Here is a 139,768-nt window from a genome sequence, read left to right on the forward strand (position 1 = left end):
AGGACTGCGGGCTTAAGGCATTATTATTATTATTTAATATTTATTTATTCCCTTTTTTGTTGCACTTGTTGTTGTTTTATTGTTGTAGTTATTATTGTTGTTGTCGTTGGTTAAGGACAGAGAGAAATGGAGAGAGGAGGGGAAGACAGAGAGAGAGGGGGAGAGAAAGACAGACACCTGCAGACCTGCTTCACCGCCTGGGAAGTGACGCCCCTGCAGGTGGGGAGCCGGGGGCTTGAACCGGGATCCTTAGGCCGGTCCTTGTGTTTTGTGCCGTGTGCGCTTAACTCACTGCGCTACTGCTCGACTCATTATTATTATTATTATTATATTATTATTATTATTATTTTGCCTCCAGGGTTATTGCTGGGGCTTGGTGCCTGCACCACAAATCCACTGCTCCTGGAGGCTATTTTTTCTTTTTTGTTGCCCTTTTTTTTTTTATCGTTGCCGTGACTGTCATTGTTGTCATTGCTGTCATTGTTGTTGGCTAGGAGAGAGAAAGAAATTGAGGAAAGGGAAGACGAGAGGGAGAGAAAGAGACCCCTCACCTGCAGGCAGGGAGCCGGGGGCTCGAACCAGGATCTTTAAGCCGGTCCTTGCGCTTTGCGCCAGGTGCGCTTAACCCGCTGCACTACCGCCCAACCCCTGACTTGAGGAATTTTAATTAGGATTTATTCCACTCATTGCACATGTTTTTATCTGCCCATTCAGCTGTCAGTGCCTCCATCCATCCTTCCTCATTACTAAACTCAGAAGATAATCTCCTGGGCATCAGATTTTTTTTTTTTTGTGGTGTGGTAGGTGGTTCAGTGGTTAGGGCATTAGACTCTCAAACATCAGGCCCTAAGTTCAATTCCCCAGGCATTACATGTGCTAGAAGGAGGCTCTACTTCCATCTCCCCCTCTCTCTCCCTCTCTCTCCCCTTCTCTCCCCCTCTCTCCCCCTCTCTCCCCTCTCTCCCCTCTCTCCCCCTCTCTCCCCCTCTCTCCCCTCTCTCCCCTCTGTCCCCTCTCTCCCTCTCTCTCCCCCCTCTCTTTCTCTCTCTCTCTCTCTTTTTCTCTCATAGGATTTTTTTTTTCTGAACCCTCACCTCTCCAGAGTCCTGCCCCACTAGGGAAAGACAGAAACAGGCTGGGGGTGTGGATCCACCTGCCAACATCCATGCCCAGCGGAGAAGCAATTACAGAAGCCAGAACTCCTACTTTCTGCTCCCCACAAAGAATTTTGGTCCAGTGGTCCAGGAAGTGGCGCAGTGAATAAAGCAATAAAGCACTGGACTCTTAAGCATGAGGTCCTGAGTTCAATCCCTGGCAGCACATGGACCACAGTGATGTCGGTTCTTTCTCTCTCGCCTATCTTTCTAATAAATAAATAAAATCTTTCTTTTTTTCAAAGAATTTTTTTTGGTCCATCCTCCTAGAGAGAGAGAGAGAGAGAAACTTTAGGGGAAGATGACCAAAGGGTTCTGAACTCCAATTCTATCAGGACCCAGAGACAGAGGAGGGAAAAAAAGAAAGACATTGGTAAGTAGGAACAGGTGTAAGTGTGTCTTGGAAAGGAAGAGATGGGTCCACAGGGAAAAGGGGAGGGGGATATATACAAATATAGACAGCTAGTTGTAAAAAAAAAAAAGATCATTAACCCATATCAGCAACCTCAGAACTGCTGCAGCTTCCAATGGAGGGAATGGGGACACCAAACTCTGGTGGTGGGAACGGTGAGGCATTGTACCCTTGTTATCTTGTCATTTTGTAAATTAATATGAAATCACTGATGGAAAAAAACAAAACCAAACACATATAGTCTGTTTGCAGTAATGAATTCCCTGGTCTCTCCCCACCCACAAGTTCAATCTCTACAGAACATAATTACACAAGAGTTGTCAAGAGCAGACATGTCACCAAGCACAAGGACCTGGGTTCAAGCCCCCAGTCACCACCTACAAGAGGGAAAGTTTCACGAGTGGTGAAGCACGGCTGCAGGTGTCTCTCTGTCTCTGTCTCTCCCTTTCCTCTCAATTTCTCTCTGTGTCGGTGGTTAAGTGTTCACATTACAGAGAGTCAGGCTGTAGCGCAGTGGTTAAACACAGGTGGTGTAAAGCGCAAGGACCAGAGTAAGGATCCCGGTTCGAGCCCCCGGCTCCCCACCTTCAAGGGGAGTCGCTTCCCAGGCAGTGAAGCAGGTCTGCAGGTGTCTGTCTTTCTCTCCCCCTCTCTGTCTTCCCCTCCTCTCTCCAATTCTCTCTGTCCTATCCAACAATGACAACAACAATAATAATAACCACAACAATAGAACAACAAGGGCAACAAAAGGGAATAAATAAATAAATAAAATTTAAAAAAAAAAAAAAGTGTTCACATTACAGTGCTCAAGGACTGGGGTTCAAGCCCCTGGTCCCCACCTGCAGGCAGAAAACTTCACGAGTGGTGAAGCAGGGCTGCAGGGGTCTCTCTGTCTCGTTCCCTCTCTGTATCTTCCTCCCCTGTCTCTATCCAATAACAAATAAAAAGAAAAAATAGGGAATCAGGTGGTAGTGCAGCGGGTTAAGCACACGTGGTGCAAAGCGCAAGGACCAGCATAAGGATCCCAGTTCGAGCCCCCGGCTCCCCACCTGCAGTGGAGTCGCTTCACAGGCGGTGAAGCAGGTCTGCAGGTGTCTATCTTTCTCTTCCCTCTGTCTTCCCCTCCTCTCTCCATTTCTCTCTATCCTATCCAACAACGATGACGTCAAGAACAACAATAATAACTATAACAACAAGACAACAAGGGCAACAAAAGGGAAAATAAATATTTAAATAAATAAGAAACACACACCTGTCACATTTTTTGTTTGTTTTTCCCTTTTTGTGTGTGTGTGTGTATCACGTTTAATTACTCGACACTGCCCATGCTGTAGAGGTGAGTGAATGTTTTTCTTGAAGCCACCCCCCCCCACCCTTCCTCCCTGGGGACAATCCAGGCGCCAGGAACTGTGAGGGTCCCACTGCAGACAATTTCTCTCCTGCAGAAAGGGAGGCTCAAAGGACTTTCTGATGATGGCACCCAGGTCCCCGGGGTACCCAGCAAGCTCCAGGCAAAGCGACCCTCATCTCAGTCTCAGGAGAGAAGTGTCGACTCAAAACTATCCAGCCAACCCCTGCCGTGGTTGAATCCAGAGTCTGTCTGCAATGAAAAGCTGCCATGCTCACAGGGGCTTTGTTCCTATTCATTTAAATATATTTATTTAGTGAGAGAAAGGAGAGAGACGAGCTTCCCTCTGGCACATACCATGCTGGGGATTGAACTCAGGACCTCCTATCTGAAAGTCCAGCACTTTATCTGCTGTGTCACCTTCTGGGTTGCTGTTTATGAGATTCTGAGTAAACCCTGACACACACACACACACACACACACACACACACACACACACACACACACCCATTCCACACACGGTGAGTTGGCTGGAAGAACTCGGGGACCCCGACGTCGGAGCATTTTGGGAAGTGAATGTCGAATCCAGGCATGGTGAGACTAAGCATTGTATTGTCTGCCTCCACCAGAGCCCTGCTCAGCTCTGGCTGATGGATGGTGGTGCTGGAGACTGAACCTGGGACTTCAGAGCCTCAGGCAGGAGAGACTTTTTCTTAGGAACCTATTAATTATTTATTTAATGAGAGATATAAGTGATAGGTGGATGGATAGATAGAAAGGAAAGGGAAGGAGAGGGAGAGACCAGAGCCCTGCTTAGCTCTGGCTGATGGTGGTGCTGGGGATTGAACCTGGGACCTCAGAGCCTCAGGTAGGAGAGTCTGTTGCAGAACCATTACTATTATTGTTGTTGTTGTTGTTGTTATTATTATTATTTCCCCAGAGCTCTGCTCAGCACTGGCTGATGGTGGTGCTGGGGATTGAACCTGGAACCTCAGAGCCTCAGGCAGGAGAATCTGTTTGCAGAATCATTATGCTATCTCCCCACTCCTCCATCTCTTTCTCTTCTCTCTCTCCTTCCCTCTAGAGTTCTCCCTCTGTCAAAGAAATAAATGAAACATTGAAAAAAAAAGACATTGACTTATCAGTGTATGTGTTGTGTGGGCGTCAGAGAGAAAGAAGCAGCGCATCACTCGGGCACATGTGCTGTCAGGAATCGAACTTGGGACCTCACACTTGAGAGTCCAAAGCTTTATCCACTGTACCACCTCCCAGGCTGCTGTGCCCTGCGCTTTTAATAAGCTCTCTTCCCCAAGTTGTCTGTTAGAAAAGCACATCTAGTGGTCAGGCAGTGGCGCACCTGGTTGAGCGCACACGTCACAGTGCACAAGGACCCAGGTTCAAGCCCCCGGTCCCCACCTGCAGGGGGAAAAGCTTCCAGAGTGGTGAAGCAGGGCTGCAGGGGTCTCTCTGTCTCTCTCCCTCTCTCTCTTTCCCCCTCCCCTCTAAATTTCTCTCTGTCTCTACCCAATAATAAATAAATAAAGTAAAATAAAAGAGAATGAAAGAAAGGAGAGAAAGAAGGAAGGAATAGAGAAAAAGCAGTAAAGTGCTCATGTTACAGCGCATGGCCCAAGTTCAAGCCCCGGCTCCTCACCTTTAGGGGGGAAGCTTTACAAAAGGTGAAGCAGGTCTGCAGGTGTCTGTCTTTCTCTCCCCCTCTCTGTCTTCCCCTCCTCTCTCCATGTCTCTCTGTCCTATCCAACAACAACGGCAGCAATAACTACAACAACAATAAGAAACAAGGGCAACAAAAAAGTATTACCATTTTGGAGTAGGGGAGACAGCATAATGGTTCTGCAAACAAACTCTCTTGTCTCAGGTTGTAAGGTCCCAGGCTTGATCGCCAGTACCACCATCAGCAAGAGCTGAGCAGGGCTCTGGTAAATAAATTTTTAAGAATTATTTTCATTTTTGGTAAGGGGTGAAACAGAGAGAGAGAGAGGGCGAGAGAGAGAGAGGTCCGAGAGATGGTGCAGTGGATAAAGCAATGGATTCTCAAGCATGAGGTCCTGGGTTTGATTCCTGGAAGCATACGGACCAGAGTGATGTCTGGTTCTCTCTCTCCTCCTATCTTTTTCATGAATAAATAAAATCTTTAAAAGAGAGAGAGAGAGAGAGAGAGAGAGAGAGAGAGAGAGAACATGGCACAAAGCGCAAGGACCAGCGGAAGGATCACTGGTTCGAGCCCCCAGCTCCCCACCTGGAGAGGAGTCGCTTCCCAGGCGGTGAAGCAGGTCTGCAGGTGTCTGTCTTTCTCTCCCCATCTCTGTTCCCCCCTCTCTCCATTTCTCTCTGTCCTATCCAACAATGACAACATCAGTAGCAACAACAATAATAACTACAACAACAATAAAAAAACAAGGGCAACAAAAGGGAAAATAAATAAATAAGTATAATAAATAAATATAATATAATAAATATATATATTTTAAAAAGTGAGAGAGTAGAGGAGAGAGAGACATCAGCAGCCCTGCTCCATAGTTCGTGAAATTTCCCCCGTGCAGGTGGGGACAGAAGATTTGAACCTGGGTCCTTGCGTACAGTAACACAGGCCTCTACCGGCTGCCCCGCTGACCCGCCCCTTTTGTTCAAAGCCTGTGTTGTAAGATCCGTGCTCTGAGCCTTGTCTTTCTCAACTCAGATTTTAATAAGGGAAGTTTCTGCTTTTCTAGGCATGAAACCAAGGTCTGAGCCCAGTTCCTACTGCATGGAGGAACCTCTGGTGCTATGATATCTCTCTCTATCTCTTTCTCTCTGTGCGTATTTATTTATTTCTTTATTTAACCAGAGCCCTGTTCAGCTCTGGCTGATGGTGGTGCTGCAGATTGAACCTGGGACCTCAGAGCCTCAGGCGGGAGAGTCATTTTGCAGAACCACTGTGCTGTCTCTCTGGGCCTGTCTTTTTCTTGTTGGTTTGTAAGAGCTCTTTACATATGTGGTTTTTTTTGGTGTGTGTTTTTTTTTTTAACCAGAGCCCTGTTCAGCTCTGGCTGATGGTGGTGCTGGGGGTTGAACCTGGGTCCTGGAGTGTGAAATTAGATAAGTCATTTTGAATCATCATTATTCTGTCTCCTCAGCCCTTCTTTGACTTTTTCTAGTTTGAAAAAAAAATAAATAAAGTCAACCTGGAGTAGTAATCCTGATCAGGAGGGAATAATAATAATAACAGCAGTAACAACCAGCTCTGGTCCAGGGAGTGTGGAAGAGATAAAGCCCTGGATTCTCAAGCATGAGGTCCTGAGTTCAATCTCCAGAATCTTATGTGTCAAAGGGAAGCTCTGCTTCTTTGTTCATAAATAAATTTATCTTTTTAAAAACAAAGGAGATAGCAGGCTGGAGAGACAGCATAGCAGTTCTGCAAAAGACTCTCCTGCCTGAGATTCTGAGGTCCCAGGTTCAATCCCCAGCACCACCATCAGCCAGAGCTGAGCAGGATTCTGGTTTCAATGTCTCTCCTTCTCCTCTCTCTCCCTGTCATTACAATAAATAAAATATTTTTTAATATTTATTTATTTACTCCCTTTTGTTGCCCTTGTTTTTTATTGTTGTAGCTATTATTGTTGTTGATATTGATGTCGACATTGTTGGATAGGACAGAGAGAAATGGAAAGAGGAGGGGAAGACAGAGGGAAGAGAAAGACAGACACCTGCAGACCTGCTTCACCGCCTGTGAAGCGACTCCCCTGCAGGTGGGGAGCTGGGGGCTCGAACTGGGATCCTTACGCCGGTCCTTGCGCTTTGCGCCAGTATGCGCTTAACCCGCTGCGCTACCGCCCGACTCCCAAATAAAATATTTAAAAAAAATATATGTTAATGTGGGAGTCGGGCGGTAGCGCAGCAAGTTAAGCGCACGTGGCTCAAAGCACAAGGACCAGTGTAAGGATCCCAGTTCGAGCCCCCGGCTCCCCACCTGCAGGGGAGTCGCTTCACAGGTAGTGAAGCAGGTCTGCAGGTGCCTGTCTTTCTCTCCCCCCCTCTGTCTTCTCCTCCTCTCTCCATTTCTCTCTGTCCTATCCAAGAATGATTATATCAACAACAACAATAATAAAAAACAAGGGCAACAAAAGGGAAAATAAATATAAAAATATGTTAATGTGGGAGAGGGAGAAAATATATATATTAATGAAGGGAGTTGGGCGATAGCACAGCTGGTTAAGTGCAGGTGGTGCAAAGTGCAAGGACCGGCATAAGGATCCTGGTTCGAGCCCCCAGCCCGGCTCCCCACCTGCAGGGGAGTCGCTTCACCGCCGGTGAAGCAGGTCTGCAGGTGTCTGTCTTTCTCTCCCCCTCTCTGACTTCTCCTTTCTCCATTTCTCTCTGTCCTATCCAACGACGATGACAGCAACCACAATAACTACAACAACAAAACTACAAGGACAACAAAAAGGGAAAATAAATAATAATAATAATAATGTAAAATAAATAAAATCTAAAAAAAAAAGTCACGCATGGCTAGCTCAAGTTTGTTGGCCAGAGACTCGAACCACTGTCTGACATCACTAACACCAGGTGGGTTTCTTTGTTCTCCTAGTGATTGGAGCTGGGGGCCCCCTGGCCCTTCCCCAGACCACCGACCAGTGGGATGACCCCCGTCTGTCCTATTCCTGCTGGCGTGTCTTCCTAAGTGCCCTCTCCTCCGCCTGGGACATGCTGCCCGGGACATGGGCCCTGAGAATCAGTCTTCGACCTCCGACTTCACCCTGCTGGGTCTCTTCAGCCACACGGAGGCCCCTCAGTTCCTCTTCTCCTTGGTGGTGGCCACCTTTGTCCTGGGACTTCTGGGTAACGCTACCCTCCTCTTCCTCATCTACCAGGATCCCCGACTCCACACCCCAATGTACTTCCTGCTCAGCCAGCTCTCTCTGTTGGACGTGGGGTTCCCCTTGGTGACGGTCCCCAAGATGGCCTGGGATTTCCTGCGGGGGCAAGAGTCCATCCCCTTCTGGGGCTGCGGGGCCCAGATATTCTCCCTGACGCTCCTGGGAGTGGCCGAGGGCCTCCTGCTGGCCCTCATGTCCTACGACCGCTATGTGGCCATCTGTCTCCCTCTGCAGTACCCAGTGCTGATGAGACGTCAGGTGTGCCTGCGGATGGTGGGGTGCTCCTGGCTCGGGGGGCTCCTCAACGCCTGCATCCAGACTTCCGTCACCTTGCACTACCCCTACTGCGCCTCCCGCCTGGTGGACCACTTCTTCTGTGAGGTGCCCGCCCTGCTCAAGCTCTCCTGCCAGGACACGTCCCCTTACCAGCTGGCGCTGTCCACCAGCGGGGTGCTGATCTTGGTCCTGCCCTTGTCGCTGGTGGCCGCCTCCTACAGCCGGGTGCTGAGGGCGGTGGTGGCCATGCGCTCCCGGGAGGCCCGTCGGAAGGCCTTTGCCACCTGCTCCTCGCACCTGACCGTGGTGGGGTTCTTTTATGGGGCGGCCGTGTTCATCTACATGGTGCCCGGGGCATACCACAGCCCCCAGCAGGACAACGTGGTCTCTCTCTTCTACAGTCTGCTCACTCCCACGCTCAACCCCCTCATCTACAGTCTGAGGAATCGGGAGGTCAGGCTGGCCTTGGTCAAGGTGCTGGTGCGTGGAGCTGGGTTGGGGACCAAGTGACAAGGGCTCCCCAGTGACAGAGGCCCCCAGCACCCCAAAGCAGTTAAAATGGTGGTGCTGGGTGGGCTCCTGTGGATCTGTCACGGGGGAAGGGTGTGATGCATCAGGCTGAGCGCACATGTGAGTATGCCTGAGGACCGGGGTTCGAGTTTTCCCCTGCACCCCACCTGCAGTGTGCGTGTGGCTGGGGAAGCTCCCTGAGTGGTGGAGAAGGGCTGCAGGTGTCTATCTCTCCCCCCCTTTCAATTTTCATCTGTCCTACCAAAATAAACAAATAAACAGTTGTAATCCTGATGGCTTTTAGTGGTGTTTCCCCAACCCCCTCCTATTTTTTTTTCCCCAGAGTCCTGCTCCGATCTGGCAGATGGCGGTGCTGGGGATTGAACTTAAGGACACAGTGGTACATATCACGGTGGGAAAGACAGCACAGGGGTTCTGCAAAAGACTCTCCTGCCTGAGGCTCTGAGGCCCCAGGTTCAAATCCTAGCACCACCATCTGCCAGAGTGGAAAAATAAATACACGTTACACAGCACAAGGAACCAGGTTCAAGGCCCCGCTCCCCATCCGCAGGGGGACAGCTATGCAGGTATCTCTCTGTCTCTCTTCTTACCTCCTCCTCCCCTTTCAATTTCTGGCTGTCTCTATCCAATAAATAAAGATAATAAGAAATAGTAGTAATAAATAAAATATCTTTAATTCTTTTGAAATTTTATTTATTATTGCATAGAGACAGGGATAAATTGAGAGGGGAGGAGGAGGAGAGAGGGAGAGAGACACCGGCAGCCCTGTTTCACCACTCGTGAAACTACCCACTGCAGGTGGGTATTTTAATTTTTTAAAATATTTTATTTATTGTATTTATGAGAGAGATTCAGAGAGAGACATAGAGAGAGAGAAACACCAGAGCACTGCTCAACTCTGGTTTATGAATTTTTCAAGGTCCATCCAAGATCGGCTGAAAATGATGAAGTCACCATTTTTTACAGCTGAGTAGTATTCCATTGTGTATCTAGACCACAACTTGCTCAGCCACTCATCTGTTGTTGCTTCCAGGTTTTGGCTATTACAAATTGTGCTGCCAAGAACACATGTGTACACAGATCTTTTTGGATGGGTGTGTTGGGTTCCTTAGGATCTATCCCCAGGAGGGGAATTGCAGGGTCATAGGGTAGGTCCATTTCTAGCCTTCTGAGAGTTCTCCAGACTGTTGCTGTTACCTTTTCTGATGTCTGATATTCTCACAGGAGTGAAGTGATATCTCATTTTGTCTTGATTTACATTTCTCTGACAATCAGAGACTTGTAGTATTTTTTCATGTGTTTCTCGGCCTTTTGGATCTCTTCTGTGGTGAATATTCTGTCCATGTCCTCCCCCCATTTTTGGATGGGATTATTTGTTGTCTTGTTGTTGAGTTTGGCAAGCTCTTTAAATATGTTGGTTATTAAACTCTTGTCTGATGTATGGCATGTAAAGATTTTCTTCCATTCTGTGAGGGGTCTCTTGGTTTGGGTAGTGGTTTCTTTAGCTGTAAAGAAGCTTTTTAATTTGATGTAGTCCCATAGGTTTATACTTGCCTTAGTCTTCTTTGTAATTGGATTCGTTTCATTGAAAATGTCTTTAAAATGTATGCGGAAAAGAGTTCTGCCAATATTTTCCTTTAAGTATTTGATAGTTTGTGGTCTAACATCCAAGTCTTTGATCCACTTGGAATTTACTTTTGTATTTGGTGAAATACAGTGATTCAGTTTCATTCTTCTGCATGTTGAAACCCATTGTTTCCAACACCATTTGTTGAAGAGACTCTGCTTTCCCCATTTAATAGTCTGGGCCCCTTTGTCAAAGATTAGATGTCCATAGTTGTGGGGGATTAAACTTTCTTTTTTTAACCAGAGCATTGCTCAGCTCTAGTTTCTGGTGATGTGGGGGATTAAACCTGGGATCTAGAAGCCTCAGGCATGACAGTCTCTTTACAGAACCATTATGCTGTCCACCTCAGGAAATACCTATTTTAAAAAAAAAATTGCTCCCCCCCTTTTTTTTTTTTAAATTTTTTATTTAAGAAAGGATTAGTGAACAAAAGCATAAGGTAGGAGGGGTACAACTCCACACAATTCCCAACACCCAATCCCCATAACCCACCCCCTCCCCTGATAGCTTTCCCATTCTCTATCCCTCTGGGAGCATGGACCCAGGGTCGTTGAGGGATGCAGAAGGTAAAAGGTCTGGCTTCTGTAATTGCTTCCCCGCTGAATTTCATCTCAGGTAGTTCACTTTCTAACAAAGTCCCATAACCTAGATATACACCAGTTTCTGTGAGAGAGAGCTTATGTGCACACGTATCCATAAACTACTGCAAAATATATACCTGAAAGCAGGACTACACTAGAGTTTGCAGTGAGTACCTCCCTAACACTTCCTCTCCACTATTCCAAGCTTGGGCTCCCCCCTTTTTGTTGTCCTTGTTATTTTTATTATTATTGTTGTTGATGTCATCATTGTTAGAGAGGACAGAGAGAAATGGAGAGAGGAGGGGAAGACAGAGGGGGGGAGAGAAAGACAGACACCTGCAGACCTGCTTCACCGCCTGTGAAGCGACTTCCCTGCAGGTGGGGGAGCCAGGGGCTCAAACCGGGATCCTTTTGCTGGTCCTTGTGCTTTGCACCACCTGCGCTTAACCTGCTGCACTACCGCCCAAATCCCGCAAAATAATTTCATATTGAAGCTCTGAAGTCCCAAGTTCAATCCCCAGCACCACCATCAGCCAGAACTGAACAGGGCTCTGGGAGAAATAACAATAATAATAGGTGGCCTGGCAGTAGCATAGTGGGTTAAATGCAGGTGGCACAAAGCGCAAGGACCAGCAAAAGGATCCCGGTTCGAGCCCCTGGCTCCCCTCCTGCAGGGGAGTCGCTTCACACGCGGTGAAGCAGGCTTGCAGGTGTCTGTCTTTCTCTCTCTCTCTCTCTCTCTGTCTTCCCCACCCCTCTCAGTTTCTCTCTGTCCTATCCAACAACAACGACAACAATAATAGCAACAACAACACTGATAAACAACAAGGGAAAGAAATGGCCTCCAGGGGGTTGTATTGTTAAATGGGAAACTGGGGAATGTTATGCATGTACAAACTATGGTATTTACTGTTGAATGTAAAACATTAATTCCCCAATAAAGAAATAAATTAAAAGAGGAAGAGGAAGAAGAAGGAGAAGGAGAAGGAGAAGGAGAAGGAGAAGAAGAAGAAGAAGAAGAAGAAGAAGAAGAAGAAGAAGAAAGGAAAAATAAAGATAGTGGTTACTGGTTCACTTGAACTGTTCCCAATACAATAAATCTAAAAGGTATGGTGCTGTTAAAAAAAGAAAAAAGAAATGGCCTCCAGGAGCGGTGGATTTGTGGTGCAGGCACCAAGCCCCGGTGATAACCCTGGGGCCAATAATGTTAATATTAATATTAATATTAGAAAGACACCATAAAGACTGTACAAAAAGACTCTTCTGCCTGAGGCTTTGAGGTCCGAAGTTCAGTCCCCAGAACCACCATCAGCCAGAGTTGAGCAGGGCTCTGGTTCATTAATTATTTCATTAAATTTTTAGAACGAGCAAAAAAAAAATTGCAATGAGTTACCAATGGGTGAGCCTTCACCCCCCAGCCTCTTCCTTCAGAACTTAAAAATCTTCCTGAGCCAGGTGGTGACCCAGCTAGTTAAGTGCTCACAGTGCTAAGGACCGGGGTTCCAGCCCCCTGCAAGTCCCCACCTGCAGAGGGGAAAGTTTCACAAGGGATGAAGCAGGGCTGCAGGTGTCTCTGTCTCTCGCCCTCTCCATCTCTCCCCTATCACTTTCTCTCTGTCACCATCCAATAATAAGTAGAAATATTTTTATTGGGAGTCAAGCGGTAGCGCAGCGGGTTAGGCGCATGTGGCGCAAAGCACAAAGACCGGAGTAAGGATCCCGGTTCGAGCCCCTGGCTCCCCACCTGCAGGGGCGTCACTTCACAGGCGGTGAAGCAGGTCTGCAGGTGTCTGTCTTTCTCTCCCCCTCTCTGTCTCCCCCTCCTCTCTCCATTTCTCTCTGTCCTTTAAACAAAAAGAAATACTTTTATTATTTTTTATTATCTTTATTTATCGATAGAGACAGTCAGAAATCGAGAGGGTAGGGGCAGGTAGAGAGAGACAGAGACCCCTGCAGACCTGCTTCACCCGCTGGCAAAACTCCCCCCCTCCCCCGCCCCCGCCCGCAGGTGGGGCCGGGGGCCTTGAACCCGGGTCCTTGCTCACTGTAGCATGTGCACTCAACCAGCTGCGCCACCACCCGGCCCCCAGAAATATATTTTTTTATAATAAATAAATAACTTATTTAGGAAAAAGTCCAATCCGCTCCCGCCACCTCCAGCCTGCAGCACGACCACGCCCACCGCCCCGCCCACCTGGGGGCCACGCCCCCTGTGGCCCCGCCCCGTCGTGGCCCCGCCCCGAGCGGCCCCGCGCTCTCCCAGGGTGCAGTCTCGCCTCACCGACCACGCCCACCGCCCCCCCACCTGGCCACGCCCCCTGTGGCCCCGCCCCGTCGTGGCCCCGCCCCGAGCGGCCCCGCGCTCTCCCAGGGCGCAGTCTCGCCTCCCCGACCACGCCCACCCGCTGCGGCCGGAAGCGGAAGTGATGTCATCTCCCGGCGCCGGCACCTCTCGCCGCAGTTTGCTTGGGATCGTCGGGTTCTCGGCAACCTGGTTCCGTGGAGGAGAAGGAGGAGGAGGAGGAGGAGGGAAAGACGCTGAGCCCTCGGCGCGGCCGTGAGTCCCCGGAGGGCTGCCTGGAGGAGGTGGCGTGGGGGGCAGAGTAGGGGGGAAGCATCCCGAGGATCGGTTGTGCTGTGGGTGTGTTTGCGGAGCGTCTGAGTTTGTTTTCTTAACGTGTGTCGGAGGGTGGGGTCAGTCCTGACGGTGTTGATTGTGTTCCCGACCCTGCTCGGACCCGGGGCCGCGGAGCCTCGGGATGGAGTAGCAGTAGCCGAACCGTCGTGCTGCTTTCCTGCATCATAGCCATTGCTGTTATTATTGTTGTTATTATTATTATTATTGGCTTTGCAGGACCAAAGTGCGTCTTCTTCCATCATAGCCATTATTATTATTATTGGCTTTGCAGGACCAAAGTGCGTCTTCTTCCATCATAGCCATTATTATTATTATTATTATTATTATTATTGGCTTTGCAGGACCAAAGTGCGTCTTCTTCCATCATAGCCATTATTATTATCATTATTTTAGAATTTATTTATTCATGAGAAAGGAGGAGAGAAAGAACCAGCCATCACTCTGCTACATGTGCTGCCGGGGATCAAACTCACGACCTCACGGTTGAGAATCCAGTGCTTTATCCATTGCGCCACCTCCCAGACGACTTACCATTATTATTATTATTATTATTATTATTATTATTGGCTTTGCAGGACCAAAGTGCGCCTTCCTGCATCGTAGCCATTATTATTATTGTTATCATTGGCGTTTGCAGAACCGACATAATCTCCCTGCACATAGTATTATTATTACTATTAGCTTTTGCACAACCTATTATTCGTAGTATTGTTGTTGTTGTTGGCTTTTGCAGAACCAAAGTGCTGTCTTCCTGCATATTATTATTTTTATTTTTTTGAGAGAGATTCAGAAAGAGACAAGACACAGAGGAACAACAGAGCCCTGCTCAGCTCTGGCTTATGTTGGTGTGGGGGGTTGAACCTGGGACTTTGGAGCCTCAAGCATGAGTCTGTTTGCAGAACCATTATGCTGTCTCCCCCGCCCATCATTTTTCTTCTGTTGTTATTATTATTGGCTTTTGCAGGACCAAAGAACTCTTCCTGCATCATAACCATTATTATTATTATTGCTATTGTTATCATTGTTGTTTGCAGAACCGACACGGTCTCCCTGCATATATTATTATTATTATTATTAGCTTTTGCAGAACCAATGTGCTGTCTTCCAGCATCATGGCCATTACTATTATTAGTATTGTTATTATTTGCTTTTGCAGAACCGTTATGCTGTCTCCCTGCATCATAAGATTATTATGATTTATTAGTAGTATTATTATAGGCTTTTGCAGAATCACTGGGCTGTCTTCATATATCACAACCATTATTATCACTATCATTGGCTTTCAAAACCATCATGCTGTCTTCCAGTATTATAACCATTATTATTATTCTTACTATTACTAATAATATTAACTGTTGTCCCCAGAGCCCTGCTCAGTTCTGGGGGACAGTAGGGTTGAGGGTCGAACCCGGGACCTTGGGAGCCTCAGGCTAGAGAATATTTTGCAGAATCATCATGCTGCCTTCTTGCATCATAATCATTATTATTATTATTACTAGAGGATTTTGCAGGACCATTGAGCTGTCTCCCCAGCCCCCAAAATCAATTTAAAAAAAAATAATAAAAATTCTTTTTTTTCTTTTTTAAAGAATTTTGTTTTTCTTTTTTTTTAAAAAAATATATATATATTTACTTATGAGAAATATATATATTTGTCACTTGCGGCAGCGGCAGGACGCAGAAAAAGGAGGTTTGGAGCAGAAAGGGAACACAGTCCTTTATTTGCGCTGGCACCTCAGAGTTGGGTGAGAGCAGCAGTTTGGGCCACGTGGAGGTAGCAAAGATGGCCGCCTGGCCCAGCAACCCTCCCTCCATCTAATCCCCGAGGCCGGCAAGAGAGTGAAGGGCGTGGTGAGAATGGGAGGGAGGAGGAGTAACCAAAACACTCCAGCTGTGGCGGGGAATTGACAGTGCCCTGAGGGCACAGCATGGCGGAACAGGCTCTCGGAGAATGTCCCAACTCTCGTGGGAACTAGCAGTAGCCTCTCTAAGTAACCTGAGTCTGTTTATAGTCCAAAGTAAAAATAGTTAAAAAATCAAAATATATATATTTAAACTAAAATTGGTCTGAAGATCCTGCTGTAGAGACTGCAACAAGAGGTCACATTAGATGACCTTGAAACAAAATCATAAAGATATTTAAACCAATTATAATCATCGAGATATCAATTATAGTAAACCTCTAACTTGTTACAAGTTTTATTTTTTTTCACAAGTAAGTGATTACAACTATCAAGCCTTCATATAAAGAATCATCTGTTCTTATGGTAAGGTATCAAACTATAAAAAGTTCCTCCATATACAACTTACGTGAATTAACAACATCCACATATTCTTCTACACTTAACTGATGTATCTCGTCTTGCCACTGTAGGCCTGTCTTTGTCAGCCAACAATTTAAAGATATTTCCCTTTATAACATCACCCATGCCACGGACATCTCTTACTACCCCCAAAGACAAAGGGCTGTTGAGAAGGCCCGCCAAACGCCTAGGCTCAATTAAGTTAATAATAATAATAATAAATAAATAAATAAATAGGGAAGATACATCCCCCATTACTCAGTTGGCTAAGGCACCAAACCTCTTTTTCTATAAAAAATTCAAATCAGATCCCTTGCTAACCACGAGAAGCCTCCATGTTTGTGCCATTCTTTAAAAAAAAAAAAAAAAATGCCTGTGTGATATAGGTTTCTGTTCACCCCACACTCCTGATACTATGGTCAATTAGTTAAAACGAAAAGGGGGAGTTGTTGGAATGCTTCTGGTTCTGCTTCTGGGATCTCTTCCATTACATTGCTTGACGTTGTGGTGTTTTACACGGTCATTCTGTTACATTGGTTTGGTCTCACTCCCCCTGCCTTCGGGAGATTTGGTTTAGCCCTTGCTAGTTTCTCGCTTCTTCCTTCTCCTAGCCCCTTACCCTAGGTACTTCCTGAGTTCCTGCCGCTGCCTCCAGAGGAGAAAGATGCAGAACAGAACTTGTGGTGATTAGATTAGATTAGATTAGATTAGATTTTTGAACCCTTTGCTCGTGAATAAAGAAATTATTTTCTGCTTGTCTGTTCAGCCGTGTGTCCCTGGTCTCTGTCTCCTGCCTGCGAAGCTAGCCCGGCATACTGGCGCCCCGAACTCTGACAACATGTATTTACTTATGAGAAAGATAGGCAGAGAGAGAAAACACCAGACATCCTTTTTATCTATATCTATTGGATATTTATTTATTGGGCGGAGGCAACCCAAAAATCAAGAGGGGAGGGGGAGACACCTGCAGCCCAGCCTCGCTACTCACTAAGCTTTCCCCCAGCAGGTGCGGACCAGGGGCTCGAACCCAGATCCCTGTGCGTTGTAACATGTGCGCCACCACCCGGCCCACTTTCTGTTTTTATCCCGGCTCGAACCGGGATCCTTACGCTGGTCCTTGCACTTTGTGCCACCTGCGCTTAACCCGCTGTGCTACCACCCGACCCCCATCTGTTTATTTTTTGTTTCTTGCTCGGCTCACAGTGGACGTGACCTCGAGGGCTCTTATTTTCTTTCCCTGCAGGGTTGGACTCGCCAAGGGAGATACCAGCTTGGAAGCACCTGACTTGGGAACAGATCAGCTCCGCCAGCAGAGATGGTGGGTTCCTGGCTGTCTGGTTAGATGGCGTTAAGATTCCCCCGAGCTGCCCCTGGAGCTGTGTGCTGCCAGGTGGCTGAGTTTACCATCTTCCCTGCACGGGGAGGGGTTGCCTGTGGTTTATGAGGAACTTTAGGAAAAGTCAGACTTAGGCATGTGTCCTGGGGGGGGGGGGGGGGGAGATAGCATCATGGTTCTCCAAAGAGACCCTCCTGCCTGGAGCTCTGAGGTCCCAGGTTCAATCCCCAGCACCACCATCAGCCAGAGCTGAGCAGGGCTCTGGGGGGGGGGGGGAGAAATCCCACATATGTAAAGAGTGTTTACAAATCAATAAGAAAAATCAGATCCAGAATGATGGTTCTACAAAGAGACTCTCCTACCTGAAGCTCTGAGGTCCCAGGTTCAATCCCCAGCACTACCGTCAGCCAGAGCTGAGCAGGGCTCTGGTTGGACCCCCTCTTTCACCCCCTCCCCACCTTCTCTTCCTCTCTCCCTCCTCTATCTCTATCTCATTTAAATAATAAATATATTTGGAGAGTCTCTTTCCAGAACCGTTATACTGTCTCCACCCCACCATCAACACCACCACCACCACCCTGGGATTGAACTGGAGACTTCCTGTTTGAAATTCAGTGCTTTATCCACAGTGCCACCTCCTGGGTCACTATTTATTATCATTATTATTTTAATTAGACCAGAACACTTGCTCGGTTCTGCTTACTGTGGCATAGGCACGGAACCTGGGACATCAGAGCCTCGGGTTTAAAGGCTTTTGCAAAACCCTTCTGCTATTTCCCCATCCCCTTATGTTGTTGTTGTTGTTGTTGTTGTTGTTATTATATCTTCCTTCGTGGATGGGAACACCTGTGGTTCCAGGGCATGGTGGCCTTTGAGGACGTGGTTGTAAACTTCTCCCGAGAAGAATGGACCCTGCTGGACAGTGGTCAGAAGCGACTGTACAGAGACGTGATGGTGGAGACCTGCCGGAACCTGGCCTTCCTGGGTGAGCGGGGCCGGCCTGCCTCTCCGCTTACTCTTGGTTTCTCTCTTTATTATTACTTTTTAAAGTTTTTAAAAATTTTATTATTAGCTTTATTGGTTAGAGACAGCCAGAAATTGAGGGGGAGAGAGAGAGAGAGAGAGGACACACACTTACAGCCCTGCTTTACCACTCTGAAGCTTTTCCCCCTGCAGGTGGGGATTAGGGACTCGAACCTGGGTCCTTCTTGCACATTGTAACATGTGCGCTTAACCAGGTACGGCACCACCCAGTCCCTAGAATAAAATTTTTTAAAGGAGGGAAGGGGTGTCTCTGTCTCTTCCCGTCTCTCTCTCTCTTTTTTTTTTTTGACCAGCACACTGTTCAACTCTGCCTTACGGTGGTATAGGGGATTGAACCTGGGACTCCAGAGCCGCAGGCATTAGTTTCTTTTCTTTCTCTTCTTCTCCCTCACCTTCTCCTTCTCCTTGTTCCTCTTTCTCCTTTTTTTTTTTTTTTTTTACCACAGTACTGCTTACCTGTGGGAGACTGAACCAGGGACCTCAGAGCCTCAGGGTTGAGAATCTCTTTGCAGAACCATTAATTCTATCTCTCCCCACCGTATTTTTAAAATTTTTATTATTTATTTATTTTCCCTTTAGTTGCCCTGTTTTTTATTGTTGATGTTATTGATGTCGTCGTTCTTGGATAGGACAGAGAGAAATGGAGAGAGGAGGGGAAGACAGAGGGGGAGAGAAGACAGACACCTGCAGACTTGCTTCACCGCCTGTGAAGCGACTCCCCTGCAGGTGGGGAGCTGGGACTCGAACCGGGATCCTTAGGCCGGTCCTTGTGCTTCGGGCTACGTGCGTTTAACCTACTGTGCTACCGCTGACTCCCTAAAATGTTTTTTTTAGTGATCTTTATTTATTGGATAGAGACGACCAGAAATCAAGGATGGGGGAGAGATAGACACCTGCAGCCCTACTTCACCACCTGTGGACTTTCCCCTTGCAGGTGGGGACCGGGGGCTTGAACCTAGGTCCTTGTAGCGCTGTAATGTGTGTGCTCTTAACCAGGTGCGCCACCATAAACCTAGGCTGAGTTGTGAGATGATAAACACAATTCTGTCATTGATGTTGTTATTTCTGTTCTATTATCTTGCTAACAGGTAGTTACACTCACAATAAAACCAGTGGTTCCAGTCCTCCGTGGGATATTTTGAAGAATGCCGCCTCTAGTAAAAAAAACACACGAAAGGCCCCTGGAAAGGGTTCCTGTTCAGCTTCTGGGAAGCAATGTCCCTCTCAGACCAGTGGAGACGCACTGAGGTAAGCGCTATTTCTATGGAAGGAAGGGGGATGTTAGGAGTCCCAGACCCATCTATTTCCTCTGGTGGTGGAGCAGTGGATTGAACTTGGGACTTTGGAACCTCAGACATGAGGGTCTCTTTGCAGAACTAAATATTTATTAATCCATTTACTCCCTTTTGTTGCCTGTGTTGTTTTTATTGTTGTAGTTATTACTGTTGTCATTGATGTCGTTGTTGGACAGGACAGAGAGAAATGGAGAGAGGAGGGGAAGACAGAGGGGGAGAGAAAGACACCTGCAGACCTGCTTCACCGCCTGTGAAGCGACTCCCCTGCAGGTGGGGAGCCGGGGGCTCGAACCGGGATCCTTATGCTGGTCCTTGTGCTTTGCGCCACCTGCGCTTAACCCGCTGCGTTACCGCCCGCCTCCCAAAATAATCACTTCTAACTGCATTTGATTTTTTTTGTTATGAAAGTTTGTACTTAACCTCCATTATATTTTGGGGTTTGTTGTTGTTGTTGTTGTTGTTTTGGTTTTTTATTGCCACCAGGGTTGTCGCTGGTGCTCAGTGCCTCACTACAAATCCACCACTCTTGATAGCCTTTTTTTCCTTTTTTTCCCCCCTTACCACTTTTTATTAGGAGATAGCCAGTGGGAGAGATAGGCAGCTTGTGAAGTGCACCCCCTGCAGGTGGCGAGTGGGAGCTCACCCTGGGATCCCTGTGCTTGGTAATAGTTGAACTTAACCCCTGCACCGCCGCCACGCCCCCCCCCCCCCCCCCCCCGCCCCACAACAGAATGTTCACAAGACATTTTCGTCTTGAATGATTATTGATAATGAGTTTGAAAATTAAGTTGGCAAGTATCCAGAAATCTTTAACACGTGGGGAGCCGAGCAGTGGTACACCTGGTCGACCACACTCATGACAGTATGCAAGGACCTGGGTTCAATACCCAGGTCACCATCTGCAGAGGGAAGTTCACAACTGGTGAAGCAGGGCTACAGGTGTGTGTCTCTCTCCTCTGTCTCCCCCTTCTCAATGTCTGGCTATCTCTAGCCAAGAAGTAAATAAAGATAATTTTGAAAAGGGCAGGGATAGATAGCATAATGGTTATACAAACAGACTCTCATGCTGAGGCTCCAAAGTCCTAGGTTCATTCCCCTGCATCATCATAAGCCAAAGCTGATCTGTGTTCTGGTAAAAAAGAAAAATAATAGCGGTAGCACAGCGAGTTAAGCACACGTAGCGCAAAGCGCAAGGATTGGCCGGAGGATCCAGGTTTGAGCCCCCGGCTCCCCACCTACAGGGGAGTCGCTTCACAGGCATTGAAGCAGATCTGCAGGTGTCTGTCTTTCTTTCCCCCTCTCTGTCTTCCCTTCTCTCTCCATTTCTCTCTATCCTATCCAACAACAATAAAAAAAAAAAAAAAAACAACCAGGGCAACAAAAGGGAATAAATAAAATATTTAAAATATATATAAATAAAATTCACACAGAATGGAAGTATTGATTCACAGCCATCAAGAAATGACTGAAAGGGAAGTCCTTTAGAATTACTAATCCCGGGAGTCAGGCGGTAGCACAGCAGGTTAAGCGCATGTGGCGCAAAGCGCAAGGACCGGCATAAGGATCCCAGTTTGAGCCCCCAGCTCCCCACCTGCAGGGGAGTCGCTTCACAGGTGGTGAAGCAGGTCTGCAGGTGTCTGTCTTTCTCTCCCCCTCTCTGTCTTCCCCTCCTCTCTCCATTTCTCTCTGTCCTATCCAACAACAATGACCTCAATAACAACAACTACGACAGTAAAAAAAAAAAAATGAAAAAAATTACTAATCCCTAATAGCTCGCTGCTTATTTTTTTTTTTTTTATCAGCAGACAACCGGCGGCAACTCTCTTTGAACGGAATGAAGGAAGCAACCGTGGGGAAGCCCTGGCCCAGCACAGACGTCACACTGGCCGTAGGAGCGCCCCTGCTGGAGTGACCAGTAATGACCGCGTCAAGTGTGGGAAAATCTTCCTGCGTCCTCCTCTCCCGGAGAATCCGCCAAGCTCTCGAGGCGATCTCGCACCCGAGTGTGAGGGAACAGACACGGGAGAAGAAGGATCTGGGAAACCACAGGATGCCAAGCCATCATCTCTGAGAGGTACAGACAGTCACCAGGCCAAGAACCATGGTCCCTCGAGCAGCGTGGGCAGTGAGGACAGATGGAAAGTCTACCGGTGTGAAGTGTGCGACGAGACCTACCTGAGCAGCTCCTGCCTCTCCAAACACCGGAAAGCTCACGTCCTCGAAGGTCAGGCACACCAGAAATGCCAAGAGTGTCAGAGGATCTTCTTCTCGCCGTCCTTGTTCCAAGTCCACGTGCGAGTGCACCGCGGGGAGAAACCCTACCAGTGTGAGCGGTGTGGCCGAGCCTTCCGCTACCCGACGAAGCTTCGAGAACACTGGAAGACCCACACGGGGGAGAAGCCCCACAAGTGCGAGTGGTGCGGCAGGGCCTTCCGGCGAGGCTCGAAGCTCCGCGAGCACGTGAAGACCCACACCGGGGAGAGACCCTACCCGTGTGCCGAGTGTGGGAGAGCCTTCATCTCCGCCACGTACTACCGAGCCCACGTGAAGATCCACACCGGGGAGAGCCCCCACAAATGTCACCACTGCGGCAAACTCTTCGTGTCCCCCTCGGCCCTCCAAGAGCACGTGAGGATCCACACCGGGGAGAAGCCGTACGGCTGCCCGGAGTGTGGGAAAACCTTCCGGATCGTCTCCAGCCTGCGGCAACACGCCTTCACGCACAGCCAAGAGCAGCCGCACACCTGTCAGATCTGCGGGAAGACTTACAGGGACCGATCCAACTTCCGGGGCCACCTGAAGATGCACCAGGAAGACGGGCTCAGTGAGTGTAGAGAGTGTGGGAAGAGGTTCAATAACCTGCGGTATTTTCAGAGACACCTGAAAACCCACCAGCGGAAAGAAGCAGCGCCACTAAAGTGAAGAGGCGAGGCGGATGAGGCTGTGGTTCCCTCACTGGTCCGGGAAGACTGCTTGAGTGGGCACTCCGGTGGCAGCGGCCTGAGAAGCGTTGAACTCTCCATCAGGAAGTCCTGGGTTTGATCCCCAGCATTGCGCCAGCCAGAGTGTTACTCGGGTGCTAGCCTTACATTTTTTTATTTTTTATTCTTTTCCTATTTCTTTTCACCTCCAGGGCTATCGTTGGAGCTCGGTGCCTGCACTACAAATCCACTGCTCCTGGTGGCCTTTTTTTTTTCGTTTTGTTCCCGGTTTCTAGGATAGGACAGAGAAATGGAGAGAGAAAGGAGGGACACCTGCAGACCTGCTTCAAGACTTGTGTAGCGACCCCCTCGCTGCAGGTGTGGAGCCGGGGGGCTTGAACCCGGATCCTTGTGCAGCTCCTTTTGCTCTTTCTACTGTTTCAACTCTGTGTGCTTGACCTGGGGTGGGTGCTACCACCCTGTCCCCCCCTCCCTCCCTCCCTCACTTCTGTCATTAATCTGTCAAAACAACAGCAACAACACACGACAGTGAAGAAAGACTTAGTACGGGTGCACTAGGCGGTGGCGCACCTGATTAAGCGCTCAGATTATACTGTGCAAGGACCCGGGTTCAAGCCCCCGGACCCCACCTGCAGGGGGAAAGCTTCACGAGTGGTGAAGCAGGCCTGAAGGTGTCTGACTCTCTCTCTCTCTCTCTCTCTCTCCTGTTCCAAGTTTCTGTCTCTGTGTAGTAATAACTAAACCAAGAAAATAAACCAGAGCACTGCTCAGGCAAAAAAATGTTGGGAGTTGGGCGGTAGCGCGGCAGGTTAAGCGCATGTGGCGCAAAGCGCAAGGACCGGCATAAGGATCCTGGTTTGAGCCCCCGGCTTCCCCCTTGCAGGGGAGTCGCTTCCCAGGCGGTGAAGCAGGTCTGCAGGTGTCTGTCTTTCTCTCCCGCTCTCAGTCTTCCCCTCCTCTCTCCATTTCTCTCTGTCCTATCCAACAATGATGACATCAGTAACAACAACAATAAAACAACAAGGGCAACAAAAGGGAATAAATACTTTTAAAAAAAGTTTTCAATTGAATAGACACATTAAAGAAAATTCTCCCGAGTATCTATTTGTGTTCCTGATAGTAACAATTAAGAAATATCCCTCTGGAGAGTCGGGCGGTAGCGCAGCAGGTTAAGTGTACGTGGCACAAAGCGCAAGGACCAGCAGAAGGATCCTGGTTCGACCTCCCGGCTCCCCACCTGCAGGGGAGTCGCTTCACAGGCAGTGAAGCAGGTCTGCAGGTGTCTGTCTTTCTCTCCCCTCTCTGTCTTCCCCTCCTCTCTCCATTTCTCTCTGTCCTATCCAACAACGACATCAGTAATAACTACAACAATAAAACAGGAAAGGCAGCAAAAGAGAATAAAAAGAAATATCCCTCTGCCCAAGAGTTTCTAAGTTCAACAAATAAATATCCAAGTGGGGTGGCAGGGTGGTTGGAGGCAAATGGCATCATGGTTCTGCAAAGAGACTTATGACTGAGGCTCCAAAGTCCTAGGTTCAAACCCCACACACACACACACACACACCACCATCAGCCAGAGCTCAGCTCTGGTTAAAAGAATAAATGTCCAAGTACTTAAAAGTCTTGCTCAAACCTTTTTTTTTTTTTTATCTTTATTTATTTATTGGATAGAGACAGCCAGAAATTAAAAGGGAAGTGAGTGATAGGAAGAGAGAGAGACACCTGCAGCCCTGCTTTACCAACTGGGACAGCTTGCCCCTTGCAGGTGGGGACCAGGCTCAAAACTCTTTCATTCACACCAGTACCAAATTATATATATATATACTTTTAAAAAAATAATTTGTATTTATTATTGGGTAGAGACAAATTGAGAGTGGAGGGGGAGACAGACACCTGCAGCCCTGTGTCACCACTTGTGAAACTTTCCCTCTGCAGTTGGGGACCAGGGTCCTTGTGCACTGTAATGTGAGCGCTTCACCAGGTCGGGGGTTAGGGAGAAACTCCAGCCATGAGGCTTCCTTCATTGTGGTGGTGGTAGTGGGGGAGGGGGTGTACGAATATCCAGGAAGCACTATATTCAACTAACCCATTTTATCCATAGTCCATCTTTAGCACAACTACAGGGTCAGGAGATGGTGAGACTGGTAAGACCACGCAAGTCACCCTGAACAAGGACCAGGTTCAAGCCCCCGGTCCCCACCTGCAGGGGGGAAAAGCTTCAAAGTGGTGAAGCTGGGCTGCAGGGATCTCTGCTCTCCCATCTTTCTGTCTCTATTCAATAAGAACTTTAAAAAAATTACATATATATTTCTTTAATATTTTTTCCTTCTTGTTGCCCTTGTTTTTATTGTTGTAGTTATTATTGTTGTTGTTGGATAGGACGGAGAGAAATGGAGAGACGAGGGCAAGAATATATTTTTTAGGTTTGAACTATTTATTTTTTCTTCTAGAGCACTGCTCATTTAATTTCTAATGGTGTGGAGAACTGGCCCTGTGACTTTTGGAACCTTTTGCACCAAAGTCTCTTTGGATCATCATGATGCTATTTCCCTGGCTCATAAGTAATTGACTGAAACTCACATGGCTGGGGACATCGGATAGTGGCTATGCAAAGATAATAATAATAAATTGAAAGCCTAGGGCATCGAAGGTCCCAGCTACAATCCCCATCTCCACCAGATGCCAGAGCTGAGCGGGGCAGTGGGAAGCAAAAGGGGGCGGGTGGTCGAAGGGGAAAGTCTCCAGCATCGTGGTTCTGCAAGGAGACTCTCCTGTCGGAGGCTCCAAAGTCCCAGGTTCAATTCCCCAGCACCACCATCAGCCAGAGCTGAGCAGGGCTCTGGTAATAATAATAATAAATAAAAGGGTCCAAGTTCGTGGTGCCCACCTGCAGGAGGAAAGCTTCCCGAGTAGGGAAGCAGGGCTGCATGTGTCTCTCACCTTCCACAATAGTAAATAAAAGAGTTGGGCAGTAGCGCAGATGGCACAAAGCGCAAGGATCCCGGTTCCAGCCCCCAGCTCCCCACCTGCAGGGGAGTCGCTTCACAGGCAGTGAAGCAGGTCTGCAGGTGACTTTCTCTCCCCCCTCTGTCTTTCCCCTCCTCTCTCCATTTCTCTGTCTTATCTAACAATGACAAAACAAGGGAAAATAAAATTTTAAATCTCTTTTAATTTTTATTATCTTTATTAATTAGGTAGAGAAGTCAGAAATTAAGAGGGAGATACGGAGAGAAACAGACACCCGCAGCCCTGCTTCACCACTCGTGAAGCTTTCCCCCTGCAGGTGGGGACCAGGGGCTTGAACCCGGGTCCTTGCGCACTGTCATGTGTGCGCTTAACCAAGTGCGCCACCGCCTGGCTCAGAATTAAATATTTTAAAAATTAAAAAAGAAGGAAGAGACAGAATACTGGGTGGGCTTAGTCCCTGGAGGGAGAAAGAGCGACTTCCCAAGCACAGCTGGTCGCACTGGCCCCGCCCCCCGCCACTAGGCCCCGCCCACGGCCTCCCAGTCTCTAGGTCGCCCCGCCCACCGCCACTAGGCCCCGCCCACAGCTCAGGATGTCCGGACAGAGCGGAAGTGACGTCACCCCGCATTTCCCGCGGGATCGCCGAGCTCATGGCGGCTCCGAGCCGGGCGGAGGAGGAGACGCTGCGTCCTCGGCCCCGCCACCCCGCCCTCGGCGCGGCAGTGAGTCCCCGAGGGCTGCGTGGAGGAGGCGGCGTGGGTGGGGCGGGGAAGCATCCCGGGGATCGGTTGTGGTGTGGGCGTGTTTGGTTTCTCTCGGGGTGTCAGAGGGAGGGGTCATTCCTGATGGATTCCATAGCGTTCCCGACCCTGCTCGGACCCGGGGTCGCGGGGCCTGGGGCTGCAGAGGCTTTTGCGGAACCGTCGTGCTGTCTCCCTGCGTATTATTATTATTATTATTATCATTATTGTTGGCTTTTGGAGAACCAAAGTGCCATCTCCCTGCTTATTATTATTATTGTTACTGGTTTTTGGAGAACCAAAGTGCTGTCTCCCTGAATATTATTATTATTTTTTTAAGATTTTGTTTGTTTATGAGAAAGACAGGAGGAGAGAGAAAGAAGCAGACATCACTGGCACATGTGCTGCCGGGGATCGAACTCGGGACCTCAGGCTTGAGAGTCCAAAGCTTTATCACTGCGCCACCTCCCGGGCCACTGTTATTATTATTGGCTTTTAAGAACCAAAGTGCTGTCTTCCTGTATATTATTATTATTGTTATTGTTATTGCTATTAATAGAGGCTTTCACAGATCCAAAGTGCTGTCTTCCCACATTATAACCATTCTTCTTATTATTATTGTTGTTTTTGTTCTACCCAAAATCCTGCTCAGCTCTGGGTGTGGATAGGGCTGAGGGGGAAGGGTCGAACCCGGGACCTCGAGGAGAGACTCTCTGCAGAGCCATCTTGCTGTCCCCTCAGCCCCGTCCACGGTGATAATAATAATAATAGTGATAATAATAGTGAGTATTCTCCCCCAGGGGCCCTGCTCAGCTGCGTCGGAGGGTGGAGCTGGGGCTTGAACCTGGGCCGGAAATTGAGAGAGAAAAGGGGGAGACAGAGACACCTGCAGCCCTGCTCCACCACTCGGGGGGGCTCGAACCCAGGTCCTTGAGCACTGTGATGTGAGCAGGTGCGTCACTCCCTGCCTGCCCCCATCTTTACTTTTTTATTTTCCTTATTTTTTGTTAACCAGAACACTCCTCAGCTCTGGCTGATGGTGGTGCTGGGGATTGAACCCGGGACCTCAGAGCCTCAGGCAGGTGCTGTTTACTGAACTGTAATGCTCTCTCCCCTCTGCCCCCTTTTTGTTTTCTTTTTAATTTGTTTCCCCTTCTGTTGCCCTGATTGTTTTATGGTTGTGGTTATTATTGTTATTGTTGATGTTGTCGTTGTTGGACAGGACAGAGAGAAATGGAGAGAGGAGGGGAAGACAGAGAGGGGGAGAGAAAGACAGACACCTGCAGACCTGCTTCACCGCCTGGGAAGCGACCCCCCTGCAGGTGGGGAGCCGGGGGCTCGAACCGGGATCCTTATGCCGGTCCTTGCGCTTTGTGCCACCTGCGCTTAACCCGCTGGGCTCCATTTCTTTTTTTTCTCCAGGTCGTCTTCCCACTCAGCCCTTTCTGACTGGAGGAAAAGAGAAACGGAGAGGATGGGGACTGGTCGTCTGACAAAGGGTTCCCCGGTAAGAAATACACTTTTCTTACTTTTTTTTTTTTTTTTTTTTTTTGCCTTCAAGGTTATCGCTGGAGCTCGGTGCCTGGACTGTGAATCCACTGCTCCTAGAAACCAGATTTTCCCATTTTATTGGACAGAACAAGACAGAGAGAAACTGAGAGAGGAGAGAGACAGAGAGACACCTACAGACCTGCTACATTGCTTGCGAAGCTTTCCCCCTGCAGGTAGGGAGCCGGGGGTGCTCGAACCCGGGTCCTTGCGCATTGTACTGTGTGCGCTTAACCTGGTGCTCCACCCCTGGTCCCCTACACTTTTTCTTTCTCTCTTTTAAAATCATTTTATTTTATTTTTTTCCTTTTGTTGCCCATATTGTTTTATAGTTATAATTATTGTTTTTATTGCTGTCGTTGTTGTTGGGTAGGACAGAGAGAAGTTGAGAGAGGAGGGGAAGACAGAGAGGGGGAGAGAAAGACAGACACCTGCAGACCTGCTTCACCGCCTGTGAAGTGACTCCCCTGCAGGTGGGGAGCCGGGGGTTCGAACCGGGAACCTTCCGACGGTCCTTGCTTTTTTTGCCATGTGCACTTAACCCGCTGGGCTACCGCAGACTCCCTTTTTTTTTTTTTTTTTTTTTTAACATTTTACTTATTCATGAGAAAGCTAGGAGGAGGAGAAAGAACCAGACATCACTCTGGTACATGTGCTGCCAAGGATCAAACTCAGGATCTCATGCTTGAGAGTCCAGTGCTTTCTCCACTGCGCCACCTCCCAGTACACATGACCACTTTTTTTTTTAATTATCTTTATTTATTGGCTAGAGACAGCCAGAAATTGAGAGGGAAGGGGGTGATAGGGAGAGAGACAGAGAGACACCTGCAGCCCTGCTTCACCACTTGCAAAGGCTTTCCCCCCTGCAGGTGGGGACTGGGGGCTTGAACCTGGGTCCTTGCGCACAGTAACATGTGCGCTCAACCCGGTGCGCCACCACCGGGCCCATGATCACATTTCTGAGACCTTCCTGGACACCTGGGAGACACTTCCTGTCACCTTGACTCACGCCAGCCTGTATGTTTCATGGCTCAGGGCTTCGTGACCTTTCGGGACGTGGCCATGAGCTTCACCCAGGAGGAGTGGACATTGCTGGACCTCTCTCAGAAATCTCTCTACAGAGACGTGATGCTGGAGACCTACCAGAACCTGGCCACCGTGGGTAAGGCGGCCCCCACTCCCCTCAGCCTTTGTGGGAGACGCCTGACTTGATGACCTTAACTATTCTGTAAGACATCTCGTGGGAACAGTCTTTTATTTCATATTTCTTTTTTTAATTTTTTATTATTTTTATTTACTGGATAGAGACAGCCAGAAATCGAGAAGGAAGGGGGTGACAGAAAGGAAGAGAGACAGACAGACACCTGCAGCCCTGCTTCACCACTCGTGAAGTTTTCCCCCTGCAGGTGGGGACCGGGGGCTCAAACCCAGGTCCTTGAGAACTGTAACATGTGCACTCAACCAGGTGCACCACCACCCGGGCCCCTTTATTTATTTATTTATTCCCTTTTGTTGCCCTTGTTGTTTTATTGTTGTAGTTATTCTTGTTGTAATCACTGTTGGATAGGACAGAGAGAAATGGAGAGAGGAGGGGAAGACAGAGAGGGGGAGAGAAAGACAGACACCTGCAGACCTGCTTCACCGCCTGGGAAGCGACTTCCCTGCAGGTGGGGAGCCGGGGGCTCGAACCGACCGGGATCCTTACGCCGGTCCTTGTGCTTTGCGACTGCCCGACTCCCAAGGGGGTCCTTTTGCCATGAACCTGTCCTGTGAACAGCCTACCACATGCCCCAGCCCAGTGCCATCTCTTGGCTGGAGGAAGCCCCGTGGATAGCGGAGAAAGGCACCTTCCAGGGTGAGTATCGGCAGTGATGTGCCACGTCCATGAGACGTCGCTGTGGTCATTGTGTTGGAAACTGTAAATGGGCAAACTTGAAAATGACCCTGGTTGGGGGCCGGGTGGTGGCGTATCTGGTTGAGCGCACCTGTCACAATGCACAAGGGTCCGGGTTCGAGCCCCCGGCCCCCACCTGCAAGGGGATAGCTTTGTGGGTGGTGGAGCAGGCCTGCAGGGGTCTCTCTGTCTCTCTCCCTCGCTGTCTCCCCTTCCCTCTGGATTTCTGACTGTCTCTATCCCATAAATTAAAGATAGTTAAAAAAACAAAAACAGGGGTAGGGGTATAGCATAATGGTTATGCAAAGAGACTTTCATGCCTGAGGCTGTCAAGTCCCAGGTTCAATCCCCCACACCACCATAAGCCAGAGCTGAGCAGTGCTCTGGTAAAAAAAAGGAAAGGGAGGGGAAGGGGAAGGGGGAAGGGAAGGGGGAAGGGGAAGGGAAGATGAATCTTGTCTCAGGAGGCTGAGGCCAGGGACTCTGATACTCTGGGGGTACCTTCACCTTTTCCTAAATCCTATTTCCTACATTATTTATTATTTATTTTTGTCTTACCAGAGCCCTGCTCAGCTCTGGCTTATGGTGGGCAGGGATTGAACTTGGGAATTGGGAGCCTCACACAGAAGAGTATTTTTGCAGAACCATTTTGCTGTCTACCCCCAAATCTCCCCCCCCCCCCCCCCCGTCTCACCTGCAAGGTTATTACTGGGGCTCAGTGCCTGCTCTACAGATCCACTGCTCCTGATGGCTTTTTTCCCTTTTGTTGCCCTTGTTGTTTATCACTGTGGTTGTTAGTACTGTTGTTGTTGGATAGGACAGAGAGAAATGGAGAGAGGAGGGGAAGACAGAGAGGGGGAGAGGGGGAGAGACAGACACCTGCAGACCTGCTTCACTGCCTGGGAAGCGACTCCCCTGCAGGTGGGGAGCCGGGGGCTCAAACTGGGATCCTTACGCCGGTCCTTGTGCTTTGTGCCACCTGCACTTAACCCACTGCGCTACCGCCTGGCCCTTATTTATTTTTTATGAAAGCCCTGCTCAGCTCTGGCTGATGGTGGCGCTGGAAATTCAACATGGGACCTTGGAGCCTCAGACATGAGAGTCACTTTTCAGAACCATAATGCTACCCCCTTTTAAATATATATATATATTATTATTGGATGCAGACAGAGGGAAATTGAGAAGGGAGGGGGAGACAGAGAGGGAGAAATACAGAGAGACACCGGCAGCCCTGCCTCACCACTCCCGAAGCTTTCCCCCTGCAGGTGGGGACTTGGGGCTTGAACCTAGGTCTTTGTACACTATAACGTGAGCACTAAACCAGATGCACCACCATCTGGCCCCCAAACTCATACCTTTTCTTTTCTTTTTCTTTTTTTTCCTTTTAGAATGGGAACTGCCACTTAACGAGGAGTCCACTGCTCAGCAGAAGACTTTCGGGCTGGAAGCACCTCACAGAGTCGAAAAAGTAAGATCAGTAAATTTGAAAAGACCCTATCATCTGCTTTCCACATGAGGCTAGGTTGACATTTCCCTGGGGAAATGGGGGTGCTGGGGCTGGGGAGACAACATCGTGGTGATAGAGGCCAGGTGGTGGCTCACCTGGTTGAGTGCACGTTAAAGTATGCAAGGACCCAGGTTCAAGCCCCCGGTCCCCACCTGCAGGGGGAAAGCTTCACAAGTGGTGAGGCAGGGCTGCAGGTGTCTCTCTGTCTCTCTCCCTCTCTACCACTCCCTTCCCTCTTGATTTCTGGCTGTCTCTGTCCAACAAATTAAAAAAAAAAAAAAAAAACATCTTGTTGATGCAAACTTTTTTCTTGCTTGAGGCTCTGAGCTACCAGGTTCCATTCCCAGTACCACCATCAGCCAGAGCTGAGTAGGACTCAGGTTAGTCTCTCTCTCATTAAAATAAAATAAAAATATTTACGCTCTAGAGAAGTAACATAATAGAAAAGTCTCTCCTGCCTGAGGCTCTGAGGTTCCAGGTTCCATCCCCTGCACCGCCATCAGCCAGAGCTGAGCAGGGCTGTGGTTAAAAAAAAAAAAAAAAAAAATCACTGTCTGGGAGTCAGGCAGTAGCACAGCGGGTTAAGCGCACGTGGCGCAAAGCGCAAGGACCCACGCAAGGATCCCATTTCGAGCCCCCGGCTCCCCACCTGCAGGGGAGTCACTTCACAGGCGGTGAAGCAGGTCTGCAGGTGTCTGTCTTTCTCTCCCCCTCTCTGTCTTCCCCTCCTCTCTCCATTTCTCTCTGTGCTGTCCAACGACGACATGAATAACAACAATAATAATAACCACAACTGTAGAACAACAAGGGCAACAAAAGGGGGGAAAAAAATAGCCTCCTTAAGCAGTGGGTTTGTAGTGCAGGGACTGAGCCCCAGCAGTTAATCCTGGGGGCAAAAAGAAGCATTTATCTGTCAGCAGATAAGTGACATTCACCCAGGACACACAATGTTGTCTCTGGCAAAATATCCTGTGTATGATGAACATGGCAGGATAATAATCCCGGATTGAAACTGCTCATCATGCCAGTTTATGATGATGCCCGGGATTGAACCTGGGTCGTGGGAGTTTCAGGCATGAAAGTCAGTTTGCATAACTGTTATGCTATGGGGGAGGCTCCTCTACTCCCACAGAATACGTTGAATTATTTGTTTACTTTTGGATAGAGACAAGAGAAGTTGAGAGGGGAGGGGTAGATAGAGAGGGAGAGAGACAGAGAGACACCCGCAGCCCTGCTTCACCACTTATAAAAAAATTGCCCCCTGCAGATAGGGACTGGGGGGGGGGCCTTAAACCTGGGCCTGGGCCCTTTTGGGCTCCAGGGTTATCGCTGGGACTCGGTGCTGGCACTGCAAATCCACTGCTCCTGGAGGCTATTTTTCCCCCATTTTTGTTGCCCTTGTTGCTCTTGTTGTTGTTATTATTGTTGTTGTTGTTGTTGTTGTTGATTCCGTTGTTATTGGGTAGGACGGAGAGAAATGGAGAGAGGAAGGGGAGACAGAGAGGGGGAGAGAAAGACAGACACCTGCAGACCTGCTTCACTGCCTGGGAAGCGACTCCCCTGCAGGTGAGGAGCCAGGGACTCGAACTGGTATCCTTACGGTGGTCCTTGTGCTTTGTGCCACCTGCGCTTAACCTGCTACGCTACCACCCGCCTCCCTGTTGCACTATTTATAAAAATAATACCTTGGTCCATGGAAAAAGCTTGTGCTTTTAGAATACCATTTTGCAGGAGTCGGGCGGTAGCACAGTGGGTTAAGCGCAGGTGACGCAAAGCGCAAGGACCGGCATAAGGATCCTGGTTCGAGCCCCCGGCTCCCCACCTACAGGGGAGTCGTTTCACAGACAGTGAAGCAGGTCTGCAAGTGTCTATCTTTCTCTCCCCCTCTCTGTCTTCCCCTCCTCTCTCCATTTCTCTCTGTCCTATCCAACAACAAATGACACCAGTAACAACAACAATAGTAACTACAACAAGGACAGCAAAAGGGAAAATAAATAAATATAAAATAATTTTTTTTTCTTTTCTTTCCCCCCCCCATAAAATAAAATTTAAAAAGAAAGAAATAGAATACCATTTTGCATGCCTGAGCCCCCCCCACCCCCGAACACTACTGAATAGTGCTCTCTGGTCCTCTTTCATTGTAAATAAAGACATCTAATTTAGTTCATTGTAAAAGGCTAGGGAATATCTTGAAACACTAGAAAAATCTGATCAGAGATCATTGCAAACCAGTCTGTTAGGATAACAATCTCATTCAACTTGAAAGAAATCTACAGAGTGGGAATCAGAATGTATATAATGGAATTGATATAAAGTCTGAGAAGTGCGGGGCGTAATGGTTCTGCAAAGACAGCCTCCTGCCTGAGGCTCCGAAGTCCCAGGTTCAATCCCCCACACCACCATAAACCAGAGCTGAACAGTGCTCTGGTGTTTCTCTCTGTGTTTTTCTCCTCTGAATCTCTCTTAAAAATAAAATGCTTTTTTTAAAAAAACCTGAGAAATGTTTGAATCACCCTTTTTTGTTTTGTTGTTTTCCCTTTTGTTGCCCTTGATTTTTGGTTGTTGTTCTAGTTATTATTGTTGCTATTGTTGTCATCGTTGTTAGATAGGACAGGGAGAAATAAGAGAGAGGAGAGGAAGACAGAGATGGGGAGAGAAAGACAGACACCTACAGACCTGCTTCACCGCCTGTGAGCGAATCCCCTGCCGGTGGGGAGCTGGGGGCTCAAACTGAGATCCTTATGCTGGTTCTTGTGCTTCGCACCATGCGTGCTCAACCCGCTACTCTACCACCCAACCCCGTGAATCACCCTCTCTTAATTTTATTTATTTATTGCATCCAGAGTTATCACTGGGGCTCTGTGCCTGCACTACAAATCCACTGCTCCTGGTAGCCATTTCTTTATTTCATTGGACAGAGCAGAGGGAAATTGATAGAGGAGAGGGAGAGATTGCAGACTTGCTTCTCCACTTGTGAAGCTTCCTTCCCTCCTGCACATAGGGAGCGGGGGCTCAAACCCAGATACTTCATGGGGCCTTGTACTTCATACTGTGTGTGCTTAGCCAGAGCCCAGCCCCCTGAATCATCCTTTCTCTTGTTCTTCAACAGGGAGAAATCCAACATGACTTTGAGCAGTGTGGAAAAGAGGTCAGTGAACATTGGCCTGTCCAGACAAACAGAACGCCTGGAGACAGCAGTATCTCCGAGGATAATCAGTGTAGTAAAGATGCCCTCACTCTCCAGAAGAACTCCTCCCCTGGGAAAGCCTTCTACGAGTCTGTTAAACATACCAAAACATCCACTGAAAACACAGCCCAGTTTTCTAAAGAACGCTCCTCTTACCTTCACCTCCAGAACCCAATTCACACTGCAGTCAAACCATCCAGATGTAAGGAATCAGAAGGGAGCTTCAAGGATTCTATACATCTGAATGGGGACACACAAACCCACACCAGAGACAAGCCCTGCCAGTCTCAGGAATGTGGGAAGGCTGTCTGTCCATCCCCAGACCTTGCTGACCGTAAAACATGTCGCACCGGAGAGAAGACTTTTAACTGTGGGAAATGTCTGAAGGCCTTTGGCACGTCCTCAAAACTGATACGGCATTTCAGGACTCACAGTGGCGAGAAACCTTTCAAGTGTGACAGGTGTCAGAAGAGCTTTGGCAGTTACTCCAACCTCACCATCCACTACAGAACCCACACTGGAGAGAAGCCCTTTGAATGTGACGTCTGCGGCAAGACATTTACCACGTCTTCCTACTTCATCGTCCACAAGAGGATTCACACTGGCGAAAAGCCCTACAAGTGCAAGGACTGTGGGAAAGCCTTCGTCCGTCTGGCGCATCTGAAAAACCACATTCGAACCCACAGCGGAGAGAGACCCTATGCCTGCCAGAAATGCGGGAAGACGTTTACCACCTCTTCGTATTTCGTGGTCCATAAGCGGATTCACACCGGAGAGAGACCCTATCGATGTAAGAAGTGTGGGAAAGGCTTCATCCATTCTGCTCACTACAACGATCACTTGCGAACCCACAGCGGAGAGAAACACTTTGAGTGTAAAGAGTGTGGCCGAGCCTTTGCTCAGGCCTCGGGTCTCAGCTACCATGTGCTCAAGGTTCACACCGGAGAGAAGCCTTTTGAGTGTGAGGCATGCGGGAGAGCCTTTTCCACGTCTTCGCTCCTTACGAAGCACTTCCTCTCTCACACCGGAGAGAAACCCTTTGAGTGTGACGTCTGCGGGAAAGCGTTCACCACTTCTTCCTACTTTAACATCCACCAGCGTATTCACACTGGGGAGAAACCATACCAGTGTAGGGAATGCGGGAAAGGCTTCACTCAGTCCACGGGCCTCACCTACCACCTGAGAACTCATAGTGGAGAAAAACCTTTTCAGTGTGAGAAGTGTGGCAAAGCCTTCTTAACATCTTCAAATCTGAGTAGACATTTCAAATCTCACACTTGAAAATTCTTAGTTCGAGACGTGGGACAACTGTTGGCTTCTTTCTTTTCTTTTTTTTTTTCTTCTCCCCCAGCATTGTGAAAAACCCTGGGCATAAAAATAACATAATTGGGAGTCGGGCTATAATGCAGCAGGTTAAGCGCACGTGACGCAAAGTACAAGGACCGGCGTAAGGATCCCAGTTCAAGCCCCCCCCACCCCCGGCTCCCCACCTGCAGGGGAGTTGCTTCACAAGTGGTGAAGCAGGTCTGCAGGTGTCTGTCTTTCTCTCCCCTATTTTCCCCTACTCTCTCCATTATTCTGTCCTATCCAACAACGACATCAATAACTACAACAATAAAACAAGGGCAACAAAAGGAAATAAATATATATATGTATAATAATTGCACACAAGGCACGAAGTGCAAGGACCAGCGTAAGGATCCCAGATCAAGCCCCTGGCTCCCCACCTGCAGGGGAGTCCCTCACTTCACAGGCGGTGAAGCAGGTCTACAGGTGTCTGTGTTTCTCTCCACCTCTCTGTCTTCCCCTCCTCTCTCCATTTCTCTCTGTCCTATCCAACAACAAACGACATCAACAATGACAATAATAACCACAACAAGGCTACAACAACAAGGGCAACAAAAGGGGGGAATGGCCTCCAGGAGCAGTGGATTCATGGTGCAGGCACTGAGCACCAGAAATAACCCTGGAGACAAAAAACAAAGATGGTTAATGGACAGGAACCACAATGTAGGATCAGAACAGGTGAGATGAGGGATTTTAGGGTGTGGTCCTTGTACACTGTAACTTGTGCTGAAGCAGGTGTGCCACTACCCAAGTCCCCATTTTAAAAAAAAAAAAATTTATTAATGAAAAACATAGGTTTCTCGTAAATGTGCTGCCGGGGATTGAATTCAGGACCTCATGCTTGAAGAGTCCAATGCCCTATCAACTGCACAACCTCCTGGACCACCCCCATTTTTTTATACAGATTTTGTTTGTTTATGAGAAAGAGAAAGAACCAGACATCACTCTGGTCCATGTGCTGCTGGGGATTAAACTCAGGACCTCCTGCTTCAGAGTCCAGTGCTGTAGCCACTGCCCCACCTCCCGGAACTGAGCGTTTGCAGAAGTAGTGTTTTTGTTTTTTAACAAGATACAAAGAGTGCGACCTGGGACCTCAGAGCCTTCAGGCAGGAGACTGCACGGCCATGATACTGGCTCCCCAGAGGAAAGTGGGTTTTTTGTGTTTGTTTGCCTCCAGGGTTACTGCTGGGGCTCAGTGCCTGCACCACAAATCCACTGCTCCTGGAGGCCATTTTTTCCCTTTTGTTACCCTGGTTGATTTACCATTGTGGTTATTATTATCATCGTTATTGATGCCGTTGCTGGATAGGACAGAGAAATGGAAAGAAGAGGGGGAGAGAGACACCCGCAGACCTGCTTCACCGCCTGTGAAGCGACTCCCCTGCAGGTGGGGAGCCGGGGGCTCGAACCAGGATCCTTACACCGGTCCTTGCGCTTTGCGCCACATGCGCTTAACCCACTGCGCCACCGCCCGACTCCCCAGTAAAGTATTTTCTAAGCTGTGATCTCACTGCTACATGTCAGCTTTTTATGGTCCTATATGTGGAGGCACCCATGACCTCCACTGTTTCTTGGGTGGGGGAAAGAAATCTGAACTTTCTTAAATATTTACCCTGGAGCTTCCTGCCTGGATGCTGCGGCTGTCTGAATTCTCCGACTCCTTTCTATTTCAGTGACTCATAAGTTATATCTCATAAGTTGTTGTTTTTGATATTATCTTTATATATTGGAGAGAAACAACCAGAAATCAAGAGGGAAGGGGAAGATAAAGACACCCTCAGCTTGCCCACTGCATGTGGGGGCGGGGTCAGCACCCCTTCCCACAATCCCACGCGGCCCTGCCTTCCCAGATTTCCCTGCAGGAACCCCCCACACACACCAGAATCATCCTGGAGCACTCAGGAAACACTGGGCACAAGGACTGGTGGGGGGTTGGGGAGTTGTGTGCAGCAGGGGAAGTAAGGACACCCCAGCTCATGAGACCCCCACCATCCTTGCCCCCCCCATGACTCACCAGTACCGCCCTCACCTCTGTAAAATGGCGCCTTCTTTGACATCACAGTGATTTATAAAAAATAATAAAATTAAAAATAAAAAGACCCTGAGTCAAGTCCCTGGTCCCCACCTGCAGGGGGAAAGCTTCGTGAGTGCTGAGGCACTCTCTCTCCCACTCTCCTCTCGATTTCTCTGTGTCTATCCAATAATAAATAATTTACAAAAATTGAAAACTAATAAACCGCACAAGGAAGGGAGCCAAGGTATGTCTTTTTATTTCTCAAATTGCAAATAGTGATTTCTCAAGGTGGGGTTTAGATGATCCCACTCTCATGGAATGATAGGTACTATTTGAATTACACTATGGGGTCTTCTTCACTCTACGATATCCCCAGTCACTCAGGACCATTGGTCCTTCTAGCCACCTAGCATGAGGTAGGGGGGATGGGTACGACAAAATTTGGGGGGGGGTGCCAGGATCAGGGATGATGATCATCACTTGTGTTACATAAAGAGTACTCTGAGCAGAACAAAGTTCCAAGATTGTGTGTAACGAAGGCGGAGGGACTAGATGGCAGAAACACGGGATGAGACTGGCTGGTCCATGGTCAGTCTCTGCCGCAGAGAATTCGACTCCTGTGAGTTCTGTGGTGGCCAACGAGGCTGGCCTTCTGGGAGAAGGCTTTCCCACAGATGGCACATTCATAGGGTTTCTCTCCTGTGTGAGTTTTCTCGTGTACGACGAGGTTCCCCTTCCGGGAGAACGTTTTGCTACATTCTTTGCACTCGAAGGGCCTCTCCCCTGTGTGAATTCTCTGGTGAGCGTTGAGACTCGCCTTCTGGGAGAAGGTTCTCTTGCACTCCTGACACTCGTAGGGCTTCTCTCTGGTGTGAGTTCTTTGATGGACGATGAGGGTCCCCTTCCGAGAGAAGGTTCGGTGGCATTCTTTACATTCGAAGGGCTTCTCGCCCGTGTGCATTCTCTGGTGTGCGATCAGGTGGGACTTCTGGAAGAAAGTTTTCCCACAGACGTTACAGTCGTAGGGCTTCTCTCCCGTGTGGGCTTTCTGGTGTATCCGCAGGCTTCCCTTCAGGTAAAAAGTCTTCCTGCATTCTTTGCATTCGTAAGGTCTCTCTGACGTGTGAGATCTCTGGTGCTCAATGAGATGTGCCTTCTCGTAGAAGCTTTTGGGACACTGGCCGCATTCATAGGGCTTCTGGCCTGTGTGAATCCGCTGGTGGCTGGTGAGGCCAAACATCTGACAGAAGGTTTTCTTACACTCCTTGCACTCGTAAGGTTTCTCTCCTGTGTGAATTCTCTGATGAACGGTGAGGTGTGACTTCTGGGCGAAGGCCTTCCAGCATTCTTGACATTCAAACGGTTTCTCGCCAGTGTGAGTTCTCTGGTGTCTGCTGAGAATGGACTTCTGAGAGAATGTTTTCCTACATTCTTCACACTCGTAGGGTTTCTCTCCTGTGTGAGTTCTCTGGTGCCTGTTGAGAGCTGACCTGTATGGGAAAGATTTCCGACATTCTTTGCATTCATAGGAGTTTCTGCCTGTGGAAGATTTCCGATATTTACGAACGCTTGAACACCCACAGGTCTTTTGATGTTTGGTCAGACTAGTAAGCTTATGAAACGCTTGACCGCACGTGTTACAAGCCCAGCCTTTCTCTCCGACGGGTGATCTCTGCAGTTGAGGGAGGTGGAATTTCTTGCTGAAGCTGTTCCCATCTCGGTGAGATTTCTGGTCGTTGCCTTCAGAGTCAACGAGCAGATTCCATGGTGGCTCTTTGTCAAAAAACCCTTTTTCCCACTTGTTACATTGGTAGGAAATCTCACGGAGGTAAGTTCTCTCCTGGGCACGGAGGGCTGAGTTGTCACCGGCCTTCTGATCGTCACTGTATTTGCAGTCAGTCTTTCCCACTAGAGCACTGGTGTCTGTCGGGAAGCCTTTCTCTCGCTCACTAAGCTGAAGAGGCCGCAGCAATGGTGGCATCGCTTTGTGGAGACCAAGGGTTTTCATACTTACGTTATATCCGTTAGGCCCCCCTACTGCAGGCACCTCATTGGGCAGCATGTCTGAAGCATTCCTCTTATTTAAAATCAAGCTTGAGAAGTCGAATGAGTTTAACTTAAAAGGTTTCCCAGAGCCGACTGACCACTCCACTGGCATTTTAGTGTTGGTGAGTCCCACTTCCCATAGATGTCGCTTCTGATTTTTCTTGTTGCTCTCGAACGGGTCATCCAGAGTATCTAAAAGGAGATAAAATAACCCAATGGGAACTGTAGCGAGGCAGAGGCATAATAGACACATAGGCCAGCTCCTGTCCTGGTTGCAAAATCTGTACCCATTTTTTCAGTAGGTATTAATTTTATTTCTTTTTTTAAAAAATACTTTATTTGTTTATTCCCTTTGTTGCCCTTGTTGTTTTAATGTTGTAGTTGTTACTGATGTTGTTCTTGGATAGGACAGAGAGAAATGGAGAGAGGAGGGGAAGACAGAGGGGGAGAGAAAGATAGATAACTGCAGACCTGCTTCACCACTTCTGAAGCGACTCCCCCCACAGATGGGGAGCCAGGGCCTTGAACCGGGATCGCTCTACTACCGGACTCCCTTAATTTTTTTTTCTTAAATCTTTCATTTTCTTTTCTTTTGCCTCCAGGGTTATCGCTGGAGCTCGAAGCCTGTACTACAAATCCAGTGCTCCTGTGGCCATTTTTTTTTCTTTGAGAGAAATTGAGAGGAGTGTGGAAAATAGAGAAGTAGAAAGATAGACACCTGTAGACCTACTTCACTGCTTGTGAAACGACCCTCCTGCAGGTGGCGAGCTGGATGCTGGAACCAGGAAACTTGCACTTCGTACTATGTGCCCTTCACCCGGTGCACCACCACCCGGCCCCCTATTTTTAAAATCCTTTTATTTATGATTGGATAGAGACAGGGAGAAACTGAGAGGAAGGAGGAGACAGTGAGGGAGAGAGACAAAGAGAAAAGCACTTATGAAGCTTGTGCCCTGCAGGTGGGGACCAGGGGCTTGAACCCAGGTCATTTAACATCAAATCAAAGACCCTTTATGCATATTCTTAATATTTTTTCTTTTTTCCTTTGAGGAGATAATTGGTCAAATCTATGACAACTATAGATCACAGCAGTGGCTCTTTTCTGATCAAACAATTTGTCTCTTTCTCTATCCCCTCTGCCTCATGTGAAATTCCTTCTCTTTCATATTTAATAAATAAATCAAGTAAATATTAAAAAAAAAACACCTTCATGGTCAGGAGTAGATAGCATAATGGTTCTGAAAAAGACTTTCAGGCCCGAGGCTCCAAACTCTCAGGTTTAATTCCCTGCACCACCATAAGTCAGAGCTGAGCAGGGTTGCGGGAAAAAAAAAAAAAAAGGGCGGGGTTGTGCCAGGCAGTGGTGTACCTGGTTGAGCACACATGGTATACAGTGCGCAATGAGACAGTCAGTTTCCAGCCCCTGCAGGGGCGAAGCTTCACAGGTGGTGAAACAGGGCTACAGGTGTGTCTCTCTGTCTCTCTCCCACTCTATCTCCCCTGCCCATTAAATTTCACTGTCTCCATTCAATAATAAATAACAATAATAATAATAATAATTTTAAAAGGAAAAAACCTCAAACTTTCCATGTGTATTCTTTTTCTCTCATCCCTTTGTTTAAATATTCTTTGTGTTTTTTTTAATATTTATATTTATTTATTTACTATTGGATAGAGACAGAGAGAAACTGAGAGGGGGGAGGGGGAGACAGGAAGAAAGTCAGAGAGATACCTGAAGCTCAACTTCACCACTCGGGAAGCTTCTACCGCATGTGGGGATTTACACATTCTTCATGGCTTTTAAATATTACTTTATTTATCCAACAACGACATCAATAATAACTACAACAATAAAACAAGGGCAACAAAAATGGAATAAATATTTTTTTAAATATATTACTTTATTTCAGGGAGTCTGGCGGTAGCACAGTGGGTTAAGCTCAGGTGACGCAAAGCACAAGGATCGGCCTAAGGATCCCGGTTCGAACCCTTGGCTCCCCACCTGCAGGGAGAGTCACTTCACAGGCGGTGAAGCAGGTCTGCAGCTGTCTTTTTCGGCCCCCCCACCCCACCCCACCCCTGTCTTCCCCTCCTCTCTCCATTTCTCTCTGTCCTACCCAACAAGACGACAACAATAATAACTTACAACAATAAAAAAACAACAACAGGGGCAACAAAAGGGAATAAATAAATAATAAATATTTTAAAGATATATATTACGGGTGGTGGGTAGATAGCATAATGGTTCTGCAAACAGACTCTCATGCCTGAGGCTTCAGAGTCCCAGGTTCAATCCCCCGCACCACCATAAACCAGAGCTGAACAGTGCTCCCGTTTACCAAAAAAAAAAAATATATATATATATATATATATATATATATATTACTTTATTTCAGTGAGGCAGATCCAGAGAGAAAGATCAGAGCCCTGCTCAGCTCTGGCTGATGGGGTGGTGATGGGGAGCGAACCTGGGACACTGAAACCTCTCAGGTCTGACAGTCTCTTTGCAGAACCAGGATGCTGTCTCCCCAGCCTCCTCATGGTACATTTGGTCATGCCCTCCCTCCATCAGAATACAAACTGCATAGACAAGGAACTTATTTATTTATTTTATTATTTTTAAATTGTATTTATTTTCCCTTTTGTTGCCCTTGTTCTTTATGGTAGTTGTAGTTGTTATTGCTGCCACCGTTGTTGGATAGGACAGAGAGAAATGGAGAGAGGAGGGGAAGACAGAGAGGGAGACAGAAAGACACCTGCAGACCTGCTTCACCGCCTGTGAAGCGACTCCCCTGCAGGTGGGGAGCCGGGGGCTCAAACCGGGATCCTTACGCCGGTCCTTGCGCTTTGCGCCATGTGTGCTTAACCCACTGCGCGACCGCCTGACTCCCAGGAAGTTATTTATCAACCCCAGACAGTGAGGGAAAGAACCAGATTATCACTCACTACACCACCTCCTGAGCCCAAAACAGGACAGATTTTCATTTACTGCTCTTATCCCTGCAACTATAAAAATGACCTTACATAGATCATGGGGTAGACAGCATAATAGTTTTGCAAAGAGACTCTCATGCCTAAGGCTCATAAGACCCAGGTTCAATCCCCTGCACCACCATCAGCCAGAACTGATCAGTACTCTGGTTAAAAAGTACTAATGATGGGGCCGGGTGGTGGTGCACCTGACTGAGCACATGTATTACAATGCACAAGGACCCGAGTTCAAGCCCCCAGTCGCCGCCTGCAGGGGGAAAGCTTCACAAGTGGTGAAGCAGGGCTGCAGGTGTCTCTCTGTCTCTCTCCCTCCCTATAACCCAGTCTCCCTCTTGATTTCTCGCTATCTCTATCCAATAAAGATAATAATAACTAAAAATTTTTTTTAAAAAAAGTAGTAATGGTAACCTTACGTCAAAATCAACAAATGTACAAACAGATTATGAGGCTTTAAGGAGCCCGACTGAGGGAGGATCTCTTGGGGGCTGAGTGGTGGCCCATCAGGTAGAGCGCACATATTACCACTCGAAAGGACACAAGTTCAAGCCCCTGATCCCCAGGAAGCCTTTTTTTAAATTATTTTTATTATTTTAATATTTAGTTATTTATTCCCTTTTGTTGCCTTTGTTTTATTGTTGTACTTATTATTGTTGTTGATACTGAGGTCGACGTTTCTGGATAGAACAGAGAGAAATGGAGAGAGGAGGGGAAGACAGAGGGGGAGAGAAAGACAGACACCTGCAGACCTGCTTCACCGCAACTCCCCTGCAGGTGGGGAGCTGGGGGCTCAAACTGGGATCCTTACACCGCTGATCCTTGCACTTTGAGCCATGTGCGCTTAACCCACTGTGCTACCACCCAACTCCCCGGGGAGAAGCCTCTTAAGGGGTGAAGCAGTGTTACCAATGTCTCTCCCTATTTTCTCCTCCACTCTCAATTTCTCAGTCCAAAAAAATAAAAGGAAAAGAGCGCGTGCGCGCGCGCGAGAGAGAAATAGAGAGAGAGAGAGAGAGAAGGCTGCCAGTGGGAGCAATGAATCTCTCATACGCTCACTAATCCTCAGAGATAACCCTGGTTAGGTGTTGGGCGCTAGGGAAAGAAGAAAACCCCACGAAAAAGGATTAAACAAGACTTTCCTCCAAGGGGACGTAGGCAAGGACTGAACTGCTTAACATCCTAGAAAACAAGGCAGGCATTAGGAGACGGGGAGGGGCCAGGTGCTGGTGCACCTGGTTGAGAGCACAAGGACACAGGTTCAAGCCCCTGGTCCCCACCTGCGGAGGGAAGCTTCACGAGTGGTGAAGCTAGGCTGCAGGCGTCTCTCTGGCTCTTTCCCTGTCTCCCCCTCACCTCTCAATTTCTCTGTCTCTGTCTAATAATAAATTTAAAAACATTAAGAGAGAAAAAAAAAGATTCAGCAAAAAAGAAAAAAGAAAGACTGAGTTTGATGCAGGTAACCCAACTGTTGTAAGATCTGGGAAACCACGGGTGAAAATATTACAACCGTGTGGTCCGGGAGTTGGGGCAGCGGATGAAGCGTTGGACTCTCAAGCATGAGGTCCCGAGTTTGATCCCTGGCAGCACATGTACCAGAGTGATGTCTGGTTCTCTCTCTCTCTCCTCCTATCTTTCTCATAAATAAATTCTAAAAAAAACGAAAGAAAGAAACTACAATTAAAAAAAAGAAAAGAAAACATTACAACCAACAGGGGCTGGGACACATAAAGGAACGCATAAAGGAACCCGGGTTCGAGCCCCGGGTCCCCCCACCTGCAGGGAGGAAGCTTCGCCAAGAGGGAAGCAGGATTGCAGGTATCTCTCTCCCTATCACTCCCTTCCCTCTTGATTTCTGACTGTCTCTATCCACTAAATAAATAAAGATTTTAAAAATTAAAAAAAAAAGACAACCAACATCTGTTGGACCCCGTGCCAGGACTGACCTGAGAGGCTCCGGGGTGGAGGGTCTCCCACTGTCCACGGCTCAGCTCCTTGCTCCAGCTTGACGATCACCTCAGGTTTGGACCTGCAGTGCCCTGCGGGGAGAGAGAAAAAGGAGAATGTTTTCAAATGGGCTTCAGTTTCCGACGAGATCGGGTGTGTTCAGGGTGGGCTGGTCGTAGACCGGCTTCAGTTTCAAAGTCCTTGAACACTGGCAGGCAGGGAGGCACTGAGGGTCTATCTGAGTGTTCAGTGAGAAAGATGAACCCAAACCTTTTTATTTTAGCCCCTCTTGTTGTTTTATTGTTGTAGTTGTTGTTGTTGTAGTTGTTATTGATGTCATTGTTGGATAGGACAGAGAGAGATGGAGAGAGAGATGGAGAGAGGAGGAGAAGACAGAGAGAGGGAAAGAAAGACACCTGCAGACGTGCTTCACCGCCTGGAAAGTGACCGGGATCCTCACGCCGGTCCTTGTGCTTTGCGCCACCTGCATTTAACCTGCTGCGCTACCTCCAGACTCCCCCGAAAACTTTTATATATATATATATATATATATATATATTCCCTTTTGTTGCCCTTTTTTTTTAATTGTTTATCCATCTTTTTTTTTTTAATTTTTATTATCTTTATTTATTGGATAGAGACAGTCAGAAATTGTAAGGGAAGGGGTGATAGAGAAGGAGAGAGAAAGACAGATACCTGCAGCCCTGCTTCACCACTCGCAAAGCTTTCTCCCTGCAGGTGGGAACCAGGGACTCAAACCTGGGTTGTTGTGTACTGTAACAAGTGCGCTCAACCTGGTGCACCACCACCTGGCCCCTAGTGTGTGTTCTATTTATTCCCTTTTGTTGCCCTTGTTGTTTTTATTGATGATGTTGTTGTTGTATGGGACAGAGAGAAATGGGAGAGGAGGGGAAGACAGAGATGGGGAGAGAAAGACAGACACCTGTAGACCTGCTTCACGGCCTGTGAAGCGACTCCCCCGCAGGTGGGGAGCCGGGGGCTCGAACCAGGATCCTTGGGCTGGTCCTAAGGCTTTGCGCCACTGTGCGCTTAACCTGCTGTGCTACTGCCCGACTCCCCCCCGCAACCTTTTTTAACCAGAGCCCTGCTCAGCTCTGTTTTCTGGTGCTGCAGGGGATTGAACCTGGGACTTTGAAGCCTCAAGCAGGTGAGGTTCACTTTGCAGAACCATGATGCTATCTCCCCTCCGCTCCCCTCCCCTCCCTTCCCCTCCCCACACCAACTTTCTCTGTGGCTCGGAATTGTCGACTGAAAGAGGATTTCACCGGAGACAGCCGCTCTTCGCTAAGGGACAAAGATACTGTTTACAGATGTGAGTCTCGGGGGAGCCGGACTCACCCACCACCGCCAGGCTGCTGTAGGTCTCTAGCATCACCTCCCGGTACAGGCTCCTCTGGGCGCCATCCAGCTGCCGCCACTCCTCCAAGGTGAAGGTCACAGCCAGGTCCTCGAAGGACACCGTCCCCTGAAAGTACAAAAAGAAAAAGCTGACTCAAAGGCGTAGGCATCGGTCAGAAGAAGAGGCGGAAAGTCGGGGATTTCAATTTGTTTTTTTTTTAAAGATTTATTTTTTAGTATTTATTATTTATTCCCTTTTGTTGCCCTTGTTGCTTTATTCTTGTAGTTATTATTGATGTCATTGCTGTTGGATAGGACAGAGAGAAATGGAGAGAGGAGGGTAAGAGAGAGAGGGGGAGAAAGACAGACACCTGCAGACCTGCTTCACCGCCTGGGAAGCAACTCCCCTGCAGGTGGGGAGCTGGGGGCTCAAACCAGGATCCTTAATCTGGTCTTTGCACTTTGCACCATGTGCGCTACCTGCTGTGCTACCGCCCGACTCCATTTTTTTTCCCCCCTTAGACATACACCTGCAGGGAGTGTCACGGAGATCCTACAAATGCCCAAGTCTCAGGGGAGCCCAGCAGGATGGGGTGGGATGTGAACACATACGCGGAGATGCGTTCATTCCTCAGGTTGCGGAGTCCCAGGTTCAAACCCTGGTGCCACCATGCCCTTGAGATGATTAGGTTAAAGGAATCATCTTATTCCAGGGCCGCCACAACAAGAAGTTAAAGGGCCTATCAGTAAGCCCTATGTGGGGCCAGGTGATGGCGCACCTGATTAAGTGCTCACATTACAGAGTGCAAGAATCCGGGTTCGAGCTCGGGGCCCCGCATGCAGGGGGAAGGCTTCAAAAGTGGTGAAGCAGGGTTGCAGGTGTCCCTCTGTTTCTCTCCCTACCGCATCCTCCCCTCTCAATTTCTGTCTCTGTCTAATAATAAATAAAGATTAAAATTGAAGAGATATTAAAAAAATACTAAATAACCCTTATGTTCTAGTCTGGGAGGTGGCACAGTGGATAAAGCATTGGACTCTCAAGCATGAGGTCCCAAGTTCGATTCCCTACTGCACATGGACCAAAGTGATGTCTGGTTCTCTCTCTCCTCCGATCTTTCTCATTAATAAATAAAATCTGGGAGCCAGGCAGTGACACAGCAGGTTAAGTGCACATGGCGTGAAGCGCAAGGAACGGCGTAAGGATCCTGGCTCGAGCCCCCGGCTCCCCACCTGCAAGGTAGTCACTTCACTGGCGGTGAAGCAGGTGTCTGTCTTTCTCTCCCCCTCTCTGTCTTCCCCTCCTCTCTCCATTTCTCTCTGTCCTATCCAACAACAACGACATCAATAATAACTACAACAATAAAACAACAAGGGCAACTAAAGGGAATAAGTACTTAGAAAAAAATACAATAAGTTAAAAAGTCCAGCAGAATTTCATTCATATATGAATCCACACGATTAAAGCAAAAGCCGTCAGATTCAAGTCCTAATGATCCTGAAAATGATCACACTTTGTTAGAAGGGCAAGGAGAAGAGAGACATCTGTCCCATCTCTCTGGAAATCTTTCTTTCTTTCTTTCTTTCTAAATCTTATTATTTTTATATTTATTTATTTTCCCTTTTTTTTCCCTTGTTTTTTATCATTGTTGTGGTTATTATTATTGTTGTTGATGTCGTCATTGTTGGTTAGGACAGAGAGAAATGGAGAGAGGAGGGGAAGACAGAGAGGAGGAGAGACAGACAGACACCTGCAGACCTGCTTCACCGCCTGGGAAGCGACTCCCCTGCAGGTGGGGAGCCGGGGGCTCGAACCGGGATCCTTATGCTTTGTGCCACATGTGCTTAACCCACTGTACTACCGCCCTACTCCCTCCTTTCTTTTACCTCCAGGGTTATCGCTGGGGCTCGGTGCCTGCACTAGGAATCCACTGCTCCTGGAGGCCTTCCCCCCCCCATTGTTATTGTTGTTGAACAGGACAGAGACAAACTGACAGGACAGAGAGAAATGGAGAGAGGAGGGGAAGACAGAGAGGGGGAGAGAGAGACAGACACCTGCAGACCTGCTTCACCGCCTGTGAAGCGACTCCCCTTGCAGGTGGGGAGCCGGGGGCTCGAACCCAGATCCTTGAGCAGTCCTTGTGCTTAGTACTATATGCGTTCAACAAGTGTGCCACCACCTGGTCCAGCATCTTCTTCTCCCTCTCTCCCTTCTATTATTATTATTCTCTCTCTCTTTTTTTTTTTTTTTGCCAAAGCCCTGTTCAGTTCTGGTTTATGGTGGTGCTGGGGATTGAACCTGGGAGCCTCAGGCAGGAGAGTCTGTTTACGAAGCCATTATGCTATATCCCCCGGGGTTCAATCCATGGTGACACCATCAGCCAGCGCTCAATGGTGCTCTGGTGGTAATAATAACAACAACAACAAGAGAAAGAGAGATACGACTCAGAGTAACTCACCAGAGATGTATTACTCATTGTCTCTGTGTGCAGAAGTGGACTGGAGAGTCTCAACAGGGAGCTGGACAGGAGGCCAGTGGAGCAGACAGAGAGACCCAAGAGGAGCCAAGCTTCTAGGTCCTGGATTCTCCTGTCCTGAGCTCTGCACACAGGAGCTGGGGAAGACAAGGGGGGAGGGGCTAGGTGACAAGACTATTCCCTTACGATTTTTCCCTTTGAGAAGAACCGGGTGCTTCAGTAGGGTGCGCAGTAGGGAAGCGGGTGCGCAGTAGGGAAGGTACTGGGCTCATAATAATAATAATAGTAATAGTAATAATAATGGTCCAGGAGTCTAGAGTTCAATCCCAATCAGCACGTGTCAGAGAGACACACAGAGAGACACACACACACAGAGACAGACACACAGACACAGAGAGAAAAAGAGAAAGTAGAGTCCTGCTCAACTCTGGTTGATTATGCTGGTTCTTTCTTTCCTGCTAATGCTCTTCTTTCTTTCTTTTTAATATTTCTTTATCTAATCCCCTTTGTTGCCCATATTGTTTTCTCAGTGTTGTTGTTATTGATGTCGTCGTTGTTGGACAGGACAGAGAGACATGGAGAGAGGAGGGGAAGACAGAGAGGGGGAGAGAAAGACAGACACCTGCAGACCTGCTTCACCGCCTGGAAAGCGACTCCCCTGCAGGTGGGGAGCCGGGGGCTCCAACCGGGACCCTTATGCCACTTCACGCCACGTGCGCTTAACCCACTGCACTACTGCCCAACTCCCCTCTCTCCCTATCTCCCTACCCTCTCAATTTCTGGCTGTCTCTATCCAATAACTAAATAGATAATTAAAAAAAAAAAAAAAAACTCCAACAAGAACGCTGTGAGAGTCAGCGAGAGGGCTTACCCAGGCTGGCATGTGTTTTGCCAACTTTCTGAGTCACAAATGCGCTCCTGGTGTAGCACATGGAAGCTTGGATGGCAGAAGCTTTGGTTCGGCAGTCTCTCCTCCTTTCTGTCTGAAATGGGGAAACCTGGAGCAGTGCAGCCCTGGCGTGAGAGAAATAAACAAAGGAATAAAAAAAAAAAAATTAAAAAAAACAGTGGTGGGGGGGTGGCGCAGTGGTAAAGCTTTGGACTCTCAAGCCTGAGGTCCATGAGTTTGATCCCCGGCAGCACATGTACCCGAGTGATGTCTGGTTTCTCTCTCCTCCTGTCTTGTTGGGAAATTGTGCAGCTGTGGTTGAACATTGGCAGCGCCCACAAACCACTAGATTTCCATGCAAGTATTATTAACAGAGTCCCCACCACGTTATCCCCTCAGGGTGTTGCTGATTCAGTTAAAACCATTACAACAGTTGCTAAGGACGTTTCCACCTTCCCAGGATGCCTTTTGCCTCTCTCCACCCCCTTTCCTAGCCAATCCTGTCCTGACTTGCCACTTCTGGAATTCTCCTATAAAAGTCGTTCCTGTTTGCGCTCTCTCTCTCTCTCTTTCCCCCTCTCCTTCTCTTCTGCATCCCGACCCAGAGAAGGGCTGGCATGTTTAGAAGGAGGCGGCCATTTTGCTAGCTCCACGTGGCCTAAACCGCTGTGCTCACACCCAACTCTGGGGCGTCCGCTCCTCCACGAGTTCCTGTTCTCTTCTCTCTCCCACAACGCGCAACCCGACACTATCTTTCTCATAAATAAAATCTTTGAAAAAAAAATTCTAGAGCCTCAATAAGGGCTAGGACACAGCGGTGTATCAGCATCATGCCTCTGGAGGTTCTGAGTTCCCAGGTTCAAACCTAGATATCACCAGCTGCAGAGGCTACCAGGATGCCAACCTGACTTCCCTGGGCAGACGAACCCCTCCAATGTGTCCTGGAGCTCTGCTTCCCCAGAGCCCTGCCCCACTAGGGAAAGAAAGACACAGGCTGGGAGTGTGGATCCCCCTGTCAACACCCATGTTCAGCGGGGAAGCAATTACAGAAGCCAGACCTTCCACCTTCTGCATCCCACAGTGACCTTGGGTCCACACTCCCAGAGGGATAAAGAATAGGAAATCTATCAGGGGAGGGGATGGGATATGGAGTTCTGGTGGTGGGAACTGTGTGGAGTTGTCCCCCTGTGGTCTTACAGTCTTGTTAATAATTTAGTCGTGAATAAAAAAAAAAAAATTAAAGCCACAGCTGAGCAGGACTCTGGTAATCAAAAATCAATGAAAACAACCCACACCAATATAGACCTCATATATTTACTATAAACTCCAACTAAATTCATTTGGTCTAGGCAGTTTAGACATATTACTTTCTAAACTAGACTTATCAACAGCATGTGAAAAGTGGGAGTGGGGAGAGGGGTAGATAGCATCATGATTCTGCAAAGAGATTCTCAATCTTGATGCTCCAAAGTCCCAGGGTCAATCTCCCATACCTCCATAAGCCAGAGCTGAGGAGTGCTCTGGTGTATAAAAAAAAATAAAAAAAAATAAGTTGGGTGGGAGTATAGCATAATGGTTATGCAAACTGACTTTCATGCCTGAGGCTCTCAAGTGCCAGGTTCAGTCCCCCCACCGCCATAAGCCAGAGCTGAGCAGTGCTTTGGTTAAAAAAAAAAGAAAAAAGAAAAAAAGCATAATTGTTACGGAAAAGACTTAAGAGTGTGGTCTGAGAGGTGGCACAGTGGATTAACCACTGGATTCTCAACCATGAGGTCCCCAGTTCAATGACCAGAAGCACATGAACCAGAGTGATGTCTGGTTCTTTCTCACTCTCCCCCATATTTCTCATAAATAAACTCTTAAAAAGAAAGAACAGACTTAGATATGTGAGACTCCCAAGGTGTAAGGTTCAATAGCTTAAAAAAAAAAAAAAGTGAGAGAAATAACATAATCATTATACAAAAGATTAATTTCCTGGTACAAATCTTTGCAATTATTTTAACTTTTTAATATGTATTTGCTCCCTTTTGTTGTCCTTGCTTTATTGTTGTAGTTATTGATGTTGTCGTTGTTGGATAGGACAGAGAGAAATGGAGAGAGGAGGGGAAGACAAGGGGAGAGAAAGACAGACACCTGCAGACCTGCTTCACCGCCTGGGAAGCGACTCCCCTGCAGGTGGGGAGCTGGGGGCTCGAACCGGGATCCTTACGCCGGTCCTTGTGCTTTGCGCCATGTGCTCTTAACCCGCTGCGCTACCGAACAACTCCCTACAATTATTTTTATAAACTCCTTCCAGACAACCACAATGAACTTCTCAGTGGACTGGAGATTCTTTATTTTTTTTTTTTTTAATTTTCCTTTATATTTATGCGGGATACAGAGAGAAATTGAGAGGGAAGGGGGAGGCAGGAGACAGGAAAAGAGAAATAGAGAGCCTGCAGCCCTGCTTCACCACTCAGGAAGCTCCCACCTCCCCACCCCCCGCAGGTAGGGACCCAGGGATTAAAACCCAGGTCCTTGTGCACTTAATGTGAACGCTTAACCAGGTTCACCACCACCTGGCCCCATGATAAATTCTTTTTTTTTTTTTTTTGCCTCCAGGGTTATTGCTGGGCTCGGTGCCTGCACCATGAATCCACCGCTCTTGGAGGCCATTTTTCCCCCTTTTGTTACCCTTGTTGTAGCCTCGTTGTAGTTATTATTATTACCATTGTTGATGTTGTCATTGTTGGATAGCACAGAGAGAAATGGAGAGAGGAGGGGAAGACAGAGAGGGGGAGAGAAAGACAGACACCTGCAGACCTGCTTCACCGCCTGGGAAGCGACTCCCCTGCAGGTGGGGAGCCGGGGGCTCGAACCCGGATCTTCACGCCGGTCCTTGCGCTTTGTGCCACATGCTGTTAACCCGCTGCTGCCTGACTCCCAAACTCTCATCTGCTCTAAAAAGGCGCCATCATAAAGCATTTTCTACTGGGTGGCAACACTTGCTTTGACATTTTACTTTGGACGGGAGGCCTGCTCAGCTCTGGCTGACGGTGGTGCTGGGGATGGAACCTGGGACCTCAGAACCTCAGGCCGGAGGATCTTTTTTTTGCAGAACCAATCATGCTGCCTCCCCTATCCCAATCATCATCATCATCTAATAATAATAATAATGATCATTAATAATTTCCCCGAGCCCTGCTCAGCTCTGGCTGATGGTGGTGTTGGGGATTGAACCTGGGATCTAGGAGCTTCAGGCAGGAGAGTCTTTTCTGCAAAACCATCATGCTGTCTCCCCTGTCCCACTACTACTAATAATAATCTAATGATAATTATTGTTAATAATTTCCCGCAGAGCCCTGCTCAGCTCTGGCTGATGGTGGTGCTGGGGATTGAAGCTGGGACTTCGGAGCCTCAGGCAGGAGTTATATTGCCGAGCCATCATCATGCTGGCTCGCCTGCCCCAATAATAATAATAATAATAACAATAATAATAATAACAGGAATGCTCGTCGTTTCTCCGGCGCGGCAGCCGCGGGAGAGACGCTGCCGGGCGCGGAGCCGATCTCTGACCTCCGGGCCCCCTCCTTCGGCAGGGCCCCCCCACCCCAAGCTCCCGGCCCCACCGGAAGAGGGGTCCCCCCGCCCCTGAGGGCCCCGCAGCCCGGCCCTTCCGAGCTCCGCAGCCCCGGCCGGATTGGGGGGCTCCCCCTGCGCCCGCCTCGGTGCCAGCGCCTCCGGGGCTGCGAGGCCTCCACCTGGGCCAAGCGAACAAGCAGAAGGAGCTCAGCCCAGGTCCCCTCCCGACCTCCCCGCCCCCAGGGCCCGCCCTGCCCCCGGGGCGCTCCCGCAGCACCTTCCATACCTGCCTGACCGCCTCCCGGCGCATCAGAGCACACATACCAGGTGGCGCGGCGCCAGTGACGCACTTCCGCTTCCGCCCTGTTCCGCAGGAGGCGGGCCTCCGCGAAGCGGGCTGTCAATCAAGCTGGAGTTCCTCCCTGCGCGAGGGGCAGCGAACATATCAGGAGCGCCGTAGTGGATCGGGGACGTGGCCAGGCCGCCGTGTGGGCGTGGTTTCGGGTCGGGCCCGGACAGACTCTTAGGTGATGTAGGCGGGGCAGGACCAGGAGGGCAGGAGTGGGCGTGGTTATGGGTGGGGCCTAGAGGACCTCTACGTGATGTCACACCGAGAAGGCCCGTGATTGGCTGAAGGCCTCGGGGGCGGGGTTAGGAGCCCGCTGGGCGGGGCGGGGCGTGGGAACTGACTAGACAGATGTTCATTCAAAAAGGTCTGCGGGCTTTTCAGCTTCTAAAAAAGCCTTTGGTGCCAGGAAGTTAGGAGACTAATGGTTGGGTTCCAGGCTCCTCTTTCAGCCATAGCAAATGCACGGAAGCTTTCTTGGTTCGAGCACTGGCTGTCTTACAAAAATAATAACTTCTCTCCTTTAGATTCCAGATCATAGTCACAGGATTCTGGGTTAGTAATAATAGTGATGATGATGATGATAATAATAATCTGGAGCTGGTGAAATAGCTCACGTGTATATTTTGCCGCTTTGCTACATGTGTAACCAGGTCCAAGCAGGTTCCCACTGGCACTGAAGAAAGCTTCTGTGCTGTAAGCTCTTTCACTAAACCTCTTTATAGTAAAAAAAAAAAAAGGGGGGGTTAGCAGGTAGTTGCACACCTGGTTGAGCCACGCATTGCAGAGCGCAAGGACCCTGGGTTCAAGTCCCTGGTCCCCACCTGCAGGGGAAAAGCTTTGAAAGTGGTGAAGTAGTGTTGCAGGTGTCTGTCTGCCTCTCTCCTTCTCTATCACCTCGTTCTCTCTTGATTTCTGGCTGTTTCTTTTTTTTTTAAATTTCTTTTTTTTAATTTATTTATTCCCTTTTGTTGCCCTTGTTGTTTTATTGTTGTAGTTCTTGATGTCGTTGTTGTTGAATAGGACAGAGAGAAATGAAGAGAGGAGGGGAAGACAGAGAGAGGGAGAGAAAGACAGACACCTGCAGACCTGCTTCACCCCCTGTGAAGTGACTCTCCTGCAGGTGGGGAGCCGGGGGCTTGAACTGGGATCCTTATGCCGGTCCTTGCGCTTTGCGCCGGGTGCGCTTAACCTGCTGTGCTACCGCCAGACTCCCTGGCTGTTTCTATCAAACAAAATAAAGGTAATAACAAATTATTTGAAATTTTTGAAAGAAAAAAAAAAAGTGGGGGAGACAGCATTCCCAGCACGAGCTTGAGCTGAGCACTGCTCTAGTAAAATAAATACATAATAAATAAGTCTTTGATTTGAAACATCGCTGGGAAGTTACCATATAAGGTCTGGTCTAAAGGTAAATAGCGAGTACCTCAGGGAAAGGGGGGGAAGGGAGCAGTTAAGGAAAACCAGGATGTTTGCGGGTTTTAGTTCACTGTCACTTATGGCCTTTGTTCAAAGGCAGTGAGGAAGCATGTGTAAGAAAGTCCCGGCCTGGAAAATTCCATCACCAGCCATGGTGTCGAGTGGGGACCCGTCTACTGCACCTCCTAGAAGGAGGAGGCTCGGGGTCGACCTTCTCAGACTCTCGTGGAGATAATGGCCAAGTTTTCCAAGCAGTGGCCTCTCCTCACAGGCAACGAGCTGGGGGCTCAATCTGGTATTCTTATTCTTTATTATTATTTATATTTATTCCCTTTGTTGTCCTTGTTGTTTTATTGTTGTCATTATTATTGATATCGTTCTTGGATAGGACAGAGAGAAATGGAGAGAGGAGGGGAAGACAGAAAGGGGGAGAGAAAGACAGACACCTGCAGACCTGCTTCACCACCTGTGAAATGACTCCCCTGCAGGTGGGGGGCTGGGGGCTCGAACCCGGATCCTTTCGCCAGTTCCTTACACTTTGTACCACGTTCACTTAACTTGCTGCGCTACCACCCGACTCCCAGGATTTTTTTTAAAACAGCAATTATTTATTATGATCACGGAAACAGCATACTGTTTATGCAAAGACATCCTGCCTGAAGCTCTGAGGTCCCAGGTTAAATTCCTAGCACCATCAGCCAGAGCAGAGCTGGGATCGAGTAAAACAAAATAAGGTATCTATTTGTTTATGTTTTATTTCATTTCTTAATTTAGAATGCTTTATGACCATTATTTATTGTGACAGAGACAGCCAGAAATTGAGAGAAAGGTGGAAAGAGAGAGGGAGAGAGACAGAGAGACACCTGCAGCCCTGCTTCAACACTCCTGAAGCTTTCCCCCTGCAGCTGGGGATACCGGGCTTGAACCCCGTTCCTAGCACATTTTGTAACATGGACACTCCACCAAAAGCGCCACCACTCAGCCTCTACCTTTTTTATGGAGACAGAGTGGTAGAGGAAGAGATTAAAGATCCCACAGCAGGAAGCTCCCTCCAAGCCGGTGGAAGCCAGGCTCAAACCAGGGCCGTGCACACGGCAAAGCAACAAACTATCCAAGTGCCCTATTTCCCCAACTGGTTACCTACCAGTGGCAAAAACAAGATAGAAAAAGAACCAGGGGCCAGGCAGTGGCACATTTGGTTAAGCACACAAATTACAGTGCTCAAGGATCCGGGTTCAAGCCCCTGGTCCTTACTTGCAGGGGTAAAGCTTCAAAGTCCTGAAGCAGGTCTGCCAGTGTCTCTATTTCCTTTTTTTAATGATTTTTAAAAATATTTTATTTTCCCTTTCGTGGCCTTTCTTTTTATTGTTGTAGTTATTATTATTGTTGTTGCTGTTACTGATATCGTCGTTGTTAGAAAGGACAGAGAGAAATGGAGAGATGAGGGGAAGACAGAGGGGGAGAGAAAGACTCCCGCCCGACTCCCGGTGTCTCTGTTTCTTTCGCTCTCTGACTCTCTCTCCCCTCTAAATTTCTCTATGTCTCTACCCAGTGATAAAGATATTTTTAAAAAGAAAGCGGAAGAGTCGGGCGGTGGCGCAGCAGGCTCAGCGCAGGTGGCGCAAAGCGCAGGGACCGGCATAAGGATCCCGGTTTGAGCCCCCGGCTCCCCACCTGCAGGGGAGTCGCTTCACGGTCCTTGCGCTTTGCGCCACCTGCGCTTAACCTGCTGCGCTACTGCCCGACTCCCTACTCTCTGTTTTTTAACCAGAGCACTGGCTTATGGTGGTGTGGGTGACTGAACTTGGGACTCTGTGGAGTCTCTGGCATGAAACATAGCTACTCTCTTGTGTCAGTTCACAGAGGCAGAAAGAGTCGTGACCCCTGGTAAAGCTTTGTTATATTTTATTTAGGTTCCCCCCCCCAGATATATTTACAGAACAAGAGAGGAAAGGAGAAAAGGGGAGAAAAATAAAAACATCAGGGATCCTCCAGTTTTATCCCACCTCCTGTGTGAAGACAGGCGTTGTAGTCGGACCACACATACGGAAAGGCACAAGAATACAAACCCCACCCAGGGAGGGTTACCCACCCCACCTGTCTTTACATGCATAGTTTTCTAACCTATGTGAGCAAACAGATTTATACTGAAGCTTGGCTTTGTATATAACTTTGTCTATATCTTTTTTTTTTTAATTATTGTCATTTATTGATTAGAGAGAGAGAGAGTCAGAAATCAAGAGATAAAGAGGGTGCTAGAATGGGAGAGAGATACCTGTAGATCTGCTTTACCACTTGCAAAGCTTTTCCCCTGAAGGTGGGAACCGGAGCCTCGCATCGGGGTCCTTGAACACTAACATGTGCTCTCAATCATGTGCGCCACCACCTGACCGTATAACTTTTTTCTCCCATGATTCCAATTTGTAGTGTCTGTTTCCTCAATCTCGGGTGGCTGAACGCCACTTGTCTCTCTAACAAGTTGGGGACTAGTGTCTGTTTCCTATAGTGTGAGTCTCTGACAGTCGGTTAGATGTTATGACTTGTTGCAGAAAGGTTTTGAATGTTCTTTTTTTTTTTTTTCCTTCCCCTACCGGAGTACTGCGTAACTCTGGCTTATGGTGGCGCAGGGGACTGAACTTGGGACTTCTGAGACTCGGGCATGAGAGTCTCTTCGCAAAAGCATTATGCTATCTACCCCTTCCAGGGATTTTCTCTCCTGTGTGAATTTTCCGATGAACAATGAGGCTAGACTTCTGGGAGAAACACTTCCTACATTCTTGACACTCGAAGAGTTTCTCTCCAGTGTGAGTTCTCTGATGGACGATGAGGCTGGACTTCTGGGAGAATAGCTTCCCGCATTCTTGACACTCGAAGGGCTTCTCTCCCGTGTGCGTCCTGTGGTGCACGATGAGGCTGGCCTTGGTGCAGAAGGTTTTCTTACACTCCTGGCACTCGTAGGGCCTCTCTCCGGTGTGGGTCCTCAAGTGCACGTTGAGGTGGGACTTCTGATAGAAGGTCTTGGCGCACACTTTGCATTCGTAGTGCTTCTCGCCCCTGTGGGAGATCTGGTGGACCGTGAAGCCCGACTTGGTGAAGAAGGTTTTCCCACACTCTTCGCATCTGTAGGGCTTGTTGCCGCTGTGCGTCCGCTGGTGCACGATGAGGTTGGACTTCTGAGAGAAGGTTTTCCCGCACTCTCGACACTCGTAGGGCCTCTCGCCCGTGTGAGTTCTGTGGTGGACGATGAGGCTGGCCTTACGGGAGAAGCTCTTCCTGCAGTCCGTGCACTCGAAGGGCTTCTCTCCCGTGTGACCCCGGAAGTGCCTGTTGAGGTTCTCCTTGTGGTAGAAGGATTTCCTGCATTCCGTACACTCGTAGGGCCTCTCGCCAGTATGGGTTCTCTGGTGCTCGGTGAAGTAGGACTTCTTCGAGAACGTTTTCCGACACACTTTGCACACGTAGGGTTTCTCTCCTGTGTGTGTTCTCTGATGTCGACTGAGATCTGACCTATAGGGGAACGTTTTCCTACATTCTTTACACTCGTACGTTGTCAGGCCTGTGTGGGTTTGCTGGTGTCGGCCGAGGGGTGACTTCTTCCGGGCTGCCTTACACTTGGGAAGGTTTTCAGTTGGGTGTGTCTTCTGAGGGGTAGCAAGGCTGAGTGAATTGTGGAAAGTTTCGCTGTAGGCACTGCCATCAAACGTCTTGCCTCCGAGCGGAGGGAAGTGTAGTTTCTTGCTCACACTAGTCCCGTTCGGATTGTATTTTGGGAACTCATCTACAGATTCTCCGTAACGGTCCCACTGGGCTGTCTTCTCAAAGTCTTCCCCGCACTGGCTCCACCTCGAGCAAATCTCTCCCGTACGGGATCTCTCTTGGACTGTGAGAGCCGACTGGTCATAGGCTTCCTCGTAGCCATGATATCTGTAGGCGGGCTCTCCCATCCGAGCTCTCTTATGTGTGAAAAAATACACCTCGCTCTCAAGAGCTTTCCTCTGCCCACTGAATCCAAAAGGCTGCTGCCAAATGGGCAGGATTTGAAGACTCGGATACTCAGGGTAACGGAGGGATGGGACGGTTCTGTCAGGACCCTTGGCCTCCTCTGTAACAAACATTACATCAGGCGCCACGAGCGGGAACCAGTTCCTCCATAGACTACACCCTTCGGGTGTCATTCTCAGAGGGTTTCCATTTTGTGTCATTGGGTTGGGGATATAGACTGGGCTCAGATTCCATGTTTTCCCGAGACGAGCTCTCTCCTGACTTGGTGGTTTCTTGTTTGTAGCGATTAGAGCTTGCCACAGATTGGTATCAACCAGGTCATCCACAGTCAGGACATCTGAAATGAAGTAAAGAAAAAATTAGGTGGTGGGGGTGGGGGGGGTCGGGCGGTAGCGCAGCGGGTTAAGCACCTGTGGCGCAAAGCGCAAGCACCGGCCTATGGATCCCGGTTCGAGCCCCCGGCTCCCCACCTGCAGGGGAGTCGCTTCCCAGGTGGTGAAGCAGGTCTGCAGGTGTCTGTCTTTCTCTCCCCTTGTCTGTCTTCCCCTCCTCTCTCCATTTCTCTCTGTCCTATCCAACAACGACGACATCAATAACAACAATAGTAATATCCACAACAATGGTAAAACAACCAGGGTAAAAAAAGGGAAAAAATGGCCTCCAGGAATAGTGGATTTGTGGTGCAGGTGCCAAGCCCTGGCAGTAACCCTGGAGGGAAAAAAAGAAAAGAAAAGAAAAGAAAAGAAAATTAGGGAGAGTTGGTGGTAGCGCACCAGGTTAAGTGCACAAGAGTGCTAAGCGCAGGGACTGGCAAAAGGATCCAGGTTCAAGCCCTGAGCTCCCCACCTGCAGTGGGGTAGCTTCACAAGTGTTGAAGTATTTTTTCACAGGCAGTGAAGCAGGTCTTCGGTATCTATCTTTCTCTCGGAAGATGCTCTCAGAGGACACAGGAAGAGACTGAGCATTGGGGAAAACCCAACAATATATAAAGCTATTAAAATGAGGGTAGATGGGAGTCGGGCGGTGACACAGCGGGTTAAGCGCACGTGGCACAAAGCACAAGGACCCGGTGTACGGATCCTGGTTCGAGCCCCCGGCTCCCCACCTGCAGGGGAGTCGCTTCACAGGCGGTGAAGCAGGTCTGCAGGTGTCTGTCTTTCTCTCCCCCTCTCTGTCTTCTTCTGCTTTCTCCATTTCTCTCTGTCCTATCCAACAATGACGACATCAAAAACAACAACAATAATAACTACAACAATAAAACAAGGGCAACAAAAGGGAAAATAAATAAATAAATATTAAAAGAAAAAAAGAAAGAAAGAATTTGGTCCATACTCCCAGAAGGATAAAAGGATAACGAATAGGGAAGCTTCCAATGGAGGGGAGGGGATACAGAATGCTGGTGGTGGGAACTGTGTGGAGCTGAACCCCTCTTATCTTATAATCTTGTCAATCATTGTTACATCAATTAAAAGTTAATTAATTAATTAAAAGACAAGGGTAGATTTCAAAGTAAGAGTGAACTATGGAACAAACAAGGGCATCTGCTCGGCACAGCCCATGTCTGGTAAGGTCCAGACATGGGGAACTTTATGGGTGGAACAAAAAAAGAAAAAAAAAAAAGTCCAGGGTACCGGCAATGTACACCCCCAACTCTCCTCCCCAAGAGCTTCCGTGGACCTGAGAAGCGCTGGTTGGTGACGCCTTCCACTGTCCAAGGCTCCACTCCTTGCTCCAGCCTGATGATCACCTCTGGCTTTGACCAACAACACCCTGTCGGGAAGAGATAGCGAGAGGCTGTTTGCCAATCAACGTTCTGTGGTCTCTGACAATGACAAGAAGCATACCGTTAAGAGCTGAGCAGTGAGGGGGTCAGCTGGTAAAACGCACGTAGAACTGAGAGCAAGGATCCTGGTTCGAACCCCCCGCCTCCCCACCTGCAAGGGAGTCACTTCACAGACGGTGAGGCAGGTCTGCAGGTGTCTCTCTGTCTCTCAGCCTCTCTGGCTCCCTATCCTCTCTCGATTTCTCTCTGTTCTCTCCAATAAAATGGAAAAATTGGTCACCAGGAGCAATGGACTTCTTTTTTTTTTTTTTTTAATTGGGGAATTAATGTTTTACATTCAACAGTAAGTACAATAGTTTGTACATGCATAAAATTCCCCAGTTTCCCATATAACAATACAACCCCCACTAGGTCCTCTGAATCCTTGGAAGCAATGGACTTCTAATGCAGGCACCGAGCCCCAGTGATAACCCTGGAGGCAAAAAAAAAAAAAAAAGAGTTGGACAGTGGCCAGGGAGATAGCAAAGTGACTACACAAAAGACTCTTCTGCCTGAGGCTCTGAGGTCCCAGGTTCAATCCTCAGCACCACCATCAGCCAGAGCTGCGTAAGGCTCTGGGTAAAATACATCAATAGGGAGTCGGGCTGTAGCGCAGCGGGTTAAGCGCAGGTGGCGCAAAGCACAAGGGCCGGCATAAGGATCCCGGTTCGAACCCCGGCTCCCCACCTGCAGGGGAGTCGCTTCCCAGGCGGTGAAGCAGGTCTGCAGGTGTCTGTCTTTCTCTCCCCCTCTCTGTCTTCCCCTCCTCTCTCCGTTTCTCTCTGTCCTATCCAACAACGACGACAACAACAATAATAACTACAACAATAAAACAACTAGGGCAACAAAAGGGAATAAATAAATAAAATAAAATATTTAAAAAATTTTTTAAATAAATAAAATACATCAATAAAACTCAAGTCAAAAATAAATTCATGGGGGTGTGCTCAGGCGGTAGTACACCTGGTTAAGTGCACGCACGACAGTGTGCAAGGACCCGGGTTCAAGACCCTAGTCTCCACCTGCAGAGGAAGGCTTCATGAGTGGTGAAGCAGGGCTGCAGGTGTGTCTCTCTGTCTCTCTCTCTCTCTCTCTCTGTCTCCCCTTTCCCTCTCAATTTCTGTCTCTACCCAATAATAAATAAATGCATGGGCAAGAGGAGTGATGGAATTTGAAGCCTGAGCAGTCACGTTGGAGACCTGATACCGAGTCACAGAGGGTCCTTCAGGCTTTCTCTCTCTCTCTCTCATTAAGAAATAAATGGGGGGGGGGAGTCGGGCGGTAGCACAGTGGGTTAAGCTCACATGGTATAAAACACAAGGACCGGTGTAAGGATCCCAGTTCGAGCCCCTGGCGCCCCACCTGCAGGGGAGTCGCTTCACAAGTGGTGAAGCAGGTCTGCAGGTGTCTGTCTTTCTCTCCCCCTCTCTGTCTCCTCCACCTCTCTCCATTTCTCTCTGACCTATCCATCAACGACATCAATAACAACAACAATAATAACTACAACAATAAAAAACAATAAGGGTAAAACAAAAGGGAATGAATAAATAAGTATTTTAAAAAATTAAAAAAAAAAGAATAGGAAAGCTTCTAATGGAGAAGGGACAGGGGACTCTGGTGGTGGGAACTGTGTGGAATTGTACCCTCTTTTTTCAATTTTAATTTATTTATAATAAAGGAAACATTGACAAAACCATAGGATAAGAGAGGTATACCATTCCACACAATTCTCACCACCAGAACTCCGTATCCCATCCCCTCCCCCGATAGCTTTCCGGGGATTGTACCCCTCTTATGCTAAGGTTTTGTCAACCATTATTCAATCACTTAAAAAAGAAAAAGAATTAAAAATAAATGATCTCCTGCCTGAGGCGCCAAAGTCCCCAGGTTCAATCCTCCACACCACCATCAACCAGAAATGAGCCATGCTCTGGGGGAAAGAAAGAAAGAAAGAAAGAAAGAAAGAAAGAAAGAAAGAAAGAAAGGAAGGAAGGAAGGAAGGAAGGAAGGAAGGAAAGCAAATGGAGGAGGGGAGACAGCATGATGTTTCTGCAAAAGCCTTTCCTGCATGAAGTTCCAAGGTCCCAGGTTCAAGCCCCAGCACCACCAAAAGCCACAGATGACCAGGGTTCTAGTCTCTCTCTCTCTACCTCCCTTTACCTCTCCCTCTCTCTCCTTAATTCTATTTATTTATTATTAGATAAGAGACAGAGAAAGAGAGTCAGGCGGTAGCGCAGCGGGTTAAGCGTATGTGGCGCAAAGCGCAAGGACCAGTGTAAGGATGCCGGTTCGAGCCCCCGGCTCCCCACCTGCAGGGGAGTCGCTTCACAGGCGGTGAAGCAGGTCTACAGGTGTCTGTCTTTCTCTCCCCCTCTCTGTCTTCTTCTCCTCTCTCCATTTCTCTCTGTCCTATCCAACATAGACGACATCAATAATAACTACAATAAAAAAGACAACAAGGGCAACAAAAGGGTATTAATAATTAAAAAAAAGAGAGAGAAAGAGACAGAGAAAAAGAGGCGGGGGAGATAGAGAGGGAGAGAGACAGCCCATGTGAACCACTTGTGAAGCTGGGGACCAGGGGGGCTTGTCCTTGTGCACTGTAGCTGTGCCCATCACCAGGTACGCCACCGCCCGCTCCGCCTCTCCCTCTGTCTCCAAAATTCGAGCCCCCACTCCTGCAGGGGGAAACCTTCACGAGTGGTGAAGCAGGGCTACAGTTGTCTCTCTGCCTCCCTCTCTCCTTCCCTCCCTCCGTCAATCTTCCCTCTTTTCTCTCAATCCTAAAGAAATAAAATAAGGATGAAGAAAGAAAGCAGAATGAAGGCCCTCCCCACTCACCTACTGTCTTTAGGTTGCTGTAGGCCTCCAGCATCACCTCCCTGTACAGGGTCCTCTGGGCCTCATCCAGCTGCTGCCACTCCTCCCGCGAGAAGGTCACGGCCACGTCCTCGAAGGACACCATCCCCTGGAGGGACACGGGGCGTGTCACGTCAGGACAGTTAGTCTAGGTGCCTCATCTCCTGTTACCTCCCACAAAAGGTACCCCCTTGAAACTTGCAGTGTGGACCAAATAGACATCACAGTGATCCGTGTAGTACATCAACTCTTTCTATGCGGGAGGGCAGGGATCGGGCGGTAGGTAAGGCACTGTGTGAAGTACACGTTGTGTGACCACAAGGACCCACTCACTCAAGGATCCCGGTTCCAGCCCCCAGCTCCCCACTTGCTGGGAGAGACGCTTCCCAAGGGGTGAAGCCGGTCTGCAGGTGTCTCTCTGTTTCTTTCCCTATTTCTCCTCCTTCCCTCTCCATTTATCTGTGTTTTTATCCACATATATATTTTTTCTTTTTTTTTTTTAATTGTTGTAGCTACTATTGTTGTTATTGATGTCGGCGTTCTTGGATAGGACAGAGAGAAATGGAGAGAGGAGGGGAAGACAGAGAGGGGAGAGAGAAAGACAGACACCTGCAGACCTGCTTCACCACCTGGGAAGCGACTCCCCTGCAGGTGGGGAGCTGGCTGGGGGCTCGAACCGGGATCCTTACGCCGGTCCTTGTGCTTTGCGCCACCTGCGCTTAACCCGCTGCGCTACAGCCCGACCCCCTTAAAAGCATTCTTTTTTTTTTTAAATTTATTTCTTTATTGGGGAATTAATGTTTTACATTCAACAGTGAATACAATAGTTTGTACATGCATAACATTCCCCAGATTCCCATTTAACAATACAACCCCCACTATGTCATTTATCATCCTTCATGGACCTGTATTCTCCCCACCCACCCACCCACCCACCCCAGAGTCTTTTACTTGGGTGCAATATGTCAATTCCATTTCAGGTTCGATTTGTGTTTTCTTTTCTGATCTTGTTTTTCAACTTCTGCCTGAGAGTGAGATCATCCCATATTCATCCTTCTGTTTCTGACTTATTTCACTCAACATGATTTTTTTCTTTTTTAAATATTTATTTTATTTATTTATTCCCTTTTGTTGCCCTTGTTGTTTTATTGTTGTAGTTATTATTGTTATTGTCATTGTTGGATAGGACAAAGAGAAATGGAGAGAGGAGGGGAAGACAGAGAGGAGGAGAGAAAGATAGACACCTGCAGACCTGCTTCACCGCCTTTGAAGCGACTCCCCTGCAGGTGGGGAGCCGGGGTTCGAACCAGGATCCTTATGCCGGTCCTTGTGCTTTGCGCCACCTGCGCTTAACCCGCTGCGCTACAGCCCGACTCCCCAACATTATTTTTTCAAGGTCCATCCAAGATGGGCTGAAAACGGTGAAGTCACCATTTTTTACAGCTGAGTAGTATTCCATTGTGTATATATACAACTTGCTCAGCCATTCATCTGTTGTTGGACACCTGGGTTGCTTCCAGGTTTTGGCTACTACAAATTGCGCTGCCAAGAACATATGTGTACACAGATCTTTTTGGATGGATGTGTTGAGTTTCTTAGGATATATCCCCAGGAGAGGAATTGCAGGGTCATAGGGTAGGTCCATTTCTAGCCTTCTGAGAGTTCTCCAGACTGTTCTCCACAGAGGTTGGACCCATTAACATTCCCACCAGCAGTGCAGGAGGGTTCCTCCTTAAAAGCATTCTTTAGGTTAAGGGCAGGTTAAGAGCATATGGCGTGAAGTGCGAGGACCTGCGTAAGGATCCCAGTTCGAGCCCCCAGCTCCCCCACCTGCGGGGGAGTCGCTTCACAAGCGGTGAAGCAGGTCTGCAGGTGTCTGTCTTTCTCTCCCCCTCTCTGTCTTCCCCTCCTCTCTCCATTTCTCTGTCCTATCCAACCACAACAACATCAATGGCAACAATAACAGTAACAACAACAAGGACAACAACAAGGGCAACAAAATGGGAAAAATGGCCTCCAGGAGCGGTGGATTCGTTGTGCAGACACTGAGCCCCAGTGATAACCATGGAGGCAAAAAGAAAGAGAGAAAAAAAGAAAAAAGGGAGGGTGGGAGGAAGACATTCTTTAATTTAGGATAACCAATGTGTTCTCTCTCTTATTTTTTTATTTCCTCTAGGGTTACTGCTGGGCTCGGTCCTGCACCATGAATCCACTGCTCCGGGAGGCCATTTTTCCCTTTTGTTGCCCTTGTTGTTGTAGCCTCGTTGTGGTTATTATTATTGCCATTGTTGATGCTGTTCGTTGTTAGATAGGACAGAGAGAAATGGAGAGAGGAGAGGAAGACAGAGAGGGAGAGAGACAGACAGACACCTGCAGACCTGCTTCACCGCCTGGGAAGCGACTCCCCGGCAGGTGGGGAGCCGGGGGCTCGAACCTGGATCCTTATGCCGGTCCCTGCACTTTGCGCCACCTGCGCTTAACCCACTGCGCCACCACCCGACCCCCCCTCTCTCTTATTTTTCATAGTTTAATCACTTATCAGACAGAGGCAGAGAGAAATTGACAGGTGAGGAGGACATAGGGAGAGAGACAGACAGACACCTTCAGCCCTGTTTCACCATTTGAGAGGCATCCCCCCTGCAGATGGGGGCCAGGGGCTTGAACACGGGTCCTTGCACGTTGTGACGTGTGCGCTCAACCAGGTGCACCACCAACCGGCCACTCGTTTTTCTCTCTCTTTTTAAAAATATTTATTTGTTCCTTTTTGTTGCCCTTATTGTTTTATTGTTGTAGATATTATTGATGTCATTTATAGTTGGATCGGACAGAGAGAAATGGAGAGAGGAGGGGAAGACAGAGAGGGGGAGAGAAAGACAGACACCTGCAGACCTGCTTCACCGCCTGGGAAGCGACTCCCCTGCAGGTGGGGAGCCAGGGGGCTTGAACCGGGATCCTTACCTCATTTTTCTCTTGATACTGAAATGGCTGAGAGGTGGTGTATCTGGTTGAGGTCACATGGTACAGTGAGCAAGGACCTGGGTTCCAGCCTCTGGCCCTCTCCTGCAGGGGGAAAGGTTTGCTAATTAGTGGAGCAGGTCTTTCTCTCTCTCTACTTTCCCTCTCTGTTTCTCTCTGCCTCTTATCCAATGAAATAAAATTTGCAGGTGGGGGGGAGGGAGAAGCAATGGCTGACCTGGTTAAGCGCACACACTACAGTGCACAAGGACCCGGGTTCAAGCCCCTGGTTCCCACCTGCAGGGGAAAAATTTCCCGAGTGGTGAAGCAGGGCTGCTGGTGTCTCTCTCTCTCTCTCTCTCTCTCTCTCTCTCTCTCTCTCCCTCTCTATCTCCCCCTCTGTCTCAATTTCTCCCTATATCTATCCAATAATAAATAAATAAAATTTTTTTTTTAATTATTTTTAATTGAAAGAAATGGTGAAACAAAGACAGAAGCTACCAGGGACTGAACTCAGGCCCTCATGTGTGTGAGCCCGGCACTTGTTGGATAGGACAGAGAGAAATGGAGAGAGGAGGGGAAGACAGAGAGAGGGGGAGAGAAAGACAGACACCCGCAGACCTGCTTCACCGCCTGGGAAGCGACTCCCCTGCAGGTGGGGAGCTGGGGGCTCAAACCGGGATCCTTACGCCGGTCCTTGAGCTCTGTGCCACCTGTACTTAACCCGCTGTGCCATCGCCCGGCCCCCTGTATGGTGTTTTCTTTCTGCAGAGGATAAGGAAGAGGAAAGGGAACTGAGGGAAACAATGCCACTTACAACAGCAACAGAAAGAAAAAAAATAATAATAAGGTGCCATGGAGTGAATCTAGCAAAAGAAATGAAATGGCCTTTACAATGACAACCTTGATTGTGTCATGGGGACACAGCACAGTGGTTCTGCAAAAGACTCTCCTGCCTGAATCTCCAGCATCCCAGGTTCAATCCTCAGTGCCACCAATCAGCCAGACCTGTGTAATATAGTCTCTTTCTCTCTGTGTCTGTTTCTACTTAAAATATATAAGTAAGCCCCAGGTTCAATCCCCCCGACCCCACCTCACCCCCACACACATCAATCAGAACTTAGTGGTGCACTGGTTATAAATAAATTAATTAAAGGGGAAGGTTGGGCAGTAGCACAGCGGATTAAGCGCAGGTGGTGCAAAGTGCAAGGATCAGCGTGAGGATCCCGGTTCGAACCCCGGCTCCCCACCTGCAGGGGAGTCGCTTCCCAGGCGGTGCAGCAGGTCTGCAGGTGTCTGTCTTTCTCTCCCCCTCTCTCAATTTCTCTGTCCTATCCAACAACGAACGACATCAACAACAATAATAACCACAACAAGGCTACAACAACAAGGGCAACAGAAGGGGGAAAAAATGGCCTCCAGGAGCAGTGGATTCATGATGCAGGCACTGAGCCCCAGCAATAACCCTGGAGGCAAAAATAAATAAATAAATAAATAAAAGGGGCTGGGTGATGGCGCTTCTGACTGCGCACATGTTACAGCGTACAAAGACCCAGGTTTGAGCCCCCCGTCAACCACCTGAAGGGGGGGAAAGCATTGGGAGCAGTGAAGCAGGGCTGTCTCTCTGTCTCTCTCCCTCTCTATCTCCCCCTCCCCTCTCCATCTGGCTGTCTCTATCTCTGGCTGTCTCTATCCAATAAATAAATACAGATCATTAAAAAATGTCAGTAAATAATAATAGTGATAAAATAATAAATAAAAAATAAATCATTAGAGATGGCGGCACCAACAGTCGAGGCCAGGGGGCACAGTAGATAAGACAGTGGACTCTCCTGCCTGAGGCTCCAAAGTCCCAGGTTCAATCCCCTGCACCACCATCAGCCAGAGCTGAGCAGGGTGGAGAGCTCCCAATCAAGAGGTCCCTAGTTCCATTCCCAGCACTGCATGTACCAGAAAGAGGTTCTACCTCTCTCTTTCTCTCTCATTGGTCTCATAAATAAATCTAGATTATGCAAGCATGTCACACACACATATATATATATATTTTTTTTCCATTCCAGGGCTATAGCTGGGGCTCCGTGTGGCTAACACCTGTCCCCTGAAGCGGAACTCTGCCCTGTGCTGTCTCACCTTTCAGGGATGAGTCCCAGGGAATCCTCTTATGTGCAGGAAAAAAACAAGCTTAGGTGTGGTCCGGGAGGTGGCTCAGTGGATAAAGCACTGGACTCTCAAGCATGAGGTCCTGAGGTCAATCCCCGGCAGCACATGGACCAAAGTGATGTCTGGTTCTCTCTCTCTCTCTCCTTGTCTATCTCATGAATAAATATGTAAAATCTTAAAAAAAAAAAAAAAGGTGGGAGTCGGGTGGTAGCACAGCAGGTTAAGAGCAGGTGGCACAAAGTGCAAGGACCTACATACGGATCCCAGTTCGAGCCCCTGGCTCCCCACCTGCAGGGGAGTCGCTTCACAGGCGGTGAGTGAAGAAGGTCTATAGGTGTCTGTCTTTCTCTCCCCCTCTCTGTCTTCCCCTCCTCTCTCCATTTCTCTCTGTCCTGTCCAACAACAATGACATCAATAACAACAACAATAAAACAGCATGGGCAACAAAAGGGGATAAACAAATATTTAAAAAAAAAAAAAAAGGCTGGGAGTTGGGCGGTAGCGCAGCGGGTTAAGCGCACTTGGCGCAAAGTGCAAGGACTGGTGTAAGGATCCTGGTTCAAACCCCCGGCTCCCCACTGCAGGGGGGGGGTCCCTTCACAGGCGGTGAAGCAGGTCTGCAGGTGTCTCTCTTTCTCTCCCCCTCTGTCTTCCCCTCCTCTCTCCATTTCTCTCTGTCCTCTCCAACAGCAACAATAGCAATAACAATAACTACAATAATAAAACAAGGCAACAAAAGGGAATAAACAGATAAATATTAGGGTGGGGGTACCGCATAATGGTTACGCAAAGAGACTTTCATGCCTGAGGCTCTCAAGTCCCAGGTTCAATCCCCCACAGCACCATAATCCAGAGTTGAGCAGTGCTCTGGTAAATAAATAAATAAATAAATACATAAAATTAAATATTAAACAAAACAAAACAAACTGAAAAAAAAAAAAAAGGCTGAGGGGGAAAATAATAAGTAACTAACTCACCAGGGATTTCCGCATGGTCTCTGCTCTTGGAGACGCAGAGAGGATTCTGAGATCAGAGCGGAAAGGCTGGGCGAATGGAGCCGAGTGACGCTAGGTGGGTGGTGGACTCCTGGGTCCTTCTTCCACCTCTCTAGAGCTTTCCACATGGACGCTGGGAAAGACAGAAGGGCACTGGGACAGGGGCTGGGGAGACAGCTCACCTAGACAGTGTGGGGCTCTGCTGTGTGGAGCCCCCAGGTTGGAACCCGGCTCCCCATCTCATTGGTGGAAGCTTTTGACATGTTGGTCACTTTCACACACACTCTATCTCTGTGCCTCTGAAAAACCTTGGCCTAAAGTGGTAGACACACACACACATACACGCACTGCGAAGGACTGGGGAGACAGCACAGTGGTTCTGCAAAAGACTCTCCTGCCTGAGGCTCTGAGGTCCCAGGTTCAATCCCCAGCACCACCATCAGCCAGAGCTGAGCAGGGCACTGGTATAGATTTTTTCTTAAAAAAATCCCACATATGTAAAGAGTTCTTAGAAATCAACAAGAAAAAAAAAAGGCAGGGTCAGGGAGACAGCATCATGGTTTGGTAGAAGACTCTCCTGCCGGAGGCTCTGAGGTCCCGGGTTCAATCCTTAGCACCACCATCCGCCAGAGCTGGGCAGGACTCTGGTAGAAAAAGACAAAAATCTATTAGTCAAGAGCTGAGCAGTACTCTGGCAATCACAACATGAACGACAAATAAATAAATAAAGTGGTCCCAGATGGTGGGGCGCTAAAGCTAAATTAAAACTCAGGCCATGAGAAAAAAGAACAGAACCGGAGGCATCACACTCCCAGATCTCAAACTGTATTATAGGGCCATTGTCATCAAAACTGCTTGGTACTGGAACATGAACAGACACACTGACCAGTGGAATAGAATTGAGAGCCCAGAAATGAGCCCCCACACCTATGGACATCTAATCTTTGACAAAGGGGCCCAGACTATGACATGGGGAAAGCAGAGTCTCTTCAACAAATGCTGTTGGAAACAATGGGTTGAAACATGCAGAAGAATGAAAGTGAATCACTGTATTTCACCAAATACAAAAGTAAATTCCAAGTGGATCAAGGACTTGGATGTTAGACCACAAACTATCAGATACTTAGAGGAAAATATTGGCAGAACTTTTTTCCACATAAATTTTAAAGACATTTTCAATGAAACAAATCCAATTACAAGGAAGACTAAGGCAAGTATAAACCTATGGGACTACATCAAATTAAAAAGCTTCTTCACAGCAAAAGGAACCACTACCCAAACCAAGAGACTCCTCACAGAATGGGAGAAGATCTTTACATGCCATACATCAGACAACAGTTTAATAACCAACATATATAAAGAGCTTGCCAGACTCAACAACAAGACAACAAATAACTCCATCCAAAAATGGGGGGAGGACTTGGACAGAATATTCACCACAGAAGAGATCCAAAAGGCTGAGAAACACATGAAAAAATGCTCCAAGTCTCTGATTGTCAGAGAAATGCAAATCAAGACAACAATGAGATACCACTTCACTCCTGTGAGAATGTCACACATCAGAAAAGGTAACAGCAGCAAATGCTGGAGAGGGTGTGGGGTCAAAGGAACCCTCCGGCACTGCTGGTGGGAATGTCAATGGGTCCAACCTCTGTGGAGAACAGTCTGGAGAACTCTCAGAAGGCTAGAAATGGACCTACCCTATGATCCTGCAATTTCTCCCCTGGGGATAGATCCTAAGGAACCCAACACATCCATGCAAAAAGATCTGTGTACACATATGTTCTTGGCAGCACAATTTGTAATAGCCAAAACCTGGAAGCCACCCAGGTGTCCAACAACAGATGAGTGGCTGAGCAAGTTGTGGTCTAGATACACAATGGAATACTACTCAGCTGTAAAAAATGGTGACTTCACCATTTTCAGCCGATCTTGGATGGACCTTGAAAAACTCATGTTGAGTGAAATAAGTCAGAAACAGAAGGATGAATATGGGATGATCTCACTCTCAGGCAGAAGTTGAAAAACAAGATTAGAAAAGAAAACACAAGTCGAACCTGAAATGGAATTGGAGTATTACACCAAAGTAAAAGACTCTGGGGTGGGTGGGGAGAATACAGGTCCATGAAAGATGATGAATGACATAGTGGGGGTTGTATTGTTAAATGGGAAACTGGGGAATGTTATGCATGTACAAACTATTGTATTTACTGTTGAATGTAAAACATTAATTCCCCAATAAATAAATAAATTATAAAAAAAAATAAAAAATAAATAAAACTCAGGCCATGAGGTTCTGAGTTCAATCCCTGGCACTGGATATGTCAGAGTGATGCTCTGTTTCTCTCTCTCCTTCTTTCTAAATTAAGTAGAATCTTTAAAGAATAAAGTGACTGAGGAAGACTTGATAGTCTTCACAGGCAGGAGCAGGGCCCAGATGGGCAGTCGTGGGTTCTGCTCTCAGCCTGGGGTGGGGAGTGTCCTGAAACTACCCCTCCTGGGCAGACTAGGCCTTCCCAACCCTGACGTCCAAAGCAGGGTGTCAGGCAGGACACCACCTAGAAGCTTCTGTGACTGAGCTGGGCCTCATCCCACCACCACCACCCCCCAATCGCCTCACCCTCTCTGCTGACCCTCCTGGCCCATCTTCCTGGGATCAACCTCCACCCCTCTTCCCCCAGTTCTAGAAGCTTCTGGCTTTTGCTCTGTTGTTCTTGAAATGAATAAAGTGAAAAGTTATTCACTGGGTTCAATCCCCAGCACCATCATCAACCAGAGCTGAGCAGGGCACTGGTATAAAATTAAAAAAAAAAAAAAAACTTTTTTAAAATATTTATTTTATTTATTTTTTCCCTTTTGTTGCCCTTGTTGTTTTTATTGTTGTAGTTATTATTGTTGTTGGATAGGACAGAGAGAAATGGAGAGAGGAGGGGAGAGAAAGACAGACACCTGCAGACCTGCTTCACCGCCTGTGAAGCAACTCCCCTGCAGGTGGGGAGCCGGGGGCTCGAACCGGGATCTTTACGCCGATCCTTGTGCTTCTTCGCGCCATGTGCGCTTAACCCCCTGCACTACCACCCAACTCCCTCTTAATTTTTAATATTTAATATTTTTAATATTTAATATTTAATAATTAATATTTTTAATATTTAATTATTCCCTATTGCTGCCCTTTTTTTGTTATTATTATTGTCATAGATGTCATCATTGTTGGATAGGACAGAGAGAAATGGAGAGAGGAGGGGAAGACAGAGAGGGTAGAGAAAGACAGACACCTGCAGACCTGCTTTACTGCCTGTGAAGCGACTCCCCTGCAGGTGAGGAGCCGGGGTTCGAACCAGCATCCTTAGGTTGGCCCTTGCACTTTGTGACACTTGCGCTTAACCCGCTGTGCTACTGCCCGACTCCCCTCCCTCTTATTCCTTGCCCTTTTAGTTTCTGTCACAATAAACAGTTAAGTGCACCCTGTTTCTATGCACAAGGACCTGGGTTCAAGCCCCAGGTCCCCATCTGCATGGGGAAAGCTTCGCGAGTGGTGGAGCAGGGCTGCAGGTGCCTCTCTCTCTCCCCTCTCAATTTCTGTCTCTCTCCAAAAATAAAATATTAAACAATAATAGCGGGCAGGGAGGGACCGGGCAGTGGCATACACGTTACCATGGATAAGGACCCAGGGTCAAGGTCCCTCTGCATGGGCGAAGCTTCACCTGGAGAGAAGCAGGGCTGTAGGGTGTGTGTCTGAGTGTCTGTCTCTTTCCCTCTCTCTCCCCCTCACCTCTCAATTCTTTTTTTTTTTTTGGCCTCCAGGCTTATTTCTGGGACTCAGTGCCTGTACCACAAATCTGCTGTTCCTGGAAGTTTTTTTTTTTAATATTTTATTTATTTATTCCCTTTTGTTGCCCTTGTTGTTTTATTGTTGTAGTTATTATTGTCATCGTTGTTGGATAGGACAGAGAGAAACGGAGAGAGGAGGGGAAGACAGAGAGGAGGAGAGAAAGAGAGACACCTGCAGACCTGCTTCACCGCCTGTGAAGCGACTCCCCTGCAGGTGGGGAGCCGGGGGCTCGAACCGGGATCCTTAGGCCGGTCCTTGTGCTTTGTGCCACCTGCGCTTAACCCGCTGCGCTACAGCCCGACTCCCCGGAAGCTTTTTTTTTATTTCCCTTATGTTGCCCTTGTTTTTTTATCATTGTTGTGGTTATTGCTATTGTTGTTATTGATGTCATCGTTGTTGGAAAGGACAGAGAGAAATGGAGAGAGGTTCGAGACCCCAGCTCCCCATTTGCTGGGAGAGACGCTTCCCAAGGGGTGAAGCCGGTCTGCAGGTGTCTCTCTGTTTCTTTCCCTATTTCTCCTCCTCCCTCTCCATTTCTCTGTGTTTTTATCCACAAATATATATTTTCTTTTTTTTATTGTTGTTGTTATTGATGCCGTCGTTGTTGGATAGGACAGAGAGAAATGGAGAGAGGAGGGGAAGACAGAGAGAGGGGAGAGAAAGACAGACACCTGCAGACCTGCTTCACCGCCTGGGAAGCGACTCCCCTGCAGGTGGGGAGCCGGAGGCTCGAACCGGGATCCTTATGCCGGTCCTTGCGCTTCGTGCCACCTGCGCTTAACCAGCTGCGCTACCGCCCGACTCTTTTTTATTTTTTGGTAACCAGAGCCCTGTTGTGCTCTGTTTTATGGGGGACTGAACCTGGGACTTTGGAGCCTCAGGCAGGAGAGTCTCTTTTCAGAACCATGATGCTGTCTCCTCCCACCTCAAATTTTTTTTTCTACACTACAAAAAATGGGAATAGATGGAAAATTCCTGAAGATAGTGGAGTCTATAGATAGCAAACCTACAGCCAACATCATACTCAATGGTGAAAAACTGGAAGCATTTCCACTCAGATCAGGTACTAGACAGGGCTGCCCACCATCACCATTACTATTCAACATAGTGTTGGAAGTTCTTGCCATAGCAATCAGGCAGGAGCAAGGAATTAAAAGGATACAGATTGGAAGAGAAGAAGTCAAACTCTCCTTATTTGCAGATGACATGAGAGTATACATGGAAAAACCTACGGAATCCAGCAAGAAGCTTTTGGAAATCATCAGGCAATACAGTAAGGTGTCAGGCTATAAAATTAACATTCAAAAGTCAGTGGTATTCCTCTATGCAAACACTAAGTTAGAAGAAATTGAAATCCAGAAATCAATTCCTTTTACTATAGCAACAAAAACAATAAAATATCTAGGAGTAAATCTAACCAAGGAAGTGAAAGACTTGAATACTGAAAATTATGAGTCACTACTCAAAGAAATTGAAAAAGACACAAAGAAGTGGAAAGATATTCCATGTTCATGGGTTGGAAGAATTAACATCATCAAAATGAATATATTACCCAGAGCCATCTACAAATTTAATGCTATCCCCATCAAGATCTCAAGCACATTTTTTAGGAGAATAGAAAAAATGCTACAAATGTTTATCTGGAACCAGAAAAGACCTAGAATTGCCAAAACTATCTTGAGAAAAAAGAACAGAACCGGAGGCATCACACTCCCAGATCTCAAACTGTATTATAGGGCCATTGTCATCAAAACTGCTTGGTACTGGAACATGAACAGACACACTGACCAGTGGAATAGAATTGAGAGCTCAGAAATGAGGCCCCACACCTATGGACATCTAATCTTTGACAAAGGGGCCCAGACTATGACATGGGGAAAGCAGAGTCTCTTCAACAAATGCTGTTGGAAACAATGGGTTAAAACATGCAGAAGAATGAAAGTGAATCACTGTATTTCACCAAATACAAAAGTAAATTCCAAGTGGATCAAGGACTTGGATGTTAGACCACAAACTATCAAATACTTAGAGGAAAATATTGGCAGAACTCTTTTCCACATAAATTTTAAAGACATTTTCAATGAAACGAATCCAATAACAAAGAAGACTAAGGCAAGTATAAACCTATGGGACTACATCAAATTAAAAAGTTTCTTCACAGCAAAAGAAACCACTACCCAAACCAAAAGACCCCTCACAGAATGGGAGAAGATCTTTACATGCCATACATCAGACAACAGTTTAATAACCAACATATATAAAGAGCTTGCCAGACTCAACAAGACAACAAATAACTCCATCCAAAAATGGGGGGAGGACTTGGACAGAATATTCACCACAGAAGAGATCCAAAAGGCCGAGAAACACATGAAAAAATGCTGCAAGTCTCTGATTGTCAGAGAAATGCAAATCAAGACAACAATGAGATACCACTTCACTCCTGTGAGAATGTCACACATCAGAAAAGGTAACAGCAGCAAATTCTGGAGAGGGTGTGAGGTCAAAGGAACCCTCCTGCACTGCTGGTGGGAATGTCAATTGGTCCAACCTCTGTGGAGAACAGTCTGGAGAACTCTCAGAAGGCTAGAAATGGACCTACCCTATGATCCTGCAATTCCCCTCCTGGGGATAGATCCTAAGGAACCCAACACATCCATCCAAAAAGATCTGTGTACACATATGTTCTTGGCAGCACAATTTGTAATAGCCAAAACCTGGAAGCAACCCAGGTGTCCAACAACAGATGAGTGGCTGAGCAAGTTGTGGTCTATCTACACAATGGAATACTACTCAGCTGTAAAAAAAAAGGTGACTTCACCATTTTCAGCCAATCTTGGATGGACCTTGAAAAAATCATGTTGAGTGAAATAAGTCAGAAACAGAAGGATGAATATGGAATGATCTCACTCTCAGGCAGAAGTTGAAAAACAAGACCAGAAAAGAAAACACAAGTAAAACCTGAAATGGAATTGGAGTATCGCACCAAAGTAAAAGACTCTGGGGTGGGTGCGTGGGGAGAATACAGGTCCATGAAGGATGATAAATGACATAGTTGTATTGTTAAACAGAAAACTGGGGAATGTTATCCATGTACAAACTATTGTATTTACTGTTGAATGTAAAACATTAATTCCCCAATAAAGAAATAAATTAAAAAAAAATTTTTTTTCTTTATCCAATAAATAAATACCTAGAAAGGGGCTGGGCAATGCTACACCACCCGGCTGAGTATATGTCACCATGCACAAGGACCTGGGTTCGAGCCCTTGGTCCCCACCTGCAGAGGGAAAGTGCAGGTGTCTCTCTTCCCTCCTGCTGTCAATTTCTCTGAGTTGATCCCCAAAATAAATCAAGAATAAATAAGCCAACAATAACTGGAAGGAGGTGGACGGAGCCAAGGGCAGCTCGAACCCTGGACCCCGGGAGGGGTCACCAGCAGGAGATAAAGTATCCGGGTGGTGCCGCCGCCCTGGGAAGCTCTCACCCCAGCCTCAGGGCTCCTCCCCACCCAGCCCCTGCACCCCGGGGACCCCCTGCATCCGCCCCTGCCCGTGGGGACATCCCAGCCCACCCTCTGTGGCCGGGGACCCCCCACCCTATCCCCGGCATCCCATACCTCGCACCCCTGAACCCTGGGGATCCCCCACTTCATCCTCTGCATCTAAGGAATTCCCCACCCCATCTCCTGCACCCGGGAGACCTCCACCTCATCCCTGAACCCCGAGGACCCCCACCCCATCCCCTGCACCCCGAGGACCACAACCCCACCCCTTCACACCCAACAGCCCCATCTCAAGCCTTGCACCCAGGGGCCTCCATCCCATTACCTGCAACCCAGGGACCCTCATCTCATGCCCTGTACCTCGATGACCCCCCACCCCATCCTTGAAACTCAGGACCCCCCCATCTCATCCCCTACACCCCAGGAACCCCCCCACCTCATCCCCTGCACCCCGGGGACCCCCCACCCCATCCCCTGCACCCCGGGAAACCCCCCACCTCATCCCCTGCACCCCGGGGACCCCCCACCTTATCTCCTGCACCCCGGGAAACCCCCCCACCTCATCCCCTGCACCCCGGGGACCCCCCACGTCATCCCCTGCACCCCGGGGACCCCCCACCTCATCCCCTGCACCCCGGGGACCCCCGTCATACCCTGCACCCCGGGGACCCCCCACGTCATCCCCTGCACCCCGGGGACCCCCCACCTCATCCCCTGCACCCCGGGGACCCCCCACCTCATCCCCTGCACCCCGGGAAAACCCCCCTGTCCCATCCTCTGCACCCAGAGGCCCCATCCTATCCCCTGCACCCCGGAGACCCCCCCCCGTCCCATCTCCTACACCCCGGGGACCCCCCCACCTCATCCCCTGCACCCCGGAGACCGCCCCATCCTTCGCACCCAGGGGCCTCCATCCCATTACATGCACCCTGGGGACCCCCCACCTCATCCCCGGCACCTTGGGGACCCCTCGACACCCCACTCCATCCCCCGCATCTTGGGGACCCCCCACCCCATCCCCTGCAACCCTGAATCCCGGGGACCCCCCCACCTCATCCCCTGCACCCCGGGGACCCACACCCCATCCCCTGCACCCCGGGGACCAACACCCCATCCCCTGCACCCCGGGGACCCCCGATCCCATCCCCTGCACCCCGGGGACCCCCCACCTCATCCCCTGCACCCCGGGGACCCCCCACCTCATGCCCTGCACCCCGGGGACCCCCCACCTCATCCCCTGCACCCCGGGGACCAACACCCCATCCCCTGCACCCCGGGGACCAACACCCCATCCCCTGCACCCCGGGGACCCCCGATCCCATCCCCTGCACCCCGGGGACCCCCCACCCCATCCCCTGCACCCCGGGGACCCCCCACCTCATCCCCTGCACCCCGGGGACCCCCCACCTCATCCCCTGCACCCCGGGGACCAACACCCCATCCCCTGCACCCCGGGGACCCCCCACCTCATCCCCTGCACCCCGGGGACCCCCCACCCCATCCCCTGCACCCCGGGGACCAACACCCCATCCCCTGCACCCCGGGGACCCCCGATCCCATCCCCTGCACCCCGGGGACCCCGATCCCATCGCCTGCACCCCGGGGACCCCCCCACCCCCGGGCATCCCCCAGGCATCCCCCCCAGGCACGCCCTGCCCGCCCGCCCACCCCGGAGCTCACCCGGGACCCGCTGCCACCGCCGCGTTCCCAACCCGCTGGGCGCCGCCCCGCCCCTCGGCCAAGATGGCGCCGCTTCCGCTTCCGGCCTGAGTCCGCAGGGGGCGGGGCCGCACGCCGGGCTGTCAATCAAGTGGGACCCGGTGAGCGGAGCATCTGCAGACCTGAGGGGGGAAGGGAGGGGAGGGGAGGGGAGGGGAGGGGAGGGGAGGGGAGGGTTGGGGCGGGAGCTGGGGCGGAGGGAGAGGGGCGGCCAGGGGCGGGGTGCACACACCCTGGGGGACAGGAGGCCCTGCCATCGCCGCCACCGCCCCGAAAAGGAAAGAAAAGACAAAGAAAAGAAAAGGCATTTGACCAAGGATGAGTGTGGGAGGAAGCAAGGGAGGGCGCAGAAAAGCAAAACACACACACGGACACACAATGGTTCTGCCAGAAAGAGCCGCCGAGAGCTGGGGAGACAGCAGGAGGGTTCTGCAGACAGACAGACTCTCCTGCCTGAGGCTCTGAGGTCCCAGGTTCAATCCCCAGCACCTCCATCAGCCAGAGCTGAGCAGGACTCTGGTCTCTCTATCTCCTCCGTATCTGTCTGTTTATGTATCTATCTATCATCTGTTCTCTCTTGTTAAGTAAATAATAAATTCCTAAGAAAAACACTTTTCTGCCTGTCTGTGACTCTTGAGGTCCCAGGTTCAATCCCCAGCACCACCATCAGTCAGAGCTGAGCAGGGCTTTGGTTTGTCTCTCTCTGCTCCCTGTCTATCTATCTACCTACAGATCCATCATCTCTCTCATTAAATAAATAATATAGTAAGAAAAAGATTCTCCTGATTGAGCCTCTGAAGTCCCAGGTTCAATCCCCAGCACCACCATCAGCCAGAGCTGAGCAGGGCTCTGGTCTTGGGTCTCAATCTCTCTCTCCCATCTATCTATCTATCTATCTATCTATCCATCCATCTATCTCTCTTATTACGTAAATACTATGTTACTAAGAAAAAGACTCTCCTGCCTGAGTTTCTGAAGTCCCAGGTTCAATCCTCAGCACTACCATCAGAAGCCAGAGTTCAGCAGGGCAGCAAAAGAGGAGAAGGAAAAGGTTGATGCAGGGACTGACCCTACCTCATCAAAAGGTTTTTTTGTTTATTTTTAAAAAGTTATTTTCAGGTGGGGACTGGGGACGCACCTGGTTGAGCACACGTTACAAAGTACAAGGACCCAATTTCGAGCCCCTGGTCCCTACCTACAGGGGGAAAGTTTTATGAGTGGTGAAGCAGGGCTGCAGGTGTCTGTCTCTCCCTCCCTCTTTCCTCTCAATTTCTGGCTGTCTCTATCCAATAAATAAAAATAACTTAATTTTTTAAAAATATTTATTTTATTTATTTATTCCCATGTGTTGCCATTGTTGTTTTATTGTTGTAGTTATTATTGTTGTTGTCATTGTTGGATAGGACAGAGAGAAATGGAGAGAGGAGGGGAAGACAGAGAGGAGGAAAGATAGACACCTGCAGACCTGCTTCACCGCCTGTGAAACGACTCCCCTGCAGGTGGGGAGCCGGGGTTCGACTTAATTTTTTTTTTTAACTTATGGGAAATGGGTGGTATCGAAGCGGATTAAGTGCACATGGCACAAAGCACACCAGCACTCAGCCTCCCCACCTCTATTATTTAAAATAAAATTTTAAAAAAGGGAGTTGGTAGTGTAGCAGGTTAAGCACACATGGTGCAGAGCACAAGCACCGGTGTAAGGATCCCGGTTCGAGCCCCCCACCTCCCCACCTGCAGGAGAGTCGCTTCACAGGCGGTAAAGCAGGTCTGCAGGTGTCTGTCTTTCTCTCCCCCTCTCTGTCTTCTCCTCTTCTCTCCATTTCTCTCTGTCCTATGCAACAAAAACGATGACATCAGTAACAATAACAACAAGGGCAATAAAAGGGAATAAATATATTTTTTAAAAAACTTACTTAGGGGGAGTCAGGCTGTAGCGCAGCGGGTTAAGCGCAGGTGGCGCAAGCACAAGCACAGACGGTGAAGCAGGTCTGCAGGTGTCAAAAAAAAAAAAAAAAAACTTACTTAGGGTCAGGAAGGTAACACAGCAGATAAATTGATCTTTCCAGCTTGAGATCCAAGTTTTTATTTATTTATTCCCTATTGTTGTCCTTGTTGTTTTATTGTTGTAGTTATTATTGATGTTGTTGTTCTTGGATAGGACAGAGAGAAGTGGAGAGAGGAGGTGAAGACAGAGAGGGGGAGAGAAAGACAGACACCTGCAGACCTGCTTCACCGCCTGGGAAGCGACACCCCTGCATGTGGGGAGCCGGGGGCTCCAACCGGGATCCTTACGCGGCCTAGCGCTATTCACCACCTGCGCTTAACCCGCTGTGCTACTGCCGGACTCCCAAGGTTCCAATTTTGATCCTGGCGTCTTATGTGTCAGAGGGAGGCTATGCTTCTCTCTCACGAACAAATAACTTACTTTGGAGCTTCAAGCAGGAGAGTCTGTTTGCAGTGGATTCGGTAGTCCAGCACCAAGCCTCAGTAATAACCCCGGTGGCAATGAAAAAATAAATCTTTAGAAGAGATTGGTCCCAGAGGTGGCATTGTGGATAAAGTATCCAGTTCTCACGCATAAGGTCCCGAGTTCAATCCCGGGCATCGCCTGTGCTCAAGGGAGCCTCTGTCTCTCTCTCCTCCTCTTATTAGTAAATCTTATTTATGACTGGATAGAGACAGAGAGTAATTGAGGGGAAGGAGAACTAGAGATGGAGAGAGACCCCTGCAGGCCTGTGTCACCACTCGTGAAGCTTCCCCCCTGCAGGTGGGGGCCAGGGGCTCAACCCGAATCCTTGCCCACTCTAGTGTGTGTGCTTAATCAGGGGTGGCACTGCCTGGCCCCTTAGTAAATATATATTTTTTTATTTTTAAAGAATTTATTTATTTATTCATTGAAAAAGATGATAGGAGGAGAGAAAGAACCAGCCATCACTCTGGTACATATGCCGCCAGGGATCGAACTCAGGACCACATGCTTGAGAGTTCAGTGCCTTAGCAACTGCACCACCTCCCCGACCACAGTAAATCTTTAAAATAAATAAATGCCCAAGGGGCCAGGCGGTGGCGCACCTGGTTAAGCTAACACATTACAGAGTGCAAGGACCCAGGTTCAAGCCCTTGGTCCCCACCTGCAGGGGGGAAGCTTCAGGAGTGGTGACGCAGGCCTGCAGGGGTCTCTCTTTTGTTACCCTCTCTCTCCCTTCCCTATCAATTTCTGTCAAAAGAAAATAATAAATTATTATTTTTTGTGTGTTACAGTGTTTTTTTTTATCTTTATTTATTGGATAGAGACAGCCAGAAATCAAGAGGGAAGGGGGTGATAGAGAAAGAGGGAGACAGAGAGACACCTGCAGTCCCGCTTCACCACTCACAAAGCTTTTCCCCTGCAGGTGGGGACCGAGGCCTCGAACTCAGGTCCTTGCGCACTGGAATAATACATGCGCTCAACCAGGTGCGCCACCACGCGACCCCGAAAATAATGAAATATTTAAAATTGCTCTAGAAATATGCGGTCAGACAAGCAGTGCTACAAAAAGTCTTTGCGGGAGATAAGGTCCCATAATGCTTCTGCAAAAAGATTTTGATGCCTGAGGCTTAATTCCTAGCACCACCATAAGCCAGAGCTCAGTGATGCTCTGGTCTCTCTCTCTATTGATTTTTTTAAATTATATTTATTTGATAGAAACAGCCAGATATGGAGAGGGAACGGGGCGATACAAAGGGAGACAGACCCCCGTCGTCCCCAACTGCACGGAGAAAACTTCACAAACGGTAGAGCAGGGCTGCAGGGAGGGGAGGTGTCTTTCCCTTTTTTTTTTTTTTTAAGATTTTATTTATTTATTTATGATAAATGAGATAAATGATAGGAGAGAAAGAATCAGACATCACTCTGGTACATGTGCTGCCAGGGATTGAACTCGGGACCTCACGCTTGAGAGTCCAAAGCCTTACCCACTGTGCCACCTCCCGGACCTCTCCCTCTTTTTTAATTATCTTTTTTATTTATTTATTGGATAAAGATAGAAATCAAGAGGAAGGGGAGATAGAGAGGAAGAGAAACACCTGCAGCCCTCCTTCGCCATTAGCAAAATGTTCCCTTTGTAGGTGGAGACTGGGGACTTGAACCTGGGTCCTTGTGTAATGGGTTAAGCACACATGGCGTAAAATGCAAGGACCGCTTTAAGGATCCCAGTTGGAGCCCCCGCTTCAAAGGCGGTGAAGCAGGTCTGCAGGTGTCCTCCTCTTGATTTCTCTGTCCTATCCAATGACAAGAATAACAACACATAAACAAAGGGGAAAAATAGACTCCAGCAGCAGTGATTTCAAAGTGCAGGCAGCAAGTCCCAGCAATAACCCTGAAGGCAGTGAGAGAGAAAGAGAGAGAGAGAATAATGTATGAAGGGTTTTGGTGGCCAGGCTGAGAACTGGTTGAAAGCACATCAAGGATCAGGGTTCGAATTCCCACTCCCCACCTGCAGCAGGGAAGCTTAACAAGAAGTGAAGCCGGTCTACAGGTATCTATCTTTCTCTCTCGTCTCTCAATTTCTCTCTGTCCTATTCCATCCAATAAAATGCAAAGAATGGCTTTCAGGAGCTGTGCTGACACCGAGCCTGTGATAGCCCTGGAGGCAAATAAAAAAAAGAAAAATGACTTTTAATGATCCTTTCATCTCTACTGCCCACAATCACACCCCCATTGTCTCTACTGTATTTTTTTAATTGTTGTTGTAGTTATTATTGTTGTTATTGATGTGGTCAATGTTGGATAGGACAGAGAGAAATGGAGGGAGGAGGGGAAGACAGAGAGGGGGAGAGAAAGACACCTGCAGACCTGCTTCACCGCCTATGAAGTGACTCCCCTGCAGGTGGGGAGCTGGGGGCTCGAACTGGGATCCTTATGCCGGTCCTGCGCTTAACCCGCTGTGCTACCACCCGACTCCCCCTGTATATTTCTTTGTATTCACAGGGTCGCTCTTCTCTCTGATGTTCAATGAGATGAGATTTCATGTAGAAAGTTTTCAGGGTGGGGGGAGACAGCATACTGGTTCTGCAGAAGACTGTCCTGCCTGAGGTTCTGAGGTCCCAGGTTCAATCCCCAGCACCACCACCAGCCAGAGCTGAGCTGGTCGCTCTCTTGTGTGTATCTTTCTCTCTGTGTCAGTAAAAATAAATTTAAAAAAAAGAAGAAAGTATTCATATTCATTAGATCTGTTTTCCCGTTCTGCTTTGTGTTGTGCTCAGCTCTGGCTGCTGGTGGTGCTGGGGAATTGAACCTGGGAGCTCAGAGCCTCAGGCAGGAGAGTCTGTTTGCACCACCACTGTGCTGTGTCCCCAGCTCTAAAGTTTATTTCATTTTATTCTTTTTTATTCATTTTATTTTGATGAAAAGAGAGATACAGAGAGAGCCCTGCTCAGCTCTGACTGCTGGTGGTGCTGGGGAATTGAATCTGGGACCTCAGAGCCTCAGGCAGGAGAGTCTGTTTGCACCACCACTGTGCTGTGTCCCCAGCTCTAAACTTAGTTTATTTCATTTTAGTCTTTTTTTTTTTTTAAGATTTTTTCCTTTTTTAAAAAAATATTTATTTATTCCCTTTCGTTGCCCTTGTTGCTTTGTGTTGTAGTTATTGTTGTTGTTGGATAGGACAGAGAGAAATGGAGAGAGGAGGAGAAGACAGAGAGGGGGAGAGAAAGACAGACACCTGCAGACCTGCTTTACCGCCTGTGAAGCGACTCCCCTGCAGGTGGGGAGCCGGGGGCTCCAACCGGGATCCTTAATGCCGGTCCCTGCACTTAACCCACTGCTTAACCCATTTTATTTTAATGAAAAGAGAGATAACAAAGAGAGCCTTGGTCAGCTCTGGCTGATGGTGGTGCCGGGGGAATGAGCCTGGGACCTCAGGTATGAAAACTCTTTTTGGAGAAGCACCGTAATGCTTCCCCTGTCCCCTCGGGTTTGTGGCTGGTGGACAGAGAGGGATGTGCCTCGTGGGTGAACTTTTGCCTCCGCTTTCTGCAGTCATGGTGTTGCTCTCGTGTGAATTCTCTGATGCCTCAGGAGGTTTGATTTCTGGTAGAAGGTTTTTGTACACTCATGGCACGTGTAGGGCTTCTCCCCCGTGTGCGTTCTCTGATGCACGGTGAGGTTGGACTTCTTGCAGAACGTCTTGGCGCACTCCCTGCAGGCGTGGGGCTTCTCACCTGTGTGGGTCCTGTGGTGTTCGACGAGGACCGACTTCTGAGAGAACGTCTTCCTGCATTCTCTGCACTCGTAGCGCCTCTCCCCCGAGTGGCTGCTCTGGTGGGCGCAGAGCTCTGCCTTCTGGCAGAAGGTCTTCCGACAATCTTTGCACTTGTAGGGCTTCTCCCCTGTGTGGCTTTTCTGGTGCACAGCAAGGTATGTCTTCTGGGAGAACATTTTCCGACACTCCTGGCAGGCGTAGGGTTTCAGCCCTGTGTGGGCACTCTCGTGTCGGGTGAGGGTGATCTTCTGCGAGAAGCTTTTCCCACACTCCTTACAGGTGTAGGGCTTCTCCCCCGTGTGGCTTCTGCGGTGTAGGATGAGGCCTCCCTTCCAGGAGAAGCCTTTCCCACATTCTCGGCATTCGTACGGTTTCTCCCCTGTGTGAGCCCTCTGGTGTAGCCGGAGGCCTGCCTTGTGGCAGAAGGCTTTCTTGCACTCTTTGCACTGGTAGAGGTCCTTGCCCGTGTGGATCCTCTGGTGTGCGGTGAGGTCGGACTTCTTATAGAAGGCTTTGGTACAGTCTTCACACTCGTAGGGCTTCTCTCCCGTGTGGATTCGCTGGTGTGTGATGAGGACGGACTTCTGGGAGAACGTTCTCCTGCATTCTTGGCACTCATAGGGCCTCTCCCCAGTGTGAGTCCTCTGATGGACGATGAGGTTTCCCTTCCGGGAGAAAGTTTTCCTACAATCTGTGCACTCGTAGGGCTTCTCGCCTGTGTGGCTTTTCTGATGCCTGTAGAGGTTCGTTTTCTGGGAGAAGCTTTTCCCACATTCTTGACATTCGAACAGTTTTTCTCCTGGGAGGGATTTCTGACGTGCTGGGAGGGCTGAGATCTCACGGAGTTTCTGACAGCTGTAAGGATACTCGGCAGTGTGGATCTGCTGGGGTTGGCTGAGCTGGGATAAGTTTTGAAGCCTTTGACCATACGTGTCACAGTCGAACGGTTTCGAGTTTAGATCGGTCTTGCTGAGCTGAAGGAGGCGTAGTTCGTTGCTGAAAACGCACCCCCTTTGCTTGTGTTTTTGGAGTCTGTTTTCAAAGTCTCTGTACAGATTCCACTGGACTGGTTTCTCAAAGACGGTTCCCCCCCATCTGTCACACCTGGAGGGGATCTGCCCTGTGTGAGACCTCTGCTGGGCTGTGAGAGGTGATGTGTCACAGGCTTGCTCGTATTTTCCATGTGTAGAGGCAGACTCTCCCGAGGGAGCCCTCCCTGATGGAGAGCAGGTTGACTCCTTGTTCAAGGCTCCTCCTTGTCCATTCCACTCAAGAGGCTGCCAGGCCGAGGTCATCCGGGATACACAAGAATGATCAGGAGAGCTGAGAGACTTGGCAGTGCCCCCACAGTCCTCAGATTCCTCTCTGTGGAGCATCTCTGAGGGTTCACAGGGTGGGAAGGAGCTATGACAGGCTTTATGCACCTCAGGAATCTTTATGAAAGCATTATCACCTTTCATAACCCGAGTGGGACCCAGATGAAGCATCTTCCCCAAGTCAGTTCTCTTCATAGTTGGCAACTTGCTGCTGTTGATTACAGCTTGCCAGCAATGTCTGTTGGGAATTTTCTGGTTGTTCTCCATCGGGTCGTCAACAGCTGGGACATCTACAATGAAAGAAATAAATCCTGTCTATGAACCAGATGGAAGCCTTTCTTTCTTGTGGTATTTGTTTTGTCATCTACATAGCTTTAACAAAGTCACGTTCTTTACACAGTGTCAACCAGAAACCTTGCGTGATCTATTCAGTTAGAAGTACTATGGGGGGCTGGGTGGCGCGCACCTGGTTAAGTGTACAAGGACCCAGGTTCAAGCCCCCGGTCCCCACCTGCAGGGGGAGAGCTTCACGAGTAGTTAAGTAGGGCTGCAGGTGTCTGTCTCTCTCCCTATCTCACTTTCCCCTCTGAATTTCTCTTTTACTGTTTTATCTTTTTTTTATATATATATATATATTTTTAGCAGATAGAGACAGAGGAAAAATTGAGAAGGGAGGGAGGGAGAGGTAAGAGAAGGAAAGATACAGAGACACCTGCAGCCCTACTTCACCACTCATGAAGCTTCCTCCCTGTAGGTGGGGACTGGGGAATTGAACCTGGGACCTTGTGCACTTGAATGTGCACACTGAACCAGGTGCACCACCGCCAGGCCCCTCAATTTCTCTGACTTTATCCGCTAATGAAGGACTATATTTTTTAAAAAGAGAGAGAAAGGAACCGGATGGCTTCATGCGCATGTTGCAATGTGCAAGGACCCAGGTTTGAACACCTGTCCCCACCTGTGGGGAAGGGGAATTTTGTAAGCGGTGAAGCAAGGATGTAGGTGTCTGTCTCTTTTCTTCTCTATTGCTCCCTTCCCACTAGATCTCTAGCTGTCTCTAGCCAATAAATAAAGATGGGGCTGGGTGGTAATGCACCAAGTTAAGCGCACGCGGTGCAAAACACAAGGGCCGGCTTAAGGATCCCAGTTCGAGCTCCCGGCTCTCCACCTGCAGGGGGGTGACTTCACAGGCAATGAAGCAGGTCTGCAGGTGTCTATCTTTCTCTCCCCCTCTCTGTCTTCCTCATCTCTCTTGAGTTCTCTCTGTCCTATCCAACAATGACAACAGCAGTAACAATAACAAGGGCAATAAAAATGGGAAAAATGGCCTCCAGGAGCAGGGGATTCATAGTGCTGGCACCGAGCCCCAGGTATAACCATGGAGGCAAAAAGGAAAAGAAGCGGGAAGTCGGGCAGTAGCACAGTGGGGTAAGTGCACGTGGTGCAAAGCACAGGGACTGGTGGAAGGATCCCGATTTGAGCCCCTGGCTCTCCACCTGCAGGGGAGTCATTTCACAAGCAGTGAAACGGGTCTGGAGGTGTCTACCTTTCTCTTCTCCTGTCTTTCCCTCCTCTCTCCATTTCTCTCTCTCCTATCCAACAACACTGACATCAATAACAATAAAATAACAAGGACAACAAAAGGGAATAAATAAATATTAAAAATAAAGAAAAAAACTTTATGATAAAAAAAATTTTTAGGGTGGGGGTAGATAGCATAATGGTTATTCAAAGAGATACTCATGCCTGAGGCTCCAAAGTCCCAGGTTCAATCCCCCACACCACCATAAGCCAGAGCTGAGCAGTGCTCTGGTAAAAAATAATAAGATATTAAAATTTAAAAAAAAATTTATTTTTTTTAGCGTGGTCCAGGAGGTGGTGCAGTGGATGAAACGCTGGACTCTCAGGCTGGAGGCCCTGGGTTCAATCCCTGGCAGCACATGTAGCAGAGTGATGTTTGATTCTTTCTCGTTCCTCCTGTCTTTCTCATTGATAAATTAAAAAAAAAGAAAAAAAAAGAAAAAAAAAAAAAAAAAGCTCTTTTTGGCCCAGACTGCAACTATGTACGTCTTCCTCTTCCCTTGCTCTCTTGTTCTGTTGCTGAGATTACTATGGGAGCAGCATTTAAGTCGGCATGTAAGTTATCTCTTTCTTTTTTCTGTTCTCTCTCTCTCTTTCCCTAACATGTTTTGTTTTCAATAAAAATTTACTGGAAAAAAAAATTTTTTAAATACCCAGCAACAATGTACTATTTAAAAGGGGGGGGGGGGTGAGGGTAGATAGCATAATGGTTATGCAAACAGATTTTCATGCCTGATGTTCTGAAGTCTCAGGTTCAATGCCCCTGCACCAACATAATCCAGAGCTGAGCAGTGCCCTGGCCAAAAAAAAAAAAAAAAAAATATATATATATATATATACAAAAGACGAGACTTTAGCTCCCCACTATGGGGGGGGTCACTTCACAGGTGGTGAAGCAGGTCTGCAGGGGTCTGTCTTTCTCTCCCTTTCTCTGTCTCCCCCTTCTTCCTCAATTTCTCTCTGTCCTAGCCAACAACGACAGCCATCACAACAACAAAGGCAACAAAAATGGACAAGACGGCCTCCAGGAACAGTGGATTCATAGTGCAGGCCCCGAGAGCCAGAGATAACCCTGGAGGCAAAAAATAAATAAGAGAGATAGCACAGCACTGAAGTTTCCTCCAAGACCAGTGTCCAGGTAAGCTATTTCCCTGGCCCATCTGTGGGCTTTTTTTCTTTTTTCCTTTTGCCTCCTGGTTTATAGCTGTGGTTCAGTGTCTACACTGTGAATCCATTGCTCCTACCAGGCACTTTTCTTTCTTTTTCTTGGATAAGACAGAAAGAAATTTAGAGGGGAGAGGAGACAGAGAGGGAGAGAGAGAAAGACAGACACCTGCAGACCTGCTGCACCACTTATAAAGTGAACCCTCTATAGCTGGGAAGCCGGGGGCTTCAACCAGGATCCTTGTGCGGGTCCTTGCGCTTCGTGCCATGTGCCCTTAACCCTGTGCGCCACTACCCGACTCCCACCTGTGGGCTTTCACTCAGGCTGTGCCCAGTGTTTATTACAACCCTTTCAGACATCCTCCTCAGATTAATAACACCGGCACCCTCCCTCCCTTTTTCCTTTCTTTACCCAGACCCCTGTTCAGCTCTGGCTGATGGTGGTGAGGGGGACTGAACCTGGGACCTGGGAGCCTCAGGCAGGAGAGTTGATTTGCATAACCATTATGCTATCTGCCCCCACCCATACTGGTATGTTACATTTTAAAAAAATATTTATTTATTTATTCATTCCCTTTTGTTACCCTTGTTTTTTATTGTTGTAGTTATTACTGATGTCATTGTTGTTGGGTAGGACAGAGAGAAATGGAGAGAGGAGGGGAAGACGGAGAAAGGAGAGAGAAAGATAGAGACCTGTAGACCTGCTTCACCACCTGTGAAGCGACTCCCCTGCAGGTGGGGAGCCGGAGGCTCGAACTGGGATCCTTATGCCGGTCCTTGCACTTTGCACCACCTGCACTTAACCAGCTGCGCTATCGCCTAACTCCCTTCATTAATATATATTTTTTTCTCCCTTATTTATTTTCCCTCTTGTTGCCCTTGTTTTTTATTATTGTTGTTGTTGATGTTGTCGTTGTTGGATAGGACAGAGAGAAATGGAGAGAGGAGGGGAAGACAGAGAGGGGGAGAGAAAGACAGACACCTGCAGACCTGCTTCACCGCCTGTGAGAAATGGAGAGAGGAGGGGAAGACAGAGAGGGAGAGAGAAAGACAGACACCTGCAGACCTGCTTCACCGCCTGTGAAGCGAGTCCCCTGCAGGTGGGGAGCCGGGGGCTCGAACTGGGATCCTTAAGCCAGTCCCTGCACTTTGCACCACATGCGCTTATCCCGCTGCGCTACTGCCCGACTCCTGCTGGTATGTTTCTTCAGCTGTATGATGAACGTCTCAATTTAATAAGCTTCTGCTTCTGAAGACTTTTATACTGCAGAGCATTTAAAATATATATTAATTTAAATTTTAAAAAATTAATTTATTGGATAGAGACAGAGAGAAATTGAGAGGGAAGGGGAGATAGAGAGGGTGAGAGACAGACAGACCCCAGCAGCCCTGTTTCACTGCTTGCAGAGCTTCTGCCTTGCAGGTAGGGACCAGACGCTTGAACCTGGGTCCTTGGGCACCGTAATGTGTGCGCTCAACCAGGTGCACCTCCACTCAGCCCCTATTATAGAGAAAAAAATTCTTTGTTTTTGGATAGAGACAGAAAGGAATTGAGAAGCAAGGGGGAGGTAGAGAAGGAGAAAGTGACACCTGCAGTCCTGTTTCACCACTTGTGAAGCTTTCCCTCTGAAGATTGGGGATGGGGGCTTGAACTTGGGTTCTTCTGTGTGGTAATATGTGCGCCTGACCAGGTGCGTCACTCCCCAACTCCCCTGAGATTATCTGTTTATTATTGTTTGTTTTGTTTTGTTTTGTTTCTCCCTCTCCCTCTTTCTTCTCCCCCTCTCAAGTTCTCACTGTACTATCCAAATAAAATAGGGGAGAAAAAAAAATGGCCGCTGGAAGTGGTGGGTTAGTAGTTCCGGTGATGTCTACTGGCCCCTATTCTACCCAGCCTCCCTGTGCCAGAAGCGCTGACTGACCCGAGAGCGTCCGGGGGGCAGGTTCTTCCCCCATCCATGGCTCTGCTCCTTGCTCCAGCTTGACGATCACTTCAGGCTTGGATCTGCAATGCCCTGTGGATGAGATAGCAGAGGTCTCTTGTCAGAACACCTTAGTTCAACAGTCTCTGAAGAATGACACAGCACAGCCAGATGCAGCAGAGAAACAATCGGATAAAAGCCCACCCAGAGCGCAAGGACCAGTGTAAGGATCCTGGTTCGAGCCCCTGACTCCCCACTTGCAGGGGAGTCGCTTCACAGGCGGTGAAGCAGGTCTGCAGGTGTCTATCTTTCTCTCCCCCTCCGTCTTCCCCTCCTCTCTCCATTTCTCTCTATCCTATCCAACAACAATGACATCAATAACTACAACAATAAAACAACAAGGGCAACAAAAGGAAATAAATAAATTTTTTTTAAAAAAAAGAGCCCACCGAGGAGGCGCTGTGGTAGATAAAAAGTTGGGACCCTGAGGTATGAGCTCCTGAGTTCGATCCCCAGCATCGCATGTATTTCTCTCCTCTCCCAACACTCCCCCCCCAAAAAAAAAAAAGAGAGGGAGGGGATGAATGAATGAGTAACGGTCCTTTTGGGCCACTTGGAGTGATAGACTTGAATAACATTATTATTTTTTTTAATTAAAAAAAATTTTTTTTAATATTTATTTTCCCTTTCTGTTGTCCTTGTAGTGTTTTTTTCATTGTTGTTGTAGTTGTTATTGTTACTGTTATTGATGTCATCGTTGTTAGATAGAACAGAAAGAAATCAAGATAGATGGGGAAGACAGAGAGGAGAGAAAGACAGACACCTGCAGACCTGCCTCACCACACGTGAAGCGACTCCCCTGCAGGTGGGGAGTCGGGGGTTTGAACCAGGATCCATACGCCGGTCCTTGCACTTTGTGCCATGTGCACTTAACTCACTGTGCTACCCCCCGACTCCCTGTTTTTAAATTTTTATTTAGTTATTTATAATTGGATAGAGACAGAGAATTTGAGAGGGGAGGAAGAGACAGGGAGAGACAGGTAGAGAGATAACCTGCAGCCCTGCTCCACCACCCGTCAAGTACCCTCCCACCCCCACCCAAAGGTGGAGACCAGGGGCTTGAACCTGGGTTCTCGTTCACTGTAATGTGACTGCTTAAGCAGGTGCGCCACTGCCTAGGCCCCTGAATTTTTTTTTTTTAATTCTATTTCTGGGAGTCAGGTGGTAGCGCAGCGGGTTAAGCGCAGGTGGCGCAAAGCACAAGGACCAGCGTAAGGATTCCAGTTTGAGCCCCCGACTCCCCACCTGCAGGGGAGTCGCTTCCCAGGCGGTGAAGCAGGTCTGCAGGTGTCTGTCTTTCTCTCCCCCTCTCTGTCTTCCCCTCCTCTCTCCATTTCTCTCTGTCCCGTCCAACAACGATGATGTCAATAAAAACAACAACTACAACAATAAAAAAAAAAAGGGCAACAAAAGGAATAAATATTTAAAAAATTCGCTTTCTCTCCTTTTAAAATTTTATTATTTATTTATTAGATAGAGACAGAAACTGAGAAGGGAGGGCAGAGACAGAGAGGGAGAGAGACAGAGACACACCTGAAGCCCTGCTTCACCACTGATGACGCTTTCCCCCTACAGGTGGGAACCTGGGTCCTTGCGCACTGGAATGTGAGTGCTCACTGCCAGGCTCCTTGCATTTTTATTTTCAAAAACACTTGGACATTTAAGTAAAGGAAGCATTGTGCGTGCTCAGTCCAGGAGGGGGCACCGAGGGAGCATGCTGGGCTTCCTTGCTTGAGGTCTCAAATTCAGTTCCAGGCACTGCATGAGTCAGAGTGATGTTCTGCTTCTCTGTCTCTTTTGCGAAGTAAAATAAATATAATAAAATCATAGATAAGAAAGAGAGAAAGAAAGAAATGGAAGAAAAGAGGAGAGGAGGAGGAGAACGAGAGGGGCTTGGGGAAACGAAAGAAAACAAATAAATAAAAGAGTGTGTGTGTGGGGGGATAGCATAGTGGTTTTGCAAAAGCCTCTCCTGCCAAAGGCTCTGAGGTCCCAGGTTCAATCCCCAGCACCACATCAGCCAGAGCTGAGCAGGGCTCTTGTCTCTCTCTCTCTCTCTTTCTTTAAATTAATGTAACTAATCTATTTAAAATTATAATAAAGAAAACAGTGCATGTGTTTATTGTGACCTGGGCACACTACCCACCCGCTGCCACAAGGCTGCTGTAGGCCTCCAGCATCACATCCTTGTACAGGGTCCTCTGAGCCTCATCCAGCTGCTGCCACTCCTCCTGGGAGAAGGTCACGGCCACGTCCTCAAAAGCCACCATTCCCTGGAGGTGAGGCAAGCAAGGGTTAAATTCTCAAGGGAGAACCCAAGAGTTGACTTCCTAAGGGAGAAGCCAAGAGCTGACTTCTCAAGGGAGAAACCCAGCACTGACTTCCCAAGGGAGAGGCCAAGGGATGACTTCCCAAGGGAGAGGCCAAGGGATGACTTCTCAAGGGAGAAGCCAAGAGTTGACTTCACAAGGAAGAAGTCAAGAGTTGATTTCCCAGGGAGAAGATGTTGGATAGTCTGCCAGCTCCCCCTGGCTTCTGCTTAACCATATGCCTATACAGGGATAGATTTAATCCCATTCAAAGCTTTGGTCTATTTACATAAATCACTTTTACATAAAGCACTCCCTCCAGGGCATTGGTGGTTCAGTGATAGGATTCTCGCCTGCTCCGCCCCCTCCTTGTCACACTCTGATTTTCACCAGTCACTTTTCTCTCCACCCTCTCTATGTCACATCCTGTTTCCACCCTACTTGGCAAGTATATATAAAGACAGCATTGTGAGTTTTAGGGTACTTGAGTTTAGCTTAGCTCGTCTTAGATTGTGCTGTGTCCTGCATGAATAGAGATACTGCCTACAGCTCAACCATGAGTCCCTGGTCGTCTGTTACCCGCCCGTGAAGCCAGCCCGGCAAAAACAAGAAGCCAAGGGCTGACTTCCCAAGGGAGAAGCCAGGAGTTGACTTCCCAAGGAAGAAGCCAAGGGCTGACTTCCCAAGAAGCCAAGAGTTGATTCTCAAGGAAGAAGCCAAGGGCTGACTTCCCCCAAGAGAAGTAGATGACTGATTTTTTTTTTCTTTTCTTTTACCAGAGGACTTTCAGCTCTGGCTTATGGCTGTGTGGGGGTAGGATTGAACCCTGGGACTTTGAAGCCTCAGGCGTGAGTATTTGCATACTATTAGGCTATCTTCCCTCTGCCCATCTATTTTTTCCTAATTTTTATTATCTTTATTTATATATTCGATAGACAGCCAGAAATTGAGAGGAAGGGGGAGACAAGGAGAAAGACAGGGAGACCCCTACAGCCCTGCTTCACCGCTCATAAAGCTTTCTCCCTGCACGTGGGGACTGGAGGCTTGAACCCAGGTCCTTGTGCACTGTAACATGTGCACTCAACCAGGTGCGCCACCACCCAGCTCCCATGGGTGACTTGATTTCTCAAGAGAGATGCTAAGGGTTAGTTTCTCAAAGGAGAAGCCAAAGTTAACTTCCTAAGAGAGAAGCCATGGGGGGCGGGGGTGGGCTGGAAGGTGGTAGCACACCTGGCTGAGCACACAACAGCCTAGGTTCAAGCCCCCGGTCCCCACATGCAGGGGAAAAGCCTCAAGAGTGGTGAAGCAGGGCTGTAGGTGTCTCTCTCCCTCTGTCTCCCCCTTCCCTCTTGATTTCTGGCTGTCTCTATCCAAATAAATAAAGTTAACAAGACTGTAAGATCACACGGTACAATTCCACACAGTTCCCACCACCAGAGTTCTGTGTCCCATCCCCTCCATTGGAAGGTTCCCTAGTCTTTTTCATTTTTTTTAATCTTTAAAAGGAGGGACAGTGGGAGTCGGGCGGTAGCACAGCAAAGACCTGTGTAAGGATCCCGGTTCGAGCCCCCTGGCTCCCCACCTGCAGGGGAGGTGCTTCACAGGCGGTGAAGCAGGTCTGCAGGTGTCTGTGTCTCCCCCTCTCTGTCTTCCCCTCCTCTCTCCATTTCTCTCTGTCCTGTCCAACAATAACAACAACAATAATAACTACAACAATAAAACAAGGGCAACAAAAGGGAATAAATAAATATTAAAAAAAGATTTAAAAATATATATATATTCATGGGTGGGGGAGACAGCATAATGGTTATACAAACAGACTCTCATGCCTGAGGCTCCTAAGTCCCGGGTTCAATCCCCCGCACCACCAGAAGCCAGAGATGAGCAGGGCTCTGGTGTTTCTCTCTGTGTCTCTCTCTGTCTGCATCTCTCTCAAAACTAAAAATAAAAACCCAAAAAAATATATTTATTTATTTATTTATTTATTGCGAAGAGACAGACAGAAATCAATAAGGCAAGAGGAGACAGAGAGGGAAATAGGGCCAGGCAGTGGTGCAGTTGGTTAAGCAACGGGGACCCCCGTGATCTCCAAGGACCCCCAGCCAACCCCCTGCACCCCGGAGACCCCCGTGATCTCCAAGGACCCCCAGCCAACCCCCTGCATCCCGGAGACCCCCGTGATCTCCAGGGACCCCCAGCCAACGCCCTGCACCCCGGAGACCCCCGTGATCTCCAGGGACCCCCAGCCAATACCCTGCACCCCGGAGACCCCCGTGATCTCCAGGGACCCCCAGCCAACCCCCTGCACCCCGGAGACCCCCGTGATCTCCAGGGACCCCCAGCCAACCCCCTGCACCCCGGAGACCCCCGTGATCTCCAGGGACCCCCAGCCAACCCCCTGCACCCCGGAGACCCCCGTGATCTCCAGAGACCCCCAGCCAACCCCCTGCACCCCGGAGACCCCCCGTGATCTCCAGAGACCCCCAGCCAACCCCCTGCACCCCGGAGACCCCCGTGATCTCCAGAGACCCCCAGCCAACCCCCTGCACCCCGGAGACCCCCGTGATCTCCAGGGACCCCCAGCCAACCCCCTGCACCCCGGAGACCCCCGTGATCTCCAGAGACCCCCAGCCAACCCCCTGCACCCCGGAGACCCCCGTGATCTCCAGAGACCCCCAGCCAACCCCCTGCACCCCGGAGACCCCCGTGATCTCCAGGGGCCCCCAGCCAACCCCCTGCACCCCGGAGACCCCCGTGATCTCCAGAGACCCCCAGCCAACCCCCTGCACCCCGGAGACCCCCGTGATCTCCAGGGACCCCCAGCCAACCCCCTGCACCCCGGAGACCCCCGTGATCTCCAGAGACCCCCAGCCAACCCCCTGCACCCCGGAGACCCCCGTGATCTCCAGAGACCCCCAGCCAACCCCCTGCACCCCGGAGACCCCCGTGATCTCCAGGGACCCCCAGCCAACCCCCTGCACCCCGGAGACCCCCGTGATCTCCAGGGACCCCCAGCCAACCCCCTGCACCCCGGAGAACCCCGTGATCTCCAGAGACCCCCAGCCAACCCCCTGCACCCCGGAGACCCCCGTGATCTCCAGAGACCCCCAGCCAACCCCCTGCACCCCGGAGACCCCCGTGATCTCCAGGGGCCCCCAGCCAACCCCCTGCACCCCGGAGACCCCCGTGATCTCCAGAGACCCCCAGCCAACCCCCTGCACCCCGGAGACCCCCGTGATCTCCATGGACCCCCAGCCAACCCCCTGCACCCCGGAGACCCCCGTGATCTCCAGGGACCCCCAGCCAATACCCTGCACCCCGGAGACCCCCGTGATCTCCAGGGACCCCCAGCCAACCCCCTGCACCCCGGAGACCCCCGTGATCTCCAGAGACCCCCAGCCAACCCCCTGCACCCCGGAGACCCCCGTGATCTCCAGAGACCCCCAGCCAACCCCCTGCACCCCGGAGACCCCCGTGATCTCCAGGGACCCCCAGCCAACCCCCTGCACCCCGGAGACCCCCGTGATCTCCAGGGACCCCCAGCCAACCCCCTGCACCCCGGAGACCCCCGTGATCTCCAGGGACCCCCAGCCAACCCCCTGCACCCCGGAGAACCCCGTGATCTCCAGAGACCCCCAGCCAACCCCCTGCACCCCGGAGACCCCCGTGATCTCCAGGGACCCCCAGCCAACCCCCTGCACCCCGGAGACCCCCGTGATCTCCAGGGGCCCCCAGCCAACCCCCTGCACCCCGGAGACCCCCGTGATCTCCAGAGACCCCCAGCCAACCCCCTGCACCCCGGAGACCCCCGTGATCTCCATGGACCCCCAGCCAACCCCCTGCACCCCGGAGACCCCCGTGATCTCCAGGGACCCCCAGCCAATACCCTGCACCCCGGAGACCCCCGTGATCTCCAGGGACCCCCAGCCAACCCCCTGCACCCCGGAGACCCCCGTGATCTCCAGAGACCCCCAGCCAACCCCCTGCACCCCGGAGACCCCCGTGATCTCCAGAGACCCCCAGCCAACCCCCTGCACCCCGGAGACCCCCGTGATCTCCAGGGACCCCCAGCCAACCCCCTGCACCCCGGAGACCCCCGTGATCTCCAGGGGCCCCCAGCCAACCCCCTGCACCCCGGAGACCCCCGTGATCTCCAGGGACCCCCAGCCAACCCCCTGCACCCCGGAGACCCCCGTGATCTCCAGAGACCCCCAGCCAACCCCCTGCACCCCGGAGACCCCCCGTGATCTCCAGAGACCCCCAGCCAACCCCCTGCACCCCGGAGACCCCCGTGATCTCCAGGGACCCCCAGCCAACCCCCTGCACCCCGGAGACCCCCGTGATCTCCAGGGACCCCCAGCCAACCCCCTGCACCCCGGAGACCCCCGTGATCTCCAGAGACCCCCAGCCAACCCCCTGCACCCCGGAGACCCCCGTGATCTCCAGAGACCCCCAGCCAACCCCCTGCACCCCGGAGACCCCCGTGATCTCCATGGACCCCCAGCCAACCCCCTGCACCCCGGAGACCCCCGTGATCTCCAGGGACCCCCAGCCAATACCCTGCACCCCGGAGACCCCCGTGATCTCCAGGGACCCCCAGCCAACCCCCTGCACCCCGGAGACCCCCGTGATCTCCAGAGACCCCCAGCCAACCCCCTGCACCCCGGAGACCCCCGTGATCTCCAGAGACCCCCAGCCAACCCCCTGCACCCCGGAGACCCCCGTGATCTCCAGGGACCCCCAGCCAACCCCCTGCACCCCGGAGACCCCCGTGATCTCCAGGGGCCCCCAGCCAACCCCCTGCACCCCGGAGACCCCCGTGATCTCCAGGGACCCCCAGCCAACCCCCTGCACCCCGGAGACCCCCGTGATCTCCAGAGACCCCCAGCCAACCCCCTGCACCCCGGAGACCCCCCGTGATCTCCAGAGACCCCCAGCCAACCCCCTGCACCCCGGAGACCCCCGTGATCTCCAGGGACCCCCAGCCAACCCCCTGCACCCCGGAGACCCCCGTGATCTCCAGAGACCCCCAGCCAACCCCCTGCACCCCGGAGACCCCCGTGATCTCCAGGGACCCCCAGCCAACCCCCTGCACCCCGGAGACCCCCGTGATCTCCAGGGGCCCCCAGCCAACCCCCTGCACCCCGGAGACCCCCGTGATCTCCAGGGACCCCCAGCCAACCCCCTGCACCCCGGAGACCCCCGTGATCTCCAGAGACCCCCAGCCAACCCCCTGCACCCCGGAGACCCCCCGTGATCTCCAGAGACCCCCAGCCAACCCCCTGCACCCCGGAGACCCCCGTGATCTCCAGGGACCCCCAGCCAACCCCCTGCACCCCGGAGACCCCCGTGATCTCCAGGGACCCCCAGCCAACCCCCTGCACCCCGGAGACCCCCGTGATCTCCAGAGACCCCCAGCCAACCCCCTGCACCCCGGAGACCCCCGTGATCTCCAGAGACCCCCAGCCAACCCCCTGCACCCCGGAAACCCCGTGATCTCCAGGGGTCCCCCTCACACCCTGCACCCCGGAGACCCCCGTGATCTCCAGGGGTCCCCCTCACACCCTGCACCCCACCGCACCCCCGGGGCTCCCCCTGCTCCCGCCCACCGCGGTGCCAGCACTCCCGGGCTGCTGGGCCTCCGCCGGTGCCGAGGGAGCGAGCAGAGGGGCCCGCCCAGCCCCCGGGGCTCACCCCGCAGCAGCGCGGCCACTTTCTCACTGAGCCGACGCGCTCTGAGAAAACAAACCAGGGCTTGGGGATGGCGCGGGTGTGGTGACACCACTTCCGCTTCCGGCGAGGCGCAGACAAGTGAAGCTGGAGTGCCCGCCTGCGGGTGCTTGAGTCGCTAAGGAAAGGGGCGTGGACCTTGGGAGGGGCGTGGTCACGCAGGGATTGGCTGGTGGTTCTGATGGGCGTGGCCTCGAGGGAAACGTGAGTGGGCGTGTGGGCGGGGCCAGAGTAGGCCTGGGGTTCGGTGGGCGGGGCCAGGGGCGGGGCTTTGGAGCGAGGAGGGACCTGGGCACTGCGTCTACCTGCAGCTCAGAGATCTTTCTTTCTTTCTTTCTTTTCTTTCTTTTCTTTCTTTCTTTCTTTCTTTCTTTCTTTCTTTCTTTTCTTTCTTTTCTTTCTTTCTTTCTTTCTTTCTTTCTTTCTTTCTTTCTTTCTTTCCTTTCTCTCTCTCTTTCTATCTTCCTTTCTCTCTCTCTTTCTCTTCCTTCCTTCCTTTCTCTCTCTTTCTCTCTCTCTCTCTTTCTTTCTTTTCCCTTTTGTTGCCCTTGTTTTATTGTTGTAGTTATTACTGTCGTTCGTTGTTGGACAGGACAGAGAGAAATGGAGAGAGGAGGGGGAGACAGAGGGGGAGAGAAAGATAAGACACCTGCAGACCTGCTTCACTGCTTGTGAAGGGACTCCTCCCCTGCAGGAGAAATCTGCAGATTTTGAGGTGCCAAGGACCTTAACGGGGGGGGGCCAGGTGGTGCTGCACCCGGCTAAGTGCATGTGTTACAACACTCAAGGATCTGGGTTCGAGCCCCCAATCCCCACCTGCAGGGGGAAAGCTTTAGGAGTGGTGAAGCAAGGCCTGCAGGTGTTTCTCTCTCTCTCTCTCTCTCTCTCTCTCGATTTCCCTTTCCTCCCTCACTTTCTGGCTGTCTTTATCAAATAAAGATAATACCAGAGGAGTCAGGCGGTAGCGCAGCGGGTTAAGCGCACGTGGCGCAAAGTGCAAGTACCATCCTAAAGATCCCGGTTCGAGTCCCCGGCTCCCCACCTGCAGGGGAGTCGCTTCACAGGCGGTGAAGCAGGTCTGCAGGTGTCTGTCTTTCTGTCTCCTTTCTCCGTCTTCCCCTCCTCTCTCCATTTCTCTCTGTCATACCCAACAACAACGACATCAGCAATAACTACAACAATAAAACAAGGGCAACAAAAGGGAAAATTAATAAATAAAAAATTAAAGAAACTGAACAACAGTTATTCCTCCCTACTACAGATTTTGCCAAGTTATGGACTCACCTTGTTCCTTTTTATTATTATTTTAGCTTTTTTTTTGTCAGGAGGCTAATTTCCTTTTTTATATAAGTGATTTATTTATTTTTAATTTTTTATTATTTATTTATTGGATAGACACAGCCACCTACAAGGGGTTTGCTTCACAGGCGGTAAAGCAGGTCTGCCAGTGTCTCTTTCTCTCCCCCTCTCTGTCTTTCCCCCCTCTCCTGATTTCTCTCTGTTCTAACCAACAACAGCAGCAGCAAGAGTAATAACAATGGCAACAAAATGGGGAAGAAAAAAAAAAAGGCCACATGAGCAGTGGATTCCTAGTTCAGGCACTTTACCGAGCCCCAGCAATAACCCTGGGGGCAAAAGTAAATAATTAAAGGGGCCAGGCGGTGACGCACCTGGTTAAGCGCACACATTCCAGTGCACAAGGACACAGGTTCAATCCTCTGGTCCCACCTACAGGGGGAAAGCTTCCCGAGTGGTGGAGCAGGGCTGCAGGTGTCTCTCTGTCTCTCTCCCTATCTCCCCCTCCTCTCTCAATTTCTCTGTCCCTATCCAATAAATAAATAAATAAAAATAAACTTCGGACTTTATGCTTGAGAGTCCAGTGCTTTCGCCAGTCCACCTGGCTGTAATTTTTGGCCCCTCGCAGCCTTAGTTGGGAGACCCTTCAGCCAAATTCTGGAAGAGATAGTGACTTCACCCAGACTGCCCATGAGTGAGGTCATAAGCACCCTTATTTCCCAGCCTTCAGGGTGGGCCAGGCCTAGCAGGAAGGTGTGCATGTGTGTGTGTGGGGGGGGAGGATTCCATGCGCCCCTTTGCCTGGCAAAGTATTCCCAATTCCTGGGGAGATAGTAAGCCTCTCATCAGTGGGAGTATTTAAGTAAAATACTCCTTCAGGGTCTACAGGGCCGGATAAAGACATAAGCTCTCCAGGGTTGGGCAGTAGCTCAGTGGGTTAAGCGCACATGGCGCAAAGCTGCAAGAATCCCAGTTCAAGTCCCCAGCTCCCCACCAGCAGGGGGGGGGTCACTTCACAAGTGGTGAAGCTGGTCTGCTGGTGTCCATCTTTCTCTCCCCCTCTCTGTCTTCCCCTCCTCTCTCCATTTCTGTCTGTCCTAGACAAGAACAAGGGCAATAGAATGGGGAAAAAATAGCCTTGAGGAGCAGTAGATTCCTAGTACAGGCACTGAGCCCGTGAGATAACCCTGGAGCAAAAAAAAAAAAAAAAAAAAAGACATACGCTCTCAGACAATGAAGCTGGCTCCAATTCAAGTTTTATTAGACTGTGTCCTCCCCTTCAGCCTGGGGTCCTACCCATGCCCTCCAGAGTCCCAGGGCTCTCTCCAGGGGAGGAAGATGCGTGAGTAGAAGGAAGGGGAGGGCAGGGGACAGATCATCAGCCCTGGCCCCTCACCCCAGGGTGGGGCCTTCCCTGTCCCCCTCCCACACACAGAATTGGCCCCTGGCCAGTGCTTAGCTGGCCACGTGGCCACCATGTGCCTGCCCATTGGCTAGCTGCCCGGCCACCCGGCTCCGCAGGCCATTGGGGGACACAATCCCTGGTCCACAGGTCACCCCATTCTTGAGAGATCGCATCTCCTCGGCTTCCGCTTCGCTGGATTCTGACTCCTCCACGTCGCTACGAACATCTTTCTCCATCTGGGTGGGCATGGTTTGTGGGCGTGGCTTAGCGCCGGATGCGCACGGCTAGTGCTGGGTGGGTGGGGCTATCAGCGCTAGGGCAGGACTCAGCTCGGTAGGTAGGGGTGGATAGGGGCGTGGTTTAAGGCTGGGGGCGTGGCCTTGCATTAGGGGAGGGCTCAGATTGGTGGGTGGTATTGGTGAGGGGCGTGGTTTGAGGCTGGGGGCGTGACCAGACTCTGCTTAGTGGGTGGGGACCCTAAGGGGCGTGGCTTGGCTCTAGGCTAGGACTCAGATGAGTGGGTGAGGGGGGGCAAGGGGCGTGGCCTGGCGCTGAGAGGCGTGTCCTGACAGGAGGGCAGGACTGATTGGTGAATGGGCTTGAGAAGGGGCGTGGCCGAGTGCTGGGTGGGCGTGGCAAGGCGCTTGGGACCGACAAGGGGCGGGGCTCTGTTGGGGGCGGAGCTTATCATTAGGGGCGTGGCTCCCGGTCCTGCCTACTCACCTTGCCCTTCTGGGTGAAGCTGTAGAGCATGCGCAGAATGAGGAAGGACCAGAACACGTGCAGCAGCTGCAGTAGCATCAGAAGCCCGTTAAAGAAGTAATAGCCGAAGAAGGGGCCGTGATCAATGATGGACTCGTAGTACGTAGTGTAGAGGATCCTGCGGGGGGAGCGGGGACGCGGGAGGGAAGGGCAGGGTTTTACCAGCCTCTGGCACTGCCCCCACCCACCCCAGCCCACCACCATACTCCAAGACTTCCCAAGAAATGGCCAACTTCCCTGAACTGCTGCACTCTACAACCTGCTATGGCTCCCCAGTGCCCACCTCCCACACGGTTGGAGTCAAGTAGCAAGAACTTCTCACCCCTCCTGCTGGGACCTCCTCTCTCCACTTCCACCAGGAGGGGCTCTGGGGCCCCCAAACCCAGATCAATCCCCTGCCTCTTTTTATTTTAATCTTTATTTATTGGATAGAGGCAGCCAGAAATCGAGAGGAAGGGGGGAGACAGAGGGAGAGAGACAGAGCGACACCTGCACACATGCTTCACCACTTGCAAAGCTTTCCTCCTGCCAGTGAGGACCGGGGACTCAAACTCGGGTCCTTGTGCACTGTAACATGTGCATTCAACTAGGTGCCCCACCACCTAGCCCCGCCGCACTCTTTTTTTTTTTTTTTAATTTTTATTTATTTTCCCTTTTGTTGCCTTTGTTGTTTTATTGCTGTAGTTATTACTGTTGTTAATGCTGTTGTCGTTGTTGGATAGGACAGAGAGAAATGGAGAGAGATGGGGAAGACAGAGAGAGGGGGAGAGAAAGACAGATACCTGCAGACCTGCTTCACCGCTTGTGAAGCGACTCCCCTGCAGGTGGGGAGCCGGGGGCTCAAACCGCGATCCTTACGCTGGTCCTTGGGCTTTGGGCCACATGCGCTTAACCCGCTGCGCTACTGCCCGACTCCACCCGCCACACTCTTTAAATAATAATAATAATATTACTTTAAGCAGAGCACTGTTCAATCCTGGCTTATAGTGATTGAAGCTGGAAGTTGGTTCCCATCTCAGAAACCTCTTCCCTGAGACACACCCGCAGTGTTCTTACCCCTTCTCTCACTTGCTTCACCGCCAAACCCAGAAGCCACCACACGGTGCCCATGAACCCTCTGCTCAAAACCCTTCATGGTTCCCAGCTTCCCAGGCCCCCGCAGACTCTGCCTGTTCTAAATTCACCCCTCTTCCCTGTCACCATGACATGCATATGCCAGAGCGAAATATTCTGCTTCTCTCTCCCAGAAAGAAATTTGAACTCTTTCTTCTTTGCCTCTTCCAGGAAGCCACCCAGGCTTTGTTCCCTGGGTGAGGGAGGCGGTGATGACTCACTGGGTGGGGAAGAGCACTAGGCGTGTGTAGAGGAAGACCAAGGCGAAGACGATGAAGAACCCGTCACACACCCGCTGAAGCTTCGAGTAGTGACACATCTTACAGAACTGGGGAGGGACAGAGAGAGAGAGAGAGAGAGAGAGAGAAAGGGACTCAGGGGATGGGGCGGGGGAGCCAGGAGAGAATGGGCGGGGCCTCAATGGGAGGGCAGATCTTCTAGGAATGCTGAGTGGGCGGGGCCTCATCTCCCCGGCAGCTGAGAAGGGGCGTGGCATCACCTAGGGATATGGAGGGGGCGTGGCTTCATCGCAAGTCGACAGAGGGGCGGGGCCTCAACTTCTAGAGAATGGTACAGGGGGTGGGGCCTCGTCTCCCAGGGCAGCTCAGGGGGGCGGGGCCCACCTCCATCAGGAAGTCAGACGTGTCATGCAGCAAAAGCACCAGCGAGCCAATGCGGAGCAGGTTCGAGCTGTAGGAGAAGGTGATGAGGGTGATGGTCGTGAAGTGGTGCACCACCTGCTCCTTCAGATCCTGCGGGAGACGGCGGGTCACGGCCCAGACAGGACAGAAGGGGAGCTGGTCCTCTCGGAAGGGAGGCTGGCGTGTGGACTGGGGTATGGGGGGGGGCGATCTGGGGGTGTGTGTGTGTGTGACAGATCCGGCCATACCTTGCGTTTGATATCAAAGGGCAGCGTCATCACCAGCGAGATGTAGAAACTCAATTCCAGGAGGTACCAATAATACAGGCTCAGCTTCAAGGGCTGTGGCAGGGAGGGGACAGGGTCAGCTAGGGGCTGGGGCTGAGGCTGGGGGTGGGGACGAGGCTCAGGAAGGGGTAATCCATTCATTAAGAAATGTATCACTAAGGAAGAGAGGAGAGGGGCCAAGCGGTGACGCACCGGTTAAGAGCTCACGTGACAGTGTGCAAGGACCCAGGTTCAAGCCCCTGGGCCTCATCTACAGGAGGTGGGGTGGGGGAGGCTTCATGAGTGGTGAAGCAGGGCTGCGGGTGTCTCTCTCTTCTATCGCCCATTCCCCTCCTAATTTTTGTCTCTATCCAAGAATAAATTTTTTTTTTTAAAAAAACATATTTTTTGAAAAAGAAAGGAGAGAGAGAGAGAAAAAAAGAAAAAAACCCTCTGGTATTTGCGTTGCAGGGGAGCAAACTCAGGACCTCAGGCTAGAGGGTCCCAGCACTTTAACCACAGAGCCACCTGCTGGGCTTCAAGGGCTTTGTGGCAGCACTATGACGGGTCTCTTCTTCACCTCTACCCCTTTTAAATATTTATTTATTTATCTATTTATTTATTTATTTTGAATAGAGACAAAGAAACTGAGTGGGTTGGGGAAGTTTAGAAGGGAGAGATAAAGAGGAGGCCGGGCTGTGGCGAAGCGGGTTAAGCGCAGGTGGCACAAAGCCCAAGGACCGGCGTAAAGATCCCGGTTCGAGCCTCCGGATCCCCACCTGCAGGGGAGTCACTTCACTGGCGGTGAAGAAGCAGGTCTGTAGGTGTCTGTCTTTCTCTCCCCCTCTCTGTCTCCCCCTCCACTCTCCATTTATCTCTGTCCTATTTAACAACAACAATAAACAACAAGGACAACAAAAGGAGGAAAAATTAAAAAGCAAAAAAAAAAAGAGGGAGAAAGAGAGACACTTGCAGCCCTGCTTCACAACTCGTGAAGATTTCCCCCTGCAGGTGGGTACCGGGAGCTTGAACCCGGGTCTTTGCACATTGTAATGTGAGCATTCGACCAGGTGCGTCACCACCCGGACCCGGTGCTCTCTCCATTCCTTGCAGTGATGCAGAAAAAGATGAGAATTAGGGGTGGTGCTTGAGGTGTGCCAGAATTCTGGGCACCCTGGCCCTCCCACAAGCCTCAGACAACCCCCCCCCCCACCTCGCTACTCACCTGGTATGGGTAACTATCCCAACACATGACGGGTCTCCACAGCCAGGACTCCTGGGGGAGTGGGAGATAACAAAGGGGTTTGAGTGCAAGGACCGGTGTGAGGATCCCGGTTCGAACCCCCAGCTCCCCACCTGCAAGGGAGTCGCTTCACAGACTAAGTTTTAATTTAATTATTTTATTATTTTGACTCTAGGGTTATTTTTGTTTTGTTTTGTTTGGTTGGTTTTGTTTTGTTTACCAGAGTCCTGCTCAGTTCTGGCTACTGGTGATGCTGGGGATAGAACCTGGGACCTTAGAGCCTCAGACAGGAAAGTCTTTTTGCAAAACCACTGTGCTGTCTCCCTGACCCTCTGCTCTCATTCTAGATCTGGGGCTGCTTCATTGCAGGAGTCCCAGTTCCCAAAATTTGGGGCTGAGAGTTGTGGGAGGAGGCTCACCCCCAGGGAACCAGAGAGGGGAGGGGCCTCAGCGCCCAGGCTCAGGGGGCGTGGCCTCAGCGCTAGAGGTGACAGAGGGGCGTGGCCTCACTCTCCCCAGAGGCTCAGGGGCGTGGCCTCAGCTCCCAAGTGCAGAGGGGCGTGGCCTCACTCCAGGGAGGCTCAGGAGGTGGGGCCTCAGCACCCAAGGAGACTGAGAGGGGCGTGACCTCATACATAGGTGGGGCTTCAGCTCCCAGGGTGATAGAGGGGGCGGGGCCTCAGCTCCCCAGGGAAGCAGAGGGGGCGGGGCCTCGGATCCCGGGGTGACAAAGGGGGCGGGGCCTCAGCTCCTCAGGGAAGCAGAGGGGGCGGGGCCTCGGATCCCAGGGTGACAAAGGGGGCGGGGACTCAGCTCCCCAGAGAAGCAGAGAGGGGCGGGGTCTCAGATCCCAAGGTGACAAAGAAGGGCGGGGCCTCAGCTCCCCAGGGAGGCAGAGGGGGCGGGGCCTCAGCTCCCCAGGGAAGCACAGAGGGGCGGGGCCTCGGATCCCAGGGTGACAAAGTGGGGCGGGGCCTCAGCTCCCAGGGAGGCTCAGGGGGCGGGGCCCAGTCAGCCAGTTAAGTTGGGAGGGCCAGAGTCACACCCCCCCCCCCCCCAGAGCAGACAGAAGGTGGCAGGGGACAGGGCAGGGGCATCAGGCACACTCACGTGGTAGAGGACCGAGAGGCCACCAAAGAAGGAGCAAAAGTAGAAGAGAAACCTCCAACTGTAGAGGAGAGGGGATGCCTGAGACTCTGGCGTTGGCAGGGTGGGGGGGTCACCAACCCCTCCCCCCAGTTGCCCCCCTCCCCATTTACCTGGCCTCACAGAACTTCTTGGTCATGCACGGCCTGTCCTGGTTGCGGCGTCTCCGGAACCAGCACTGGGTCTGTCTCAGTGACAGGCCACATTCCTCAGCCAGGCGGGTCATCTGAGGCTGGGGAAGGGGGCACAGGGTCACGGGGGGTGAGAGGGGGGGCTTCAGGTCTGAGCACCAGGACAGGTGAGACCCAGCTCTGCCTCTCCACCCCTCCGCTGTCCCAGAACTAGGCTCTGGAGGTGGGTCATGTCCTATTATGGAAACATGTGAGTGGGAGGGGTAGATAGCATAACGGTTCTGCAAAGAGACTCTCATGTCTGAAGCTCCAAAAACCCAGGTTCAATCCCCGACGACACCAGAGCTCAGCAATGCTCTGATGATGACAGTAATAATAATAATAATGATGATAATAATAATAATGTAGGAGAGAGGTCATTTTTCTTTTTTTTTTTTTTTTTTTTGCCTCCAGGGTTGCTGGGGCTCAGTGCCTGCACTATGAATCCACTGCTCCTGGAGGCCATTTTTCCCCCTTTTGTTGCCCTTGTTGTGGTTATTGTTGTTGTTGATGTCATAGTTGTTGGATAGGACAGAGAGAAATGGAGAGAGGAGGGGAAGACAGAGAGGGGGAGAGAAAGACAGACACCTGCAGACCTGCTTCACCGCCTGTAAAGCGACTCCCCTGCAGGTGGGAAGCTGGGGGGCTCGAACTGGGGTCCTTACGCGGGTCCTTGAGCTTTGCGCCACGTCTGCTTAACCCACTTCCGCCACCGCCCGCCCGACTCCCCTTGCTTTTTTTTTTTCTTTTTTTGCCTTCAGGATTATCGCTGAGGCTCAGTGCCGGCACTAGCAATCCACTGCTCCTGCTGGCAGTGAGGGGGAGGGGGAGAGAGACAGAGAGACACCTGCAGACTTTCTTTGTCGTTTGTGAGGCTTCCCCCCTGCATGTGGGGGGGGAGGGGCTTGGGGACTTGAACCCAGGTCCTTGCACAAGCTAACATGTGCACTTTTATTTTCCTTCCTTTTTTATTTCATTTTGTTTTGCCAGAAAGAAAGTGAGAGAGAGAGAGAGAGAGAAGCAAAAAAGGGTTAGGCGGTGGCGCACCTGGTTGAGTGCACATGTTACAGTGCGCAAGGACCCTGGTTCAAGACCCTGGTCTCCACGTGCAGGGGGAAAGCTTCCCGAGTGGTGAAGCAGGGCTGCAGGGGTCTCTCTGTCTCTCTCCCTCTCCCCCTTCCCTCACGATTTCTGTCTGTCTCCCACCAATAATAGAGATAATAATAAAAAATAAAATAACAAGGGAGTCGGGCGATAGCACAGCGGGTTAAGCGCAGGTGGCACTTAAGGACCGGATTGGTTCGAGCCCCGGGCTCCCCACCTGCAGGGGAGTCGCTTCACAGGCGGTGAAGCAGGTCTGCAGGTGTCTATCTTTCTCTCCTCCTGTCTTCCCCTCCTCTCTCCATTTCTCTCTGTCCTATCCAACAACGACAACAACAATAATAACTACAACAATAAAAAAAAAAACAAGGGCAACAAAAGGGAATAAATAAATATAATATAAAAAAAATTAAATTAAAAATAAAATAAAATAAAATAGGGAGTCGGGCTGTAGCGCAGCGGGTTAAGCGCAGGTGACGCAAAGCACAAGGACCGGCATAAAGATCCTAGTTCGAACCCCAGCTCCCCACCTGCAGGGGAGTTGCTTCACAGGCGGTGAAGTAGGTCTGCAGGTGTCTATCTTTCTCTCCTCCTCTCTGTCTTCCCCTCCTCTCTCCATTTCTCTCTGTCCTATCCAGCAACGACAACAACAATAATAACTACAACAATAAAACAACAAGGGCAACAAAAGGGAATAAATAAATAAATTAAATAAATATTAAAAAGTAATAATAAAATAAAATAATAATTGAAAAAAAGGCCACAGCACTGCTTCGTCACTCATGAAACTTCTTCCCACATAGTGGCCCCGGGGGTGGGGGTTTCAAACCTGGGTCCTTGAACAGGCTAATGTGTGTGCACTTTATCTGGTGAGCCATCCCTATTACCACCTTCTCCTCCTCCTCCTCGTCCTCTCTTCTTTTTTTACCAGAACACATTAAGCTCTGGTTGATGGTGGTGTGGGGAATTGAACCTGGGACTTTGGAGCCTCAGGCATGAGAGTCACTTGGCAGAACCATAATGCTGTCTGCCCTCTGCCCCCTAGTACCTTCTCCTTCCTGCTAGCCTAGAGTAATGACAAATCCTGTTCTCCTACCCCTACCTGTCCGCCTCTCCCTTCTGAATTCAGCCCATTGGATAGAGGCCAAACAGGGGGCTCCCCCACGCCCCGGAACAGTCAAACCTTCTTCTTTGTCTTCCCAGAAGAGAGAGGAGGAGCCTTCCCCCTGACAACTGCCCCCACCCCAAAAATCTGAGCAAGAGATGGCAGGCAGTCCAGCCCTGGGTGGTCCCCAAGGACCAGGATGGGAGGACCCGTCCACAGAGCAGCCATGTTGGTGGTGGGCCGCACCGTCTTGGGTCTCCGGCCCTTCTTGAGAAAATGTCTCTCCAAGGTGGGGTTGGGTTGCACAGGCCTCCGGGTCTGGTCCCGAACACCCATCCGGCGACTTAGAGGCACGCTGATGACTCTAGGAGGGAGAGAGAGAGAGAGAGATCAGAGAGGTGACAGATGGCGATATGTAGGCACGCAGGGGCCAGGCCCACCTCTTAGGAGCCTGGTGGCTAAGAGACAACCAGAACATCCCCTGCCCCCAAGAAGTTGAGAGGAAGGGTGGGGGCTGTGGAGACGGCTTTGGACTCTCAAGCATAAGGTCCCCATGTTCAAGCCCCAGTAATGCCAGAGGGATACTCTGATTCACTCAATTTCTTACTTTCTCTCTTCTTCTTTTTTTAAATATTTATTTATTTATTCATTCCCTTTTTTGGTTGCACTTGTTTTTTTAATTGTAGTTATTGATGTTGTCGTTATTGCTGGATAGGACAGAGAGAAATGGAGAGAGGAGGGGAAGACAGAGAGGGGGAGAGAAAGACAGACACCTGCAGACCTGCTTCGCCGCCTGGGAAGCGACTCCCCTGCAGGTGGGGAGCCGGGGGCTCGAACCGGGATCCTTATATGCCGGTCCTTATATATATATGTTTATTTGTTTTATTTTAATGAATGAGAGATACATAGAGAAAGAGACAGGGAGAAAAAAAAAAAAAGAGATCAGAGCCCTGCTCAGTTCTGGCTGATGGTGGTGCTGGGGATTGAACCTGGGACCTCAGAGCCTCAGGCAGGAGAGTCTTTTTGCAAAACCATGATGCTGTCTCCCTGGCCCTTGTCTCTTTTATAAATACATGCCTAAGGGCTGGACGGTGGTGCACCTGGTTCAGCGCACATGTTACACTGCATGAGGACCCAGGTTCGAGCCCTCCGTCCCCACTTGCAGGGGGAAGCTTCCCCAATGGTGAAGCAGGGCTGCAGGTGTCTCTCTGTCTCTCTCCCTCTTTTCTCTTGATTTCTGGCTGTCTCTATCCAATAGATAAACAAAATTTAAAAAAAATTTAAAAACACATGAATGAATGATTTAATTTTTTATGCTATCTAGCCCCACCCCACTGAACAAAGTTTTTAAAAAGAATTTATTCATAAGAAAGATAGGCACAGAGAAAAAGAACTAGACATCACTGTGGTATATGTGCTGTCGGGGATTGAACTGAGGAACTCATGGTAGAGAATCCAGTGCTTTATCCTCTGCACCGCCTCCCGGCCCACATGAATGAATTTAATCATGGGCGGGGAGACAGCATAATGGTTATGCAAACAGTCTCATGCCAGAGGCTCCAAAGTCCCAGTTTCAATCCCCCACACCACCATAAGCCAGAGCTGAGCAGTGCTCTGCTGTTTCTCTCTCTCTCTCTGCATCTCTCAAAAATAAAATATTAAAATTTTTTTCTTGGGGTGCAGTGAATAAAACATTGGACTCTCACGGGTCGGGCGGTGGCGCAGCGGGTTAAGCGCAGGTGGCGCCAAGCGCAAGGAGCGGCGTAAGGATCCCGGTTCGAGCCCCCGGCTCCCCACCTGCAGGGGAGTCGCTTCCCAGGCGGTGAAGCAGGTCTGCAGGTGTCTGTCTTTCTCTCCCCCTCTCTGTCTTCCCCTCCTCTCTCCATTTCTCTCTGTCCTATCCAACAACGATGATATCAACAACTACAACAATAAAACAACAAGTGCAACAAAAGGAAATAAATAAATATAAAAAATATTTTAAAAAATAAAATTAAAATAATATAATTTTTAAAGAGGGGGATTGCTAGTCATTCGCCATCCAGACCACTAGGGGGCGCGCAAGACCAGCAGCGTGTTCTGAAGGCCTTGGGATCCATTTATTCTGTTATGGAGGCGAACAGCCCAGCAAAGGAGCGGATTCCTGGACCGGTGGGTTAAGCGCGGGTGGCGTAAAGTACCAAGAACCAGCGTAAGGATCCCGGTTCGAGCCCCCGGCTCCCCACCTGCAGGGGAGTCACTTCCCAGGCGGTGAAGCAGGTCTGCAGGTGTCTGTCTTCCTCTCCCTCTCTCTGTCTTCCCCTCCTCTCTCCATTTCTCTCTGTCCTATCCAGCAATAACGACAGCAATAACAACAATAACAATAATAAACAAGGGCAACAAAAGAAAAAAAAAAAAGCTTTCCGGAGCAGTGGGTTCATAGTGCAGGCACCGAGCTCCAGCAATAACCCTGGAGGCAAAAAAGAAAACAAAGAAGTTAAAAAAATACTAATAAAGACCTGCAGCCCTGTTTCACAGATCATGAAGCTTCCACCCAGCAGGTGGAGACCAGGGGCTCGAACCCAGGTCCTAGCCCAGGCAAGACATGTACTCAGGTGCAGCAGGTACCCGCCCCCTTACCTCCACCCATCATTTGGGTCAGACTCCTGGCCCGCCCGCCCAGTCCCAGGCTGAGGGTCAGCGTTCCAGGACGGAGCCTTGAGAAGCGCGTGGGTACTCAGCCAGGTTCCCCCCGCCCCAGGACAGGACCCCCGGGACACGCACCTATTGTAGATGAAGCGGAGGGCCAGCAGGGCCAGCGCCAGGGGCAGGGCCACCAGCAGGTCTCCAGGGTGGGCAAAGACCAGCCCGTCTCTGTCCTCCAGGTCGGCCCACGTGATGTTGGGTGGTAGCCATAATCTCTCCTGCCAAATCCACTCGGACAGCTGGGACCACATCCTACCGGGACAACAGGACAGTGTGACTATGTCACTATGTAGGCAGGGCCCCTATGTTCACCTATGTTCACAGCAGCACGTTTCGTCACAGCTCAAACCTGGAAGCAACCCAGGTATCCAACAGCAGACGAGTGGCTGGGAAAATGTTGGTCTAGATGCCCGATGGAATACTACTCAGCTACGAAGAAGGATGAATCTGCCTTCTTCACCTCCTCTTGGATGGATGGAGCCGGAGGAAGGAATCATGGGAAGTGAGATCAGCCAGTAAGAGAAGGAGGATTATGGGATGATTTCACTCATGGACAGAAGTTGAGAAATAAGAACAGAGATTCTGGGTTGGAGGATAGGTGTGAGGGCGGGTGGGGGGGGGAGCTTTCAGGCCCTGGTGTCTGATGGTGGAGGAGGGGTCAAACCTCCGGTTCCCACCTGCAGGAGACAAGCTTTGCGCGTGGTGAAGCAGGGCTGCAGGTGTCTGTCTGTCTCTCTCCCTATCACCCCCTTCCCTCTCAATTTCTGGCTGTCTCTAGCCAATAAAGAAAGATACATTTTTTTAAGTAAAATAAAATTCAGTAAACATTTTTAAATTATATATATTTAGTGGCTAGAGACAGCCAAAAATCAACAGGGGAGAGGGAGAGAGACAGAGAGATACCTGCAACACTGCTTCACCACTTGGAAAACTTTTTCCCCTTGGAGGCAGGGGCTGGGGGCTCGATCCTGGGTCCTTGCACGTTGTAACATGTAGGCTCAACCAGGTGCGCCACTGCCTGGCCCCAGTAAAATAAAATCTATTTATTTATTCACTTGTTTTCTAATTTCTTTTTTTTTTAAATATTTGTTTTTATTTATTCCCTTTTGTTGCCCTTGTTGTTTTATTGTTGTAGTTATTATTGTTGTTGTTGTTGTTGGATAGGACAGAGAGAAATGGAAAGAGGAGGGGAAGACAGAGGGGGAGAGAAAGACAGACACCTGCAGACCTGCTTCACCGCCTGGGAAGCGACTCCCCTGCAGGTGGGGAGCCGGGGTTCGAACCGGGATCCTTATGCCGGTCCTTGTGCTTTGCGCCACCTGCACTTAACCTGCTGCACTACAGCCCAACTCCCCTGTTTTGTAATTTCTTTATTGGGGGACTAATGTTTTACAGTTGACAATAAACACAATAGTTTGTACATGCAGAACATGTCTCAGTTTTCCACACAACAATACAATCCCCCACTAGGTCCTCTGTCATCCTTTAATAAAATAATTTAAAAAAATTTTTACTTTATTTATTTATTCCTTTTGTTGCCCTTGTTGATTGATTTATGGTTGTAGTTATTATTGATGTCGTTGTTGTTGGATAGGACAGAGAGAAATGCAAAGAGGAGGGGAAGACAGAGAGGGGGAAAGACAGACACCTGCAGACCTGCTTCACCGCCTGTGAAGCAACTCCCCTGCAGGTGGGGAGCTAGGGGCTCGAACCGGGATCCTTAGGCTGGTCCTTGTGCTTAGTGCCACTTAACCTGCTGCGCTACCGCCTGACTCCCAATAAAATCAAATTTATAAAACAATTTTACACATATCCCAACAACTGTATTTACTGTTGATTCTACGTCATTAACCCTGCCGACAAAAAATTAATAATAATAATAATAATAATAATAATAATAATAATGAAAGAAACGGAGGCAGGACAGGGCTGTGTCTCCAGGAAAGTGGTCCTCCCTCTTGGAACTTCAAAAGCTGAGCCCTGAACAGCATGAGAATAGGTTGCTATTTGACTGTTGACTGGCCACCAAGGCTTTGCTCCTTTCAAAAGAGGTTCCACCACAACCAGTGACTAATTCACCCTCTCTCACTCCCATCCCCAGATCTAAGGTGAGAGAGAGAGAAAGAGAGAGACAGAGAGAGAGAGAGAGAGAGACAGACTGACCAGAGAGGCAGATAAAGCACTGGATGTTCAAGCATAAGGTTCAGAGTTGAATCCTTGGTATTACCTGAGCCAGACTGATGTTCTGGTTTCTCTCTCTCTCTCTCACTCACTCAAATTTACTCACCCATCTATCCAACTGTCTATCTAGCCATCTGCCTACTTGCCCATCCACATGTAGATCCATCCATCCATCATCCATCCATCCATCCATCCATCCATTAATCCATCCATCCATTAATGCATCCATCCGTTAATCCATCCATCCATTCACCCATCCATCCATTAGTCCATCCATCAATCTATCTATCCATCCACCCATCCATCCGTTAATCCATCCATCCATTAATCCATCCATCCATTAATGCATCCATCCGTTAATACATCCATCCATTCACCCATCCATCCATTAGTCCATCCATCAATCTACCTATCCATCCACCCATCCATCCGTTAATCCATCCATCCATCCATCCATCCATCCATCCATCCATCCATCAATCTATCCATCCATCCATCAATCTATCCATCCATCCATCCATCCATCCATCCATCCATCCATCCATCCATCCATCCTCTATCCTAGGTGTAAATATGACTTAGAAAGGAGAGAGGGGGAGTCTGCTCGGAAGAGAAGGGGAGTCGGGCTGCATCAGCCAGAGCTGAGCAGGGAAAGGGAAAGAGAGAGAGAGAGAGCAGCAGAGCATCAACCTGACACCTGCATCGCCAGGGATTGAACTCAGGACCTCATGTCTGCAAATGAAGTATGCTGGCCTAGTGTGAAGTCCCGGGTCGATCACCAGTATCACAGGTGCCAGAACAACGCTCTGCTTCTCTCTCTCTCTTCTCCAATCTCTTATAAAGAAGTGTGGCAGGGGGAGCGGCACACTGAGTTAAGCGCACATAATGCGAAGTTCAAGGAATACACAAGGACCCCGGTTCAAGCCCCCGGCTCCCCACCTGCAGGGGAGTCGCTTCCCAGGCGGTGAAGCAGGTCTGCAGGGGTCTGTCTTTCTCTCCCCCTCTCTGTCTTCCCCTCCTCTCTCCATTTCTCTCTGTCCTAACCAATAACGACAACAATAGTAATTACAACAATAAAAAGAAACAACAAGGGCAACAACAAAAGGGAATAAATAAATAAGAGAGGGGGGAATGGCCTCCAGGAGCAGTGGATTTGTAGTGCCGGCCCCAAGCCCCAGTGATAACCCTGGGGCTTCATAAGTAGGCCTGTAGGTGTCTCTCTTTCTATTATTTTATTTATTCAAGAAGATAGACACAGAAAGAGAGAGAATCAGACGAGAGAGAGAGAGAGAGAGAGAGAGAGAAACAGACATCACTCTGGTCCATGTGCTGCCGGGGCTGGAACTCAGGACCTAGAGTCCAATGTTTTCTTGTTTGTTTGTTTGGTTTTTGCCTCCAGGGTTATTGCTGGGCTCAGTGGCTGCACCATGAATCCACCGCTCCTGGAGGCCATTTTTCCCCTTTCGTCGTCTTTGTTGTTGTAGCCTTGTTGTAGTTATTATTATTGTTGTTGATGTCGTCGTTGTTGGATAGGACAGAGAGAAATGGAGAGAGGAGGGGAAGACAGAGAGGGGGAGAGAAAGACAGACACCTGCAGACCTGCTTCACCGCCTGGGAAGCGACTCCCCTGCAGGTGGGGAGCCGGGGGCTCGAACCGGGATCCCCTCTTGATTTCTCTGTCTCTATCCAAAATAAATAAGTTCTTTAAAATGCAATGAAAGCAAAAATAAGAGAGAGAAAGAAAGAAAAGAATGGAAAAGAAAAGGGAGGGAGGGAGGGAGAAGAAGCACTAACTTATGGCAGGATATTGGGGGGAAGGATCTTTGGGGATGGCTGGTCGTTCTCCCTGCAGCTCGGCTCCCTGTCATGCACACCCCTGGGCCCCACCTCATCCTCACCCCCTTTTCCCACATAGCTGATTCTTCCAGAGGGTTCCTTGGCCCCTCTCCCCGCCTGCCTGGCCACCTGGGAGCCAGACTGATAATCCTTCTTAGTTTAGGCTAAAAATAGCCCCAGGGATGGGAGAAAAAAAGAGAGAGAGAGAGAGAGAGATTAGGGCTTTGTGCTGACCTAGAGGATCCCAACATCCACTCAGGGCTTTGTGTGACTTGCTTCAGTCTCTTTGCCCGCCCCCCCCACCCCCCAGGAACCCCCAGAGGGCCCCCGCACCCCCACCTGGCCAGCATGTACCGGTTAGGTGAGATCTAACTGGAAATGGAAGAGAACAAAAGGAACTACATTCAGATTCCAGATGGCTGACTTGCCCCTGGGCATCCCCAAACCCCTAGCCTGGCCCCTACAGGGAAGTGTGTGTGTGTGTGTCTCTTCTGCTGACATGTGAGTTGAAGGTGAGAGTGTGTGTGTGGGGGGGCATCTGGAGCTGGCTATACCCTTGGTCTTCTCAGCACCTCCAAACTGGGCCTCTGAGCAGGGGTTCTCCCCCTGCACCCCCCCATCCAGGCAGCAAATGAGACACCTTCACAGCGCCCTTCACCCCCATCCCCACTCCGCCCCTGTGCCCTGAGAATGGATGTAGTGGACAAAAAAAAAAAAAAATCACTGAACTTGGGGGTCGGGTGGTAGTTAGCACAGCGGGTTAAGCACATGTGGTACAAAGCGCAAGGACCGGCGTAAGGATCCCGGTTTGAGCCCCCGGCTCCCTACCTGCAGGGGAGTAACTTCACAGGCGGTGAATCAGGTCTGCAGGTGTCTGTCTTTCTCTCCCCCCTCTCTGTCTTCCCCTCCTCTCTCCATTTCTCTCTGTCCTATCCAACAACGAATAACATCAACAATAACAATAATAATCATAATAATCATAACAAGGCTACAACAACAAGGGCATCAAAAGGGGGAACAAATGGCCTCCAGGAGCGGTGGATTCACGGTGCAGACACTGAGCCCCAGCAATAGCCCTGGAGGAAAATAAAAGAGAGAGAGAGAAAGAGAGAGAGAGAGAGTGCTGGGAGACAGCTAATGGTTCTACAAAAAAACCTTTCAGTGGTCCGGGAGGTGGCGCAGTGGATAAAGCACTGGACTCTCAAGCGTGAGGTCCTGAGTTCAATCCCTGGTAGCACATGGACCAGAGTGATGTCTGGTTCTTTCTCTCTCCTCCAGTCTTTCTCATAAAGAAAATCTTAAAAAAAAAAAAAAAAAAAAAAACAACCTTTCAAGCCTGAGGCTCTTAAATCCCAGATTCAATCCGTAAGTCATCATCAGCCACAAGTAGTTATTCCCCCCCCCTCTCTCTCTCCCCCTCTCCCTCTCCACCCCCCCCCCTCTCCCCCTCTCCTAAAAATAAAATAAGTATGGCTGGGGAAACAGCATCATGGTTCTGCAAAAAAGCCTTTTCCTGCCTGAGGCTATGAGGCCCTAGGTTCAGTCCTTAGGGTTCAATCCTAGCTGCACAGGATTCTCGTTAAAAATTATTAAGGGGGGGAGAGGTCGTACGGTAGTGCAGCGGCTTAAGCGCAGGTGGCGCAAAGCGCAAGGACCGGCGCAAGGATCCCGGTTCGAGCCCCCGGTTCCCCACCTGCAGGGGAGTCGCTTCCCAGGCGGTGAAGCAGGTCTGCAGGTGTCTGTCTGTCTCTCCCCCTCTCTGTCTTCCCCTCCTCTCTCCATTTCTCTCTGTCCTATCCAACAACGACGACAGCAGCAATAACAACAACAACAACAACAACAAAAAACAAGGGCAACAACAGGGAAAATAAATTTAAAAATTAAAAAGAGAGAGAGTGAGATACGGAGAGGCAGAGAAAGAAAGAAAGAGTACCAATCCCCCACTAGGGAAACTCCCCCCAGCCCAGCAGATGCTTTGACGCGTTTTCTTTCTTCTTTTTTTTTTTTTGCCAGGGTTATTGCTGGGGCTGGTGCCTGCACTATGAATCCACTGCTCCTGGAGGCCACTTCCTTCCCATTTTGATGCCCTCGTTGTTACTGTTGCCTAAGATGGAAAGAAATGGAGAGAGGAGGGGAAGACAGAGAGGGGGAGAGAAAGACAGACACCTGCAGACCTGCTTCACCGCCTGGGAAGCGACTCCCCTGCAGGTGGGGAGCTGGGGGCTCGAACCCGGATCTTTGTGGCTCGTTGCACACCTAGAATCTAAGCTCCTTTCCCGACTTCAAGCTTTCAGGTCCACCCTGTTTTCCCCAGCAGGTCCACACCCCCTGTTCCAGCAGGTCCCAACTCCACTTTCAAGCTCTGGATCAGAATAAATCCCCTACTTAATAGGCCTTCTCTGCTCTTCCCACGCTCCTCCGAAGACTTCCCTCCTCCCTCCTTCAGAGCTTTTTCCAGGGAAGAGGGGTAGACAGACAGCATCATGGTTCTGCAAAAAGACTCTCCTGCCTGAGGCTTCAAAGTGCCAGGTTCAATCCCCAGCACCACCATCAGCCAGAACTGTGCTGGGCTCTGACCTCTCTCTCCCCTCACCCCCTACATCTTCACACTTTTTCTCTATCTCTATCCTAAAGAGATAAAGGGAAAAATAAAATGGATGGGGCCAAGAGGGCTGGACAGTGGTGCACCAAGTTAAGTGTAAGGATCCTGGTTCGAGCCTCCGGCTCCCCACCTGCACGGGGGTCACTTCCCAAGTGGTGAAGCAGGGCTGCAAATGTCTCTCTGTCTCTCTTACTCTCTATCTTCCCCTCCTTTCCCAATCTTTCTCTGTCCAATCCAAAAAAATCAAAAGAAAGAGAAAAATGGCCTCAGGAGCAGTGGATTTGTAGTGCAGACACTGGCCTCAGGAGCAGTGGATTTGTAGTGCAGACACTGGCCTCAGGAGCAGTGGATTTGTAGTGCAGGCACTGAGCCCCAGTGATAACCCTAAAGGCAAATATATAAATAAATATAAAATAAAATGGGGTCCAGGGCTTGGCACACATGGCTGAGTGCACACAGTGCAGTGCACAAGGACCCGGGTTCAAGCCACCAGCTCTCCACTTGCAGGGGTGGGAGGGAAGCTTTCCAAGTGGTGAAGCTGGGCTGCAGGTGTCTCTGTCTCTCATTCTCCTCCTCCTCTCTTAATTTCTCTCTGTCTTTATCCCATAATAACAAAGTCAAATAAAAAAGACTTTTTTTTTAAGAAACTTGATTTCTTTGTTTTTTATATTTATTTATTTCCCCTTTTGTTGCCTTTGTTTTGTGGGGAATTGAATCTGGGACTTCAGAGCTTCAGGCCTGAGAGTCTGTTTGCCTAGACATTATGCTATCTACCCCCCACAGCCCTTGTTTTTTTTTTTTAATTGTTGTTGTTGTTATTATTATTGTCGTTGTTGTTGATGTCATTCGTTGTTGGATAGGACAGAGAGAAACGGAGAGAGGAGGGCAAGGCAGAGAGGGGGAGAGAAAGAGACACCTGCAGACCTGCTTCACCACCTGGAAAGCGACTCTCCTGCAAGTGGGGAGCTGGGGGCTTGAACTGGAATCATTGAGCTGGTTCTTGTGCTTTGCGCCACCTGCGATTAACCTGCTGCGCTACTGCCCGACTCCCCAAAAAAATTTTTTTTTTGCCTCCAGGGTTATTGCTTAGGCTCAGTGCCTCTTCCTGGAGGCTATTTCCCCCCTTTTGTTGCTCTTGTTGTTTATTGTTGTTGTTGTTGCTAGATAGGACAGAGAAAAATGGAGCGAGGAGAGGAAGACAGAGAGGGGGAGAGAAAGACAGACACCTGCAGACCTGCTTCACTGATAGTGAAGTGACCACGCTACCGGGGGCTCGAACCAAGATCCTTAAGCCAGTTCCTGTGCTTTGCGCCATGTACGCTTAACCCGCAGCACTACCGCCCGTCTCACAAAGATTTTTAAAAAAAGAAAAGAAAAAGAAGGGGGTCGGGCAGTGAAGCAAGTCTGCAGGTGTCTGTCTTTCTCTCCCCCTCTCTGTCTTCTCCTCCTCTCTCCATTTCTCTCTGTCCTATCCAACAACAAGGACAGCAATAACAATAATAATAGCAATAATAACGATAATTAACAAGGGCAACAAAAGTGAAAAAAATAGCCTCCAGGAGCAGTGGATTCGTAGTGCAGGCACCAAGCCCTAGCAATAACCCTGGAAGCCAAAAAGAGAGAGAGAGAGAGAGAGAGAAAGAGTAATGATCTACGCACCCTGGGTGCCTATCGGACCTGAAAGCTCACTTTCCACATTCACCCCTTTCAACCAGACCTGAAAATTCTAACAAAAGCAAGAAGCCTTTGGACCATGTCACCAGCCCAGGAGATAAACATTCTCCAAGCTAGCACAGTGAGCCGGTCAGTGGTTAATCTTTACAGTATAAAAGGAGTGGGGGAAGCAGTGGTACACCCAGTTAAGCACACCTAGTACTAAGCCCAAGGACGCGCGCCAGGATCCGGGTTCAAGCCCCCAGCTCTCCACCTGCTGGTGGGGCGCTTCAGTTCCTGCACTACAAATCCACTGCTCCCAGCAGCCATTTTTTCCATTTTATCCAACAGGACAGAGAGAAATTGAGAGGGCAGGGGGAGACGGAGAGGGAGAGAGACAGAGAGACACCTGCAGCCCTGCTTCACCACTCGTGAAGCTTCATCCCCTGCAGGCAGAAAGCCGGGGGCTCGAACCCAGGTCCTTACGTACTATAACATGTGTGCTCAACCAAGTGCGCCACCGCCTAGCTCCACTGTCTGCTCCTTAAGGGAAAGGTAGGCGGGGCGCCAAGATCACACAGTAGCTATTAAGCTATTTCAAAGAAAACAAAAATCGCATTCAGCCCAGGCACGTAGGGCCCTTCCTAGGAGTGGGAGAGGCTGGTGTGAGTCTACAAAACACTGAGGTAGCAGCTTGGGGGGTAAGGAGAGAGGGCTGTCAGGTTTGAGCCCACGGAGGTGGGCAGGGCTGTGGGGTCTCTCTTCTCTCAGCACCAAGCACAGCACCCAGGGAGCCCATGCAGGGTGGGCAGGGCTGTGGGGTCTCTCCTCTCTCAGCACCAGGCACAGCACCCAGGGAGCCCATGGAGGTGGGCAGGGCTGTGGGGTCTCTCCTCTCTCAGCACCAGGCACAGCACCCAGGGAGCCCATGGAGGGTGGGCAGGACTGTGGGGTCTCTCCTCTCTCAGCACCCTACACAGCACCCAGGGAGCCCATGGAGGGTGGGCAGGGCTGTGGGGTCTCTCCTCTCTCAGCACCATGGACAGCACCCAGGGAGCCCATGGAGGGTGGGCAGGGCTGTGGGGTCTCTCCTCTCTCAGCACCAGGCACAGCACCCAGGGAGCCCATGGAGGGTGGGCAGGGCTGTGGGGTCTCTCCTCTCTCAGCACCCTGCACAGCACCCAGGGAGCCCATGGAGGGTGGGTAGGGCTGTGGGTCTCTCCTCTCTCAGCACCAGGCACAGCACCCAGGGAGCCCATGGAGGGTGGGCAGGGCTGTGGGTCTCTCCTCTCTCAGCACCCTGCACAGCACCCAGGGAGCCCATGGAGGGTGGGCAGGGCTGTGGGGTCTCTCCTCTCTCAGCACCCTGCACAGCACCCAGGGAGCCCCATGCAGGGTGGGCAGGGCTGTGGGGTCTCTCCTCTCTCAGCACCAGGCACAGCACCCAGGGAGCCCATGGAGGGTGGGCAGGGCTGTGGGGTCTCTCCTCTCTCAGCACCAGGCACAGCACCCAGGGAGCCCATGGAGGGTGGGCAGGGCTGTGGGGTCTCTCCTCTCTCAGCACCAGGCACAGCACCCAGGGAGCCCATGGAGGGTGGGCAGGGCTGTGGGGTCTCTCCTCTCTCAGCACCAGGCACAGCACCCAGGGAGCCCTTGGAGGGTGGGCAGGGCTGTGGGGTCTCTCCCCTCTCAGCACCCTGCACAGCATCCAGGGAGCCGCCTTGGACTCTCAAGCATGAGGATCTGAGTTCAATCCCTGTCATGTGCCAGTGATGTTCTAATAACCTCACTCTTCCCTCCTCTGTCAATAAAAAATTATTTAGAAATGGGGTGGGAGGGAGTCGGGCGGTAGCGCAGTGGGTGAAGTGCAGGTGGCGCAAAGCGTAAGGACCGGCATAAGGATCTCAGTTCCAGCCCCTGGCTCCCCACCTGCAGGGGAGTCGCTTCCCAGGCGGTGAAGCAGGTCTGCAGGTGTCTGTCTTTCTCTCCCCCTCTCTGTCTTCCCCTCCTCTCTCCATTTCTCACAGGCGGTGAAGCAGGTTTGCAGGTGTCTTTCTCTCCCCCTCTGTCTTCCCCTCCTCTCTCTATTTCACTCGTCCTATCCAACAACGACAACGACATCAATAACAACGACTACAACAACAATAAAAAACAAGGGCAACAAAAGGGAAAATAAATAAATATAATAATAAAAAAATGAGGTGGGGGCAGAGCTAATAGAGCACACACTGATCATATCCAAGGAAACAGGTTCAAGTCCTCAGTCCCCATCTGCAAGGGGGGAAGAGTCAGAAGACTTGAAGCAGTACAGTGGGCATCCCTTTCTTTCTCTCCAAATGAAATAAAATAGAAGAGGGCTGGGGGTAGATAGCGTCATGGTTCTGCAAAGAGACTCTCCTGCCTGAGGTTCCAAAGTCCCAGGCTCAATCCCCGGCAACACCATAAGCCAGAGCTGAGCAGGGCTCTAGGAAATGAGTAAAAATAAAACAAAATAGGGGCCGGGGAGTAGCGCAGCGGGTTAAGCGCAGGTGGCGCAAAGCGCAAGGACCTGCGTAAGGATCCCGGTTCGAGCCCCTGGCTCCCCACCTGCAGGGGAGTCGCTTCACAGGCGGTGAAGCAGGTCTGCAGGTGTCTGTCTTTCTCTCCCCCTCTCTGTCTTCCCCTCCTCTCTCCATTTCTCTCTGTCCTATCCAATAATAATAAACAACAAGGGCAACTAAAGGGGAAAAATAGCTTCCAGGAGCAGTGGATTCATGGTGCAGGCACGGAGCCCAAGCAAGAACCCTGGAGGCAATAAATAATAAAATAAAATAGAATAAAATAAGTTGCTTCCAGGGTATAGTGATAGGACTGGACAGGCAGGCACTATGCCCCAGCAAGAACAATGGTGAGAAAATAAAATAGATCAAAGAATGAGGAAATTGTGGCCAGGGAGGCGGCTCAAAAGTTGAACAGAGAGAGTCAGGCAGCGGGTTAAGCGCAGGTGGTGCAAAGCACAAGGACCGGCATAAGGATCCCGGTTTGAGCCCCCGGCTCCCCACCTGCAGGGGAGTCGCTTCACAGGCGGTGAAACAGGTCTGCAGGTGTCTGTCTTTCTCTCCCCCTCTCTGTCTTCACGTCCTCTCTCCATTTCTCTCTGTCCTATCCAACAATAACAACATCAATGATAACTACAAGGGCAACAAAAGGAAATACATAAATCAATATTAAAAACACAGCAAATATCTATTTCTGAGGTTTCTGAGTTTCAATCCCAGCATTGCTTATGCCAGAATAATGCTCTAGTTTTTTTTTCTCTCTCTCTCTCTCTCTCCTGTAATAAATCCATGTTTAGGGGGCCAGGCGGTGGCACACCTGGTTAAGCACACACATTACAGTGTGCAAGGACCCAGGTTCAAGCCCCCGGCCCCCACCTGCAAGGGGAAAGCTTCACAAGTGGAAAAGCAGGGCTGCAGGTGTCTCTCTGTCTCTCTCCCTCTCTGTCTCCCCCATCCCTCTCAATTTCTCTGTCTCTACCCAATAATAAAGAAATAGAAGTATTTATATAAAAATAAATAGTTCCAGGAGCAGTAGATTCATAGTGCAGACACAAAGCCCCTGCAATAACTCTGCAGGCTAAAGAAATAAATAAACATTTAGAGAGAGAGAGGCCAGAGCCCTGCTGAGCTCTGGCTGATGGTGGTGATGGGGAATTGAACCTGGGACCTCAGAGCCTCAGGCAAGAGAGTTACTGCACAAACAGGTTGAACTAGTTCCCAGCCCTCTCATTATTATTCTAAATATGGATTTATTTATTTATTTTAAATATATATATATATATATATATTTATTTCCCCTTTTGTTGCCCTTGTTGTTTTATTGTTGTTATTGATGTCATCGTTGTTGGATAGGACAGAGAGAAATGGAGAGAGGAGGGGAAGACAGAGAGGGGGAGAGAAAGATAAGACACCTATGGCGGAGGGTAGACAGCATAAAGGTTATGCAAACAGACTCTCATGCCTGAGGCTCCAAAGTCCCAGGTTCAATCCCCTGCACCACCATAAGCCAGAGCTGAACAGTGCTCTGGTAACAAAAAAGAAGAAAGAAAGAAAGAAAGAAAGAAAGAAAGAAAGAAGGAAAGAAAGAAAGACAGAAAGAAAGAAAGAAAGAAGGAAAGAAAGAAAGAAAGAAAGAAAGAAAGAAAGAAAGAAAGAAAGACACCTGCAGACTGTCTGTGAAGCGACTCCCCTGCAGGTGGGGAGCTGGGGGTTCAAACCAGGATCCTTACACCGGTCCTTGCGCTTTGCACCACCTGCGCTTAACCTGCTGCACTACCTACCGCCTGGTCCCCTAAAAAAAAAAAAAAAAATTAAAGCCACCAGAAACAGTGGAATCTTTTTGGAGCGGATCCAAGTAAAATAACGCAAGGAGGTTATTTGACTTTTTTTTCAGACATATTTGACTTTTGTGTTACTTTTTTTTTTTTCCTTTTTCAGAGAGAGACAGAGAGAGAGAGACCCCAACTCTGAAGCTACACCTAGTGTAAGGGGCCGGGCTTGAACCTGGGTCACACACATGGATGGCAAAGCAGCATATTATCCAAGAGAGCTATTTCATCAGCCCCAACTGGTTGTTGTTGTTGTTATTATTATTATTATCAATACACAGAGAGAGAGAGAGAGAGAGAGAGAGAGAAACCGCTGAAGCCCTGCTCAGCTCTGGCTGATGGTGATCTGGGGATTGAATCTGGGACCTCAGGCAGGAGAGTCTCTTTGCAGAACCATGATGCTGTCTACCCCTAACCCCATGATGTTTTTGAGGAAAGAAGTGGGGAGAGAACCTGGACAGAAGCCTCCCCCCGCCCAGGGCCAGCTGGGATTCTAGGTGAAGCCGGCAGCCTTTGGGCTAGAGCAGAGGGGACAGAGGGTAGGGGGCAGGGGTAGGGGTGGCGGAGGGTGCGTCAGGAAAGCTAGTCATGCCTGCTGGCCCCCGTCCTGGTCCTGGGAGGACCGCCACCTCCGATGGACTCCGTTGCCACAGCCCTGACCTCACACCCCAGTCAGAGCTGAGCTGGAGCCAAAGAGAGTCACCCTGGGGCCACACCCAGCCGCCCCCACCCCACTGCCCCAGTTTGGAAGGGGAGGGGAGAGTGCATCCTGAATCCTAGGGACATGGGACTACTTCTCTCCCTCAGCCCTTAGAGCGGGTGCTTCCTACATGTTTGTAGCATGACTAAATGACAGACCATGGGGGCGGGAAGGCCCAGGGCTTCCCCTGGGCGTGACCCCGCTTCAGAAGGAACTTAAGAGACTGTGAGGTAATAGGCAGGAGGGAGAAGGAGAGAAAGAGAGAGACCAGGAGCTGCTGAGGAAGTGAAGGGAAGTGGTGTAGTGGGATCATATTAACAAAGATATGAAGTCCAGATTGAAGGAGGGGAAAGCTCTCACATCAAGGGGGGGGGCAAAAAAAAGGCCATTTGGAAGGTGGGTTGGAGAGTTACAGACAAGAGTGTGTGTGTGTGTGTGTGTGTGTGTGTGTGTGTGTGTGTGTGAAAGATGGTTGGTACCAACGGCCAGGAGGTGGCACAATGAGTAAGGTGCTGAACTTGGAAGCATGAGGTCCCAAGTTTGATACCTGGCATGGCATATATGCCACAGGGATCCTCTCTGGTCCTCTCTCCCTCCCTGTCAAAATAGGGCAGAGGGGTAAATAGTACAATGGTTCTGCTAAGAGACTCTCCTGCCTGAGGCTCTGAAGTCCCAGGTTCAATCCCCTGTACCACCATCAGCCGGAGTTAAACAGGAATCTGGTAAATATATATATTCTTAAAAAAAAAAAAAAAAAAACAGGCAGAGGAGTCATGTATAGCGCAGTGGGTTAAGCGCATGTGGCGCAAAGCACAAGAACCGACAGAAGGATCCGGGTTCGAGCCCCCGGTTCCCCACCTGCAGGGGAGTCGCTTCACAGGCGGTGAAGCAGGTCTGCAGGTGTCTGTCTTTCTCTCCCCCACTCTGTCTTCCCCTCCTCTCTCCATTTCTCTCTGTCCTATCCAACAACAACGACAGCAATAGTAACTACAACAATTAAAAAAAAAAAAAGGGCAACAAAAGGGAAAATTAAAAAAAAAAACTTGCAGGGAGCCAGGTGGAGGCACACTTTGTTAAACGCACTTGTTAGAATGCGCAAAGACCCGGGTTCAAGCCCCTTGTCCCCACCTGCAGGGAGAAAGCTTTTCAAGTGGTGAAGCAGGGCTACAGGTGTCTCTCTGTCTTTCTCCCTAACTCCCCTTTCCCTCTTGATTTCTGGCTGTGTCTATCCAATAAATAAAGATAATAAAAAATTATATATATATATATATATATATATATATACAGGCAGAGAGAGAGAGATAAACCACAGGGCCAAATCTCCCTTCAATGTGATGGGGGCTGGGCTGGAACCTGGGTCACACACATGACAAAGAAGGACAGTATCTAAGTGAGCGATTGCATTAGCTCTTAAATGACATTTTAATTTTTTTTAAATGACATTTTAAAAATAAAGGTAGTGGGAGTCAGGCGGTAGCGCAGTGGGTTAAGCGCATGTGACACAAAGCACAAGGACCAGCAGAAGGATCCCGGTTCGAGCCCCCGGCTCCCCACCTGCAGGGGAGTCGTTTCCCAGGCGGTGAAGCAGGTCTGCAGGTGTCTGTCTTTCTCTCCCCCTCTCTGTCTTCCCCTCCTCTCTCCATTTCTCTCTGTCCTATCCAACAACGACGACAACAATAATAACTACAACAATAAAACAACAAGGGCAACAAAAGGGAAAAAAAATAAACATTAAAAAGAATTGTTCATTAATGAATGAATGAATGAGAGAGACAGGAAGGGAAGGAGAAAGAGAGGCAACAAACCGCTCCACTAGCCTCTCCTTTTCAAATCAGAACTGGCTCAGCTCTGGCTGATGGTGGTGCTGAGGATTGAACTTGGGACCCCAGAGCCTCAAACCTGAAAGCCTTTCGGCAGAAGCATTAAGCTGTTTCCCAGCTCCCACCCCAGTGATTTTTAAAAGCTACCCGCTTAGCCCAACCACTCCCCTGTGGAGTCCAACCCACGTACTGGCGCCAGGCAAAAAATCCGCAGTCAGCCAGCCTGGGGCCACCACCTCCAGAAAGCCTTCTGGATCACTCCCCCGGGTTTTCCACTGCCTCGCTCGCTCACCACCACTCCCACCCCCTCCTTCCTTTGCAAAGTGCTTATAGCAGGTTTGGGGTGAGGCCAGCTAAGCTCCCCCCCCCCTGTTTTATGGGGAGCCGGAGAAGGTGAAGTCATTACCCTGGAGGTACAGAGCAGTGTGGTCCGATAAAGAGTGTGTGTGTGTGTGGGGGGGACACGGTGGCCTCCTCTGGAGAGGGGCCAGCCTGGAGCACCCAGATAAAAGAACTGTCAACCCCCCTCCCCCACCCCGGGGGGAACCAGCCTTAGCCCCAAAGTGGGGAGGGGGCCATAGGCTGCGGGCTGGGGGTGACCCCGTGTCCACCCTGCCAATCACAATCAACATCAGATGCCCCAGAGCTCACATTTTGGGGAGGGCTGACTCATTCACTCCCCACGTGACCTTGGGCCTGGCTGGTGGGGGGTGGGGATCCCTCTCTCTCTCTCTCTCTCTCTCTCTCTCTCTCTCTCTCTCGATTTTATTTATTCATGAAGAAGTGAGGAGGTGGGGCCAGGTGGTGGCGTACCTGGTTGAGCACAGATGTTGTAGTAAGCAAGGACCCTGGTTCAAGCCTCCTGTCCCCAGCGGCAGGTGGAAAGCTTTGCAAGTGGTGAAGCAATAGATAGTATTGCTGGTGTCTCTCTGTCTCTCACCCTTTCTGTCACCCCCTTCCCTCTCAATTTCTAACTTGTCTCTGTCCAATAAATCAATAAAGATAACACACACACACACACAAATTTTTTAAAGATATTATCTTACAAAAAATATAATACACACACATATATATATATTAGATAGCATAATGATTCTGGAAACAGACTCTCATGCTTGAGACTCCACAGCCCCTGCACCACCATAAACCAGAGCTGAGCAGTGCTTTGGTTAAAAAAAAAAAAAAATGGACAGAGGGAGTCAGGCAGTAGCGCAGTGGGTTAAGCACATGTGGCGCAAAGTGCAAGGACCAGCCTAAGGATCCTGGTTTGAGCCCCCGGCTCCCCACCTGCAGGGGAGTCGCTTCCCAGGCGGTGAAGCAGGTCTGCAGGTGTCTGTCTTTCTCTCCCCCTCTGTCTTCCCCTCCTCTCTCCATTTCTCTCTGTCCTATCCAACAATGATGACATCAATAACAACAACAATAAAAAAAAGGGCAACAAAAGGGGAAATAAGTAAATAAATGAAATGGAAACAGAGAGAGAAAAAGAAAGAACCAGACATCACTCTGGCACAGATGCTGCCAGGGACTGAACTCAGGACCTCATTTTTGAGAGTCCAATGCTTTATCTATTGTGCCACCTCCCAGACCACTCTCTCTCTCTCTCTCTTTTAAAAAATTTATTTATTTATTTATTTAGGAGAGACTGCAGATAGAGACACAGAGAGAACCAACAGGGCACTGCTCAGGCTTAGGGTGGTGCAGGGGGGGATTGAATCTGGGACTTTGGAGCCTCAGGCATGAGAGTGTGTTTGCATAACCATTAGGCTATCTTCCCTACCCCCTCTGTCTCTCTCACTCTCTGTCACAGACACACATACGCACACACACCACTTCTCAGGTCAAGAAACAGAGGCCCACCCATTCACCCGGTGGGTAAACTGTGCAAAACCACAAAACCTTGCCTGGGGTCACAAGACAGGACATCCTGCCCCCCCCCCCGGGGGGTATCACTAGGTGGCTTCAAATCTAGGCCACCTACTCCCTGGGTGCCGCCTGGGAACCCCAGGACTTGGTAGTGGGATATCCAGGAGGGAGGGACTTGCCCCTGTCAGGATGGCACATGGCTGATCTGGCCAAGAAGTCACACTTGGTGACAACTTCTCCCCCGCCCAGCCACCCCCCCCAACACATACCTGCTCCTCAATGAAAGCTCTTCCCCCCTCCCAGCCAGGGCCACCCCCACCCCCACCCCCAGCAAGAATCTTCTCCCAGCATTTTGCTGACAGGAGGAGGCAACAGATATGCAGCCCAAAGGGAACCTCCCCTCCTGCCTCTCCCACCCTCCTCCCCTCAGCAGCTGCGATATCTTCCCCCCCCAAAAAAAAAAAGCACAATCAAGGCCTGTCACTCACTCCCAGTGCAGCCTTGCCGGGTCCCCACAGACCTGAGCATGGAAATCTGCTCTGCTCCACACTCTCCAGCTGTTCCCCGCCTCTGACAACCCCCCCCCCCCATACAGATTCACCACCAGCTTCCCAACACAAGGCCCAACTAGATCACCACCCCCTCCCCCTTTTTCTTTCTTTTTTTCTTTTTTTTTTTTTCCCTGCTCTGCAAACACGCCGAGCTTGTCACGCCCCCCCCCCAACCACACACCCCTTCCCTTCCTCGAGCTATTTTCTGGCACTTTCTCTCCCCGGATCTACCCCCCACCTCCTCCCCACCCCCCAGGCCTGCAGTCTCCCCCGCCCCCCACCCCCACCCCTTGAGCCCCGACCTGTCACGGGTTCCCAGCGATCTCCGCGCCGCCCTGTGGCATCCCGGCACGACATGGATGGGAGGTGGGAGGGGGAAGCACCCTTGGGTGTTCCATATGGCTTCTCTGAGAAAGACCACCTCCCTCTCCCCCCCCAAAAAAAAAAACAGAGAGACCCGGATTTTGCCCCGCGTCATGCTGCCAGGCTGGGGAGGGGTTCGGGAATCGGGGATGGAGGAGCTGAGTGGCACGGATGTGGGGTGCAAGGGTGGGGGATGTACCCCCTTCGGGAACCAGCTGGGGAGGGAGCCCCGGAGGGTGATGAGGACGAGGGGGTCCAGGCCGGGCAGCAGCGGCCAGAGCCATGGCCGCCAAGGCGGGGCCGCAGCTCGCCGTGCGGGTGGGGGGGGTTCCGGGGTGCTCGCCTACCTGGAGGGTTGGGGGGGGTGCTGCGGATTGTGGGTGCAGGGCCGGCGTCCGGGGCTGCGGGGGTGCTGTCAGCGATCCCGGTAGCCGAGGCGGAGAACCGGGCGACACGCGCAGCCCGCGCGAGGCAGCGGACTCTGCTCCCCGCAAGGCCGGGGGGTGGCCCCCCCTGCAAGAAGGCTGGAAGCGGTGCGGGCGGGGCCCGGGGAGGTGGCGCCTGCAGGGCTGAGACCGCCCTGCACCACGCGGGCACCTCCCAGGACTGGCCACGCCCACAGGCTCTGGCCACGCCCGCCGTACCTCCCTCCGTATAACAGCCTCGCGTGACCACGCCCCTTTATTTGCATAGCGCCGGCGAGGCCACACCTCCTAGCCAATGCGCACGCGTGGCCACTCCCCTCCATATAAAAGCGAGCACGGCCCCGCTTCTTGTGGCCACACATCCAGGCGTGGCCCCGCCTCCCTGTCTTTGGCCACGCCCCCACGCCGGGGCTAGGCCACGCCCCCGACCCTATGGCCCGCCTCCCTCCCTAGTCTGGCCTTAGGGCGCCTTATCTCTCGCCTTTGAACCCCAACCTTCCTGAGCCAGGCCCCCAGCTTCTCTTTTTCGCTTTTGCCAACCTCCCCGCGTCACCAGCCGCTTCCTCTTCCGTCTGGCTTGGCTAATTCTGGCTGGTTCCTCATCTGCCCACCCCCACCCGGGGGCTGGAGAGCATCTTTAGGGGACGGGGCCTGGAGGGAGCCTCAAGGCGGGGAGGGTGTTGCTCTAGCTTGAGAGAATGTTTTGACTATCTTTATTTATTTATTGTATAGAGACAGCCAGACATCGAGAGGGAAGGGGGAGGAAGAGAGAGAGAGACATCTGCGACACTGCTTCACCGCTTGCAAAGCTTTCGCCCCTGCAGGTGGGGACCACGGGTTTGAACCTGAGTCCTTGTGCACTGTAGTGTTTGTATCTATTTTTTTAAATATTTATTTATTTATTCCCTTTTGTTGCCCTTGTTTTATTATTGTTGTTGTTACTGATGTCATCATTGTTGGATAGGACAGAAAGAAATGGACAGAGATGGGGAAGACAGAGAGGGGGAGAAAAAGATAGACACCTGCAGACCTGCTTCACCGCCTGTGAAGCGACTCCCCTGCAGGTGGGGAGCCGGGGGCTCGAACCCGGGATCCTGTTGCCGGTCTTTGTGCTTTGCGCCACCTGTGCTTAACCCGCAGCACTATCGCCCGACTCCTTTTAATTATTTTATTTATTTAGAACACTGCTCAGCTCTGGTTTATGGTGGCGCGGGGGGGGGGGGGGGGGGGGGGCGGGGGGCGGGGCGGGTGGTGAGGCGGGGAGGGAGTTGAACCTGGGACTTTGGAGCCTCAGACAGGAGAGTCTCTTTGCATAACCATTATGGTATCTACACTCCCCCCACCCTGTAGTGTGTGTACTTAACAAGGTATGCCAAAACCTGCCCCCCTTTCACTACTCTATTTATTTTGCTTTTCTTTCTTTCTTTCTTTCTTTCTATTTTAAATCGTGGGGGAGGGGGGTTTATTTGTTTGTTATTACCAGAGTCCTGTTCAGCTCTGGCTCATGGTGGTGCTGAGGATGGAACCTGACACTTTGAAGCATCAGGTTTAAGAGTCTCTTTACATAACCATTATGCAATCTACCTCACCGCCACCCTTTACAAGTGAGGGTGGAGGAGCTAGCCCTTTGTGTGATGCAAAAAAAAAAAAAGCTCTCCTGCCTGAGACTCTAAAGTCCCAGGTTCCATCCCCTGCACCACCATCAGATAGAGTTGAGCAGGGCTCTGGTAAACAAATAAAGTTGTATTTGTTTTTCAGTGAGAGAGGGTTGGGTGGGAGAGAGAGAGAGAAGCAGGAGGGGCCCGGTGGTTAAACACTCACATTAGAGTGCACAAGGACCCAGGTTCAAGGCCCTGGTACCCACCTGCGGGGGTGGGAGGGGCTTCACAAGTGGTGAAGCTGGGCTGCAGGTATAGTTCCATCTCTCTATCTCCCCCTGCCCTCTCAATTTCTGTCTCTAGCCAATAATAAATAAATAAACATTTTAGAGAGAGAGAGAGAAGCAAGGCAAGGGTAGATAGCATAATGGTGGGAGTCGGGCGGTATCGTATCGCAGCGGACCAGTGTAAGGATCCCAGTTCGAGCCCCCAGCTCCCCACCTGCAGGGGAGTCACTTCACAGGCAGTGAAGCAAGTCTGCAGGTGTCTGTCTTTCTCTCCCCCTCTCTGTCTTCCCTTCCTCTCTCCATTTCTCTCTGTCCTATCCAACAACCAACAACATCAGTAACAACAATAACTGCAACAACATTAAAAAGACAACAAGGGCAACAAAAGGCAAAATAATTTTTTTTTAATCTAACTCTTTATTCGCTAGGCAAGGGCTTCGAGAATCTTCTTGGCCAACTGTGTCTTCCCAGAGCCGCACTGACAGGCTGTGGTGGTGGAGAAGGGGGTGGGGTGGAGAGGAGCCTGAGGGAGGCTTCTAGACTGCAAAGAACCTGAGGCCAATTGCTTGTAACCAGTTGATCTTAGATTTCTGTAGGTGAGAGCAGGGTAGGGTGAAAGCCTTCCCTGTCACAAGCCTGGGGTGGGGGTGGGGGGCAAGGGGAGGACCCTACTCTCTGTCCCTTCACCCTCAGGGCCCCATCCATCCCCCACCCCCAGCATTCTTGGGAGGAGATCAGAAGGGTTTTTTGTGTGTGTGTGTGTGTGTGTGTGTGTGTTTTTTTTTCTTCTGCTAGGACTCTTTGTCACACTCTGCTGCTGGGGTGTGCTTTGAGACCTGACAGCTAGCCCTGCTTATTAATAGTCACACGGAAGGGGGAAGGAGGGGGGGACAGGGGTTACAGGGCCCCAGAGAGGTGGGGACACAGACAGGGAGGAATTTCCCATGCATGTGGGCCTGGGGAGGGGGGATCTGGAGGAAGAGAGCAAGAGAGGGAGTCAGAGAGGGGTCAGAGGAGGTGGTGCTCCCTGCGGGGTAGGCGATGACTTCTAGACTCTTGAGAAATGAGAGGGTGTGAGGTGGGTGAAGGTAAACCAGGAGAGTACAGCCAGGGTGGGGTCAGCTTCTATGGCTGTGGGGAGCACTCGGGAGAATCACACTTACAACGATAGCATAGGGCCCTGGGCATAGCGCAGCGGGTTCAGCGCACACAGGTGGCGCAAAGCACAAGGACTGGAGTAAGGATCCCGGTTCGAGACCCCGGCTCCCCACCTGCAGAGGAGTCGCTTCCCAGGCGGTGAAGCAGGTCTGCAGGTGTCTGTCTTTCTCTCCCCCTCTCTGTCTTCCCCTCCTCTCTCCATTTCTCTCTGTCCTATCCAACAACAACAGCAATGGCAACAATAACAATAACAACAACAAGGAAAGGCAACAAAATGGGAAAAATGGCCTCCAGGAGCAGTGGATTCCTTGTGCAGGCACCAGGCCCAGCGATAACCCTGAGGCAAAAGAAAAAAAATAATAAAGCAAAAAATAAATCAAATAAAATCTGGGGAGTCAGGCAGTAGTGCAGCGGGTTAAGCACACATGCAACAGAGCGCAAGGAATGGAGTAAGGATCTCTGTTCAAGCCCCCCAGCTACCCACCTGCAGGGGAGTCGCTTCACAGGTGGTGAAGCAGGTCAGCAGGTATCTGTCTTTCTCTCCCCCTCTCTGTCTTCCCCTCCTCTCTCCATTTCTCACAGACGGTGAAGCAGGTCTGCAGGTGTCTGTCTTTCTCTCCCCCTCTCTGTCTTCCCCTCCTTTCTGGAATTCTCTCTACAATGATAGCAATGGCAACATAATAATAACAACCAGGACGATAAACAACAAGGGTAACAAAAGGAATAAAAATGGCCTCCAGGAGCAGTGGATTCATAGTGCAGGCACCGAGCCCCAGCAATAACCCTGGAAACAAAAACCAAACAAACAGAAAAAGATAGCATAACGTTCTAGCATACAGATTCTCCTGCCTGAGGCTCTAAGGTTCAATCCCCTGTACCTCCATCAGCCACAGCTGATAAAGACTCTGATTAATAAATAAATAAGTAAATAAAACCAAGCTCTGGGCAATGTTGCCCCCAGCAGAGTACACACAGGGATCTGGGTTCACGCCCCCTGGTCCCTACGTGCAGGGAAGGAGAGCTTCAAGAGTAGTGAAGCAGGGCTGCAGTTCTCTCTCCCTATCTATATCTCTCTCTCTATCACCTCCTTCCCTCTCAATTTTCTCTCACTCTCTGGCCAATAAATAAACGTTTTCTAAAAAAGGAAGGCCAGGCAGTGGTGCACCTGACAGCAAACACAGGTTACAGGGCCAGGTGGTGGCGCACCTGGTTGAGTGCACGTTACCGTGCGCAAGGACCCAGGTTCAAGTCCCCGGTCCCCAGCTGCAGGGGGAAAGCTTTCTGAGTGGTGAAGCAGGGCTGCAGGTCTCTCTCTCTCTCTCACTCTCACTCTCTCCCTCTCTATCTCCCCCTCCCCTCTCAATTTCTTTCTGTATTAAAAATAAACACATACATATTACAGTAAGGATATGTAATAGTCTTCTTAAAATTGATTTGATAGGACAGAAAGAAACTGAGAGGAGAGAGGGAGAAAGAGAAAGGGAGAGAGACACCTGCAGACCTGCTTCACCACTTGTGAAGCGACCCTCTCTGCAGGTGGGGAGCTGGGGGCTTGAACCAGGGTCCTTGTGCATTGTAACATGTGTGCTCAAGCTCCACCAGCTGTACCACTACCAGCCCCTTGTGGTTTTTGTTGTTAATATTTTATTTATTTATTAATGGCAAAGATAAGCAGAGAGAGAGAGAGAAAGAACCAGACATCACTCTGGTCCATGTGCTGCCAGGGATTGAACTCAGGACCTCACGCTTGAGAGGCCAATGTTTTATTCACTGTGCCACGTCCTGGGCTGCTGTCTCTCTTTCTCTCTCCCTCTCTATCTCCCCCTCCTCTCTCAAATTCTCTGTCCTATCCAATAAAATGAAGAGAAAAAAATATATCCAGGAGCAGTGGATTTGTACTGCCTGCCCGAGAGCCCCAGCAATAACCCTGGAGGCAAAAGTAAATAAATATTTTTTATATTTATTTATTCCCTTTTGTTGCCCTTGTTGTGAATAAATATTTTTTTTAAAAAGAAAGAGCTTGGGGGAGTCGGGCTGTAGCGCAGCGGGTTAAGCGCAGGTGGCGCAAAGCACAAGAACCGGCATAAGGATCCCGGTTGGAACCCCAGGCTCCCCACCTGCAGGGGAGTCGCTTCACAGGCGGTGAAGCAGGTCTGCAGGTGTCTATCTTTCTCTCCTCCTCTCTGTCTTCCCCTCCTCTCTCCATTTCTCTCTGTCCTATCCAACAACGACGACAACAACAATAATAACTACAACAATAAAACAACAAGGGCAACAAAAGGGAATAAATAAATAAAAATAAAATATTAAAAAAAAAAAAAGAAAGAAAGAGCTTGGGAGTCGGGCAGTAGTGCAGCAGGTTAAGCGCTGGTGGTCCAAAGCACAAGGACCTGTGTAAGGATCCCGGTTAGAGCCCCCGGCTCCCCACCTGCAGGGGAGGTCGATTCACAAGAGGTGAAGCAGGTCTGCAGGTGTCTGTCTTTCTCTCCCCCTCTGTCTTCCCCTCCTCTCTCCATTTCTCTCTGTCCTAGCCAACAATGACGACAGCCATAATGACTACAGCAATAAAACAACAAGGGCAACAAAAGGGAATAAAATGAGAAAAAAAAAAAAGAACAAAACTAGAGAAAGAGAGAGGGAGAGAGAGAGAGAGAGAGAAAGAGAAAGAGAGAGAGGGAGGTTTTCCTGTTGTCTACAGTGCAGGCGGAGGAGGAAGGGACTGAGGACAGAAACATTGACCGCAGAGGCCAGAGCAGCGCTACAGATAGGTGGTAACCTTGACTTTGTGTGTTGCCACAGACAAAGACAATCATTGTCAGTGTCCTGCTTATTGTGTGTGTGGGAAGCAGCCCCCCCCCCCCCCCCCCCGTTTCTGGACCCAAACAATTTGCAAAGCCAGAGGACACTCACAGCCTCCAATACCACCTACCCTCTACCCTTTCCGTCTGGCTGGGATCCATGAACAGAATGAGACCAGCTTGAGTTTTGGAAAGAGAGAACTTCCGAAGTTCACGGGGATCCGGGGTCAGGTGGTGGGCGCACCTGGGTGAGTGCACATGTAACAGTGTTCAAGGACCAGGGTTTGATCCCCTGGTCCCCCAGCGGCAGAGGGGGAAGGTTTTCGAGTGGTGAAGCAGGGCTGTGGGTGTCTCTCTGTCTCTCTCCCTCTGTTATCTCTCCCTCTGCTCTAGATTTCTGGCTGTCTCTATTCAATAAATAAATAAAGATACTACAAAAAAAATTGGGAAAAAATTGGCGGGGGAGGGGGGGAGTCCAGGGTATAGCTCAGAGGGTTAAGCTTACTTGATGCAAAGCACAAAGACCAGTGTAAAGATCCCGGTTCGAGCCCCACCCCCACCCCCGGCTCCCCACCTGCAGGGGAGTCGCTTCACAGGCGGTGAAGCAGGTCTGCAGGTATCTGTCTTTCTCTCCCCTTCTCTGTCTTCCCTCCTCTTTGCATTTCTCTCTGTCCTATCCAACAACAACGACATCAATAACAACAACAGTGAAAAACAACAAGGGCAACAAAAGGGAAAATAAATAAACATAATTTTTTTTTTTAAAGTTCATGGAGACCAACCCAGGAAGCCAGGAGTCTAGATCCACGGCTGGCCCCCACCCCCAGGCTTCCCATTCTGCTGGCCCCAGAGCCCCCACCTCACGCCTACTCTAAGTACAGAATGTGTCCCAAGACAGAAGAGTCCTTTGAGCTGTTTCGCCTACCTCCAAAGTTAATCTTTGGTTCCCAAAGTGAGCATCCAGGCTGGTCTCTAAACACAGAAGAAGCAAAGAAAGCAAGAGAATCTTGTGGTCTGGGGTGTGGTGCAGTGGATAAAGCACTGGGCTCTCAAGCATGAGGTCCTGAGTTCAATCCCCAGCAGCACATCGACCAGAGTGATGTCTGGTTCCCTCTCTCTCTCTGCTTCCATATTTCTCATGAATAAATAAGTGTAGTCTTAAAAAAAAATAGAATGGGGCCAGGTGGTGGTATATATGATTGAATGAACATGTGACAATACACAAGGACTTAGGTTCGAGCCCTCAGGTCCACATCTGCAGGGGGAAAGTTTTTTTTTTTTTAATATTTATCTATTTACTTTTTTTGCCCTTGTTTTTTTTAATTGTTGTTATATAGTTATATTGTTATTAATGTTGTCGTTGTCAGATAGGACAGAGAAATGGAGAGAGATGGGGAAGACAGAGGGGGAGAGAAAGACGCTTGCAGACCTGCTTCACCGTTTGTGAAGCAACTCCCCTGCAGGTGGGGAGCCAGGGGCTCAAACCAGGATCCTCACGCTGGACCTTGCACTTTGCACCATGTGCACTTAACCTACTGTGCTACCACCCGACTCCCTGTTCTTGTTTTTGTTTTTTAAGTATTTTATTTATTTATTTATTTTAAATTTATTTTTAAGAGAGATGCAGAGAGAGAGACAGAAGCAGAAAGAAACACTGGAGCCCTGCTCAGCTTTGGTTTATGATGGTTTGGGGGATTGAACCTGGAATTTCAGAGCCTCAGGCATGAGAATCTCTTTTCATAACCATTATGCTATCTACCCCGGCCCAGGAGGGGAAAGTTTTATGAGTGGTGAAGTAGAGCTGCTGCTGTCTCTCTTTCTCTCTCTCTTTTTAATTTTTTTTATCATCTTTGTTGATTGACTAAATACAGCCAGAAATCAAGAAGCTGATAGACAGAGACACCTGCAGCCCTGCTTCACCACTCATGAAGCTTACCCTCACCCCCCTGCAGGTGGAGATGGGGGCCTCGAACCTGGGTCCTTTCGCATAGTAGTATGTGTGCTTAACCAGGTACAGCACTGTGGGCCCTCCCCCCCAATGGCTATTCCTAGGGGTGTCTGTCTGTCTGTCTTTCTAGATGTGTCTCCGGGTGTTTGGGTGTCTGTCTGTCTGTCTGTCTCTGTGGTTCAGGGTGTCAGCATGGACACAGGCAACCTCTCCTTCCCCTAAGTGGGAGCCCATGTCTCCCCAGCCCCCTCACCCCCATAGCTGCACACCCCTCTCCTGGGCCACCAGTATCTTTACCTTCCCTGTCAGCCAACCCCCTCCCTTCTTTTCCTCTCCCCTCTCCAATCTTTCTTTCCCTCCCTTCTCTATCTCCCCCCTCACCCTCTCTTCTCTTCCCCATTTCTCTCTACTCCCTTTCCCCCTTCCCCTCCCCTCCCTCTCCCTCTCCCTTCCTCCCCTCTCCCTCTCCCTCCCCCTCCCCCTCCCTCTCTTCCCTCTTAGTCTCCCTCCCCCTCCCCTCCCCCTACTTCACTTCTCCCCCTTCCCCTTCCTCACTCCCTCCAGTTCTCTCCTCCCTCCTCCTCCTCCTTTTCTGCCTCCTCCTCCTTACCTCCCTCTCCTTCTTCCCTTCCTCTCCTCCCCCTCCTCCTCCCAATCCTCTCCTTCCCACCTCCACCTTTTCTCCTGTCCCTACTCCTAGCTCCCCAGGCATCCTCAGGCAGCAGGCAAACCGGTCTGGCTGTTGGCAGGAGCTGGTGCAGGGTGCCAGGTACAGAGCCAGGTGCTGTGCCCCGGAGCCTTCCAGAAGCCAAGGCGGCAGCCAGGCCAGGGGTGGCAAGCTCTAGGCTCCTAGAACTCCCGCTCTGGGACACAGCCCCAAACTCCTGCCATCTGCTTCCTTCCATTGGGACACAGCCCCAAACCCTCCTGCCATCTGCTTCCTTCCATTGGCAGGTGGCTGGGGGGGGGGGGAGCACATCTCTCCATTTCTCTTTGTCCTACCCAACCACAAAAACGGCAATGGCAACAAAAACAATAACAATAACAAGGGCAACAAAATGGGAAAAATAGCCTCCAGGAGCAGTGGATTCCTACTGCAGGCACCGAGCCCCAGAGATAACCCTGGAGGCCAAAAGATAGAAAGAAAACCAAAAGCTCACTCAATATCAATCAAGAATCAAATCCATCTCATCCATCTCTCAGTGAGTCTAGCAAAACAGAACCAAATTAAAATACAACGTGACAATACTTTAAAAACAACAACAACAACAAAAAAGCACTGAACTCTCAAGCATGAGGTCCCGAGTTCAATCCTTGGCAGCATAAGTGCCAGAAGTCTGGTTCTTTCTCTCACTCCTCCTGTCTTTCCCATTAATTAATCAATACATAATTGCTTTAAAAAAGGAAAGAAGGAAAGAAAGAAAGAAAGAAAGGAAGGAAGGAAGGAAGGAAGGAAGGAAGGAGGAAAGAGGGGGAGAAAGAAAGAGAGACAAAGAAATAGAACTCTGGCTTCCAGGCCAGTCATGATTTCTCGATAAAGGACTGTTCTCCACCGGGATTTTTTTTTTGCCTCCAGGGTTATTGCTGGGGTTCAGTGCTTGAGCTATAAATTCACTGCTCTTGGAGGCTATTTTTTTCCTTTTGTTGCCCTTGTTCATTGTTATTATTGTTGTTGTTGCCATTGTTGTTGGATAGGTCAGAGAGAAATGGAGAGAGGAGGGGAAGACAGAGAGGGGGAGAGAAAGACAGACACCTGCAGACCTGCTTCACCACCTGTGAAGTGACGCCCCTGCAGGTGCGGAACCCGGGGCTTGAACCGGGATCCTTATGCCGGTCCTTGCGCTTTGCACCACGTGCGCTTAACCCTACCTCCCAGCCCCCCACCACCGGGATCTTTACAATTTTCTCTCTCCATCCTC

General features: G+C 50.0%; 6 protein-coding genes across 10 annotated transcripts; 3 read left to right on the forward strand and 3 right to left on the reverse strand.

Moving 5' to 3' along the window:
• Positions 1–7,144: 7,144 nt before the first annotated feature.
• On the forward strand, positions 7,145–8,580 carry LOC103126348 (olfactory receptor 2Z1). Its single transcript, XM_007537248.3, has one exon. The coding sequence runs from the start codon at positions 7,636–7,638 to the stop codon at positions 8,578–8,580; it is 945 nt and encodes a 314-aa protein (XP_007537310.3). The 5' UTR covers positions 7,145–7,635.
• Positions 8,581–13,253: 4,673 nt separating this feature from the next.
• LOC107523401 (zinc finger protein 77-like) lies at positions 13,254–23,122 on the forward strand. Of its 4 annotated transcripts, none has more exons than XM_060181550.1 (5): positions 13,254–13,366; positions 16,994–17,068; positions 17,945–18,071; positions 19,219–19,378; positions 21,228–23,122. In XM_060181550.1, the coding sequence occupies exons 2-5, from the start codon at positions 17,066–17,068 to the stop codon at positions 22,345–22,347; spliced, it is 1,410 nt and encodes a 469-aa protein (XP_060037533.1). In that variant the 5' UTR covers positions 13,254–13,366; positions 16,994–17,065; the 3' UTR covers positions 22,348–23,122. The 4 variants fall into 4 exon arrangements, with proteins under 4 accessions (XP_060037533.1, XP_060037536.1, XP_060037534.1 ...); XM_060181551.1 differs by lacking the exon at positions 13,254–13,366 and adding an exon at positions 15,696–15,714; XM_060181552.1 differs by lacking the exon at positions 13,254–13,366 and adding an exon at positions 16,375–16,433.
• A 6,274-nt stretch (positions 23,123–29,396) lies between these two features.
• LOC103126350 (zinc finger protein OZF-like) lies at positions 29,397–35,699 on the forward strand. 2 transcript variants are annotated; one of them, XM_060181596.1, is made up of 3 exons: positions 29,397–29,477; positions 30,905–30,984; positions 34,133–35,698. In XM_060181596.1, the coding sequence occupies exons 1-3, from the start codon at positions 29,408–29,410 to the stop codon at positions 35,489–35,491; spliced, it is 1,509 nt and encodes a 502-aa protein (XP_060037579.1). In that variant the 5' UTR covers positions 29,397–29,407; the 3' UTR covers positions 35,492–35,698. The 2 variants fall into 2 exon arrangements, with proteins under 2 accessions (XP_060037579.1, XP_060037578.1); XM_060181595.1 differs by lacking the exon at positions 29,397–29,477 and adding an exon at positions 30,531–30,781 and having other exon boundaries at positions 34,133–35,699.
• A 2,103-nt stretch (positions 35,700–37,802) lies between these two features.
• LOC103126351 (zinc finger protein 420-like) lies at positions 37,803–76,686 on the reverse strand. The gene is made up of 7 exons (XM_060181611.1): positions 76,413–76,686; positions 69,373–70,034; positions 66,239–66,340; positions 63,263–63,389; positions 60,277–60,369; positions 57,306–58,936; positions 37,803–39,102 (listed from the first exon to the last, which is right to left on the reverse strand). The coding sequence occupies exons 2-7, from the start codon at positions 69,385–69,387 to the stop codon at positions 38,161–38,163; spliced, it is 2,910 nt and encodes a 969-aa protein (XP_060037594.1). The 5' UTR covers positions 69,388–70,034; positions 76,413–76,686; the 3' UTR covers positions 37,803–38,160.
• A 7,562-nt stretch (positions 76,687–84,248) lies between these two features.
• Positions 84,249–98,720, reverse strand: LOC132535519 (zinc finger protein 260-like). Its single transcript, XM_060181585.1, has 4 exons — positions 98,647–98,720; positions 92,875–93,001; positions 90,669–90,761; positions 84,249–86,291 (listed from the first exon to the last, which is right to left on the reverse strand). Exons 2-4 carry the CDS (start codon positions 92,996–92,998, stop codon positions 84,463–84,465), a joined length of 2,046 nt encoding a protein of 681 aa, XP_060037568.1. The 5' UTR covers positions 92,999–93,001; positions 98,647–98,720; the 3' UTR covers positions 84,249–84,462.
• A 2,582-nt stretch (positions 98,721–101,302) lies between these two features.
• CERS4 (ceramide synthase 4) lies at positions 101,303–115,881 on the reverse strand. The gene is made up of 11 exons (XM_060181604.1): positions 115,797–115,881; positions 111,779–111,952; positions 109,262–109,379; positions 106,753–106,871; positions 106,604–106,661; positions 105,476–105,526; positions 104,233–104,325; positions 103,967–104,095; positions 103,565–103,671; positions 102,192–102,348; positions 101,303–101,704 (listed from the first exon to the last, which is right to left on the reverse strand). Exons 2-11 carry the CDS (start codon positions 111,949–111,951, stop codon positions 101,519–101,521), a joined length of 1,191 nt encoding a protein of 396 aa, XP_060037587.1. The 5' UTR covers position 111,952; positions 115,797–115,881; the 3' UTR covers positions 101,303–101,518.
• Between the last annotated feature and the right edge of the window lie 23,887 nt (positions 115,882–139,768).

This window comes from Erinaceus europaeus, chromosome 23 (assembly GCF_950295315.1).
Source record: "Erinaceus europaeus chromosome 23, mEriEur2.1, whole genome shotgun sequence".
NCBI classification, from domain to species: domain Eukaryota; kingdom Metazoa; phylum Chordata; class Mammalia; order Eulipotyphla; family Erinaceidae; genus Erinaceus; species Erinaceus europaeus.

Excerpts from the sequence above, each read along its gene's own strand:
- LOC103126351 (XM_060181611.1), bottom strand. Across the intron at positions 60,370-63,262 it reads CAGCAACCTAAAGACAGTAG|GGTGTTGTTGGTCAAAGCCA; the intron begins GTGAGTGGGGAG and ends TCTTCCCGACAG. Across the intron at positions 39,103-57,305 it reads AAATTCACACAGGAGAGAAA|TCCTATGAATGCAAAGAATG; the intron begins ATCCCTGGAAGG and ends ACAGGCAGAAAC.
- LOC103126348 (XM_007537248.3), top strand. The coding sequence starts at position 7,636 with ATGGGCCCTGAGAATCAGTCTTCGACCTCCGACTTCACCCTGCTGGGT.
- LOC132535519 (XM_060181585.1), bottom strand. The coding sequence starts at position 92,998 with ATGGTGGCTTTTGAGGACGTGGCCGTGACCTTCTCCCAGGAGGAGTGG. Across the intron at positions 90,762-92,874 it reads CAGCAGCCTTGTGGCAGCGG|GGCATTGCAGATCCAAGCCT; the intron begins GTGGGTAGTGTG and ends TCTCATCCACAG. Across the intron at positions 86,292-90,668 it reads TGCCCCCCGGACGCTCTCGG|ATGTCCCAGCTGTTGACGAC; the intron begins GTCAGTCAGCGC and ends CTTTCATTGTAG.
- CERS4 (XM_060181604.1), bottom strand. The coding sequence starts at position 111,951 with ATGTGGTCCCAGCTGTCCGAGTGGATTTGGCAGGAGAGATTATGGCTA. Across the intron at positions 106,872-109,261 it reads AGGGCCGGAGACCCAAGACG|CCTCAGATGACCCGCCTGGC; the intron begins GTGCGGCCCACC and ends CCCCTTCCCCAG. Across the intron at positions 101,705-102,191 it reads GCTTCACCCAGAAGGGCAAG|ATGGAGAAAGATGTTCGTAG; the intron begins GTGAGTAGGCAG and ends ATGCCCACCCAG.
- LOC103126350 (XM_060181595.1), top strand. The coding sequence starts at position 30,637 with ATGCTACCCCCTTTTAAATATATATATATATTATTATTGGATGCAGAC. Across the intron at positions 30,782-30,904 it reads CCGAAGCTTTCCCCCTGCAG|AATGGGAACTGCCACTTAAC; the intron begins GTGGGGACTTGG and ends TTTTCCTTTTAG. Across the intron at positions 30,985-34,132 it reads CACCTCACAGAGTCGAAAAA|GGAGAAATCCAACATGACTT; the intron begins GTAAGATCAGTA and ends GTTCTTCAACAG.
- LOC107523401 (XM_060181550.1), top strand. Across the intron at positions 18,072-19,218 it reads CCGGAACCTGGCCTTCCTGG|GTAGTTACACTCACAATAAA; the intron begins GTGAGCGGGGCC and ends TCTTGCTAACAG. Across the intron at positions 19,379-21,227 it reads ACCAGTGGAGACGCACTGAG|CAGACAACCGGCGGCAACTC; the intron begins GTAAGCGCTATT and ends TTTTTTTATCAG.